Source organism: Argopecten irradians, chromosome 10 (genome assembly GCF_041381155.1).
Source record: "Argopecten irradians isolate NY chromosome 10, Ai_NY, whole genome shotgun sequence".
Classification (NCBI taxonomy): Eukaryota; Metazoa; Mollusca; class Bivalvia; order Pectinida; family Pectinidae; genus Argopecten; species Argopecten irradians.
The window spans coordinates 10,078,561-10,222,739 of NC_091143.1; the positions used below are offsets into that span (position 1 = coordinate 10,078,561).

General features: G+C 36.5%; 4 protein-coding genes and 3 long non-coding RNA genes across 8 annotated transcripts; 4 read left to right on the forward strand and 3 right to left on the reverse strand.

Moving 5' to 3' along the window:
• The first annotated feature begins 601 nt into the window (after positions 1-601).
• Positions 602-1,935, forward strand: LOC138332718 (uncharacterized). Its single transcript, XR_011209845.1, has 2 exons — positions 602-1,208; positions 1,415-1,935. It is a non-coding gene; the product is annotated as an uncharacterized lncRNA (long non-coding RNA).
• Positions 1,936-17,293: 15,358 nt separating this feature from the next.
• LOC138332720 (uncharacterized) lies at positions 17,294-25,226 on the forward strand. Its single transcript, XR_011209846.1, has 3 exons — positions 17,294-17,356; positions 20,629-20,819; positions 24,877-25,226. It is a non-coding gene; the product is annotated as an uncharacterized lncRNA (long non-coding RNA).
• A 1,268-nt stretch (positions 25,227-26,494) lies between these two features.
• On the forward strand, positions 26,495-38,205 carry LOC138332721 (uncharacterized). Of its 2 annotated transcripts, none has more exons than XM_069280708.1 (3): positions 26,495-27,358; positions 36,819-36,911; positions 37,777-38,205. In XM_069280708.1, exons 1-3 carry the CDS (start codon positions 27,278-27,280, stop codon positions 37,936-37,938), a joined length of 336 nt encoding a protein of 111 aa, XP_069136809.1. In that variant the 5' UTR covers positions 26,495-27,277; the 3' UTR covers positions 37,939-38,205. The 2 variants fall into 2 exon arrangements, 1 of the variants encoding a protein (XP_069136809.1); XR_011209847.1 differs by lacking the exon at positions 26,495-27,358 and adding an exon at positions 27,846-28,341.
• A 7,400-nt stretch (positions 38,206-45,605) lies between these two features.
• On the reverse strand, positions 45,606-54,488 carry LOC138333071 (uncharacterized). The gene is made up of 6 exons (XM_069281197.1): positions 54,388-54,488; positions 53,906-54,102; positions 53,497-53,686; positions 52,482-52,624; positions 48,439-48,607; positions 45,606-45,797 (listed from the first exon to the last, which is right to left on the reverse strand). The coding sequence occupies exons 1-6, from the start codon at positions 54,418-54,420 to the stop codon at positions 45,729-45,731; spliced, it is 801 nt and encodes a 266-aa protein (XP_069137298.1). The 5' UTR covers positions 54,421-54,488; the 3' UTR covers positions 45,606-45,728.
• Positions 54,489-59,011: 4,523 nt separating this feature from the next.
• LOC138334080 (uncharacterized) lies at positions 59,012-72,173 on the reverse strand. The gene is made up of 8 exons (XM_069282796.1): positions 72,112-72,173; positions 70,231-70,321; positions 69,435-69,540; positions 60,821-60,885; positions 60,558-60,662; positions 60,076-60,272; positions 59,667-59,856; positions 59,012-59,032 (listed from the first exon to the last, which is right to left on the reverse strand). The coding sequence occupies exons 1-8, from the start codon at positions 72,135-72,137 to the stop codon at positions 59,012-59,014; spliced, it is 801 nt and encodes a 266-aa protein (XP_069138897.1). The 5' UTR covers positions 72,138-72,173.
• Positions 72,174-72,421: 248 nt separating this feature from the next.
• On the forward strand, positions 72,422-119,117 carry LOC138333072 (probable ATP-dependent RNA helicase DHX34). The gene is made up of 28 exons (XM_069281199.1): positions 72,422-73,098; positions 75,573-75,649; positions 75,814-75,948; positions 76,285-76,376; positions 76,735-76,872; positions 77,106-77,240; positions 77,526-77,580; positions 78,215-78,432; positions 78,726-78,851; positions 79,368-79,523; positions 80,066-80,173; positions 80,439-80,535; positions 80,846-80,993; positions 81,534-81,600; positions 81,836-81,943; positions 82,138-82,224; positions 82,594-82,668; positions 82,904-83,014; positions 83,511-83,666; positions 83,781-83,873; positions 84,119-84,265; positions 90,662-90,807; positions 91,335-91,445; positions 92,254-92,375; positions 93,038-93,205; positions 103,597-103,714; positions 115,863-116,014; positions 117,094-119,117. The coding sequence occupies exons 1-28, from the start codon at positions 72,479-72,481 to the stop codon at positions 117,246-117,248; spliced, it is 3,921 nt and encodes a 1,306-aa protein (XP_069137300.1). The 5' UTR covers positions 72,422-72,478; the 3' UTR covers positions 117,249-119,117.
• LOC138333073 (uncharacterized) lies at positions 108,399-109,254 on the reverse strand. The gene is made up of 2 exons (XR_011209939.1): positions 108,991-109,254; positions 108,399-108,465 (listed from the first exon to the last, which is right to left on the reverse strand). It is a non-coding gene; the product is annotated as an uncharacterized lncRNA (long non-coding RNA).
• Positions 119,118-144,179: the final 25,062 nt, after the last annotated feature.

Genomic DNA, 144,179 nt, shown 5'->3' on the forward strand with positions numbered 1-144,179 from the left:
AGATAAAGTCAGTTAGGAAGAAGAGAAAAGATAAGATCCTAAATTTAGTCGCCTTTTACGATCATGCGATAGGGGCAGCAGGTACAATTCTTACGCCCCACTTGCAGGGCCATGCAAACAGACAATAGGTTTTTGAAAACGCAACCAGAAAAATCATGCATAAAATGGATTGCACAGCTTGAATACTGCTGCTATATATGAGACCCATACAAAAAAAACACATTTAACATATAAAAACAACGCAGAGTAGCTAGATACATCAGATATATATCATAACACAGGTTCAATCATTGACACAAGTTATGGGGGCCGCGATGGCCGAGTGGTTAAGATGTACCGACATATTACCACATGCCCTCCACCTCTGGGTCGCGAGTTCGAGTCCCATGTGGGGCAGTTGCCAGGTACAGGGCTTTCCTCCACCAACAAACCTGGCACGTCGTTAAATGACCCTGGCTGTTAATAGGACGTTAAACTAATCAAAACCAAAACCAAACAAGTTATACAACTTCAATACACTGTACACACCACAAAGCTAGACACTTGTATCCATAAGTATGAAGACCAATATCTGTTTCAAATAATACATAGCATATTTATACTTTTTTTCACAAACAAAACACAATGCAACCCCTACCCCCGTAACAGCAGTACAATGCACCACACTCGAGGATTTATTCACATATTACCTGTGTATCCCTCAAGCACTTATCATTTCACCTGCTTTTATCATTTGTTCAAAACCTACATTAAAAATCTCACTGTATTTAATGCTTGACAGAATTTGACGATGTTTTCAGCCATTTGAATGTTTTAATCTAAGGGTTGGTAATGAGAGATACCATAAATAAAATGAATCGTCACAATACTCTCATAGCAGCTAGATTGGAAAAGTACTATTTTCTTGTATTAGGCCTACTACGAACGTCACTTTGAACATTTAAGATACTGTTTTATCTGCTTTCCCAGAACTTCGATGTTTGGCCAGTACGTCGGAGGAGTAATTGCGTTTTTGATATCAGTAAGTCTGCTTCTAGTCATCCAATACTTGTGCAGTTCTGGAAAACTCCAACATCCGCGCTTTGAATTTACATACTGTATGACATGTGTCGGGATAATGGCTGGCCTTCCGAGTATTGCGTATCATCTGCTTGGAACCATACACGCATCATTCCTCTTTCTGATCGGAATTCTTGTATCAGTATCGGGTAAGATATATAATACATATGTATGTGATTTTTATACTGTAAAATCTTTCCATTTGTAATCTTTAATATTAACAGAATCATTATATTTTGCCACTAAATGAGAGAACACTAAATTCCAATCACAATGTACCCTATCATTTTGGGATTATTTTTGGTATGTTAAGTTAACGCCATGATGACATTGGCTGTATCTATGTATTTGACAGTAGTGTTGCTGCATGGTTCTCAAAGAAAACCGGGTAAACTGAACATGGTGGGAGCGGCTGCAGACTGCAATGGTGTGGGCCCAAACTCTGCTCTTATGGTATTGAGGAACAGAATCACACTGAAAAACGTGGTTGCATCGATCGCCGTGGCCATCGCTACTCTATATTGTTTGAACATTTTTTATGTAATTCTTATGATAATTCTCGTGCTCTTTCTTGCATTTGCGTTGGCATTTATGCATGGCATCATGGATAGAATAATGCATTACAACACTAGCCAATTAGCCTAAGAAAATAATGACACGGACAAAATTAATTCTTGAAGGTGAAACGTCAAAATCTAGGTCACAGTAATTTGGTAATGGTAAGCAATATGTAGACAAACTTAGGTTTCCGTAAAGTCATTTTGAGACCAATAATATCAACAAGTTCAAAATGTTCAGTGGAGTGAGAACTATATATTGGATGCAGCTTTGCTATATAAAAGTACAGTCCAAAAAAAAAAAAAAAAACAAAAATAACACCGTTTTTCACAGGACATAGGAAAATAATTTTGCCAAATAATTTAAACCAATTTTTCAATAAATGACAATTTCAAAAGTCAATAGATGTACTAGGGTTTTCTTTTAAAGCTTTAAAATGTATCCTAGTCATTTTGAGACCAATCATATCAAGTTATTTATTTCTGATGCAATGGTTTGGAGTGAGAACTATATATTGGATGCAGCTTGCTATATAAAAGTACAGTCCAAAGTAAAAAAACCAAACCATTTTATAACACTTTTTTTAGAAAATAATTTTGCCAAATAATTTTAACCAATTTTTCAATAAATGTCAATTTCAAAAGTCAATAGATGTACTAGGGTTTTCTTTTAAAACTTTAAAATGTGTATTGCTATGAATTCTTGTCTTCAAAAATCATATAGAATGAAGAAATGAAAGGAAGGAAGCAGCCATCTTGGAACTACTTTTCTGCAGTGTGGAGGATCATGAAGATGAATTTGCATTCTTTGTTGAGCATTTATAGAAATAAAAAGGTCACTAACACGAAAGAAAATAAAAAATAAATAGCTTTACAAAATATCTTTGAGTGTTGTGTCGTCGGCGAATGTCAAGTTGACAAGGACACATTTCGCCCACATAAATGTATTTTGACAAAGAAAAGGACGTACGATTTAAGTATCATATATACCGAAAGAATATTTTCATTCGGCTTTTCTAATCTGAAGTAGATGCTGCGTCGGGCTCCTCTTCGATCTTGTTATTTTCCCGGACTTTATACGAAGTAAACATCACATCGCGTGCAGCCCTTGTATTCGTACAAGCGGAAGTACCTTCTCTACAAATAATCTCGGATTTAAATAATAGATATAACAGTATAACCTTTACCAATAATTGATAAATGTGTTTCATGTTAAAAATATCATTTAAAAATTTATTATTAAAATACAATTTACTCTGCATCATTTAATATAGCGGGGGCATTTTCTGCGTAGTAATTTTCTGTGAGAAAAGGAGGAATGTACTAGGTTATATAGTATCAAAAGGAAACAAAGTACTTGGCATCATCTTTAGAACTTTCACATTTATGCACGCGCAAATGTTCCTAACCCACTACAAAACGTTAGTCCGGTCTCATCTTGAGTACGCCTCTACAGTTCGCCCAAGGACAAAGTTGCCATAGAAACAGTCCAAAGAAGGCCTAGGGGCTACAAAACGAGTGAACTCGTTGCAAGACTTGCCGTATAGTGAGTGACTGAAGCGTCTCGGGCTACCAACTCTTGAGTACAGTGAGGACCACAATCATACATGGTGAAGGTGTTCAAAATCATCAACAAAATATAGTCCAGGTGCCAACCAGAAAACCCAAAAATATAGTTCGCATAAAATGTTTTTTTCTGATTATATTGCAGTATGATGTGCTTAATCATAATCCGAATGATGCCACCTCGGCATCTCTTTGGGGAATTGAAAATATTCAAGATGGCTGCCATGAACATTCCCAAAAACGGTATTAGTGAAATAAATTAGAGTTTAACTGTAACGTAATTGCAAAAGATAAGTTTTATTTCTTAATTTTGCAAGATAGATACTCGTTCATATTCTTTGACAGAAAATAAAATCCGATAAAACTAATTTTCAGAATCAGTTATTTTTCGTCATTATTTTGTCGAAAAATGAACAATATTACTTATATTGCGTAATGTTAAACAGAATATCATATTTAAGGACGATCATTCGGGAAAATATTTTACTACATCACACAACTGTATACGAATGTCCTGCAGGTAGAACATCACAAGTGTACCTATGCATGATCGTAAAAGGCGACTAAATTTAGGATATCTTTTCTATTTTATCCTGGGTTATGGAATAGTAGCCAAAGCTTCCCCACAAGGGCGAGCGCTCAACTGCGCAAAGTGAGGTGATGTCAAGAGAGAAGTAAAGAAGAAGAAAAGCAGTTAGAAAGATGAGAAAGAAAATATCCTAAATTTTGTCGAATTTTAAGATATCATGCAATAGAAGGCAGACCGTACAATTATAATGCCCTACCTACAGGCCAAAAAACAACGGTGCGGCGGCCGGAATTACAACAACCAAGATTTACTAACAATATAAACTAATATTAGCATATAGGAAGCATACAAGCATCATATCAATATTCTTTGCCCTATGCAATCACTATAAGGTATTATATTTTGAAATAAATTAGTTAAGTACTTCTTTCTCAAACAGCTAGACATACGATTAATACCAATTTAATTGCTAAAAGGGATTACATCTATTGCAATTTGACACATGTTTATATTTATGCAATATCAAAACAATGTACTTTGCTTTCATACAATAGACTTTATTAGTCTTGCAAATTGCCTATTAGAAAATTGTTTTTTTATTTAAAAAAAAAAACTGTCAAGTGACTAAGTCGCTGCAACTTGTTGTAATATGATTTAAAGGCCAAGAGAAGTCGTTGATAATGCATTTATGAGTTTACTATGCTTCCAGAACAAAAAAAAAGAAGATTTGATATGATCATTTTATAATATTTTATAAAACCAAGCCCTTTGTTTTAAACCCTAGTTTATACTGTTTTGGTAGTGACAAAACGTTTTAATAATCCAGAAATAATAACAACTATCTTGTCTTATAACCCAACCCTAAACACTTATTTAGATTAATGTTAATTAAGGATTAACTGGAAAAGATGCTATGAAGATATAACACAAAAATTTGAGTGTACTTTATATAACCGCGAAGCTGTTTACGATGAGAGAACACTCAGGTTTTTATGTTATATCTCCATAATATAACAAATCTATTCAAATTAATCCTAATAATTCAAATTACTAAAGATAATCTCTTCTATATTCAAAATTCATTTTGGGACTCTTTTGGCTATGAAATCATTACTCCGTCATCTCAGCCAATCAGAAGCAACGTTACAAACGGCGACGCCATTGTTTTCATTTATGGGCTGATAAAGTAAATTGTAAGCCAATGAAAATGCTCGTAACAAGCAAAATTGAATTATTTAAGAATAAATTGATACCCACATCCATTTACATACAATATTATGAAGACTTGTGTGTATTATGTATTGACCTAGATAAAGATCTGTTTCCTATCTTCATGGTCCTGGCTGTTAATAGGACGTTAAACTAATACCCCAACCTCAATATGGTAAATGCTATTAAATTGCATGGAATTCCAAAACGCCCCCACCCTGGCACATTATACTAACAATGGACAAACCAGTCCTTTCACTCCCTTTATCAAAAAGATGTTCAACTCCATTTATTAAATCAAACGTTTTTTAAAATTAAAAAAAAAATCTTTGAGTAATGCAATCAAACATCACACAGAAAGATTTTTCATGTTCATTATATTAGAATGTTGTCATTTTGGACTCCCATATCAAATTAACTAAAACTTGTTTTCTAAGGTTGTTACATTCAATACATGTATAACCAATAAATTACACAAAACCAGGTTAAAAATATACCATTAAGAACAACAAATTCAATTTTGCCTTAAAAAATATCAAAATTAACATATAATAAATATAACGTTTTTATCTAGTAACTATTTTGGAAATGAAAGTATCATCAGAATATATTGTACATTAAAATGGGTAAAGAAACGGTTTCGTAAACAAATCGTCAAAGTACTGAATCATATGTTTTAGTGACATTTTGATGGTTCAATGTTTTATCGCCCCGTAACATCTTTGTGCATCTCAATTACATTCAAACTGGTTACGAAACAAAGGTATCCATTCTATATTAAATAATAATTGAATATCTGTCTTGAAAGTTTGTCCAGTTGCTCTGTGTGTAGAGCATAATAATTGTACCTGCTGTCCCTTCATTATCGTAAAAGGCGACTAAATTTTGGTATCTTTTCTTTTTCTTCCCAACATTTGTCAGAGTTGAACTATCGCCCATTTGGGGAATACATCCCCTGGCCGAGCGTCACATTACTCTAAAATGTCGCAGTGTCTGGTCAGCACAAAGGGAATGGGGACGACTGTTTGTCCGTTGTCATTTTAATATGACTAGGTGGGTTGTGATTAATAGAATATTTTCCTATCTAGAGGGTGTGACAACGAAGTCACAACCCGAGGGGTAATTCATGAACGTCTAACCAGAGGCTTGCCGAGGGTTGGACATTTAGGAATTGCCCCGAGGGTTGTGATTTCGTTTTCATACCCTCATAGGTAGGGAATGATTTTTTTCTCCCATATACAAAAGAAAAAGAAGAGATAATATCCTAAAAAGAAGCATTTTCACCGCGACATGAATATGGTTCCCTTGTCTGCACGTCAATATTGATGAAGTCGTTGACAATGCAAGCCACGGACACACCGCATGAAGTCATGACGTAACGTTATTGTCTTTAGGTTCAAAAGGTTAGCGCGCACAATCTGTCATACCCTAGGGGTCGACAGAGAAATCTCCCACGGCTAAAACCGGTGACAAATCGGTGAATGGTGGGAGAAATTTGGTATCTTTTGGCATGCTTCAGTAGTGTTATAAAAGGGCAAACGTAATTCACTAATACATTTATATAAGGAGACACAACACCAATTATATATCACAGCATCCCAAGGCATTCGGAACACACGCAACACATCGTATAGTGAAGGCCGTCCTCAAATGACTGAAGCTGTTAATAGGACGTTTTCAATTTTATAATCACGTTTGTCCAGTAAACGATTCAGCTTAATTTCTCTATCGATATGGTATATCTTGGTAGACTTACATATTGAAGCATGCAAATCATCATGTTATACCTTCAAATATTTAGGCAATACACTAAGTTTATATTTAAATAAAAAGTTATTCTTGTTTTTTATAAAAAAATCAATTTCAAGAAGTGTGTATTTTTATTTTATAATAAGGATGTATTGCATGATTTACCAGTTTGTTTGTCGTGTTTTTTATTATTATTAAACTAACGTCCGGTTAAGACGGCCTCTCATGTATGCGCTGTATTGCGTTATGAAGTGCGGGAGTGTTTTGCGAGACTGGTATATTTGTGTTGTGTCTTCTTGTATAGTGGAACTTTTGGAACTCTTGCACTTTGTTATAACACTGAAGCATGCCACCAAGACACCAAGCAATACAACCCTCCCAGTCAAATTATACTGACAACGGACGAACCAGTCGTCCCACTCCCGGTATGCTGAGCACTAAGCAGGAGCAGAAACTACCACTTTTATAGACTTTGGTGTGTCTTTCTCACAGGGACGAGTGCTCAACCGAAAGCCCAAAGTGAGGCGTTGTCAAGGGAGACGTTAGGAGTCAGACGTCAGTTAGGTAGAAGATAAAAGATAAGATTATACACTTTTTACCATATTATCGCCTTTTACGATCATGAAATATGTGCAGCAGGTACAATACTAACACCCTACCTGCAGTACAAATTAACAAGGTACGACTGAACATGTCATTTTACCAATAATTGTGATAAGATAAATAATTTGCCAGAGCTCATATAATCTTATCTTGACAATAAGTCTAATAGACTCATCCCAACTCTCGGCAAGGTTCTTTGCCAGAATGTTGTAGAGCATACCAATAATACAAAATCGGCAAAGGAGCTTTGCCATTTACAGTGTATAACAAGGTTTCGGCAAGGTACTTTGCCAAACCTATAAAACGTTGGTATTTATAGATAATTGTCAAGATTAAACTATCTGAGATACAGTATTATGTCAATCCTATGTCACTCTAGTTCGGCAAAGTAGTTTGCCACTAAATATTCACAAGAACCATTTAACATAGGCAAACTCGATTCGCCAAGTATTTAGCACGAGCTGCACAGCCTACCCAACTACTAGATCCCAAAATGGCCACTGCAAGCTTTCCTGACCCGAAACGATACAGGACAGACGATTCTATCGATGTATTCTGCAACAAATGTGACGCCAAGATTACAAACAACAGGTTTTTGGACTGCGCCGTCTGTAAGCTTCAATACTGTTACGTCTGCACAGGACAGAAAACAAGCGTGTTACGTCTACTGGAGGCTGGCGATCAGGAAGGCTTCACATGGTCCTGTAACTGTTGTAAAGGAACAGAAGCAACACTTCTTAGAATAGAAAGTTCACTCACACAGTTGAAACATACCAGTGAACATAGAATTACGAAAATTGAAGAAAGAATAGAAACAATAGAAGAAAGGCAAGACAAGCACGAAAACCAAATATCGGCAAAAATGGAAAATCTGAAACTTTCTATGAAGGACGAGATAATCCAAGAAATAAAGGGCGAAATGACGGAAATGATAGATAAAAGGAATCGGGAATTACAAGACCGAAAGAGAAGGGACTCTAATGTCATCATCTTCAATCTGCCTGAATCAAAACAATTGTGACTCTGCTAATAGACAAGAGGAGGATCGAAGGAATTTTCAAAAAGTAGCTGATTCTATTGGTGTTTCAAATTTGGACACGACTGCAATTTTTAGATTAGGACGGCCCGACCAAACTAACAAAAAAAAAAGACCTCTTAAAATGCATCATTTAGATTAATAAGATTATCAGCGAAGTAGTAACCCTACTCTAGAAAATTCAAGAGAGATCAAGTATCACAGTACAGATAAGTTCCAAGAGAATTCAAAAAGGTACATCGGTGATACGCTCGAGTGCATGACTATTCACGAGTCGAGCTGTTGAAGTCAGGACTGTAAAATGCAAAATTACGTGAATCAAAAAGAGTGTACATGCTCATGAAATCCAGAATCGCCAACTTAAGATCAGATGTCGTGGATAGTCTCGAAATTATTAAAGTTGCGCCATAACACTGAGGTTTATCTCAAGCCATCCCAATGACCGGTCAATGGAGACAAACATTAGCCCCTAATGTACAGACGTTTCTTCTAAACATGAATCGGCATATAATCAAGACGACCGTCATCTATCATCAGATGGAGAGCCCATCTTTAGTATAACTGCTCAAGACACTATTCTGGATAGCTAACAGCCCCGCGATTCTCCAGTCGTGGGATAGAGCATAGGAAACTACTTTTATGGAGGTTTTTTAATACAGTAACAATTGCCAATGACAAAAACAATCGTCCTTCGACCATCCTTGTTTTTTACTCAAACATTGACACGTTAACCCCAAGCAAGCGAATAGAATTAGAACAAATAATTTCTCAGAAATCACCTGACGTAATTGGATTAACAGAAATATATCCAAAGTCGTCATCTACAGTATACGAAGAGCTATACAACCTGGCGGGTTATGATTCCTTCAGAAATGGAAACGGAAAACGCGGAGTCCTTATTTTAACCAAATCAATCCTTCAAGCAAGTCCAGTACATGTGCCGGTTGAATTTGACGAACATGTTTGGTGTAGTATCAAACTATTAAAAATGATACACTGCTTATTGGAAACGTGTACAGAAGTCCAAATAGCGATTCCAACAACAATGATAAATTATTAGAGCTATTATCAGCAACAGAACAACTAAACTTCAGTCATATACTTATCACTGGTGATTTTAACTATAAAGAAATAGTCTGGAGCACTTTATCAACTACAGTCTCTGCACACCATCCAGCTACATATTTTGTAGAGAAAACGAAAGACTTGTTTTTGCATCAACATGTACTTTCCCCAACAAGATACAGAGACAGACAAACTGCTAATTGCTTGGATTTAGTTTTTACCAATGAGGAAGGTATATGGTACAATATTGCACATATGCCCGGCCTAGGCCGAAGTGACCACTTGTTATTGGTTTTTAATCTGAACTTGTACAGTGATTGTAATTCGCATATTATTGAAAAAAGAGACTTCTTCAAAGGAAACTACAATAACATACGTGAAGGCCTACATAATACTGATTGGCAAGCGTTGCTATACGGAAAAGGTACCGAGGAATCATGGGAGATTTTCGCTGAAACCATATCAACATTAGTAGTAAATAACATACCAGTGAGCAAAATCACCATGGATCGTCCAAAGAACCGCATTCCTCTAGACGAACAAGCACGCAAAAACATCAAGAAAAAACAAAGGAAATGGTATAAATATCAACATTGCCATACAACAGAAACTGGGAAAATTATAAAAGAGCAAGAAATCATGCAACAACTTCGATTAGAGCATCTAAATACCATTTCGAACAGAATATCGCCAATCAAATAAAGGAGAACCCGAAGCAGTTCTGGAAATATGTGAGGACTAAATACCAAAATAAAACGAACTGTAGGAAATTTGGAGATCTCAAACGGCTTAATATGTAGCGACAGCAGAGAAAAGGCTGAACTGCTCAACGAATACTTCTGCAGTGTATTTACTGTTGAATCTGATACAGATCATCTACCCCATTTTAATGATAGAAATGTAGACACTCCACTGCTAGATATTAACATCACAAAAGAAAAAATCAAGTCGGCGATTTCTAAGTTAAAACCAAATTCTTCTGCTGGCCCTGATGTATTCCATCTCAAACTGTTAATTGAGACATCCTATGAAATTGTGGAACCTCTCGAAAACATTTTTTATAAATCCATCATTGAAGAGAAACCAAACGGCTGGAAAAATGCTTTGGTAACACCAATTCATAAAAGCGGTTCAAAAAAAAAAAAAAAAAATATCGCCCTATAAGTCTTACTTCCGTTCCTTGCAAGATATTACAGCGAATTATTAAAGACGAAATAAGAACGCATATGGAACGGAATGGCTTTTTTTTCAACCTGCCAACATGGATTCACAAAAGGGAAGTCGTGTGTGACTCAACTTATTGAAGTTGTTGACTATGTCACGTCAGAAATGGAAAAAGGAAACAACGTTGACGTTATTTACCTCGACTTAAGCAAAGCCTTTGACAAAGTACCACATGGTCTATTACTACTTAAGATGGAAAAATATGGTATAAAAGGAAAAATTCTCGGATGGATAAAAGATTTGTCGAAGTGTATGAAGCAGCGAGTTTTTTATGAACGGCGAACTGTCTGTTCAGCATGACGTGACAAGCGGCGTCCCCCGGGGAGCGTCCTCGGGCCGATTTTGTTCTTGATATTTATCAATGATATGCCTGAAGTTTTAAATTCGGTCGTGAAAATGTTTGCCGACGACGCTAAGCTGATGAAGGGTATTGGATGTGTCAGAGACAGACTAGACCTACAGAACGACGTCGACAATACTCATTAAATGGTCTGAGACATGGAACATGGAATTTAACACCAAAAAAGTGCAAACACATGTCTCTTGGAAATTTACATCAACATGACAACTTCTGCTACAAAATGGGCACAAATTGAAGAAATAAGCAAATGTAGTTCGGAAAAAGATCTTGGTGTTAGATTCGATTCTCACCTCAAAATTTAGTCAACATGTAAATAATTCAGTCTCTAAAAGCCAACCGAATTACAGGGATTGATATTCAAAACATTTAGCTATATAACAACAAAGACATGATTTTTTGAGCCAACTGAATTACAGGATTGATATTCAAAACATTTAGCTATATCAACAAAGACATGTTTTTGAACCTTTACAAAAACTCTTGTCAGGCCTCATCTGGAATACAGATCATGCGTTTGGAACCAAATTTCCATTAAGGACCAAATTTTGATTGAAAATGTCCAGAAAGACGCAGCTTACAAAAAGGAGTGAAGATCGTTTTTACACACTGACGTGTCGGAAAGAACACAACGTCGTCTCAGATCTAACTAGGAGTATACCAAGTCTTCAATATCCGGAGCGGAAAACGAGCAGATTATTGTCCGAGGTTCTACGTAAAATAATCAATCGAGTATCTGATATTATAGACAAGACCAAGAAGCTTCTTTAAAGAATGTCGCCTGATTAATCTGTCAACCATATGGGCATACTTCAAAGAAAGTGATTCTGAAGAGCGGAGGTAAAGAGTTGGTTGAATGCTCCATACAAATAATAGAAATTCAAACATGTAGAATCTGTGGTATACAGATGAACATGTTTACCTGATAAATATTTGGTATCTGCAATGACTCTGAACCTCATGTATGTCACGCCTGAAAAGCACGGACATCTTGCACAATGAGCTGTACCCTCTAAATTCAATCCTACAGATGTTGTTAATGGGTTTAATGTTGATTGGACAACTATTGTATACAAGGATACGCCTCCAGAAGCCATTGAGCTTACAACGGTGTTAAATTTACATAATTACATAATTAAGATTAGTTATATTGCTAAAAATTACATGAAGCTTATTACTATATCTTTCAAAATGACTGCTGAATGGGTAATTCCATTTTGGGTAGAAGAAAAATCTGTAAATATTAAAAGTGTTGGTTGGTTGATTACGTTATAATGCCCTTTTCACAGAAATTGTCATTTTAAGAACGGTCTATCTTACATTATTGCTTTGTGGGATGCCTTTGGTTCGGGTGGCTGTGATATGATCAAGAGTGTCTTTTGTAATGTTGGAAACATTTAGTGCGTTCTCACTGAAACATGTTACCAAATGTACATTGGGAAAACATCCCAGTCGGTCATATATACTGACATCGGCTATAGTAGTCGTCTCACTCTCTTTCTGTTGAATGCTAAGCAAGAGCAGAAACAATGAACATGCATATTCTGTAAAAAACAACTTATTTTAGCGCAAGGCGAACATCTGTAAAATTATCATTTATCAGCGCGGATATAAAATAGCGCAGTTTGATGGTTCAATACCGCTAATAAGAACGTTTACAGTAAAGAGACGTGTCTCGTGGAAGTAACAGTTCCCAGAGCCTTTCTAAACGGTCAACTCAAGGCGGCCAAAAGTGAGGTGGTGTCAAGGAAGACGTTAGGAAGAAAAGAATATATAAAGCCCAAAGGTCGCCTTTTATGATCATGCAAAAAGGTAGAATTAAAAAACGCTATAGCGACACAGAAACCAGCGAAATTAAAATATTGTCTTAATGAAAACCACACAAAATACTTATCTACATGTAATTACTAATAAAACAAAGCAATTTTATCATACAATAAACCGGTTTTGAAAATTATGGTAATTAACTTATTAATTAAACATTAATTACAAGAGGTAGCTTTATTATATAAAGAATTCTGTTCAATGACGGTATGACAAATATGTACACAAAATTGTATCGAAGTGCATAAAGAATTGATGATTTTATAGCATGATACCAAATTAGGATGAAAATATATCAATGTTGCAGTTTGTCAACCATCTTGTCCGCTATCTGGAATATTTCAATTTCCCAATGATGCCACGGTGGCATCATCCAGTTTCTGATGGAGGACATGTTAAAGAATATTTCTGTGCAAAAAACATTTTATGCGAACTATTTTTTTAGGTTGGGTGGGAAAATCACCATTTGGCACCTGGACTTTATGAACCGGAGTCTATGTACGGGAGTACCAGAGTCTATGTACGGAAGTACCAGAGTCTATGTACGGAAGTACCAGAGTCTATGTACGGGATTACCAGAGTCTATGTACGGGAGTACCAGAGTCTATGTACGGGAGTACAAGAGTCTATGTACGGGAGTCTATTACGGGAGTAACAGAGTCTATGTACAGGGGAGTAACAGAGTCTATGTACGGGAGTCTATGTACGGGAGTCTATGTACGGGAGTCTATTACGGGGGAGTCTATGTACGGGGAGTCCTATGTACGGGAGTATATTACGGGGAGTCTATGTACGGAGTACCAGAGTCTAAGTACAGGAGTACCAGAGTCTATGTACGGGAGTACCAGAGTCTATGTACAGGAGTAACAGAGTCTATGTAAAGGAGTAACAGAGTCTATGTACAGGAAGTACCAGAGTCTATGTTACAGAGTTAAACAGAGTCTATGTAACGGGAGTACCAGAGTCTATGTACGGGAGTCTATTACGAGAGTCTATGTACGGGAGTACCAGAGTATATGTACAGGAGTAACAGAGTCTAAGTACAGGAGTAACAGAGTCTATGTACGGGAGTACCAGAGTCTATGTACAGGAGTACCAGAGTCTATGTACAGGAGTAACAGAGTCTATGTACGGGAGTACCAGAGTCTATGTACAGGAGTACCAGAGTCTAAGTACAGTAGTACAGAGTCTATGTACGGAGTACCAGAGTCTATGTACAGGAGTACCAGAGTCTATGTACAGGAGTAACAGAGTCTATGTACAGGAGTAACAGAGTCTATGTACGGGAGTACCAGAGTCTATGTACAGGAGTACCAGAGTCTATGTAAAGGAGTTACAGAGTCTATGTACGGGAGTAACAGAGTCTATGTACAGGAAGTAACAGAGTCTATGTACGGAGTACCAGAGTCTATGTACAGGAGTAACAGAGTCTATGTACAGGAGTAACAGAGTCTATGTACAGGAGTAACAGAGTCTATGTACAGGAGTAACAGAGTCTATGTACAGGAGTAACAGAGTCTATGTACAGGAGTAACAGTGTCTATGTACAGGAGTAACAGAGTCTATGTACAGGAGTAACCAGAGTCTATGTACAGGAGTAACCTATGTACAGAGTAACAGAGTATATGTACAGGAGTAACAGAGTCTATGTACGGAGTACCAGAGTCTATGTACGAGGAGTACCAGAGTCTAAGTACAACGGAGTAACAGAGTCTATGTACCAGAGTCTATGTACGGGAGTACCAGAGTCTATGTACGGGAGTACCAGAGTCTATGTTACAGGAGTAACAGAGTCTATGTAACGGGAGTACCAGAGAGTACAGGAGTTAACAGAGTCTATGTACGGGAGTACCAGAGTCTATGTACGGGAGTACCATATCTATGTAAGGGAGTCTATATCGAGAGTCTATGTACGGGAGTACCGGACTCTAAGTACAGGATTATATGTACGGGAGTACCAAAGTCTATGTACGGGAGTGGGAGTCTATGTACGGGAGTAGTACCGGAGTCTATGTACGGGAGTACGAGATCTAGAGTCTATGTACGAGAGTACCGGAGTCTATGCACAGGGCCATGTATAGTTTCTATATGAAAAATAGCCAGAAATATAACATTTTATATGTATTTCTGGCTATTTTTTCATATAGAAACTATACATGGCCCCGTGGTCTATGTACAGAAGTACTGGCGTCTATGGTAGCTACACGAGGCTGTATATGGATTAATCAACATGAATTGCTCCTTGAAACATATTACACCTAACATAAACACAACCCTTTTAACTTAATATATACTGAAGCCGTTCTCGGTGTTTATATCTTGAAATGTTGACTAAACTTTAGCTGTCAGTTAGCGGCATGGTAAACTTATTGCAAGATTCGATCAGATATCATATTAACCTTCCTATTGGATCAAGTGGAACTTTCCGTTGCAATCAATAATCAATCAATTATTTCATCCCTTAAAGATTATAATTATTATTTACATTACAAAAGTGATCAAAGTTCTGTATAAAAGGTTGTACAATTTGTCCTATCATCCTCGATAATCCAGGGCTCCCGATCACTTGCGATCTCTACACGTGTACCCTTCTGTCTATATACAAATACAAGTTTTTAAACGACTTTTTCAATTTTATTTCACAGAATATAGGACGTATATGAGATAAATCTTTGACAGAATCGTGCATTTATGTAAAAAAGTTATCCCTCAAATACAAGACTGTTACCAGTGGCGTAGGAAGATGAAACGTAATGGGGGGCAAAGGTCTTCAATATTTTGTAACTAACCCTCCCTCCCCCCCTCGCCGCACCTACAGGAGGAGATTAATTCAACTCCCAACCATACCAAAAAAAAATATGCTTTATGTCCATTTTTCATATATCATTAAATTTAATCCTTGTACACATTTATAGACAGTGGGGTCGCTAAAAGGAAATTAACGAATACGCAAATTGGCCAAATTAGCGTGTGAGCGCCGAAGGCGCGGGATTTTGGTGTTTTAGGGGTCTGAGGGTGACCCCCGGGAAAAAAATATAATTTAAAATGGCTGAGATGAGTTTTACAATGTATTTTGATGATTTTGTGAGGGCCCGAAAGCGCGAGATTTTGGTGTTGGGGGGGGGGGGGGGGGAGGGGCGGGGTCTCCCCCGGAAAAAAAATATTACGATTTAGAATAGCTTAAATGAGTTTTGATGAATTTGCGAGCGCCCGAAAAGCGCGGATCTTTGTGTTTGGGGGTCCGGGGGCTCCCCCAGAAAAAAAAAAACGATTTAGAATGGCTTAGGTGAGTTTTTACGATGCATTTTGATGAATTTGTGAGCTCCCAAAGGCGCGATAATTTGGTGTAAGGGGGTCCGGGGGTCTCCCCGGTAAAAAAAATACGATTCAGAATGGCTGAGATGAGTTTTACGATGTATTTTAATGATTATAAAGCGTTCTTAACATGGTATTTTTCGATTTAAAGCTACCTGCATTTAGATATGATAATTGTGTCGTCATAATATTATGCTACCCTACTCGATCTGAATACACCGGCTTCACACCATCGGCATATTGTTGTGTAACATCAAAAATAAGACATAAACAGATTGATCTTTTAAGAGACATTTTTTTAAAAATAGTACATAGACACTGTAGTGTACCCGATCTGGAGTGGACACTTCAAGATGGCGGCTGGTTCAGAACGAAAAAGGTAGGTGTCGATTACAAAGTGAGGTTTCTGCAGAAATATGGAGCCGATATTTCCATAGCACGGCTAGATTTTGAGAGAATTTGACAAGGAACACGCACATCTATGGAAAGCCATAGCTGCCTTATATTATAAATGTCCATTATATGATACGATTTCATCATTATATGATACAAAATCATTATTATATGATACGATTTTTCATTATATAATAGGATATTGTCATTATATGATATGACTCTTCATTATATGATACGATATCGGCATTATATGATATGACCTTGTCATTATATGATACGATATCATCATTATGTGTTACGATATAGTCATGATATGATATGACTTATCATTATATGATACGAATTTATCATTATATGATTCAAGTTCATCATTATATGATGCGATATTGGCATTATATGATACGAGTTTTAATTATATGATGGGATATTGACATTATATGATAGGATACTGTCATTATATGATGCGAATTCACTATTATATGATACGATATTGTCATTATATGATACGGATTCACTATTATATGATACGATATTGTCATTGTATGATACGAATTCACCATTATATGATACGAATTCACCATTATATGATCACCATTATATGATGTGATAACATTATATGAGGCGAATTTAGTGTTATATGATACGATATCATCATTATATGACGGGATTTCGTCATTCTGATAAACTGACATTATATGACGGGATTTCATCATTATATGATACCATTTCACCATTATATGCTAGCAAAATATGCTAATGAGAAGCGTTCACGTGACCAGGGCCGGAACAATTTTTCCGGATAAATTCACCTGTGCACATGCATCAGCGTCCGGAGACAGAGGCGGCTCACCTGACAACTGAAGTTGGTAAGTTTTCTCGTCATTTATTGATTACAAGGAACATACTTCATAACATAACATTAAAAATCCAGTTTATGTTTAACCAACTGAGGGAGTATACGCGTCTTTTTAGGCTTTGAAATCAAGCCGCCGGTAGCTTTCTGAATCCAAAATGGCAGCGCCCAGATACAAGAAAAGTGTGAATATGAAGGCCCACATGGTTTTTGGCGGTAAATTTATTTGAATAGATATACAGTTGTTCATGCAGCATCGGACCTCCTCGAGGAGCGGATCATTTCATCGAATAAAAGTTGATTAAACCTCAGAATAATCCTCAAAATTTTAAATGATAAGATTGTTAAAATGATTGTATTAAATTCCCTATGAAAATCACACTCGCGATCGTAGGCCTATCCCACAGAGCGAGTGTTACATCCCGGTAAATCTGGACCATAGTAGAGGGACATTTAAAACATGTTTTGATTAGGTTAGACGGTCCCTTTCGGTTTCCTCTCAAGGATTTCGTTCATTTTTTGATATTTTGATTAGGTAGAGCGCCTTCGGGTATTTTCGGCCTTCTGCTTTTTCGGCCCCTTTTTTGACCAAATAATCGGGCGTCAATAAAAGATGTTAACATTCTAAACAAACCATATTTTATTTTTGTCCTAATACTCAATAGGATATTAATTATAAGAAGCTTTATAAACCAAATCAAAGATGAAATTCTTGTATAAGCATTTTTGTATGAAAACAAAGCAAAATGATAAACAAATCTGATATTTGCTTTTGAAAACTTTCCATTATGTAATCACAGTGTACGAACGGAAGTGTATAGTATTTTTAGCTCATATGGTAGCTGAAAATTGTTATACCTTACATGTATTTGACCCCAATAAGCACCCTCGTCCCTATAAGCGACTTTTTCCCATTTTGAGGCCTCAATTTTACTTTTTCAAATTAAATGCACACTGAAAATATGAAAACCTAGCTCGAGAAACTCTGGCCCTTACACCCTCATTCAAGGTCACAGGGGTCAATTAAACGACTTCTTCTTGATAACCAAAAGGCCTATATTAGGCCTGTTATATGCTGGGATGAAGGGCTACAAAGTTTGTTCAAATGAATGACCTTGACCTTCATTCAATGCCACAGGGGTCATATAGCCTAAAATCTCTAAACTACTTCTTTTTGATAACCAAGAGGCAAAGCGGCCTCTAATTTTCTTGGGCATGATATACATTTTTCTTCACTCTCCTATTTTTTAAGTATGAACCATGTATGATTACCAGATAGCAGGTGAATGATTCGGACCCATTTGTCCCTTGTTTTGTATTACACTGTATAAACATTATTTGGATTACTCTTATCTGTAGAAATGGTATGCTCAATATGTTTATTGCACTTCTTTGCAAATACAAGAAAAACAAGCGCATTCAATGGAAAAAACCTAAATTGATCCAAACCTGAATTATAAGTCTTCTATTTTTGTCATCATTTCATGAAATTTAATGTAAAAGGTACCGTTATGTAAAACTTAAGTATATAACAATCCATTTAAAGTTAGTTTAATCTGCCACATTATTCAAAAATAATTTTATGACAAAAGCATTACCTGTTACAGGAGGGACATGCTCCAAATGATTCAGTAAACAAGAGGCCCAGAGGGCCTGTATCGCTCACCTGGTTTGTTATGCCAAGTAATGATCTGAATATAAGTTCATTGTTTTCTTTTCTGAAGGAATTTTAATATTAGCCTCTCTAAAATCCCCTATTGGGCCCCAACCCTCCTGCCCCCATTTATACAAGTTCTGTTCCCCTTCCCCCCAAGGATGTTTTGGCAAAATTTGGGCAAATTCTAGGACAAGTGGCAATTTATAGATACCTCTATTTCCCCAATTGGGCCCCGCCCCCTGCCCCCGGACCAAGCCAAACTTTTATACAAGTTCTTTCCCCTTATGGCCAAAGTTACATTCCATTCAAACTTATGACTATAGCGATTTAAAAGATTTACCTCTAATTCCCCTATATGTTGGGCCCCGCCCCTCCTGTCCCCCAGGGGTCAGAGCCAAAATTTATACAAGTTCTGATCCCCTTCCCCAAAGGATGTTTGTGGCCAAATTTGGTTACATTCCATTCAGGAACTCTATGACTAGTAGCGATTTAAAGAATTTACCTCTATTTCCCTTATGGGGCCCCGCCCCTCCTGCCCCCCGCCGACCAGAGCCAAAATTTATACAAGTTCTGTTCCCCTCCCCCAAGGATGTTTGTGGCCAAATTTGGGTTACAATCCATGTAGAAATCTATGACAAGTAGCGATTTAAATGATTTACCTCTATTTCCCCTATTGGGCCCCGACTCCCTCCTACCCCGGGGGACCAGAGCCAAAATTTATACAAATTCTGTTCCCCATCCCCCAAGGATGTTTGTGGCCAAGTTTGGTTACATTCCATTCAAAACTCTATGACTAGTAGCGATTTAAAGAATTTACCTCTATTTCCCCTATTGGGCCCCGCCCCTCCTGCCCCCGGGGGACCAGAGCCAAACTTTATACAATTTCTGTTCCCCTTCCCCCAAGGATGTTTGTGGCCAAATTTGGTTACATTCCATTCAAAACTCTATGACTAGTAGCGATTAAAGAATTTACCTCTAATTAACCTATTGGGCCCCGCCCCTCCTGCCCCCTGGGGGTCAGAGCCAAAATTTATACAAGTTCTGTTCCCCTTCCCCCAAGGATGTTTGTGGCCAAATTTGGTTACAATCCATGCAGAACTCTACGACTAGTAGCGATTTAAAGGAAATGTTGACGGACGGACGGACGACGGACGACGGTCGACTGACGCCGCGCCATGACATAAGCTCACCGGCCCTTCGGGCCAGGTGAGCTAAAAACTGTTGCCATGGTAACCAAATGCAATATTTTTTTTACAAATGTTCTAATTTGACATATTGATCTTTGGTACAATGTAACTGCCAAATAAATAATATCCAAAATATATGCCATATTTTCATATTCATTTTTCAAGATTTTTAAAACTGAAAGTGAGAGAATTCCGTAGAATGTCTCATATACATTGTATACACATATGTATGCGGATGTTTGTAAGGAGTTCCTCTAATGATATACTCTTATACAAATCACTGTATTTGCAAATAACATCTTTCAATTATCTGCAAACATCTGCTGTAGGAACTGATTCCAAAATTATCACTTTGATTTGGAACAATATCATTAAGCATTTGCATACATTCTTCACTAAAATTTGGTTGAATAGTTTCAAATATTGGCCGATTTCTTTCAGCTTGGGGAAGCCGAACAGCTGCATCTTCATGATTCTGCAACTCTTCTTCGAAAATGACTGGATCTAGACCAGATGTACCAAGAATTTGTTCAGACATCCATAAAGCTACAGGGTGAATCTGGTGGTCCTCATTCTGTGATTAGACCAAGCTTCATTAAAAAAAAAGACAGCTTCTTATTTATTTCTTCAAGGTACACATAGTTAAGAGCAAACAGATGTACATCACTTAAAGGATCCAAAATGCCTTGATCCTCCATAAAGTAGAAAAGATTGTAGAAAAAACAAAGAACACCTTCAAATACATCACGCCGCAACCTCTCAATCCGCTGGTTATGAGTGCTTGCACCAGTTATTATCCCATTTTGACCCTTCTTTTGAAGCATATATTCTGCAATGGAGATATTTTCTAAACCCTTGTCAGTTCTTACACGATCTGGTATACCATACCTTTCAACAGCTGACAAAATGCACTGGAAGACAGTATTTGATGTGTTATTTTCTGTGCACTGTAGAAACATTATCATTCGACTGAATCCGTCAATCCCGCCCACGACTATGAATCTCCATCGAAGAAGTTTGTGATTTGTATCAATGTGCCACAAAGAGTTAGGTCGTTGCACAATGTAAGTGCGTCTGTGAAGTCGCCTTCGCCTTCTTTGTTCAACACCTAGTTTATCAATTCGATGAATACAGTCACGTAAGCGCTCTCTTTGAATTTTAATTCCCTTCTGGGCTAACATTTGTTTCAACATATTTTCCCCTGATAATGGATATTCATTTAACAGTGAATTTAATTCAATATCTAGATCTGCATCATTTATTTCCGAGTAGTTGACTTTTTTTAGCCCAAAGTAAGCATGCGGCGAAAAATTGTTCTTTCAGACATAGTCAATAATTTTGCAATGTCGCACACTCTAAATCCAATGTCAATTAGATTTACTAACAACTCGTTTGGAAGGTTGTACATAGGAGCACCTCCAATATGTGTAGTGCAATTTCTCACCGGTTTGTCACCTCCATATTTCAAGCAGTCAATGCGTAGTTTCATTATGTTGGATCTGTTCTTGACTCCTAATTGTTCCATATCAAATAGGGATAAATGCTGAACTATGTCAGGAGTTATCTTTTCTCTCTCAAAGCTTTCTGCAATTGCTTCACCTAGTCCTGTTCTACAAATTATTTCCTTCATCTCATCTGCCATGTCTGTTAGTTGTGTTTTGCCTGAAAAATAATTGTTCAAGATATTAAGTTATCACTGACTCACATGAAGTTGAGCACTTTATTTTTGTCTCGCCTTTGATAATAGTTAAGGAGGGCGAAACTGGGATGTTGCTTTTCCGCAAATGGCAGTGGTAACAGCGTCAACATTAAAGTTAATTACATTTGATTGAACTGAAACTTGGCATTATTTAATATTAGTCTTTGCATCAAGCACAAGGTATGGACAAAAACTGAGAAAAGTATCGTAACCAGTTCCGGTATAATTTGGGCGTTCAAGCCTACTTTTGACAAAGCTAGTTACATTCAATTGAAAAGAAACTTGGTCAAGTTAATCTGCATTAGTAAGAACACATGGACAAAGATTGAGAAAAATATTTAAATCGGTTCTGGTATATAAGGTGCTAAAATTTGACTTTTTTTGGATTTTGAGGACAAGTGTTATCAAATTCCAATTATACTGAAACTTGGTCAAGATACAAATTTCCATTCATTAGAACACCATAGACTACAACTCTTTCATATGTACATATGTAGGATAGAGCTATTCCACCCGAGGGTACAGAAATTTGGGTCAGAACCGAGGCTGTACCCGAGGGTGGAATAGTTCTATCCTACATAATTTACATATGTAAGAGTTATTTTCTCACATTGCTTGTCGAATATTTGCACGAAAGGTGAGGCAGCCATTCTGTGACAAATTCTTAACTTCTTCACATTTTGACAGTAAAGTGGCTCAATTTCATTTGTACATACATCAGAAACAATAATGTTTTACAGTGCATGAATTCTATGTCATTTCTTATGTTTATAAAGCATCAACTGCATCATACATGTTTGACCAATGCCTTTATGCCTAACTACTTTTCACAGCTTAATTTATCTAAACTAGCAGGTTTCAATTGATTACTGACGAAAAAATAACATGTCCAAATTTTGCCCTGTTATGGCACATATAACTTTAACATGGGATCAATCTTGTGAAGAAATATTTTCCCTGTTTTTCTTTTGTCAATTAGACTTTAACATTGCAAAGCAGGATAAACAATGTACTAGGCGAGTTGAATAATAATATCATATGTTATTCTTGCTATTAGCCACCAGGTTGGCAAAAATTAGGAGAGAGATTGGGTTTGCTCAAGATGGTGAGACCCCTACATCGTTTCTTTGTTCCATGTCCCTAAACGGTATAGAAATTCAGAAAAAATATGCAACTTCCAAGCCATGTTTATTGTTTTCAATAGAATGTGACTGGTACTCATTAAAATTAATGATTGTATACCACATGCATTTTCATTTCAAAAATGGAATCCGTCATGAACATGAAAATTGTAAAGTATCGAATAATTAAATCAAAACATGTTTTTAACTGTGGTCCAGACATGTTTTAACTGTGGTCCAGATTTAACCGGGATGTAGGCGTAAGCTTACACTCGGTCGTCTGTGCGATCCGATTTTCACAGGGAATTTAATACAATCACTCTAACAATCTTATCATTTAAAATTTTGAGGATTATTCTGAGGTTTAATCAACTTTTATTCACTGAAAGGAGGTCCGATGCTGCATGAACAAATCTATTCTAATAAATTTACCGCCAAAAACCATGTGCATATTCACACATTTCTTGTACCTTGGCGCTGTCATTTTGGATTCAAAAAGCTACCGGCAGCTTGATTTCAAAGCCTAAAAAGACGCGTATACAAAATGTACTCCCTCAGTTGGTTAAACAACATAAACTGGATTTCGAATGTTATGTTATGAAGTATGTTCCTTGTAATTAATAAATGACGAGAAAACTTACCAACTTCAGTTGTCAGGCGAGCCGCCTCTGTCTCCGGACGCTGATGCAGGTGCACAGATGAATTTATCCCGAAAAATTGCTCCGGTCCTGGTCACGTGAACGCTTCTCATTAGCATATTTTGCTAGCATACAATGGTGAAATGGTATCATATAATGATGAAATCCCGCCATATAATGTCAGTTTATCAGAATGACGAAATCCCGTCATATAATGATATCGTATCATATACATGTAGCACTAAATTCGTATCATATAATGATGATATCACATCATATAATGGTGAATTCGTATCATATAATGGTGAATTCGTATCATATAATGACAATATCGTGTCATATAATAGTGAATTCGTGAATTCGTATCATATAATGACAATACCGTATCATATAATGGTGAATTCGCATCATGTTATGACAGTATCCTATCATATAATGTCAATATCCCATCATATAATTAAAACTTGTATCATATAAAACCAATATCGAATCATATAATGATGAACTTGTATCATATAATGATAAGCCATATCATATAATGACAATATCGTAACATATAATGATGATATCGTATCATATTATGACAATGTCATATCATATAATGCCGATATCGTATCATATAATGAAGAGTCATATCATATAATGACAATATCCTATCATATAATGAAAAATCGTATCATATAATAATGATTTTGTATCATATAATGATGAAATCGTATCATATGATGGACATTTATGATATAAGGCAGCTATGGTTTTCCATACACATCCATTCCTCCGGATCCATCATTACGTTTTATGGTTGTATCACTGCTCAGAAGTGGGCGTAAGTTGCGATTTTAAAATCGAAGCGTAGCAATCATTGTAAACATGCGATTTTCGGACGTTTTGATGCTTATAATTTATACCGAATGATTCATCACGTATGTCACAAAATGGCGTTTCTACTTAATTCTGCCAAAGCACAACTTATTTGGTCAACTAATTAATTAGTTATCGATGTTTAAAGAATTTCGCATTGACATGGAGTGGACCCTGAAAATTTACGATCTTTTAATCACGGAGTGGACTCGAAATTTTGGGTACGGAGTATACTTTTTAGATACGGAGTGGACAATTGTAAATGATAATAATTACATCCATTCATGTGCACGGTATGATATTCATATGAGTTGCATTAAATTACTTTCGTTTAACAATTATTGTATTAATTAATAATTGATGTTTGTAGGGACCATGAGTTCGATGCAGTAGAAAGGGCAAGAGGTGCGAAGTAACGAAGAAAAGGAAACGTGAGCAAGCCAGATGAACCTTCACGAAAGCCGCTTTTTAGTTAGGGAATTTAACCGAGCCCACGACACCAAAATCCTTTCACATGTTAGATGTGGATTCAATCTTTAAGACTGTGAATGAGAGTATTTAGGTCCAAATCGCAAAGACAGCGATACTTTTTTGTGAAAAACAATAATCAGTGTTGATCGATGCTATGAAAGAATAAAACAATTTCACTTGTAAAACAACTTGGTTTCTTTATCAAGTAAATCAACATACATGAACATGAATGATTATGATTTTTGCACAACAGCACCTAACCGAAAAAAAACTTATCAGAGAACTTTCTCTTCTTGAGTCATTAAAAACTCTGTTAAATATTTCGTAAAACTATGAAGTAATAAAATGTTTCAAAGCCATGCTAAAGTATATCATTATGATTCACTATTAATGGTGATGACATTATGAACAATGATTATAATACAAAATGATATTATGTGAGAATAAACACCAAAAGTCGGCGAGAGCTCCACTGTAAAAAACTGAATTTATTTCTGACTCCTGGTTACGTAAATTCTGAAAATCAAATAAAAACAAAAAATATCTTTTAAGCACAGACAGTCATCAAAGTGAACTTGCGTCAAAAATAGAAATAAAACACTAGCTATACTTCAATAATAAAAACATCTGTTCTGCAAATGTTCCAACCAAATACATGTATGTAGACATGGGTTAGGATGTTCTCACGCAACGTGTCTTAAAAGTCCAGGGGCGCACCTGTACTGCTTGTTGTAGTATCGACATGGATATTTCACAAAGTGATGGACACGGCGCCTCTGCTATCGGCCCTAGTAAAATGTTTGTCACAGTTCGGACACTTTAATGCTTCCTGTCAGTGGCTCTCCATGTGCCTCTTGAGATTACAATTGCCCAGTCCACTCCGTATCCAAATGTGTCCACTATGTATCCAAAAAGTATACTCCGTACCCAAAATTTCGAGTCCACTCCGTGATTAAAAGATCGTAAATTTTCAGGGTCCACTCCATGTCAATGCGAAATTGTTTAAACATCGATAACTAATTAATTAGTTGACCAAATAAGTTGTGCTTTGGCAGAATTAAGTAGAAACGCCATTTTGTGACATACGTGATGAATCATTCGGTATAAATTATAAGCATCAAAACGTCCGAAAATCGCATGTTTACAATGATTGCTAGCTTCGATTTTAAAATCGCAACTTACGCCCACTTCTGAGCAGTGATACAACCATAAAACGTAATGATGGATCCAGAGGAATGGATGTGCGTGTTCCTTGTCAAATTCTCTCAAAATCTAGCCGTGCTATGGAAAAATCGGCTCCTTATTTCTGCAGAAACATCACTTTGTATCCGACACCTACCTTTTTCGTTCTGAACCGGCCGCCATCTTGAAGTGTCCACTCCAGATCGGGTACACCACAGTGAAAAAGACATGTTTGCCCCCTCCCCCCCCCTGCCCTCCCCCCCCGTGGACTATCCCGCATATACGTGTATGGGAGTGTCCCCAACCTGTCTATGTTTCTCTATACCATGTACATTATAAAGATATATAGGTAATTCTTGAGAAAAATAAATTAAACTGAATCAAATCGCTATTAATTACAAGATACATGAAACTTTATTTAGTGTTGCATACACATGTATATGTACAATCACAGGCGTTTGGCTCTATATATATAGACTTTTTTTCTCTATCACAGACACATGCATAATTCATTGAATAAACCTAGCTCAAGTCGTATTAATTAAAAAATAAGCAAAATAATAGAAATCAGAAAGTAACTTATGTGGACTCCACGAGCCCTATATATTTGGATAAATCCTAGTGCCCTCCATCCTCGATCGATTCTCCAGGAGTTACCAGCTTTCATTGACGTGAATACATATTAAAACGACTGTGATAGTATCCCCTGGAATGTCGAGGATGTGTGTCCTATTTTATCTATAATAATAATAATAATAGACTTTATTTAGAGTCGATAACACTCAGAGAGTCAGAGACTCACAGAACAGTGATTATTGGGATACATGTAGGGGGTGTATTTGAATTTGGAGAGTTTTATATTTTTAGAAACACTTTCTGGTAGATCTAGATTTGGATACGTTCTACAAGTAATATAAATGTGAGTAGGGTACACGCGTGAAGTTGTGGAATGATAACTGTTCACAGTCGATATGTGCCCTTGCACGATTAGACTGGTCACATGACAGAAACGAAGACTATTATTGGTTCACATTTCGAATTTCCATTCAAATCTCTGCCCATTTCTCCGAGATACTCTCAACCATACACACGCATTTTGCATCGATCCAAGAATCATCATGATGGAGTCTTTCACCGCTCTCTTCATCGCCATGGAACTGATGTTCCATAGCATCGGCAATGCTATCGTCCGTGGCAAGGTATGTAATCTAAGTTTTTGTTCCTAGTCTTAAAATTATTGTCTGAATAAGAAAATCATGGGATTAGCCACAAGTTCTTACAACTTTCAAAGCTTTCTCCAATCAACATGTTAATTAATATTTACAAGTTAGACACATAGTTATACATAGTAAAAATGATTGTCCTTAAACTATTTGTTAAAAGACGTTCTTTAACGATAAGTGGCCATTTTAGGGGTCTAAATCTAGATCCATTCTAAGTTCAAAGTTGTCTTGTTGCTCTCAGCATAAACACACGTACAATGATTTTTTTAAACAAGAAAGATTTTTTCCTGAGGTTGATAAAAATATCTTTCTGGGTTTAAAATCCCAGAATTTACTCTTAGACTTTGCTCCAGTCGAAACAATACTGTAGTAAACGAGGCCATTGATAGACGATTTAATCAGATGAATTGGGAGCATGTTTGGATGAAGGGCTACATGTACATCAAGTTATCAATGAATAACCTTAACATTCCATGAAGGTCACAAGAGTAAAACAGAAAGAAAAAAAAACATCTTTTAGTAATTTTCCTGTCTGTAGCCTAGTACCTCTTTAGACGCCACATCTCCCGAAAACAATGTTGAAAAATAAATACACACGGTGGATTTAATTTAGATATACATACGTTACTATGCGTAGTAAACGAATCCATTCATAAATCAAACTTTTCTTAGATCTGACTTTAAGGGGAATAACTCGCACAGGATTTTTGTCTCAAGGGCAGTGGCAGATAAATCTGTAATATGCAAATTAAGCAAAACATGTTTACCTAAAATGGAACAGGAACTGCTGTATCTAGTGTCTCACAGTCTGCCATGAAGCTGACAGGAACTGCTGTATCTAGTGTCTCACAGTCTGCCATGAAGCTGAAGAACTTCAACCAAGACTTTTGATTTGAAGTTAATCTATTCATTATTGCTACATTTCCCTTAGTGAGCCTATAAAGTCACCATGTACACATGTAGGTATATATGTCTGTGACAAACTTTTGTACCAATTACAATCTCAGGGACCTGGCACGAAAATTTTTAACCAATAGTATACATATATATATATTATAGTATCAAGGGTATGATCTCGGCGGACGAGAAAAACGGACCTATTTTTTTAAAAACCGTGATTATTTCAATAAATGGGTTCTATACAACATTGACAGATATCTTACCTTAAAGAGAAATAATTTATATTTCCATTGAGTGCTTGATGAACAAAATTGGCCAGGTATTGACGAAGTTATGGCTTGATGAATCGGGAAATCTACGAAAAATATTTTTTATTTTTTTTTATTTTTCATTTTCCAAAAAAAATGGGGCACTCCAGGCCTTGCATGGGCACAGAGAAATCCGAATCTTTGAGTTCATTTCCTTGAGTTTAGGCTAGAAAATTATTTTATCATATACTGCTGTAGTTTAAAGTACGTCCTTTATTTCTAAATTATGTCTTCTAGCTACATGAAATAGAAACTAAAATAAAAAAGCAGAGCTGATCGCTCTTCCCACGCCATGCCTGATTCATATTATTATGCATCATATTAATTTAATTACATTAATTCTTATTTTAGTTTCTGTGATCTTGCTTTCATCTTTGAAAATAAAACAATCAATACAAAAGCATTCTAAAGTTGGAAGGAGATAAATTCTATGTATTTATGTTGTTGGCATGATATGAAGTCAAAGTAAAAAATATAAACAATGAATGTGATGTCAATAATTAGAAAAGAATATAGGTTATCAGATTATCTATGACGCATGTAATTTTAAGTCAACCACATCGATCGTTTTCGTCATTTGCGTTTATAGAATCGAACAAATCTTTAAACGTCCATTCACTCTGGCATTCTGTTACAGTAACTGGAATAACAACATTTCTGTCAAAAGTTCTCACAGTCGCAACGTAAATACCCGTCATATTTTCATTAATTTTTAGCTCACCTGGCCCAAAGGGCCGGTGAGCTTATGTCATGGTGTGGCGTCTGTCGTCAGTTCGTCCGTCCGTAAACATTTCCTTTAAATCGCTACTAGTCATAGAGTTCTGCATGGATTGTAACCAAATTTGGCCACAAAAAACCTTGGGGGAAGGGAAACAGAACTTGTTTAAATTTTGGCTCTGACCCCCTGGGGGCAGGAGGTGGGGCCAAAGAGAGGAAATAGAGGTAAATCCTATAAATCGCTACTTGTCCTAGAGTTCTACATGGATTGTAACCAAATTTGGCCACAAACATCCATGGGAGAAGGGGAACAAAACATGTATAAATTTTGGCTCTGGCAGGAGGGGTGGGGCCCAGTAGAGGAGATAGAGGTAAATCCTATAAATCGCTACTTGTCCTAGAGTTCTGCATGGATTATGACCAAATTTGGCCACAAACATCCCTGGGGGAAGGGGAACAGAACTTGTATAGATTTTGGCTCTGACCCCCAGGGGCAGGAGGGACAGGGCCTAATAGGGGAATTTGAGGTAAATCCTATAAATCACTACTTGTCATAGAGTTCTGTATAGATTGTAACCAAATTTGGCCACAAACATCCTTGGGGTAAGGGGAACAGAACTTGTATAAATTTTGGCTCTGACCCCCTGGGGGCAGGAGGTGGGGCCAAAGAGAGGAAATAGAGGTAAATCCTATAAATTGCTACTTGTCCTAGAGTTCTACATGGATTGTAACCAAATTTGGCCACAAGCATCCATGGGAGAAGGGGAACAGAACATGTATAAATTTTGGCTCTGACCCCCCGAGGGCAGGAGGGGCAGGGCCCAATAGAGGAGATAGAGTTAAATCCTATAAATCGCTACTTGTCCTAGAGTTCTGCATGGATTATGACCAAATTTGGCCACAAACATCCCTGGGGGAAGGGGAACAGAACTTGTATAAATTTTGGCTCTGACCCCCAGGGGCAGGAGGGACAGGGCCTAATAGGGGAATTTGAGGTAAATCCTATAAATCACTACTTGTCATAGAGTTCTGTATAGATTGTAACCAAATTTGGCCACAAACATCCTTGGGGTAAGGGGAAAAGAACTTATATAAATTTTGACTGTGAGCCCCCGGGGGCAGGAGGGGCAGGGCCCAATAGGGAAAATATAGGAAAATCTTATAAATCGCTACTTGTCCTAGAGTTCTGCATGGATTGTGACCAAATTTGGCCACAAACATCCTTTCTAGAAGGGGATCAGAGCTTGTATAAATTTTGGCTCTGACCCCCCGGGGCAGGAAGAACGGGGCCCAATAGGAGAAATAAAGGTAAATCCTATAAATCGCTACTTGTCCTAGAGTTCTGCATGGATTGTAACCAAATTTGGCCACAAAAATCCTTGGGGGAAGGGGAACAGAACTTGTATAAATTTTGGCTCTGACCCCCTGGGGGCAGGAGGTGGGGCCAAAGAGAGGAAATAGAGGTAAATCCTATAAATCGCTACTTGTCCTAGAGTTCTACATGGATTGTGACCAAATTTGGCCACAAACATCCATGGGAGAAGGGGAACAGAACATGTATAAATTTTGGCTCTGACCCCCGAGGGCAGGAGGGGCGGGGCCCAATAGAGGAGATAGAGTTAAATCCTATAAATCGCTACTTGTCCTAGAGTTCTGCATGGATTATGACCAAATTTGGCCGCAAACATCCCTGAGGGAAGGGGAACAGAACTTGTATAAATTTTGGCTCTGACTCCCAGGGGCAGGAGAGACAGGGCCTAATAGGGGAATTTGAGGTAAATCCTATAAATCACTACTTGTCATAGAGTTCTGTATAGATTGTAACCAAATTTGGCCACAAACATCCTTGGGGTAAGGGGAAAAGAACTTATATAAATTTTGACTGTGAGCCCCCGGGGGCAGGAGGGGCAGGGCCCAATAAGGAAAATATAGGAAAATCTTATAAATCGCTACTTGTCCTAGAGTTCTGCATGGATTGTGACCAAATTTGGCCACAAACATCCATGGGAGAAGGGGAACAAAACATGTATAAATTTTGGCTTGGCTCTGGGGGCAGGAGGGGTGGGGCCCAGTAGAGGAGATAGAGGTAAATCCTATAAATCGCTACTTGTCCTAGAGTTCTACATGGATTGTGACCAAATTTGGCCACAAACATCCCTGGGGGGAAGGGGAACAGAACTTGTATAGATTTTGGCTCTGACCCCCAGGGGCAGGAGGGACAGGGCCTAATAGGGGAATTTGAGGTAAATCCTATAAATCACTACTTGTCATAGAGTTCTGTATAGATTGTAACCAAATTTGGCCACAAACATCCTTGGGGTAAGGGGAACAGAACTTGTATAAATTTTGGCTCTGACCCCCTGGGGGCAGGAGGTGGGGCCAAAGAGAGGAAATAGAGGTAAATCCTATAAATCGCTACTTGTCCTAGAGTTCTACATGGATTGTAACCAAATTTGGCCACAAACATCCATGGGAGAAGGGGAACAGAACATGTATAAATTTTGGCTCTGACCCCCCGAGGGCAGGAGGGGCAGGGCCCAATAGAGGAGATAGAGTTAAATCCTATAAATCGCTACTTGTCCTAGAGTTCTGCATGGATTATGACCAAATTTGGCCACAAACATCCCTGGGGGAAGGGGAACAGAACTTGTATAAATTTTGGCTCTGACCCCCAGGGGCAGGAGGGACAGGGCCTAATAGGGGAATTTGAGGTAAATCCTATAAATCACTACTTGTCATAGAGTTCTGTATAGATTGTAACCAAATTTGGCCACAAACATCCTTGGGGTAAGGGGAAAAGAACTTATATAAATTTTGACTGTGAGCCCCCGGGGGCAGGAGGGGCAGGGCCCAATAGGGAAAATATAGGAAAATCTTATAAATCGCTACTTGTCCTAGAGTTCTGCATGGATTGTGACCAAATTTGGCCACAAACATCCTTTCTAGAAGGGGATCAGAGCTTGTATAAATTTTGGCTCTGACCCCCCGGGGCAGGAAGAACGGGGCCCAATAGGAGAAATAAAGGTAAATCCTATAAATCGCTACTTGTCCTAGAGTTCTGCATGGATTGTAACCAAATTTGGCCACAAAAATCCTTGGGGGAAGGGGAACAGAACTTGTATAAATTTTGGCTCTGACCCCCTGGGGGCAGGAGGTGGGGCCAAAGAGAGGAAATAGAGGTAAATCCTATAAATCGCTACTTGTCCTAGAGTTCTACATGGATTGTGACCAAATTTGGCCACAAACATCCATGGGAGAAGGGGAACAGAACATGTATAAATTTTGGCTCTGACCCCCCGAGGGCAGGAGGGGCAGGGCCCAATAGAGGAGATAGAGTTAAATCCTATAAATCGCTACTTGTCCTAGAGTTCTGCATGGATTATGACCAAATTTGGCCGCAAACATCCCTGAGGGAAGGGGAACAGAACTTGTATAAATTTTGGCTCTGACTCCCAGGGGCAGGAGAGACAGGGCCTAATAGGGGAATTTGAGGTAAATCCTATAAATCACTACTTGTCATAGAGTTCTGTATAGATTGTAACCAAATTTGGCCACAAACATCCTTGGGGTAAGGGGAAAAGAACTTATATAAATTTTGACTGTGAGCCCCCGGGGGCAGGAGGGGCAGGGCCCAATAAGGAAAATATAGGAAAATCTTATAAATCGCTACTTGTCCTAGAGTTCTGCATGGATTGTGACCAAATTTGGCCACAAACATCCATGGGAGAAGGGGAACAAAACATGTATAAATTTTGGCTCTGGCAGGAGGGGTGGGGCCCAGTAGAGGAGATAGAGGTAAATCCTATAAATCGCTACTTGTCCTAGAGTTCTGCATGGATTATGACCAAATTTGGCCACAAACATCCCTGGGGGAAGGGGAACAGAACTTGTATAGATTTTGGCTCTGACCCCCAGGGGCAGGAGGGACAGGGCCTAATAGGGGAATTTGAGGTAAATCCTATAAATCACTACTTGTCATAGAGTTCTGCATGGATTGTAACCAAATTTGGCCACAAACATCCTTGGGGGAAGGGGAACAGAACTTGTATAAATTTTGGCTCTGACCCCCTGGGGGCAGGAGGTGGGGCCAAAGAGAGGAAATAGAGGTAAATCCTATAAATCGCTACTTGTCCTAGAGTTCTACATGGATTGTAGCCAAATTTGGCCACAAACATCCATGGGAGAAGGGGAACAGAACATGTATAAATTTTGGCTCTGACCCCCGAGGGCAGGAGGGGCAGGGCCCAATAGAGGAGATAGAGTTAAATTCTATAAATCGCTACTTGTCCTAGAGTTCTGCATGGATTATGACCAAATTTGGCCGCAAACATCCCTGAGGGAAGGGGAACAGAACTTGTATAAATTTTGGCTCTGACTCCCAGGGGCAGGAGAGACAGGGCCTAATAGGGGAATTTGAGGTAAATCCTATAAATCACTACTTGTCATAGAGTTCTGTATAGATTGTAACCAAATTTGGCCACAAACATCCTTGGGGTAAGGGGAAAAGAACTTATATAAATTTTGACTGTGAGCCCCCGGGGGCAGGAGGGGCAGGGCCCAATAAGGAAAATATAGGAAAATCTTATAAATCGCTACTTGTCCTAGAGTTCTGCATGGATTGTGACCAAATTTGGCCACAAACAACCTTGGGGGAAGGGAAACAGAACTTGTTTAAATTTTGGCTCTGACCCCCTGGGGGCAGGAGGCAGGAGGGAACGGCCCAATAGGGGAAATAAAGGTAAATCCTATAAATCGCTACTTGTCCTAGAGTTCTGCATGGATTGTAACCAAATTTGGCCACAAACATCCTTGGGGGAAGGGGAACAGAACTTGTATAAATTTTGACTCTAAGCCTCCGGGGGCAGGAGGGGCAGGGCCCAATAGGGGAAATAAAGGAAAATCTTATAAATCACTACTTGTCCTAGAGTTCTGCATGGATTGTGACCAAATTTGGCCACAAACATCCTTTCTAGAAGGGGATCAGAACTTGTATAAATTTTGGCTCTGACCCCCGGGGCAGGAGGGTAGGGGCCCAAAGGGGAAATAGAGGTAAATCCTATAAATCGCTACTTGTCCTAGAGTTCTGCAATTATTATGACCAAATTTGGACACAAACATCATTGGTGGAAGTGGAACACAACTTGTATAAATTTTGGCTCTGACCCCCAGGGGGCAGGAGGGGCGGGGCCCAATAGGGGAAATAGAGGTAAATCCTATAAATCGCTACTTGTCCTAGAGTTCTGCATGGATTGTAACCAAATTTGGCCACAAACATCCTTGGATGAAGGGGAACAGAATTTTTATAAATTTTGGCTGTGACCCCCCCGGGGCAGGAGGGGCAGGGCCCAATAGGGGAAATAAAGGTAAATCTTTTAAATCACTACTTGTCCTAGAGTTCTGCATGGATTATGACCAAATTTGGCCACAAACATCCTTGGTAGAAGGAAATCAGAACTTGTATAAATTTTGGCTCTGACCTCCTGGGGGCAGGAGGGGCGGGGCCCAATAGGGGAAATAGAGGTAAATCCTATAAATCGCTACTTGTCCTAGAGTTCTGCATGGATTGTAACCAAATTTGGCCACAAACATCCTTGGGGGAAGGGGAACAGAACTTGTATAAATTTTGGCTCTGACCCCCTGGGGGCAGGAGGGGTGGGGCCCAATAGCTGAATTAGAGGTAAATATTCAAATTCCTTCAGAAATGAAACGATGAACCTGTATCCAGAACATTATTTGGCATTACATACCAGGTGAGCGATACAGGCCTTCTGGACCTCTTGTTTCAAATCATCTTCACGCTGAGAGATTACACCCACCCAAAAAAAAACCTCCCATATGGTTACATATCTCTATTCTTTTTTTTAGCTCACCTGGCCCGAAGGGCCGGTGAGCTTATGTCATGGCGCGGCGTCCGTCGTCCGGCGTCCGTCGGCGTCCGTCGGCGTCCGTCTGTCCATCAACATTTCCTTTAAATCGCTACTAGTCATAGAGTTCTGCATGGATTGTAACCAAATTTGGCCACAAACATCCTTGGGGGACGGGGAACAGAACTTGTATAAATTTTGGCTCTGACCCCCCAGGGGCAGGAGGGGCGGGGCCCAATGGGGATATAGAGGTAAATCCTTTAAATCGCTACTAGTCATAGAGTTCTACATGGATTGTAACCAAATTTGGCCACAAACATCCTTGGAGGAAGGGGAACAGAACTTGTATAAAGTTTTGCTCTGGTCCCTCGGGGGCAGGAGGGGCGGGGCCCAATAGGGGAAATAGAGGTAAATCCTTTAAATCGCTACTAGTCATAGAGTTCTGAATGGAATGTAACCAAATTTGGCCACAAACATCCTTGGGGGAAGGGGAACAGAACTTGTATAAATTTTGGCTCTGGTCCCTCGGGGGCAGGAGGGGCGGGGCCCAAAAGGGGAAATAGAGGTAAATCCTTTAAATCGCTACTAGTCATAGAGTTCTACATGGATTGTAACCAAATTTGGCCACAAACATCCTTGGAGGAAGGGGAACAGAACTTGTATAAAGTTTTGCTCTGGTCCCTCGGGGGCAGGAGGGGCGGGGCCCAATAGGGGAAATAGAGGTAAATTCTATAAATCGCTACTTGTCCTCGAGTTCTACATGGATTGTAACCAAATTTGGTCACAAACATCCTTGGGGAAAGGGGAACAGAACTTGTATAAATTTTGGCTCTGACCCCCCAGGGGCAGGAGGGGCGGGGCCCAATAGGGGAAATAGAGGTAAATCATTTAAATCGCTACTAGTCATAGAGTTCTGAATGGAATGTAACCAAATTTGGCCACAAACATCCTTGGGGGAAGAGGAACAGAACTTGTATAAATTTTGGCTCTGGTCCCTCAGGGGCAGGATGGGCGGGGCCCAATAGGGGAAATAGAGGTAAATTCTATAAATCGCTACTTGTCCTAGAGTTCTGCATGGATTGTAACCAAATTTGGCCACAAACATCCTTGGGGGGAAGGGGAACAGAACTTGTATAAAGTTTGGCTCTGATACCCCAGGGGCAGGAGGGGTGGGGCCCAATAGGGGATTTAGAGGTTAATATTAAAATTCCTTCAGAAAAGAAACAATGAACCTGTATTCAGAACATTACTTGGCATTGCAAACCAGGTGAGCGATACAGGCCCTCTGGGCCTCTTGTTTCCTTATGATATTCTAAAAGCTGAATCATGTGACTTACTCATGTCATCTCGTGTAATCTCTCAGCGTGAAGTTGGTTTGAAAACAATTTGATCATGGAAATGGAGGATTATACAACTCTTTCATCTGTGTATATGAATGATAGGGATATTTTACCTTCTGGTTCACATTTAAATATGATCCTAGGGTAGATTATCCCCAACTTCTCTCTTACACTTATGTAATTGATATCAATTAATCTTATCCATACGAACATATCTGATCAATCTGTTCAGCGTACTAAAAAATCTGCAGAATATTGTGTGTCTTTATTTGTTTACTGAAACTTCTGTCACTCTTGTTTCTTGTAGGCTGTGTCCTTCCGCGGCTTTAGCCTGGTGAGCCGAGTAGCAACATCGCTTGCTATTGCGGCTGGCCAGCGTCTGTCTCTGTCGGAGGCCGTGGTAAGATGTACTACATTTTAACTCTAAAGTGTAGAATATGTTATTTTCTACCGTGAAAATATTTTCTCTCAGCTGTAATATTGTAGCTTGAAAGACTTCTAGACATATAATGATATCATCTTTAAAGCGTATAGTCAGGCTGGGTACGTACATATACATATACCATATACAGTTTTCTGTGTATAATTGGAACTCCCAATTTCAGACCAATACAATTAAAATGCATATATCTTTATTACATGTATCACTCCATTTAATAAGGATCTGGCAACATCCCATTAGGGGTCACGTTCTCATAACCATTCGAATTGTCAAGTCAAATTGCTGCTTCCAGAATCTGGGAAGTGAATTTTCTCTATAGCTATCGATGTAACCGGATTTGTATTTTAATTACATTGATTTGACACCAATCTGATATTATTGTCAAGTAGGCAATCATTTGGATTCATGTTTAAAATGTAATACAATTTTCATGTTTGGAGAATTTATTTGACTTCGTGGTTTTCGAAAATGTCATAGTATTGATATGTACTGTAAAAGTAATGTCAATCAAGGTATGATATAGAAACCATACCCTTTCATATAGCATGTACTGTATGGATACATGAAGAATAGGGATATTCTGAACTCTGGATCACAAAATGTATGTATTGTTATACAATGGGCTATGCAAATAAATAAAAATTATTATATTAACATATTCAAGAATCTTAATAATCATATATATATTGGTGATATGAGTTAACCATGTGCACATAAACATATCAGATCATTGTTTTAGGCCAGATTCTCACTTCTATGTCTACCGATATTGTGCATTATGCGTCTTTGTTTGTTTACTGAAATGTAGCTTGTCTTCCTACAGGTTGTGTACTTCACCGCTTCGTTTGACTGCAGAGGGGAGGATAGCCCTAGCCTTGCAGATGTCGAGGAACCAGCTACACCACCCGCTCCGGCCCCTGCGTCTGTCCGAAGGTCTGGCCGTGTGAGGAGGGCACCAGCCTGGCACAAGGATTACATCATGTGATGTCAAAATCAAATGTATTGTAATATCCTTGTAAAGTCCATGGACTGATGTTGCTTGAGGATGTGGTAACCCCTCAATAATTGTCCCAACCCCAATCCCTCACCCAAAAATGTAGTCTCTTAATTAGACATGCAGTAATACGACTATGAGGTTGTTTAAGGTATACATTATATCTGAAAAGGTTTTGAGCGATTATCCAGAAACTTGACAGGCATACTCTTGGGAGTGTGCATAAAGGGTTTTTTTGAGATAGAAATTCCAAATCCCCCCCCCCCCCCCCCCCTCTCCCCCCCCCCTCCCCCCCCCCCAACCAGTATGTCTATGTTACCAGATTAGATCGGCCGCGATGGTGATATACGGAGGCCTCTAATTGGTCGATATTTATACGTCGCTGAAAAAAAAAAAGACAAAAAACTAGTACTTAAGGTTTTAAAGTTTATTTTGGTGTTATTTGAGGTACTCATACAGTGTGTATGCAATGGTTCCAATTACAATCAGTGCTTGTGTTCAATGTTATAATTTTGACTCAACTGAAGTGTACAGAAAGTAGTCTTATAGGTTGTTTTTTTTTTGTCCCACTGGCCCTAACAATAACTCACATTACCCTGCCCATATATCTCCCTAGCACAAACACAGCACACATTTATCTTTAACATTCTAACAACTATACTTTCTACATGTACACTCGCAGTTGACCTGTTCCAAAACATTGCAATAAAAATTATTTGATTTGATTAGTTTTATGTCTTTATTTAACAGCAAGGGGTCATTTATGTTACATGCCAAAGGGTCAGAAAGGGGAAGTGAAATGATAAATCGCCAGACCAGAGGTCAGTACATCGGCACAACTGCCCCCAAAAATTGGAATCGTCTCCTTAGTTAATGTTCATTGGACTATTCCTGGCACCAGTAAAAATTCGGAAAATGATGTAATACACATAAATGTTTTTTCAAGATGGAGGACTCTTCCACCCATGGCCACTGAAATTCAACATGCGTTAGGAGACACCGTTGAGTTGGGACCATAACAGGATTATTTCAGACATATTATAGCTTAGGGCGATTGACTAGAACTTTAGAAGAAGTTCAGTTTGCCCAATAAGCCCCCCCCCTTGCTTCCACTCCACTCCACCTCCTGCCTTTCCCCCCTCCCCGCCCTCCTTCCCCCCAACACCCACCCCCCATTGTCAAATGCATTCCCCCCTCCCCCCCCCCGCCAGCCAAAACCACCCCCCCCGTACGCCCCTGCAGTCCGGCCCTGAAATACTAGCACCCCAAACTCCTCCACCCTCCCCCCCACCCCCCCACCCCCCCCCCCCCCCCACCCCCCCCCCCCCTCCCTCCCCGCTCCCCCCCCCACACCCCAACAGAAACTTTAGAAGAAGTTCAAAGTTTGCTTATAAGATGGTGGTTTTATCTTAAATATGTTCGCACCCCAGCCCCCCTCTATAGGCCCCCCGCCCCACCCTACACCCCCCCCCCACCCCCGCTACCCCCACCTCTAGCCCCCCCCCCTCCCCCAGTGTCCCCCCCCTCCCTCACATCCCGATCCAGCCCCCGCCTACCCCCCACCCCCCTTCACCCCCGCCCCACCCCAGCCCCGCCATTTTTTTTAACAGCATCTACTATTTCTTCACTAGTAATTCGACCGTTCGGTATATTGTCATATAATGGTATATCAGTCCAGACTGGAATTTCAAATTCGTCTTCAGTATTAGTAATCATGGAGCTCATCAATTGGCATGTCAACTCTCATTGAATTATCTATTTTATAAATTCTATTTAAGATATCTCAGAATGCTTTCGAGTCATACGTGGAGGTCTTCCTCATTTTGTTCTCAGTTTTTTCTTGGAACTTTCTAAAATTTGCATTAATTTTTTTTATTCCCTACTTTTCTTGATTAATTTTTTACGATTCTCATTATTATCAAGGATTTTGTACCGTTTTTTAGCTTAATGGAATTCCTTTCTTTTATTTGCGCATTCGCGTGTAAAAAATATTAAACTACATGTTTACTACTATGTTTACATAGCTTCAATTATTTTTTGGAAAAAGGATTAATTAGCATTTATTTGAGAGCTTAGGCCGACCTCTGCCCTTCTCCGCTTTAGGCCCATGTAAATAGTAAGGTTTGTGGTATTGCAATTCTGTAAATCACAAAATGGGGAAATTAAAACAAAACTTAAATTCTAAATATGACAGTTATAGACGTGAAAACCATCAATAAACGTCCTTAGTATACTTAAGTTATTTTTTGAAAAATGTGTTTATAGAATCCGCAGAATGCAGCATTTTGCACCATTTATTCGAGAGCGGCCCCCCGACCCCTCGACTGATTTTCCAAACCGGAATCCTTCCCTGATTATTCTTGCATTTTCCTTAACAGTAAAAAAAAGGCTTAACAATTAGACATACTCTTGGGTGAAACAAAAAAAAATCTTTTTAACATCAGAAATCAAATAATTGGAAAAACATGTATTTTCATTAGCTACTTAAATCTCTTATGTCGATAAAACATGTTTTCAAATTGAATTAAAGATAGATTGTAGAGTGACCTCTATACCTCATGTACACCTACAAAATAATGTAGAAACATCAAATGGAAACATTTTCACCTCATCAACAATTCTGGCTCAATATCTTGTTGGGATATCAATGACCTTGGAGGGATATCTGTATGGAGACCTGGGCTGGTGAAAGTTCTACATAAAAATACAAGGTTTTATAGCATTTTAAAAAATCAATAAAAACAAACGAACAAACGAAATAGTGGAAGAATAATAATATCTTTTAGAAACTCCATATTCATGTACATATTATTTCATGTTGTTATCATATCATCAATATGTACTCTTCATTTTGGAGGAAATTAAAGATAATAATAATAAAAATATCCATAGAGATATCTGATAAATTAGTCTCTCTTGTAGAATGTGGATAAAACTTGATAAATGTTTCTTTGGTCGAAATAAGCAAATTTATTTGTGTGGAGTGCCTCATCAGCATATGATGATAATAATCATCGAGGTTGAAAATGAAATTTCAAAATTTAGTCTTGATGGCGATACTATTCTTGCGGGTGATTTGGATGCTAGAACGGGAAGACTACCAGATTTCAAACATAACGATGACATTTCTCCGCATGTCTCGCCATTTTTATCTGTTTACACTATAGTTCGCGAGACAATAGGTTAAAGTGAACAGTCGGGCAAGGATGGCTAAAGTCGGTAAAAATGGTGTGAATGTATCCAGTATAATTTCTTATGAAATGGAAAAATAAAATCTCTCGCCAAAATCTGTCTGCGTACGAAGAAATTAATTTAAAGTATAGGAATCCTAATACATGTACGTCCTCCCGGCTAACTATGTCCGTAGTTATATTTACACGCAGCCTCGCTTTCAATGCTTTCAACTTTCCTTTACTTTAATGGTCAGAACTGGGAAACGTAAGCAGAACTTGGCCGTCGTATTAATATGTGAGAACTTTTGGAAGGCCAATGAACGCATTTAGACTGGTTTTCTTTGCCCGACTATTCACTTTAAGTGACCAATGCTCAAGGTCGCCAACTGGTAAATTTGTGTATCTTTTCTAGGCTATGGATATTAAATGGGAGGTTTTGGGGTGATTTATTGGGTAATTTTACTTGTATAAAGCACAATGGTTGTAGCGCTGTAGACTATGCAAGTCTACTTTCCTAAGTAAATTATTTTGTCGTTGAAGAACCAACTTGTCGGATCATGTTCAAACAATTACGTCTTTGGATTGTAAAATATCAAATAATCCTGTATTTTTCCCATACAATTTTATTCAATCATATGTAATATTTAGTGTCATATCCCACAGATATGAAATCATACCATTGGGGTGATATTAAAATTATGTATGATGGAGAGCTAATTGAAGTTTTGGGAGATGTAACAATTAGAGACGATATAGTGGAACTCCATACTATGAATATTCTAATACTGAGGAAGGAATAGAGAACGCGACTTCTCTAATTACAAACATGTATGAAAAGCTACCAAAACAATGTATGTCTGTTAAAATTAGAAAAACCGGTAAATGCAAGCGAGTGAATTAAAAGGACCCTTTGGACTAATAAGGAATTTTTCAGCCTTCGAAAAACCGTAAATAATCTTTGGTAGTAAGCTTAAAAAGTCAAGATACGACTCCCAGCTTAGGTTAAAATTCCTCTATTATACAAAACAACTTAAAAGGATGAAGAACTAAAAAGAGAGCTTTCAAACAAACAATACAAGACAAAATCAACAGAATATCAATTAAGGATTCTAAACAATTGTTGGCAGCAAGTACTTAAAACGCAAAAAGCAGTGATAACTGTGTAGATCCCCCTAATATTGGCAAGAGTTTGTTGCACATTACAAAAACTTGGGGAATAAAATCTTGTACTTGGGGAATCAAATCTTGTACCCAGATCTATACCAAATTTAGAGAGAGATATTGAGCTGCAACTTGACCACCTAAAAACCCAGTTGTTACGGGGCGCCAAATGGGACACTTTTAATTATAATTTTGTACACGAAATCCAATTTTGTGTAGACAAAAATGAATTTTGTTCCACAAAAATGAGTCAAGATTAAAGTGACTAAATCATTAGATTTACATATATATTTCTTAGGGTTTTTGGACATCCTACAAACGTTCATGTACCTGAAATTAAAAAGTTTTCAAAATTACAACATTTTATTTGAAATATTGACAGTGTTTATCAACGTTAAAATATCGCCAAACACAACAAGAAACTAACGGAAAGAGCCGAGTGCAGCTTTGAGTTAAAAATCGGGATCGCTGAAAATCTCATCCGGCTAATGGATATAGATGTAAATAATACCACTATACGACAAGTAAATCGGTATGTACGTAAAGAGGATATGATGGAAATATGACAAGAAGTGAGAGGCATTTTCACCCGTGAATTATGTATATATTGTACGTTGTACATGTATACATGTGTACATGTACTTTATTTAGCAAACATATAAATTTTACATAGGTCAACAATGAATGTGTAAGGTATATTTTTTTGCTTTGAATACATAAAAATACACATACAATTTAGATAGGTTAGGTTGTTTTTTTAAAAATGCTCCATCGCTGACAAGTGGTATTTTTTCACAATCAAAAACAGGAGCAGACGATTTAGTGTTTTTCTTCAGTTACAAAAGTTACTTACTTTACACTATTACCACCATTAAAAAATTTGAGCTTCTAATTTTACTTCAAGTTAAAAATATGAAAAATAATTAATTGTATCCTAACAAGGACATAGTCATTCAGATCCCCCGCCAATGGAGATATCAAAGCTAAAGTAAGTTTGATTGTAGAGACTTATGTGTATGAAAAAAAAACAAGAAAAAGTACAAAAAATGAAAACCTAAAAATAGCAAAAGGTACTACTAGACCATAAAATGAATGTGTCTATAAAGTGGAAATATCTCTGCTGGTTTTAGAGTTATGCTCCGGAAATGAACCTGCTACAAAAATATGATATTTTCAGCAATGTTTCTATGGTTACAGAAAAAAGCACAAAAAGTGAAAACCTATAAATAGCTAAAGGCACTACTAGACCATAAGAACAATGTGTCTATGAAGTTTCATGGAAATATCTCTGCTGGTTTTAGAGTTGTGCTCCGGAAACGATTCTTACACAAAAATCTGCCATTTTCAGCAATGTTTCCATGGTTACAGAAAAAAGTACAAAAAGTGAAAACCTTAAAATAGCAAAAGGCACTACTAGACCATAAGACTAATGTGCCTATGGAGTTCCGTGCATATATCTCAAACGGTTTTCCAGTTATGCTGCGGAAACGAACCTGGAACAAAAATATGATATTTTCAGCAATGTTTCCATGGTTACGGAAAAAGTGCAAAAAATGAAAACCTAAAAATAGCAAAAGGCACTACTAGACCATAAGACCAATGTGTGCATGAAGTTTCGTGGAAATATCTCTACTGGTTTTAGAGTTATGCCCCGGAAACCATTCGTACGGACGGGCGGAACCCATTTGTATATCCCCCGCCAACTTCGTTGGGCGGGGGATAAAAAATCCGTGGCACTATATCCTATATTGAATTAAGTACTGATTGCGCATGCACCAAAGGCAAAACAAATTATTTTATACTATTTTTTGTGTTAATTAGACATATGTACACGATTGAACACCAATTATTGTTCAAATGATCAAGTTTATTTTAGACTCAATATTTTTCCGTGTTATAATGTAAGTCACTAACAAACTCACTGTGTAACTAATATTGCACGGCTTTAGGTAAGCGTATTAGGCTCACATACGAAAATATTTTTAGGAAAGCGAAAATGTTTTATTCGGCGGCCTCCAGATAATTAAGCGGTGGCCGCCACTTAATTATCTGGCGGTCGCCACTTAAATTTCTGGCATATACATATGTGGCGGCCGCCATATAATTATATGGCGGCCGCCACTTAATTATTTGGCGGCCACCACTTAATTATTTGGCGGCCGCCACTAAATTTATCTGGCGGCCGCCAAGTAATTTTCGCACGTGAGCCTAATAAGAGCGCAGCTCTCTGCGCGGCCAAAGGCCGCGTAGAACGAAGCTCTACTAACCATAACACGTGTGTGAGCATATAGATTCCAATACATTCCAGTACCCCTTGGACTTTGAAATCGTGTCCCGCGGGAAAAGTCTCGCGCCTCCATGTAGTTAAATTTTTAGAAATGCAATGATCTATTATATCAAATTATTGCTAATTTGATCTAATTTATAACAATATGACGAATGTAATATAATAATGGAAAACTTAAATTTAAATATATTAGTTGTACCATTGAAATACATATATGTTTTAACAGTACATGTATGTAGTCACAGTCCATGTCTGTAAATGTGGCCTAGCCTTAGGGACCTGTCGTCGTGTCGCGTAACATGTTGTCGAGACATTGATGAAAGCTATTTAACCAAACAGTTACACATGACTATGATTTATCATGTCTGCTAATGATGTAACTTAGAATGACTCTGTGATTAAGATTGATTTATAGATATTACTCAACACAAGCATGTAGGGCTATTTAAAGGCAAGCAAACCATGCATAGAGCGTCAACTTTCCCCCAGTATTCGACCATGAATACTGGGCCATACTTTGCCATGCGGAATAAAGTACTGAAACCACAACTCAGCATTTGACTTATACTCAACTTTACTCTACAACATCTACACCTCATCGACATAAACAGCCACAAAGAAAAGATTTACTTCAAATTTTCTTCACAGTTTTGTTGAAATAATATCAAAGCGGGGCAATAAAAATAACAGAAGGCTACGCTGTTTCTTTCAATATTTTCATATTTTTCAACATCTCTAAGATATTTATTTTACTTATGTCATAGATATAATGGAATTTTTAATTAATTTTACTGCGATTGGGAAAATACTGACTGAATTTGGGAAAATACAGTGCTGTTTTTCAATTGTGAATGGCTCCCTACCGGACCCTATAAAGGCCTGGCAAAAACCCAGGGAATATTGACCCAATGTTACAGCGAGTAGCATATTAAACTTCACGTAACCATGTAATAGCCAATGAGAATAATGGAAAAACTACATATCTGATACATTTATATTATGAAATTTGTAAGTGAAATAAACGATGAAAAAAAAACTTAAGTGTTATTGTTTATTATACAGTTATTTGACTATGTACATTTATTTACAAGGAAATATAGGACACAATAGTACAGACAAGTTAGCAAAGAAAGATAAACATAACAGATTTCCACATCATATCAAGGTTTTCCGAAGGTGTTCTCCAGGTAATCCACCCATCCTTGTAAACTTCTGTTGTCAGATGGGGGCTGAAAAGTAAAACTTAGTGATAAAACATCACAAGGGCAAATATGATGTCAGTTAGAGGACAGTTAGACAGCAATCTTAGACAGCATTTTGACATATAAATTACTTCTTTTAAGAGTTAAACAGTGGTTTATAATGCTTTTCGGTGTCATTATTAAATGAGAAACTCAACAAGAGGCCAATGGGCCTTAACGGTCACATGAGTTCGGATACAGAATGAAACGCAGACATAGAAACACTATATGCTGGCCCATCAGGCCCAATTGAAATCAATCAGTGATTTTATAAAATTGACTTTTTAATCTTTGAAGAGTATTTGGTTTTATCAAATCTGTGAATTTAGAAGAAGATTTTTTTTAAATGTTAGTCATTTTGACCCTGTTTGACCCCGCCCCTCTGGTCCCTGGGGTTCGAGGACCTATAAGGATGTGTTAAAATGCATGAAGCTATATCTCAGGCTAATAATTCTTACTGAGTTTTATTTATTTCCTTCAAAAAAATTGAGCACATAATGCTCATAAATGTGTTTTCCCTATATAAACTATCATAAACTTGACCCCCTCCCCAGGGGGAAACATGAAACCTCAGGGTCATATAATTCACAATTTTTTGAAGGACCTTAAGACCCTTCCATCTATGAAGAGTATTTGATTCTACCATTTCTAGAATTTCAGAAGAAGATATTTGAAGTATTAATTATTTGACCCCTTTTGGCCCCACCCCTCAGGCCCCTGGGGGGCTGGGACCACAATTTTGGTTGACCTTTGGCCACGGAAGGTTTTTGCAAAATCTCAACAAACTTGGTTCAGCAGTTTTGGAGAAGAAGTCAAAAATGTGTATTGTTTATCGCCATACGACGATGGACAAAAGGCGATTAGAATATGTAGGTCAGTTGAGACTTCGTCTCCGGTGACATTAAAATGTGTTTTTCCTATATAACCTATAGTAAACTTTACCCCCTCACCAAGGGGAAATGTGAGACCCAAGAGTCATATAATTCAAAATTTTTGTAAAGGAACTTTAGACCTTTCCATCTATGAAGAGTATTTTATTCTACCATTTCCAGAATTTTAGAAGAAGATTTTTGAAGTTTTAGCCTATTTGACCCCTTTTGGCTCCACCCCTAAGGCCCCTGGGGGTCAGTAATGGAAAATTTGTTAATAGGATTCAATGGCCATCTCATACTGGTAATTCTGACAACATTGGACTCTTTTCCTATTACAGATGACCAAATTATGCTCAAAATGTGTTTTCTCTATACATAAACTTGACCCCCTCCCCAGGGGGTAACGTGAGACCCTAGGGTCATATAATTCACAATTTTTGTAAAGGACCTGGACCTGTGATTGGAGAAGATTTTAGTCTATTTTTAGACACATATTTAAATGAGAGGTCGTTTTGTATATTATACAAGGCATTGGTTCGTCCTCACTTAGAGTATGGCGCAAGTATATGGAATCCTCATTAAATACAGGATATAAATTTGTTAGAAAATGCGCAGAGACGAGCAACAAAGTTGTAACCAGGGATGAAAGATACCGCATATGAAGTAAGAATGAAGAAGCTTAAGTTGCCACCATTGAAATATAGACGGGATCGAGAAGACATGATCGAGGTCTTTACAATTTACGATTGTACAAGGGTTCTTTGACAAACAAGGTTCTGCTGGTCTGGTTAAAATAATATGTAACAAAAGAACAAGAGGGAATTCATACTGTTTGGAAAAGGCAAGATCATGACTGGACATAAGAAAATACTCTTTTTCACAAATGGTTGTGAATAATTGGAACTCGCTACCAGAAGAAGTTGTACTGGCACCAATATGCTCAACACCTTTGAAAACAGGCTGGATAAACACTGGCAACACAAAGGCAGGAGCTACATCACCAACACAAACAATAATCACATCATACCATCTGGAAGTGACAAGAGAATTAAACTTATATACAAAGGGGATTTAGATCTGAATACAGAGGCCTAAAGGCCTGCGTTCAGTATCAACTAAGTAAGACTAAGTAACTTTGATCCCTTTTTGGCCCCTTCCACAGCCCCCTGGGAGGTGAGGGCCATATAATTCACACTTTTTATTGGCCTTATGCCTTAGAAGGTTTGTGCAAAATTTCATTGAAATTGATTCATCGGTTTAGGAGAAGAAGTGGAAAATGTAAATTGTTTATGGACATACGACACACGATGGACAACGACGGACAAAAGGCAATTAGAATAGGTCACTTGCGACTTCGTCTCATGTGACCTAAAAAGTGTAATTCTATTATTTAATGAATAACAGTACAAACTCATAAATATATTTTTCAGTTTGCCTACATTTAATCTCATACAAAAAATATGTCCATTATCTGATGTTGGGATAAGACTCCAAACTATTTCTGTATTTATCTTCTGTTTACACTAAAACATGTCTATAACAAACAGGTTTTTAACAAATTCATGGTTATAACGCAGTGATTTTCATTCCCCATCAATATTCCTTAAAATTGTCTGTAATAAGTGTATATCAAACTATGCTTACAATGAAGTGATTTTGGTGGTCCTAAGAGATTCCTTATAATTGTGGTTTACTGTATATGCAAAGTTTAATAGTACACAGTAGAATAATATCCATCAAATAAATAAAACTCTTACTATCACATCTTCTTCCTTCACGTCTGATGGTAAGTTGGATGACTTTTGTAGAGTTATCTCCCCTGAGAATGGGTAGGATTTGGGTACATGTAGTGTACACATGATGGAGCCACCTCTGCCCACTAGTATACGTAGCTGGTTCTCATCCTGGATCCAGTCTATAGCATGTCTACAATGATAGGATATTATAGTAATCTGGAATATCTACTAGTAACACAATATATCAATGGAATTTCACTCTCTGGAATACATCATTTCTGCAATCTAACCAAGTATAGTAAAATATACTATAGTAAAATATAGTAAAAGATGATGAAACAGCCTTATGTTGAAACCAATCATCACTATTGACTTGGCCAATCATTAATATTGTTATACAAAAGTACATCATTGTTGATTGGCTTAGCAAACTCTTATCAGTAAAAAGTAATTTAATGATATACCCCAGAGCTGTATCTTAACTTCTTACACCTCTCCAAATGTAAAAGCAATATGATCCTTGGTTCCCAGAGCATATATAATCTGAACTTCTTTGGATACAACTCTCCAGTTGTTAGAACCAATCTGATCCCTGGTTACCAGAGCCCAATCTGAACTTCTCTGGATACAACTCTCCAGTTGTTAGAACCAATCTGATCTCTGGTTCCCAGAGCCCAATATGAACTTCTCTGAATACAACTCTCCAGTTGTTAGAAGCAATCTGATCTCTGGATCCCAGAGCCCAATCTGAACTTCTCTGAATACAACTCTCCAGTTGTTAGAACCAATCTGATCCCTGGTTACCAGAGCCCAATCTGAACTTCTTTGGATACAACTCTCCAGTTATTAGAACCAATCTGATCCCTGGTTACCAGAGCCCAATCCGAACTTCCCTGGATACAACTCTCCAGTTGTTAGAACCAATCTGATACCTGGATCCCAGAACTCAATCTGAAGTTTGCTGGATACAACTCTCCAGTTGTTAGAACCAATCTGATCTCTGGTTCCCAGAGCCTAATCTGAACTTCACTGCCTACAACTCTCTACTTGTTAGAATTAATCTGATCCCTGGATCCCAGAGCTAATCTGAACTTCGCTGGATACAACTCTCCAGTTGTTAGAACCAATCCGATCCCTGGTTCCCAGAGCCCAATCTGAACTTCTCTGGATACAACTCTCCACTTGTTAGAACCAATCTGATCCCTGGTTACCAGAGCCCAATCTGAGCTTCTTTGGATACAACCCTCCAGTTGTTAGAACCAATCTGATCCCTGATTACCAGAGCCCAATCTGAGCTTCTTTGGATACAACTCTCCAGTTATTAGAACCAATCTGATCCCTGGTTACCAGAGCCCAATCTGAACTTCTTTGGATACAACTCTCCAGTTATTAGAACCAATCTGATCCCTGGTTACCAGAGCCCAATCTGAACTTCCCTGGATACAACTCTCCAGTTGTTAGAACCTGTAGTATAATATATATAAATGATAAGAATTTTAGACTTTGAAATTTGGACTAATATATAATTATCTACATATATCTTTCAGGTATGAAACACATGTGCTTGACCTACACAGTGTAACATACCTGAAAGATATATGTAGATAATTATATATTAGTCCAAATTTCAAAGTCTAAAATTCTTATCATTTATATATATTATACTACATTCGTCGCCATGTTATACATTATATCAAATTAGATATAATTTGATATAATAAATTATAAAATTTCTAAAATCTGTGTAGGTCAAGCACATGTGTTTCATATTTACAATAGTATATGTACGTGCATGTAAAGTCTATTGGAAACCAACCTCTGTTAGGGTCATTGTATTGCTACTAATTACATAGCCATGTTATTAATTATGTTACATGATAAGTTCTAATGAGTAAACATGTTTCCCTATGTAATGCAGATGTTACATGATAAGTTCTAATGAGTAAACATTTTTCCCTATGTAATACAGCATCTGCGTCGGGTCAACTGTTCCAGGTATTGGCTTTCATACCCAAATATTGACATATGTTATCCCGATGTACTGCTATATTAACTCGCCAATAATCTCTGTACAGAGTCGATTCCTAAGACTCCAATAAACGTATCGTACCATCCACTGAATCTGCGTTGGAGTTCTACATCTATACACACCACAACAACCTACGAAACTACACGAAGGTATAAACATCATATTAATGTAGTATAATATATATAAATGATAAGAATTTTAGACTTTGCCTAGGAGATAGTGGGAGATATTTTATTTAATATATCTATACTACAAACCAACCTGATACCTGGATCCCAGAACTCAATCTGAACTTTGCTGGATACAACCCTCCAGTTGTTAGAACCAATCTGATCCCTGATTACCAGAGCCCAATCTGAGCTTCTTTGGATACAACTCTCCAGTTATTAGAACCAATCTGATCCCTGGTGACCAGAGCCCAATCTGAACTTCTTTGGATACAACTCTCCAGTTATTAGAACCAATCTGATCCCTGGTTACCAGAGCCCAATCCGAACTTCCCTGGATACAACTCTCCAGTAGTTAGAACCAATCTGATACCTGGATCCCAGAACTCAATCTGAACTTTGCTGGATACAACTCTCCAGTTGTTAGAACCAATCTGATCTCTGGTTCCCAGAGCCTAATCTGAACTTCACTGCCTACAACTCTCTACTTGTTAGAATTAATCTGATCCCTGGATCCCAGAGCTAATCTGAACTTCGCTGGATACAACTCTCCAGTTGTTAGAACCAATCCGATCCCTGGTTCCCAGAGCCCAATCTGAACTTCTCTGGATACAACTCTCCACTTGTTAGAACCAATCTGATCCCTGGTTACCAGAGCCCAATCTGAGCTTCTTTGGATACAACTCTCCAGTTGTTAGAACCAATCTGATCCCTGGTTACCAGAGCCCAATCTGAACTTCTTTGGATACAACTCTCCAGTTATTAGAACCAATCTGATCCCTGGTTACCAGAGCCCAATCTGAGCTTCTTTGGATACAACTCTCCAGTTATTAGAACCAATCTGATCCCTGGTTACCGGAGCCCAATCTGAACTTCTCTTGATACAACTCTCCTCTTGTTAGAAGCAATCTGATCCCTGGTTCCCAGAGCCTAATCTGAACTTCACTGCCTACAACTCTCTACTTGTTAGAACCAATCTGATCCCTGGTTCCCAGAGCCCAATCTGAACTTCTCTGGATACAACTCTCCACTTGTTAGAACCAATCTGATCCCTGGTTACCAGAGTCCAATCTGAACTTCTTTGGATACAACTCTCCAGTTATTAGAACCAATCTGATCCCTGGTTACCAGAGCCCAATCTGAGCTTCTTTGGATACAACTCTCCAGTTATTAGAACCAATCTGATCCCTGGTTACCAGAGCGAGCCCAATCTGAACTTTTCTGGATACAACTCTCCTCTTGTTAGAAGCAATCTGATCCCTGGTTCCCAGAGCCTAATCTGAACTTCACTGCCTACAACTCTCTACTTGTTAGAACCAATCTGATCCCTGGATCCCAGAACCCAATCTGAACTTCTTTGGATACAACTCTCCAGTAGTTAGAACCAATCTGATCCCTGGTTACCAGAGCCCAATCTGAACTTCGCTGCCTACAACTCTCCACTTGTTAGAACCAATCTGATCCCTGGTTCCTAGAGCCCAATCTGAACTTCGCTGCCTACAACTCTCCAGTTGTTAGAACCAATCTGATCCCTGGTTACCAGAGCCCAATCTGAACTTCGCTGCCTACAACTCTCCAGTAGTTAGAACCAATCTGATCCCTGGTTCCCAGAGCCCAATCTGAACTTCTCTGGATACAACTCTCCAGTTGTTAGAACCAATCTGATCTCTGGTTCTCAGAGCCTAATCTGAACTTCACTGCCTGCAACTCTCCACTTGTTAGAATTAATCTGATCCCTAGATCCCAGAGCTAATCTGAACTTCGCTGGATACAACTCTCCAGTTGTTACAAATCTGATATGTGGTACTGTGACATGGTTCACTGTAAACAAACTAAAGCACAGCAGGGTACTCTATAGTTTGTCTTACCTGTCAGAAACATTCTTCATTTCCTGGACAAGTGGGAAGAGAGTATTCCATCTGTCCTGCATCTTGGTGACAAGCTGTCGTAAGTCATTATTGGATAAGCCCTCGGATATGATGTCCTCAGTGTGTAGACTACAGTCTCCTGACTAAAGAACAATGAGATAGAGTGATACAATCAATCATATGTATAGACTAGACAACTTATGATACAGTGCTGCAATGTCATGTAAACTAGTGTCTTATAATTCTGTTCTTAAGTAAAGCTAAACACTTGAATTCTAACAGTCCTAGATACTAAATTAAAACATATATATGTATACCAAAACACAAAGTAACCAAATGAATACAGTGACAAGTACAAATGAAATAAAAGTAATAATATAAAATAATACAACGTACCTGATAATACCTAATAAAATTCCAAACAGACGTTGGTACAATTACAATTACCATTAATCAGTACCACCTCCCGATAACTTTAACATGATTTTGTGATATCACATATCAAAAGAAGGGCCTATTGTATAATTATTAAAAATAAAGGGGACATTTTCTGATAGACTATTTCATGAATGCCTGATTTAGAATCTAATTCTAGTATATGTCCCCATTCAGAGAGCCCTAATTTAATCATGCCCTTTTCAGATGTTAAGCTACATGCCATTCACTTAACCGGCTAGGGTATAATCCCTGGAATGGATGTGAAAAGGTCTTGGGTTATATCCCATTTGGGTGGGGTTTCGTTCTGTTTCCTCCCACTCTAAAACCCTTGGCATGCTTACATCTGGATCATGAAAAGTGATTTGTATAAGTGATATAACTAACTTTTTTTGTATGTAATTGACTTTTTATATTGATAAGAATTTTCATTTACTTTTTAAATCCGTAAATGTTGATCTTTGTGAATATACTTTGAAATAGAAATTCTGAAATTAAGTAACCGCGAATCCAAGTTTGTTTATAGAAACCTGTTTCATGATTGAGTATGTACGATATAATGCACACATTTTATTCGTACCTCCTTCTCAGCCTTGGTGAGGTGCTCCAAGTCGAAGTTATCCTGCTCCACACGGGCTGTAAGGAACATTCGGGGGATGTCCTCTTTATCCTCATCATTCAGCAACTCTAACACCAAATGGCCAAAGTCTGATCGTTGCTTTATACTCACTTTACTCTGTTGTTTCATGAATGTAAGCATTTCTTTATGTCTACAAAAAGGGATTTTGTGTAATTATGGCAAGGTGAAAGGTGAATTAAATGTCAAATTACGACAATATTAGATTTCTGTATGGTAACTAAAGCAGAGTTTCAAGTCATCAGGTGAGGCAGATGTTGCCTATATGTAATTACACTATGGGATCTGTGTGCTGGTGTTAAACAAAACTGTCATGTGTGATATAAAGATAATGAAGGTAACAGTCACTGACCTGTTCAGTTTGTCCTCTAAGGCCTTCACCTTTGACTTGAGGCTGTGGTTGTCTTGGATCTGATGCTGCTGCTGGGCTTCCCAGGTGATACGCAGTCTCTGACATGTCTCTTCCAGACTCTGCTTTTCCTCACGGACCCTGTTGATGGTTGTCTCACAGAGCTCTATTGATGATGTTATCTTTGCAAGCTTCTCCTCCTACAGATAAATATATTATCCTGATGTTTTCTTAAGGAGCAACCACAACAGATTCTTTTATGGAATGGAAATACAACACAAGATTCTCAGTGTAAATAAACCATGAAACGGATACATTTTGCCCAGTAATAATCATGATCGAACAAAGATGCTACCAGTGGTTGCTTGATATTTACTTTTTGAAGTCATTCCTAAAATAACAATAAATAACTAAAGACACAGTACATTTAATCATGATATCGTATATTATATAGCTAATGAACTTCTGATCCATTGATTGCTTACTTGTTGTTTCTTCTGGTTATAGAACTCTGTCATACAAGTGAGTCCATCACCCAATCTAGAAAGAACTTCTCTGTGTTTTGTTTTCAAAGTTTCAAGCTTAGTTTTCTGCAAATAGATAGTTGACAAAGTAAATAGTGACAAAACAATGAACAATTTAACAATATGCCAAAAGACTTCGAAGAAAGATTTCTTAAATCTTTTTTTTTTTTTTTTTTATAATTATCTTTTTATTCGTGATTTTCATTCAGTACAATTAAATATACAAATACACTCAATAGACTCTCAAACACATACATACTTACGTAAAAAACATACACTCATATATTTAACACATGCATATACATTCACATACATACAAATACAAAACTTAAATTTCTAGTACATACGTAGAAAAAATTATACGAATTAGGAGTTTGGAGATGAGGGGAAAAATTATATTGTACTGAATATTAAGGAAAGGAATCAAAGACAGGATTAGAAGAAAAAGAAAAAGTGATAGAGTTATAAAGAAAGAAAAAGGAAAATGAAAAGAAAGAAAAAAGAAAAAAAAAAAAGTTAAGAGTCTAGGTAGGATGGAGACGGAGGAACAATTATAACTGTATAAAAAATCTTTAATCAAAAAAAAAAAAAAAAAAAAAAAGGAAAAAAAAGCTATTTCGGCTTTGTGCAGGGAAAGGGGAAGGGGGGGGGATAAAATGAAATAAAATAAACAAATTATAAATATGGATTTAAAAAGTTTAATAAAGTAAATGTGTGACAAAGTGCAATTATAACTTGATTAGTTTTTCCCATTTTCTCCATTCATTTTCAAATTTAAGTTTTACTTTTTCATCTTTACTATTTGAAATATATTTTTGAATTGTATAATGGTCTTTAATTGTGTTGATAAGAGCGTTGATGCTTAATGAGTTGTGTAAACATCTCATTCTGTAAATGTATTGCTTTATAATTATGATAATTTCATTGTCCACTCTATTACTATGGAGATAATTTTCATGCAAGAGTCCAAAAAGAAAGGATTTTTTATTAACAGAAAAGGGAATTAAGAGAGCTTGTAATAATGTGTCAAAACTTTCAAGTAATCCTTGCACTTCGTCACACTCCCATAACAAGTGTGTAATAGTTTCAGGCTCAGTATTGCAGAGTACACAAAGAGGGGAGATAACTACTCTGATTTTAAACAAAAATGAATTTGTTGCCAAAATATAATGGATTAATCTATATTGGAACCACTGTAGTTTAGCATTTGTTGTAACATTAAATGGAATTTTATATATTTTACACCAAGTTTCATGATCTATATTGTTAAAAATTGCATTCCATTTTCTAGGACCGGACGGTATTATATCGGACTTGTTTAAAAAGTTATAAAACAGTTTTGATCCTTTTCTATCTTTGAGAAAGAGTTGCAGATTAATAGGCATATATGGATAATGAATTTGTTTTCTTTGTAAAATCATATGAAGAAATTAGTTTTTTGGTAGCTGAAACAAGACCTTGGTACTGTAAAAAATTTGTGTTAACTTGGTAAATCTGAATAAATTCTTGATATGTGTAAAATAAACTTCCTTCTACACTCTTAACAATGTCATTTATGATACACACACCTTTCTGATAATAGTTTTTATAGAAGATTATCTTCCTATCCACCTTAATATCACTGTTATACCAAATAGGAGCCATCAAAATGTTTTCCTGACAGATTTTCTCGTTATATATTTTGAGCTTAACATATACCACGATTTAAAAACATCACTCCAGAATTTATTTTTACATTTATTTTCACACATCTTTATATATTCCGAACCACAATTTGAAAGAAGATCAATATTGATAAAAGTTTTTAGAATTGTCTGCCATTTCTCTTTAGTCTGATAAAGTCTTCTTACCCATGTAAGTTTAAGAGAATTTATAAAAGCTATGGTATTTATCATTTTCAATCCTCCATTTGCATAATTTTGTGTGGTTGTCTCCCTTTTAATTTTGTCAGGTTTCCCATTCCATAAATAGTCAAATAATACTGAATTAAGTTTGCTTATAAATTTATTATCTGGATTGGGAAGAGATATAAAAAGATGATTGAATTGTGAGATAAGTAGGGATTTAATAATGTGAATTTTTCCTATAGGTGTTAAAGATCTTCTTTTCCATACTTTTAACAAAGATTTTAGTCTGATTAGTTTTTTGTCAAAGTTAAGTTTTGGCATTTCATGGAGATTTACACTAAAAACAATACCTAGCAATTCGAATTTTTCCTTCCCCCACTGTAATTTAAGTTCTGGTAAAAAAGAGTCTTCACTATATTTCTTGCTACCAATCCAAATCACTTGCGTTTTATCAACATTCATTTTAAGTCCAGAAATTTTTGCAAATCTATTAAGTTCCATAATTGATTCTTTTAGAGATTTCTCCGAACCGTCGAGTATAAGTGAAGTATCATCTGCATACTGAGATAACAAAATAGGACAATTTTCAACATTTACTCCTTTTATATCTTTATTATTTCGCAGTTTTATAGCTAGAATTTCAGCACAAAGAATAAACAAATATGGTGCGATAGGATCCCCCTGACGGCAGCCCCTCCCAATACCAAAGAAAGAAGAGATATTTCCACCCTGATTAATAGCAGATTGTACATTACAATGTAGAGTTTTAAACCAGTTTATAATACTATTTCCGAAACCAAATAAAAGAAGAACTTTTTCTATAAATAGCCACGACACCGAATCAAAGGCCTTCTCAAAATCAATCATCAAAAGCATGCCTGGTATGTCATTTTCCTCAGTATAATGCATAATATCATATATTAATCTAGTATTTACTCCAATATAACGCCCAGAAATAAAACCAGTTTGATCATCACTTATTAATTTATTAAGAACGGTTTTTTATTCTATTAGCAATAGTACCAGATGCAATCTTATAAACAATGTTTAAAAGTGATATAGGTCTCCAATTTTTAATGAAATGCCTAGGTTTATCTGCTTTTGGTATGCAAGTTATAATTCCTTGTCTCTGTGTGATAGAAAGTTGCCCTGAACGGTAGCCAAAATTTATTGATCTTACAATAAAATCCCCCAATTTTCCCCAGAAACATTTAAAAAATTCTGTAGTAAATCCATCTGATCCTGGACTTTTATTATTTTTCATAAATTTTAAAGTTTGTCCTGCCTCTTGATATGAGATTTCCCCTTCCAAATGATCAGATTCTTCTTGAGATAACTTAGGCATTTCATTATAATTAAGATAGTTTGATAAATTCATATTTTGTATATTATCTTCTAGATCTGTATTTTCCGGAACACCATAGAGAGTTTTATAAAATGAACATACTTCCTCCAAAATATCTTCTTGTTTTGTTAATACCTTGTTACTTGGAGTCTGCAGTTTTGGTATTATTTTTGAGGTATAGTTTCTATTTTCCAAACTGAAAAAATAACTAGTTGGTTTTTTCCCCTTCTTCTGCCCATTTTACTCTTGATCTTATAATACTACCTTTTATCTTATGTGATCTTATCCTCTCTAAATCCTTTTTCTTATCATTTAATTCATCTAAATTAGTGTTTTCCTGTGCCTCAAGTTTTTGTATCTCTTTCTTTAGATTATCTTCTCTACAGTTTTCTTGTTTTTTTCTTATATGATGCATATGAAATTGTACATCCTCGGATTTCCATGAGCAAGGTTTCTAAAAATAGTTGATCATCAATAGAAAATTGAATCTCGGAATTAGCAATGTTTTCAATATTATTTAAAAGATAAACTGGTAAACAGTATTGCTTTTTCACTTTGCTAATGCAATTATTAACTAAATGCAGATAATCTTGGTCATACAGAAGAGAATTATTAATTTTCCAAGTACCTTTACCCCTTTTGAATTCATTTATTGTAAGAGATATATTTGGAAATGAATGATCTGATCTATACCCAGAATCTATGCCTGACTGGTCAATACTTGGCAGTAAACTCTCTGAAACAATGAAAAAATCAAGACGTGCTTGTTTCACTGGATTTTTTTTTCCTCCAAGTATATCTCCTAACATTTTCGTGTTGTTCTCTAAAGACATCTATAAGACCAAAGTTTTCTATTATATCTAATACTTTTTCCCTGGCTTTTGGATTATTTATATTCTTGTATGTATTATCATAATCAAGAGTTGGATTTAAAACAAGGTTAAAGTCGCCACAAACAATAACATGATTATGGCCAAAGTCTTCAATAACATCGGAGATTTTTGAATAGAAGTCTGGACTATCCTGATTAGGACCATAAAATATTAATAAGTGCAATATGTGCAGAATCGATTTCTATGTCTAAAGCTAAAAAATTTCCAGATAAATCTTTCTTCTCCTTGTGAACTTTAAACTCAAAGTTACTACTGAAAAGAATTGCTACTCCACGCGCATTCCCCACGAAAAGACGAAAAATACGATTCGTAACCCCATTCATTCCTAATAATTTCTTCATTGTCCGCAGTAAAATGTGTATCTTGTAGACAAAAGATATGCTTATTCGTGTCTCTAAGATAAGAAAATACATCTTTACGTTTTATTCTATTCGAAAAAGACCTTGCACATTAGCCGAGACTAGCCTCACACCTTCCACTTTGACTTTCTTATGCAATACTTAAGTTCCACCGTTTCCAGCCTAAAAGAGTAGGGAGATGAAAGATTACAGAAAGAGGAAAGAAATACAAAAAGAGAGTTTAAAAACATTATCAAATTGGGCGACATCAAAGACTACTACCTGACATACATGTACGACAGATTCTTCCAAAAAAAACCCACGGACACACACATGGCCATCTGACCATGTTTCACTCACACCGCAAAGATGAATTATGATATCAGTGTCAACCAGACGCCTTCATAACACAATGTTTCTTGACTACAAGCCTCAAGCGCTGAGCCGTACACATGCCATTCACCGGCGGCTAGGGTGTAATCCCTGGAATGGATGTGAAAAGGTCTTGGGTTATATCCCATTTGGGTGGGGTTTCGTTCTGTTTCCTCCCACTCTAAAACCCTTTGCATGCTTACATCTGGATCATGAAAAGTGATTTGTATAAGTGATATACTATAACTAACTTTTTTTGGATGTAATTAACTTTTTATATTGATAAGAATTTTCATTTACTTTTTAAATCCGTAAATGTTGATCTTTGTGAATATACTTTGAAATAAGAAATTCTGAAATTAAGTAACCGCGAATCCAAGTTTGTTTATAGAAACCTGTTTCATGATTGAGTATGTACGATATAATGGACACATTTTATTCGTACCTCCTTCTCAGCCTTGGTGAGGTGCTCCAAGTCGAAGTTATCCTGCTCCACACGGGCTGTAAGGAACATTCGGGGGATGTCCTCTTTATCCTCATCATTCAGCAACTCTAACACCAAATGGCCAAAGTCTGATCGTTGCTTTATACTCACTTTACTCTGTTGTTTCATGAATGTAAGCATTTCTTTATGTCTACAAAAAGGGATTTTGTGTAATTATGGCAAGGTGAAAGGTGAATTAAATGTCAAATTACGACAATATTAGATTTCTGTATGGTAACTAAAGCAGAGTTTCAAGTCATCAGGTGAGGCAGATGTTGCCTATATGTAATTACACTATGGGATCTGTGTGCTGGTGTTAAACAAAACTGTCATGTGTGATATAAAGATATAAAAGGTAACAGTCACTGACCTGTTCAGTTTGTCCTCTAAGGCCTTCACCTTTGACTTGAGGCTGTGGTTGTCTTGGATCTGATGCTGCTGCTGGGCTTCCCAGGTGATACGCAGTCTCTGACATGTCTCTTCCAGACTCTGCTTTTCGTCACGGACCCTGTTGATGGTTGTCTCACAGAGCTCTATTGATGATGTTATCTTTGCAAGCTTCTCCTCCTACAGATAAATATATTATCCTGATGTTTTCTTAAGGAGCAACCACAACAGATTCTTTTATGGAATGGAAATACAACACAAGATTCTAAGTGTAAATAAACAATGAAGCGGATACATTTTGCCCAGTAATAATCATGATCGAACAAAGATGCTACCAGTGGTTGCTTGATATTTACTTTTTGAAGTCATTCCTAAAATAACAATAAATAACTAAAGACACAGTACATTTAATCATGATATCGTATATTATATAGCTAATGAACTTCTGATCCATTGATTGCTTACTTGTTGTTTCTTCTGGTTATAGAACTCTGTCATACAAGTGAGTCCATCACCCAATCTAGAAAGAACTTCTCTGTGTTTTGTTTTCAAAGTTTCAAGCTTAGTTTTCTGCAAATAGATAGTTGACAAAGTAAATAGTGACAAAACAATGAACAATTTAACAATATGCCAAAAGACTTCGAAGAAAGATTTCTTAAATCTTGAATTGAGCATTAATATGATATATACTGAACCTGTTTCGATATTAAACCTATAAATGATATTACCTTTTCTGTGATGGCGTGTAATTTTTCTTCAATAAGCTTTAAGTTGTTTTGAAGGATTTCATACTCTGAAAGAAAAAAAATATGTATGGTTATAAAAATATAGCATCAAATTAAATCAATACATTAAATTGTATTTGTCAATATATTCTGGTCAGAATACACAAAAATCACTATCCATTTGTACAATATACATAGATGTACACCTGTACAAAATTAATTTGTAACATGACCCAAAAGGATATACTGCAATAATTAAGTAATACTACATCATAATAATTACAATAATCATGATTATTATTGATAATCAGAAACAAGTTTATCATTAAGAGCTGTAAGTATTTAACTGATTGTTTGGCTTCAGCAATCAAAACAAGTGGCTCCATTTCTTTAAATTCCACAAACGATTCTGTTTTAGTCATCCACAAAGTTTTTGTCTAGCATTCTCTCAAAAATTCAATATTTTTATCTTGTACTATTTCATATCATTCAAATTTGTGAATAACTAGATGTTAAAGGGGACCACTTTACACTCGTGTTAGTCAGAGTTTACAGGTTCACTCACCTCCTACTGTTAGTCAGAGTTTCAGGTTCACCACCTACTGTTAGTCAGAGTTTACAGGTTCACTCACCTCCTACTGTTAGTCAGAGTTTACAGGTTCACTCACCTCCTACTGTTAGTCAGAGTTTACAGGTTCACTCAACTCCTACTGTTAGTCAGAGTTTACAGGTTCACTCACCTCCTACTGTTAGTCAGAGTTTACAGGTTCACTCACCTCCTACTGTTAGTCAGAGTTTACAGGTTCACTCACCTCCTACTGTTAGTCAGAGTTTACAGGTTCACTCACCTCCTACTGTTAGTCAGAGTTTACAGGTTCACTCACCTCCTACTGTTAGTCAGAGTTTACAGGTTCACTCACCTCCTACTGTTAGTCAGAGTTTACAGGTTCACTCACCTCCTACTGTTAGTCAGAGTTTACAGGTTCACTCACCTCCTACTGTTAGTCAGAGTTTACAGGTTCACTCACCTCCTACTGTTAGTCAGAGTTTACAGGTTCACTCACCTCCTACTGTTAGTCAGAGTTTACAGGTTCACTCACCTCCTACTGTTAGTCAGAGTTTACAGGTTCACTCACCTCCTACTGTTAGTCAGAGTTTACAGGTTCACTCACCTCCTACTGTTAGTCAGAGTTTACAGGTTCACTCACCTCCTACTGTTAGTCAGAGTTTACAGGTTCCACTCCTACTGTTAGTCAGAGTTTACAGGTTTACTCACCTCCTACTGTTAGTCAGAGTTTACAGGTTCACTCACCTCCTACTGTTAGTCAGAGTTTACAGGTTCATTCACCTCCCTTACTGTTAGTCAGAGTTTACAGGTTCACTCATCTACTACTGTTAGTCAGAGTTTACAGGTTCACTCACCTCCTCCTACTGTTAGTCAGAGTTTACAGGTTGACTCACCTCCTACTGTTAGTCAGAGTTTACAGGTTGACTCACCTCCTACTGTTAGTCAGAGTTTACAGGTTCACTCACCTCCTACTGTTAGTCAGAGTTTACAGGTTGACTCACCTCCTACTGTTTGTCAGAGTTTACAGGTTCACTCACCTCCTACTACTGTTAGTCAGAGTTTACAGGTTCACTCACCTCCTACTGTTAGTCAGAGTTTACAGGTTCACTCACCTCCTACTGTTAGTCAGAGTTTACAGGTTCACTCACCTCCTACTGTTAGTCAGAGTTTACAGGTTCACTCACCTCCTACTGTTAGTCAGAGTTTACAGGTTCACTCACCTCCTACTGTTAGTCAGAGTTTACAGGTTCACTCACCTCCTACTGTTAGTCAGAGTTTACAGGTTCACTCACCTCCTACTGTTAGTCAGAGTTTACAGGTTGACTCACCTCCTAATGTTAATCAGAGTTTACAGGTTCACTCACCTCCTACTGTTAGTCAGAGTTTACAGGTTCACTCACCTCCTACTGTTAGTCAGAGTTTACAGGTTCACTCACCTCCTACTGTTAGTCAGAGTTTACAGGTTCACTCACCTCCTACTGTTAGTCAGAGTTTACAGGTTCACTCACCTCCTACTGTTAGTCAGAGTTTACAGGTTCACTCACCTCCTACTGTTAGTCAGAGTTTACAGGTTCACTCACCTCCTACTGTTAGTCAGAGTTTACAGGTTCACTCACCTCCTACTGTTAGTCAGAGTTTACAGGTTAACTCACCTCCTACTGTTAGTCAGAGTTTACAGGTTAACTCACCTCCTACTGTTAGTCAGAGTTTACAGGTTCACTCACCTCCCACTGTTAGTCAGAGTTTACAGGTTCACTCACACCTCCTACTGTTAGTCAGAGTTTACAGGTTCACTCACCTCCTACTGTTAGTCAGAGTTTACAGGTTCACTCACCTCCTACTTAGTCAGAGTTTACAGGTTCACTCACCTCCTACTGTTAGTCAGAGTTTACAGGTTCACTCACCTCCTACTGTTAGTCAGAGTTTACAGGTTCACTCACCTCCTACTGTTAGTCAGAGTTTACAGGTTCACTCACCTCCTACTGTTAGTCAGAGTTTACAGGTTCACTCACCTCCTACTGTTAGTCAGAGTTTACAGGTTCACTCACCTCCTACTGTTAGTCAGAGTTTACAGGTTCACTCACCTCCTACTGTTAGTCAGAGTTTACAGGTTCACTCACCTCCTACTGTTAGTCAGAGTTTACAGGTTCACTCACCTCCTACTGTTAGTCAGAGTTTACAGGTTCACTCACCTCCTACTGTTAGTCAGAGTTTACAGGTTCACTCACCTCCTACTGTTAGTCAGAGTTTACAGGTTCACTCACCTCCTACTGTTAGTCAGAGTTTACAGGTTCACTCACCTCCTACTGTTAGTCAGAGTTTACAGGTTCACTCACCTCCTACTGTTAGTCAGAGTTTACAGGTTCACTCACCTCCTACTGTTAGTCAGAGTTTACAGGTTCACTCACCTCCTACTGTTAGTCAGAGTTTACAGGTTCACTCACCTCCTACTGTTAGTCAGAGTTTACAGGTTCACTCACCTCCTACTGTTAGTCAGAGTTTACAGGTTCACTCACCTCCTACTGTTAGTCAGAGTTTACAGGTTCACTCATGTTAATCAGAGTTTACAGGTTCACTCACCTCCTACTGTTAGTCAGAGTTTACAGGTTCACTCACCTCCTACTGTTAGTCAGAGTTTACAGGTTCACTCACCTCCTACTGTTAGTCAGAGTTTACAGGTTCACTCACCTCCTACTGTTAGTCAGAGTTTACAGGTTCACTCCTGTTAATCAGAGTTTACAGGTTCACTCACCTCCTACTGTTAGTCAGAGTTTACAGGTTCACTCACCTCCTACTGTTAGTCAGAGTTTACAGGTTCACTCACCTCCTACTGTTAGTCAGAGTTTACAGGTTCACTCACCTCCTACTGTTAGTCAGAGTTTACAGGTTCACTCACCTCCTACTGTTAGTCAGAGTTTACAGGTTCACTCACCTCCTACTGTTAGTCAGAGTTTACAGGTTCACTCACCTCCTACTGTTAGTCAGAGTTTACAGGTTCACTCACCTCCTACTGTTAGTCAGAGTTTACAGGTTCACTCACCTCCTACTGTTAGTCAGAGTTTACAGGTTCACTCACCTCCTACTGTTAGTCAGAGTTTACAGGTTCACTCACCTCCTACTGTTAGTCAGAGTTTACAGGTTCACTCACCCTACTGTTAGTCAGAGTTTACAGGTTCACTCACCTCCTACTGTTAGTCAGAGTTTACAGGTTCACTCACCTCCTACTGTTAGTCAGAGTTTACAGGTTCACTCACCTCCTACTGTTAGTCAGAGTTTACAGGTTCACTCACCTCCTACTGTTAGTCAGAGTTTACAGGTTCACTCACCTCCTACTGTTAGTCAGAGTTTACAGGTTCACTCACCTCCTACTGTTAGTCAGAGTTTACAGGTTCACTCATCTCCTACTGTTAGTCAGAGTTTACAGGTTCACTCACCTCCTACTGTTAGTCAGAGTTTACAGGTTCACTCACCTCCTACTGTTAGTCAGAGTTTACAGGTTCACTCACCTCCTACTGTTAGTCAGAGTTTACAGGTTCACTCACCTCCTACTGTTAGTCAGAGTTTACAGGTTCACTCACCTCCTACTGTTAGTCAGAGTTTACAGGTTCACTCACCTCCTACTGTTAGTCAGAGTTTACAGGTTCACTCACCTCCTACTGTTAGTCAGAGTTTACAGGTTCACTCACCTCCTACTGTTAGTCAGAGTTTACAGGTTCACTCACCTCCTACTGTTAGTCAGAGTTTACAGGTTCACTCACCTCCTACTGTTAGTCAGAGTTTACAGGTTCACTCACCTCCTACTGTTAGTCAGAGTTTACAGGTTCACTCACTCCTACTGTTAGTCAGAGTTTACAGGTTCACTCACCTCCTACTGTTAGTCAGAGTTTACAGGTTCACTCACCTCCTACTGTTAGTCAGAGTTTACAGGTTCACTCACCTCCTACTGTTAGTCAGAGTTTACAGGTTCACTCACCTCCTACTGTTAGTCAGAGTTTACAGGTTCACTCACCTCCTACTGTTAGTCAGAGTTTACAGGTTCACTCACCTCCTACTGTTAGTCAGAGTTTACAGGTTCACTCACCTCCTACTGTTAGTCAGAGTTTACAGGTTCACTCACCTCCTACTGTTAGTCAGAGTTTACAGGTTCACTCACCTCCTACTGTTAGTCAGAGTTTACAGGTTCACTCACCTCCTACTGTTAGTCAGAGTTTACAGGTTCACTCACCTCCTACTGTTAGTCAGAGTTTACAGGTTACACAGTTACTCTCCTCCTACGTTAGTCAGAGTTTACAGGCCACTCACCTCCTACTGTTAGTCAGAGTTTACAGGTTCACTCACCTCCTACTGTTAGTCAGAGTTTACAGGTTCACTCACCTCCTACTGTTAGTCAGATTTTTACAGGTTCACCCACCTCCTACTGTTATGAGTTTAAGTTCATTCATACTCTACTAAATAGAGTAAATAAGAATTTATATCATCCTTAAGCATTAGAGGCCTCTTTGCCTCTTGGTTATTAAAAAAAGTCGTTAAAGATTTTAGCCTAGGTTTGACCCTGTGACCTTGAATGAAGGTCAAGGTCATTCTTTTGAACAAACTTGTAGCCCTTGATCCACATGCCACAGGCCCAACATCAGGTCCCTAGGCCTTTTAAAGATTTAAGCCTATTTGACCCCTGTGACCTTGCATGAAAGTTAAGGTCATTCATTTGAACGAACTTTGTAGCCCTTGATCCCAGTATGCCACAGGCCCAATATCAGGTCCCTAGGCTCTTTGGTTATTAAGAAGAAGTTGTTTAAAGATTTTCACCTATTTGACCCCTGTGACCTTGAATGAAGGTCAAGGTCATTCTTTTGAACAAACTTGGTAGCCCTTGATCCCAGCATGCCACAGGCCCAACATCAGGTCCCTAGGCCTTTTAAAGATTTAAGCCTATTTGACCCCTGTGACCTTGCATGAAAGTTAAGGTCATTCATTTGAACGAACTTTGTAGCCCTTGATCCCAGTATGCCACAGGCCCAATATCAGGTCCCTAGGCTCTTTGGTTATTAAGAAGAAGTTGTTTAAAGATTTTCACCTATTTGACCCCTGTGACCTTGAATGAAGGTCAAGGTCATTTATTTGAACAAACTTGGTAGTCGTTTATCCCAGCATGCCACATGCCCAATATCTGGTCTCTAGCCCTCTTGGTTATTAAGGAAAAGTCGTTTAAAGATTATAGCCTATTTGACCCCTGTGACCTTGAATGAAGGTCAAGGTCATTCATTTGAACAAACTTGGTAGCCCTTGAACCAAGCATGCCACATGCCCAATATCAGGTCCCTAGGCTGTTTGGTTGTTAGGAAGAAGTCGTTTAAAGATTTTTACCTTTTTGACCCCTGCGACCTTGAATGAAGGTTAAGATCATTCATTTGAACAAACTTGATAGCCCTCTATCCCAGCATGCCACATGCCCATTATCAGCTCTCTAGCCCTCTTGGTTATTAAGGAGAATTGTTTAAAGATTTTAGCCTATTTGACCCCTGTAACCTTGAATGAAGGTCAAGGTCATTCATTTGAACAAACTTTGTAGCCCTTGATCCCAGCATGTCACATGCCAAATATCAGGTCCCTAGGCCTCTTGGTTTTTAAGAAGAAGTTGTTTAAATATTTTAGTCTTTTTGACCCCTGTGACCTTGATGAGGGTCAAGGTCATTCATTTGAACGAACTTGGTAGCCCTTGATCCCAGCATGCCACAGGCCCAATATCAGGTTCCTAGGCTGTTTGGTTTTTAAGAAGTCGTTTAAAGATTATAGTCTATTTGACCCCTGTGACCTTGAATGAAAGCCAAGGTCATTCATTTGAACAAACTTGGTAGCCCTCTATCCCAGCATGCCACATGCCTGATATCAGGTCTCTAGCACTCTTGGTTATTAAGGAGAAGTCGTTTAAAGTTTATAGCCTATTTGACCCCTGTGACCTTGAATGAAAGTCAACGTCATTCATTTTAACAAACTTGGTAGCCCTCCATCTTAGTATGTCACAGGCCTAATATCAGGTTCCTAGGCCTCTTGGTTATTAAAAAGAGGTCGTTTAAAGAATGAAAGTCAAGGTCATTCATTTGAACAACCTCGGTAGTCCTTTATCCCAGCATGTTACATGCGAAATATCTGGTCTCTAGGCCTCTTGGTTATGAAGCAGAAGTCTTAACAAGTTATTTCAGCCTATTTGACCCCCATGACCTTGACTGAAGGTCAAAGTCATTCATTTGAACAAACTTGGTAGCCCTTCATCCCAGCATGCTATAAGTCAAATTTCAGGACTCTAGGTCTCCAAGTTTTGGAGAAGAAGTTGTTTAAATGGAAAAGTTGACGCTGGACGGCCGGACGACAGACGCTGCACCATAGCATAAGCTCACTTGCCCTTCGGGCAGGTGAGCTAACAATGATATTTATCTTCCATATAAAATCACTATAGTAATTGCCATCATTACAAATGTCAACTAAAAGAAGACTTTTAACAAGATTTCTAAATTTTTCAAATGTGTTATAAAAGTTTGAGTTATTATGGTTTGCTACAAAAAAAAAGAAGATTATATTTTTAATTATAATATTCAATTTGTAAAGGAGAAATGTCAATTTGGCCCCTTTGGTGGCCACCATGACCGATAAGCAAAACAAATAATATTGTGTACAGTAAACTAGCCAAAGTCTATACAATAGATTTCCTTTTCTAATATTAGATTATGAACAAGGACATAGTCATTCAGATCCCCCGCCAATGGAGATATCAAAGCTGAAGTAAGTTTGATTGTGGAGACTTATGTGTATGAAAAAAAAAAACATGAAAAAGGAAGTTGAGCTAAAGAAAGATGGAGTATAATTCAAGTAGAGCGGGGCTGCAATTGTTGAATCAGATATACAGCCTTGACATTTATATTAGACTATATACACAAAGATGGGTGGAGTTTTGCAAAGTAACATTTACCATTTACCATGATATTTTCAGCAATGTTTCCATGGTAACGGAAAAACAGCAAAAAATGAAAACCTAAAAATAGCAAAAGGTACTACTAGACCATAAAATGAATGTGTCTATGAAGTTTCGTGGAAATATCTCTGTTGGTTTTAGAGTTATGCTCCAGATATGAACCTGCTACAAAAATATGATATTTTCAGCAATGTTTCTATGGTTACAGAAAAAAGCACAAAAAGTGAAAACCTAAAAATAGCAAAAGGCACTACTAGACCATAAGAACAATGTGTCTATGAAGTTTCATGGAAATATCTCAACCGGTTTTCCAGTTATGCTGCAGAAACGAACCTGGTACAAAAACATGATATTTTCAGCAATGTTTCCATGGTTACGGAAAAAGTACAAAAAGTGAAAACCTTAAAATAGCAAAAGGCACTACTAGACCATAAGACTAATGTGCCTATGGAGTTCCGTGCATATATCTCAACCGGTTTTCCAGTTATGCTGCAGAAACGAACCTGGTACAAAAACATGATATTTTCAGCAATGTTTCCATGGTTACGGAAAAAATACAAAAAATGAAAACCTGAAAATAGCAAAAGGCACTACTAGACCATAAGAACAATGTGTCTATGAAGTTTCATGGAAATGTCTCTGCTGGTTTTAGAGTTGTGCTCCGGAAACGATTCTTACACGCCATTTTCAGCGATGTTTCCATGGTTACAGAAAAAAGTACAAAAAGTGAAAACCTTAAAATAGCAAAAGGCACTACTAGACCATAAGACCAATGTGTCTATGAAGTTTCGTGGAAATATCTCTTCTGGTTTTAGAGTTATGCTCCGGAAACGAACCTGGTACAAAAATATGATATTTTCAGCAATGTTTCCATGGTTACGGAAAAAATGAAAACCTAAAAATAGCAAAAGGCACTACTAGACCATAAGACCAATGTGTGTATGAAGTTTCGTGGAAATATCTCTACTGGTTTTAGAGTTATGCTCCGGAAACCATTCGTACGGACGGACGGACGGAACCCATTTATATATCCCCGACAACTTCGTTGGGTGGGGGATAATAAGTAGATTAAGTACCGGTACCTGCTTCTTCTTTTGTTGTCCATGTTTCTGGGTCTTTGTTCATAGATATGTAGAAATTTAGTCGACTTTCCATATTAGGCACATACACTTCACCATTTGTTTCTTGCTGAAAATACCCCACAACAAAATTTGTACAACATCATAATATATATCCAATGAATGGTGATTAAGTCCATTTTATCAAATTAATGTTACAACTGTTGTTCATGTGTTACTATATATATATAGTATTCAAACATTCCTCAGCATATCATAATCAATGACTTTGAGAAATCACACTGCTTTTTTCATATGCTGAGTAGTTAACCTGAGATAATGGAGCTCGAGGGAAGTTGCTGAACATTTTACATATTTGTAAATTAATCAGTAAATCTAAAGGCTGTAAATAGGATTATAAATGCTGAACATATTATTCCATGTATGTTATCAGAATAAATCTATATGTAACAATAGTACATATAACTGTACGTACTGGCATGGTTAAGTTGCAAAATGACAGAGCACTTGCATTGACATCGACCCTTACAGCGGAGCACTTTACATGGACAAGCTCCAATCACAAGCTGACATTGCAGATAGGGGTTGTTTCGTCCATCTTATTCTTTAATAACTACTCAATCAAGGCTGTTAGCATAAATTGCAGTAGGCATTGGATCTCTCAATGCTTTAGAAGTATACATGTATATGTACATTTTGTATCTACTAACAATGAACTTGCTTTGTATGTTGATATGTATTAATTAGAACAGCATGAGCTGAAATGTTGAGTGCTTATCATGGTTAGTTTGGGTATTACCTTTAGAAATTCTGACATATCCATTAAAAAGTCTGAAGCAACATATTCCTCTTTCATAGGGAGGAACTCTTTTCCTTTAATCTCTTGATATCTGAAAAGAAGCAAATGAAACTGTAATCAATACTTCATGTAAAGTTAATTTTACATATACCATTATAGGTACATTAATATTAAATATATATGAACACGTATTTTCAAACTTTACTGATCCAGTCGATAATTTTTTTTAAAAATTTTTCCAAAGTTTTCAGTATGTAAAAGCTACTTCTGATATCAGCACACAAGTCATTCATCATCTTCATTCATTCACCATCACCATCATCTTCATTCATTCATTCATTCATTCATTCATTCATTCATCATCATCATCATCATACACCATTATACGTATACCAACTCAATACACATCATCACTCAGCACTAATCATCATCATTGTCGTTGTCATCATCATCAACTTACATTTACACCTTGTATACCCTAAGTTCCTAACTCAATACTAATCATCATTCATCAGTAATCATCATATTAATATTAGTAGAAAATATATTTAATTATCATCATCACCACTCAATAAACTTCATCACTATACATGTAGCTACCCGTTATGCACATTAACACCATCATTCATCACCATTATACATGTATATGACTATATGTAGATTTATGCATCCATATTCACACATTGAATATGTTTAATTTAATTTTACAACAGTTTTGTAAAGTGAAAATTGCATGAAATATAACTTTAACTAAAAAAACCTATACATGTACATGATAATCTATGAATTGTTATATAGTAATTACGGTACATGTATATTGTAAATCTACTGTAACTCTTATATGTAGCTATATCAATATGAATATTCTATGCCTCAATATTTCTTCATTCTTTTTATATTTAAAATAAACAGATAACCCTTAAGAGGTGGAGGTGATTTTGTGTACACCGTCCACTGTCACTGTATCGATCATCAACTTGTGTTAAATATTGTAATATGCAGTACATAGACCTACAGTGTACTGACAGTATATTCTTCAACAATGCAAGAGCATTTGAGAGGTACAGTACCCGACGAGATTCTTTCATTAAAAAAATATTAATTCAAGTCACAGGAGTTTGACGTTCTGTCAATAACTATAGTAAAAATATATAAAAAAAAGATTATGTATTTTTTCTATATATATATATATATATATATACAGTATCCAAAGTCACATTCTTGCGTGATTACAAAATCACACTCTCGCGTGATTACAAACAAATAACGCTTGGAAAATTTCAAAATGATAACATTAGTGAAAGATAAACCTTCCAATTTATTCTTACCTGAATCTAACAATTACATTTTGTCATGAATCTTAAGTTAAAAGCCGTATTAGGTGAGCAGTTGGAATTTTCCGCCTGCAAGGCAACGGAGAATGACGTTCGACGTTGAGATACAATTTGTAGCGGCAGTCACATATTTTTGCGGAAAGAAAAAGTAGAAGTATTCTTTGTTCAATATTGTTTTTCTTGTTATAAACTCAATGCCAGTAATTCAGCAAAGCTATGATTCTAATAATTAATAATTCTATAAATGGTTTAGAACTAGCAGTGCAGTTATTCAGCGCACACAATAAGCTAATACAAACCCATGTCAACATCGATAAGACTTATGGGTAAGGGGAGATCGCTGTTGGAAATCCTTTATTTACCTGGCATGTTTCTTTTTAGTTACACATTTGAAAAAAACATCAAACGAAAGAATGGATTAACTGCTGCTCTCTCAGATAGGCTTTGCCTAAAATCATATTACTAATATCATATTGTTTCCCAAAGTACCAGATACGGATTAATGACATCGACATGTGTTATTGTGTGGCAATCGAATTATACACACCGAGATTGATATTCGTCGAGATCCATCCTGACTTCATAAAAACCGCCTTTCTCGTTAACTGATCAAACCGGAAGTAAATAAGCAGAAGTAAAATGTAACCGATAAAATATTATCATCCCGAAAGTCATAAATTAAATAAAGATATAATATTTTATTAACTCTGTGAACGTGTAGGCATAATTTTCGCCTAATATAGAAATATTGCAACTTTTGTGCTAAATTATTATTGATTTTTCCCTCTAAAATTACTTTATTTGCTACCCGTGCTTAATTTATCGACTATGTTAGTTTCAACTTCCTGTCAAAACGAAACTAAACGTTATGTTGACGATAGGCATGGTTTGTATAATTTGATACGACTTATAACATGGAAAGGACACACGGAAAGAAACATCACAATAAGAAAAAATCTCATCGTGAGTGTGATTTAGATGAGGGTAGTGATGTCGAAGTAGATAGAGATGCACACAGAAAACACAAGAAACATAAAAAGAAACATCGTCATAAATCCAGTGATAGAGGTCCAAAATATACACACTATGTCGCCGGTACTAAATATATACAAATAGATTCTGATAGTGACAGTGACAGAGGAAGTAACCAAAGAAATCGATCAAGAGATGCTGGAGATAGACAGACATATAAAGAGTATTCACCGGAAATAAAACACAAAAACAAAGACAGATCTGACAGAAAGAAAGAGAGTGGTTCCAGGCAGAGATATTCACAACCACTCTCGGACTCTGATGATAATCACCGTAAAAGTGTCACAACTGAAAACAGACAATATGGTAGTGCTGAAAATCAATTTAAACGAAAGAGGCGGTCAAGTTCTGGTTCAGATTTTGACAGACAAGGATCGTCTCAACAGGGAAAAGCAGCTCAAAGTGGTAGTGAAAGTGATGGACCAAAGGAACAGTTTGACTTCAAAAGACACAGATATTCACTCAATAAAATATTCTTTAAGGATGATGATTTCATCAAAAGGTATTTTCATGCATCACAACAAGCTATATATTACCAAGAAATTAAGATGTTTATATTTTAAACACAAACTTTTCTCTTTGAATGAAAAAATGAGCAAATTTTGTTAGTGATCATGGTGGTATATTATTAAGCATTTGTTAATATGAAAAATGCAGTTACACGTATTAAAAAGTCGTCCTAGATTAATAGATACAATGAAATATAATCAATTACGAGTACTAAAATCTAGTTGTCCTGTGGATTTTTTTGTTTTTGATTATTTAAAGATGCTCCACCACTGTCAAATGGTATTTTTTCACTATCAAAATCAGGAAAAGACAATTTAGTATTTTACTTCAGTTACAAAAGTTACTTACTTTACACCATTACCACCATTGAAAAGATGGAGCTTCTAAGTTTACTTCAAGTTAAAAATATGAAAAAGAATTAATTGCATCCCGAAAAAATTCCGTGGCACTATATCCTATATGGAATGAAGCACTGATTATGCATGCACCAAAGGCGAAATGAATTATTACATTTTTAGCCCACCATCATCAGATGGTGGGCTATTCAAATCGCCCTGCGTCCGTGGTCCGCCGTCCGTCGTCCTTCGTCCGTCCGTAAACAATGCTTGTTATCACTATTTCTTAATAACTGCTGCAGGGATTTTGTTCAAACTTCACATGGAGGGTCCTCTTGGTCAATATTTGTGCCATACAGATTTTGAGGCTGATCGGAAAAACAAGATGGCGGCCAGGCAGCCATCTTTGATTTTGGCAGTTGAAGTTTATAATGTTATCGATATTTCTTGAGAACTACTGAAGGGATTTTGTTCAAACTTCACATGAAGGTTACCCTTGGTCCCTAGTTGTGCCATACAGATTTTGAGGCTGATCGGAAAAACAAGATGGCCGCCAGGCAGCCATCTTTGATTTTGGCAGTTGAAGTTTGTTATCGATATTTCTTGAGAACTATTGAAGGGATTTTTGTTCAAACTTCACATGGAGGTTACCCTTGGTCCCAAGTTGTGCCATACAGATTTTTAAGCTGATCGGAAAAAACGAGATGGCCGCCAGGCAGCCATCTTTGATTTTGGCAGTTGAAGTTTGTTATCGATATTTCTTGAGAACTACTGAAGGGATTTTGTTCAAACTCCACATGAAGGTTACCCTTGGTCCCTATTTGTGCCATACAGATTTTGAGGCAGATAGGAAAAACAAGATGGCCGCCAGGCGGCCATCTTGGATTTTTGATAGTTAAGGTTTGATATCCCTATTTCTCAAAAAGTACTGAAGGGATCTTTCTCAAATTTAATATGTAGGTTCCCCTAGGGTCCTTGTTTTGCATATTGCATTTTTGGACCAATCGGTGAACAAGATGGCCGTCAGGCCGCCATCTTGGATTTTGAAAGTTAAAGTTTGTTATGGCTATTTCTCAGATAGTACTGAAGGGATCTGTCTTAAATTTCATATGTAGGTTTCCCTAGGGACCTAGTTGTGCAAATTGCATTTTGGGACCGATCGGTCAACAAAATTGCTGCCAGGCAGCCATCTTGGATTTTTATATTCAAAGTTTGTTATCGCTATTTCTCAGAAAGTATTGAATGGATCTTTCTCAAATTTCACACATGTAGGTTACCCTAGGGCCCTAGTTGTGCATATTGTGATTTGGGACCGATTGATCAACAAGATGGCCACCAAGGAGTCATCTTGGATTTTGATAGTTGAAGTTTGTTACCGCTATTTCTCAAAAGGTACTGAAGCGATCTGTCTCAAATTTTATATGTAGTATGTTTGAAAAAGTTTAAAAAGTAGAGAAAAGATCCATCTTTCCTTTGTCAGATATAGATCATTCTTTGGTGGGCGCCAAGATCCCTCTGGGATCTCTTGTATTTTTTGTGTTAATTAGGCATATATATACACGATTAAACACCAATCATTGTTCAAATGATGAATATCATTTATGCTCTGTCGGCAGTGGAGCATCTACAGTCGGGCAAGAATGGCTAAAGTCGGTAAAAATGGTGTGAATGTATCCAGTATAATTTCTTATGAAATAGAGAAATAAAAACTCTCGCCAAAATCTGTCTGCGTACGAAGAAATTAATTTAAAGTATAGGAATCCTAAAACGTCCTCCCAGCTGACTATGTCCGTGTTACACGCAGCCTCGCTTTCAATGCTTTCAACTTTCCTTTACTTTAATGGTCAGAACTGGGAAACGTAAGCAGAACTTGGCCGTCGTATTAATATGTGAGAACTTTTGGAAGGCCAATGAACGCATTTAGACTGGTTTTCTTTGCCCGACTATTCACTTTAACTTTTAATGCATACAAATCAACGCTTTTATCTTAATTCAAAACATGCATGTCTATGCTACTGTCTATGCTACTGTCTTTTGTTGTCACCAGTGCTTTATTTGGAATATTGTCCAAGTACAAGTTCTGTCTGTAGATTAGTATCTTAATGTTAAATACATTTTCTTTATTTTTCAGAGGAAGTAAAGAGTATGATGATTTTTGGACTTTCTTCGAAAAGTACCAAGCATTCCAGCAGAAGAAAGGCAGTCAAGGTATATATATACAAATAGATCTAACCCAACATCCATTGTTTTATTCTTTTAATGAAATAAATGAAATCACAACATGTACAGTTTTAAGACTAAAAGTTTATGATTGCATTCAGACAGACTCATGACCACACATGTATCTTTGTATGATGTGTGTTTTTGTTCAGGAAAAAAGAAGCAGAAAGAACCTATCGAGAAGGGAAAGCTTGATCTCCCAAGAAATTACGACAAAAGATACAGGATAAATGTAGCTTTGACAAGTAAAGTTGTAGAAGATTTCCTCCATAAGGGGCGTCTAGTTGGTAAGAATGTGCTAAATATGACATGATTACATAATCATATACAATGTTCAATGGTTTCATACTATTTTTAAGTTTTCTTTATTAAATTTATCAGAGTTTGGAAGTAAAATTGTAAATACAAATGTAGTGGTAGGTTGTTATTGAAATAGAAAAATAAGAAACTTCATTTACCTTAAGTTTTAAATGATACAGATAAAATAATGAAAAGAGTTGTTTCTCAGACTACAATGTACATAAAATTTCTTTGAAAAATTAAAAGTCATATTTGTTTTTGACTGAATTTTAAAATAAACAATAATTGTTAATTGTGTACCTTTAATTTACATTCTATGACAGATGCTGATACTCCCAGAGAATTAACAGTAGAGAGGGTTCGTGAATTTAGGAGCATTTTGTTACACTATATAGATTTTGTCCAAAAACAAAAGGTAAAGTATAATATAGTTTTAAGTACTTGACAGTTTATATTACACCTTTTTATCCCCCCTCCCAAAATACTGTTAACAAATGTAAATGATTTCTTATTGCCCGCGGTACATGTGAACATTAATTGCATGCAGAAATATGTCTGTTTATATTTATGAACTATGTAAAAAAGTAATGCACAAAACTCTTGTCACATCTTGTACTAACTTTTACCAAGCAGTCATTGGAGATGTTTTGTGGTGTGGTAATTTTGATATTTACAATGCTATGAAATCTAAATCTTTTAGCAATATGATGAAGTGAACTTGATCATCCTTTGCCAGACACCACTACAACATATCAATATAATTTTATCTACAGTTTAACAAACTGAAGAAGATAAAGAAGGATCAGGAGAGCCTGCCTATATTTCAGTATCAACAGAGGATCCTAGATATGGTCAACCAGCACCAGGTCGTGGTAGTAGCTGGAGATACAGGGTGTGGAAAGTCTACACAGGTATAGTTATGAACATTTTTTTGTGTGTTTTTGTACCAATATGATATGTTGATAGCTAATCAAAAGATTTAAATTAACATAAAGTATACAGCCATTTATGATGCTCGAAATCAGCAGTCATATTCAATAGTTGGAAGATGAACATTATTAAACTATGCTTGTAGATAAATGTGGTATGCAGTCATGTATTGTTGAAGAATGTTATTAATAAGTATCCTGTGTCTGTATTGTAGGTACCACAGTATCTAATGGCTGCAGGATATACCAACATAGCATGTACACAGCCGAGGAGGATAGCCTGTATATCTCTCTCTAAGCGTGTTGGGTATGAAACCCTCAACGAGTACGGTTCTGAGGTGGCCTACCAGGTAACTATCACATGATCAGTATTGTGATCATATTATCATATTAACACCGCATAATTTGGTATATTTCTTCTAGGTCTCGCAAAACACACAAAATATGTAAAATTGAAAGAAATTTCTTTTTTACTGAAATTAAGCTACTATAGGATATACTAGATCTTTAACATTGTATTGTTTAATGTGCCCTGTATAGATGCACCTAAACATAGATTTAATTTTTGAAATCAATGTAACATAAGATCAGAGCTCTAGATCAGACTTGTCAGAAAATCCTTATTTATTTTACAGGTTCGCTTTGAAAAGACAAAGACAAGATTCACAAGGATTCTGTTCCTAACAGAAGGTAATGATCTGTAACATGGGTAATGCTTATTAAAGACAAGTAATTAATAATATAAATTAACTGGCATTACCAGCTTTATACTTATTTGATTTATTGGCTGCTGTTATGACAGTTGATCTTTGACCTTTGTGTTAATAAGACTGTTGTTGTGATGTATGAACTTTGACCTTAAAGTTTGTTATAAACTTTGCTGATATAAATGGTGTAAATATACTTCATATTTGTTCTTTTTGTTGGTTTGTTGCTGATATAGATGACCTTGACCTTTGTTCTATGTGTGGGCATGTTGATATGACTTCTGACCTTAACCTTTGGTCTTTTGTATGTCTTGTTATTGATCTCTAAACCTTTATTTATTCTGCAGTCCTGTAGGCATGGCAATCTGACCCATCAATCTTTTTTCTTACTGTATACATACTGTTATGGCTTCTGACCCTTCACTTTTGTTCTTTTCAAAGGCCTGTTGGTGAGATATATGACCTTTGACCCTTCACCTTTATTTTGGCTGTTGTCCGCTGACCCTTCACCTTTGTTCTTTTCATAGGCCTGTTGCTGAGATAGATGACAATTGACCTTTGTTTTTTTCTGTTGGCTTGTTGAAATGACCTTTGACCCTTCACTTTTCTCTATCTAGGTTTGTTGCTGAGACAGATGACCTCTGACCCCCATCTGAAGCAGTACAGTGTGATTGTTATAGATGAGGTTCATGAGCGACACATACACACTGATTTTCTTCTGGGCATTCTCAAGTGTATGTTACGTCACCGTGACGACATCAAACTAATCCTAATGTCAGCTACCATCAACATCCACCTCTTCAGTGATTACTTTGATCAAGCCCCAGTGGTCAAGGTGATAATTGATATGGCTTATTTGTTATTTGAAATATTAAATCTATAATTTAGCATGACCAATCCTTACTATTAGATCTGCTGAGTACTTCTTTTGTTTGTTTTTTATGTTCAAACTACGTACTTGTTAACTCATGTTTTATTAAATGAGCACATATCTTTTTGAATACATTCAAGAGTGATTTGTATGCAAATATGAATAGCAGAATCTATAATAAAAATGTGCATGTTAAGTGTGATAAGATAAAACTTATGTGTTGAAGTGATGTCTGACTATCACACTAACTGTTACAGGTTCCGGGTAGACTTTATCCCATACAGCTTGAGTACTGCCCTATACGGAGAGAGGAAATAAACTCCAGGGCAGAAAGACTTGATCCTAGTCCATACCTCCGTGTCATGCAGAAGATAGACCATAAGGTAAAAAACTTATGTAATAAAGAAAAATATATCCATGAAAATTTACCCATTAATATTTAATTTCATTAAATGAATACAAAATCAGCCAGATACCAATATCCCTTTTTTTCGAAAGTGAGATTTTTTAGCATTGCATAAATTGTGTAACAAAATTTAAAATCATTGAATGATAGAAACAAGTCATGTGTAAAGTATTTCATTCTCTTCTAACTAGCTATTTATATCAATTCTCCTATTGAATGGAGCTTTTATTTTTTTGTGCTTTAAATTGGCACTTTGCTGCAATGTTACTTAAAAAATTGTAACTATAATTAAAAGATTAAAGGTTATAAAATCACATTTGATTTCCTGATTGAGTATTATACAATCACTGCCAATGTATTACGTTTGTGTTGCTAATCTTAACTACACATAAATGTTTGGCAAGTAGTTAAAAAACACATTTGAGGTAAGCCTTGGTCAGTCTATGCGACATGCTGTGTGTAATGCATTAGATATTCTTACATTTATCAACAGTATCCTGAGAATGAGCGTGGGGATCTGTTGATTTTCCTCAGCGGAATGACTGAGATTATGACGGTATCAGAAGCTGCCAAGATTTACGCTGAGAACACAAAGAAATGGATCATTCTACCACTTCATAGCGCCCTGTCAATATCTGAGCAGGACAAAGTCAGTATACAAACACACAGCAAAGCGATTTAATTTACATTAAGAATGTTCATTTGTATTTGTAAAATAATTGTATAATGCTCAATGTATTTGTATATAAAATATTATCATTATTATTTGACCAAGTAAACTCTCAGGGGGCTTGAAAATTGAAAAAAGATTGAAACAGTTAATCATATTTGGCCTAACATTTCCCAGAATTATTGCACAGAGTAAGCCATTAGTGAGTAAGCCATTAGTCAATAAACAAAAGAAATCAAATAGAGATGTGTACAGTTTTCATAGACTAAGTCTGTATTTAATTCAGGGCAAGTGAAATGTTGCCCTCAAAAACAGGGATGAGTGCCTATAAAAGGATGGGGATGCTTATTAGATAGAATAAAGTATATGTTTTTTTCATATACAATAAAGAATTTTGTGATCAATACCTTTGAGATTTACCGAAAAAAAATTGAGATTTTTTTTGTTAACAATCAAGCTTTGTTTGGGTCTCAAGTTTGTGATTTTACATGTACATAATTCTTCAAATTATATATGTATAGGTATTTGATATTGCACCGGATGGAGTTAGAAAGTGCATCATATCAACTAATATAGCTGAAACCTCGGTTACCATTGATGGTGTTCGCTTTATCGCTGACTCGGGGAAGGTATGTATGGGTATAAAGTTTATTTTGGATACTTCATGCTCTATATTTGTGACATTTTTGTAATCATAAATTTTATATCATGAAATATCAATTCAATTTAGATTAATGATCAATTAAGACTGGTTTCTTCAAAAACAATTATCTTAAAAATACACTTAGTCTAGATTTAAATGACATAAGGGTCATTCCTGAACTAAGAATTTTGTGTTTTGAATAAAATTATATTATTATGTTCACTAATAATTATTGTCTTGATGATGGATAGGTGAAGGAAATGAATTTTGACCCCAAATATAAGATGCAAAAGTTACAAGAGTTTTGGATCAGCAGAGCCAGTGCAGAACAAAGGAAAGGTCGAGCAGGTATGTAATGGTTATGCCTGTGGGCAAATCACAGGTTTAAAACTATCATCTAGAAATACTGATGAAATCTTTTCTTATAAAACTATGACATTTTATATCATGTTCATTTATAACTTCTTCCCATTATACAAAATAATTTGTTCTTATTTAGTTAAAAAAATAACCTAAAAAGGGGGAAATAATTCAAAAGTTGATAATATTCTGAGTTTTAATGGGGTACATGTAAAGTAATATTGGGTAATACAATTTACTGTCAAAAGCTAAGAGTGTACAAATGATAATTAAGAGAATTAAATGTTTGATACTGTAGGCAGAACAGGTCCGGGTGTCTGTTATCGTCTGTATGAGGACAAAGATTACGACGAGTTCCAGGAGTTTGCGACACCAGAGATACAGAGAGTGCCCCTCGACTCCCTTGTTTTACAGATGATCTCTATGGGTTTGCCTGACGCCAGGAAGTAAGCAACAATTGGTTATGGAAGGCTTAGCGTTACTGCTAGATACATATGCCTTGAAATTAAGAATATACTATGTTGTTAATATGCATGTGTGAGTCTTTTGTCCTATCCTATTTTGATATATATGGTAGATCATGGTCAGACATTGTACAAAATGTATGTTGAGAAGAGCAAAGCTAGGTAAGGTGTCTTCACTAAGAAATGATAATTTTCAATTCTGTAACTATTCTGCCTTTTAGAATTTTAAACTGTTGAATATCATTTAACTAAAATTAACTAAGGAAAAACTAATAGTAATGTTATGATAAGATGTGTAAGTTTATATTATGTAAATATGTCTATGTCCCTACCATGGAATAAAGGTGAGGTATACATCATTATCCATGTCCATCCATGTCCATCATGTACTTTCCTGTTGTGTTGTGTCTGCCTTATTGCAATTTGATAAATGAAGTTGGGGATGTCTTCTATTTGTCCGAAAAACTCCACACTTGATGTCATGTGATAACGATTATTAAATTTCCATTTTAAAATTGATAGGTTTCCATTCCTAGAAGCTCCTGAGATGAGTAGTATTGAGAACTCCATCATTTTCCTGAAAGAGCAGGTCAGTTAAAATCCAGCGGAGTCAAACAATTTATGTTGGATATTTTAAAAAGCAAATCCAGAACACTATTTTCAAATTTTAATGAATCCCACTACTATATGTAGGATTTTCAAAATTTTGGTTTAAAATCATGACTATTTATGTGTTGCATAAAATGATATGATATGGTGATAAATAAATTTTAAGTTTCCATGTCTGAAAATCTTTGATTTTGATATCTTTTTTTTACTTTAAGGGTGCTCTAAGAGAAGATGAAAGCCTAACACCGATTGGTCAGATGTTGTCACGGTTACCTGTTGATGTTGTGATTGGTAAAATGCTCATCATGGGGTCTATATTCCATGTAAGGATTTAATGTTTGTCATTGAAATCAGAGGTTTTCACATACTGAGTTATCAAAGTTACAATCAGTTTTTCTTTGTGTATCTTTTTCTTGTATCTAAATAAAGTAAATGAAAAACCAACCACTTGTACTGCAGTAACTACATTAAATCAATGGAAGCATTGTTATAAATATGAAATGTTCCTTCCCCACAGATAACCGACCCTGTACTGTCCATCGCAGCGTCAATGAGTGTCCAGTCTCCATTCACCAGTAAAGCACACTCAGACCATGATGCAATTGTGAGTCAAAGTTCAACACCAAGGCCCAAAAAGGAAAAAAAAATTAAGTTAATGAGCCTTAAATATTATCTGTAATGCTTTCCTATTTCAAGTTAAGGGATTCCTTAAATTTTATGTGGATGTATTACAAGAAATAAAATGCTTCAATTACAAAAAAATTGAATCAATGTAAAGTAAAGTGGAATATAATTATTATATAATGAATATTGTCTGGTGACTCAAGTGTTTTGAAAAACAAAATGTATGTAAAAATTATCATAAATTTAATTAATTTTCTTGGAAAATTAACATCTGATAAACTGTTAGTAGTTGTTGCTTTAGTTTATAGTAAAATTACTAGCACATTTACTGTCTCATTTTGTCCTGTAGTCAGCACGGAAGCCTCTGGAGTCAGAACATGGCGACCCTTTCACTCTACTTAATGCTTTTGATGAATGGATCCAGGTAAGCGACATATTAAAACCAGTGTTGATAAGAATCTATGATATTTACACAGAAAAATTACAAACACTGTTTCGTAAAACATGATTGTCATGAAAAAGATCATTGATAGTAAGAAAAAAAGTATCATTTTGATATCAGAAATATAGTCAAGTGCACAAAGACTAGTATTGTGGCATGCTTAAACTATTTGAATTTGATATTATATATTGACTGACAAGTTAAGTAAATTTGAAAGGTGAAGGCTGAGGGTCGGGGGACAAGGAAGTGGTGTAGGAGGCGAGCACTGGAGGAACAGAGGTTTTATGAGATGACAAAACTGAAGGATCAGTTCAAACAGCTGCTACAGGTATCAAGTTTTATATATTCTTTTAACACAATGTTTATGAATACATATAACTATATGCATGTATTTATTAATCTGTGACAAATTATGAATGTAAATTAAGATAATTACATATTTCTTTTCTTAAGGATTGTCAATTAAGCTATTAGTCTGATTGCATATGTGTACTTTAGCATAAATACACAGTCTGTTTAGCCTAGCAACCATGGAAACCATAGTTAGCAGCTTGATTCTATTAAAAACCAAAATTGGGATGTAAATTTAAAGCTCAAACGGTTTGTAAAATTTAAACAGTTCATTTACATAGGTGGTAGTAAATAGATTACTTTTGGCTTATTGAAAATAAAATTGGTCTATTATAGAATTTCTTTGTACAAATAGTGCTTACAAAATACACTCTAATAAATTTACCTCTTTTTCAACCATCATGAGATGTTTATATTTCTGATCACTACCTCTGTGTCGTGTTTGTTTTATGATCATGGTTTATCTTACATAGGATCACAACCTGCTAGATTACATCACTGAGAGTGATCGTTTCTACACCAGTGACGAGAGACGCAGACAACACGCAGATAGGAAAAGACTAGGTCAATTAAAACGGGAGAAAGCTAATGAGTCAAAGAGGAGGAAAGTGCTGAAGCTTGAAGATGGGGTAAATGATAGAATATCATCACAATTTATATGTTTTCCGACCATGCATGTATCTAAAGTACTTTGTTATTACTTTTGTTTGTCCTCAGTTTTAACTTGACCATGACTTTTGTAGGACTACACCATCAGTGACGGAGAGGAAGATGATAAGGGAGAAGATATTAAAGACCTTGAGTTTCGTCTGTCACATGACATAGATAAGCTACATGTAAGTTATCTCAGAAAGAATGCCATTAAATGTGTAGCTAGCTTGCATGTCTGTGTTAAAACATACAGAATGTGCCACCAAATTGTCTTGTTACAATCACGTTAGAGAGTTCTTTATCCATAAAACATAGGTGATGTTAAATATACCGTATAATACCTACAGGTATGTTTACCAATTTAATTACAAAATTAATTGTGTGTTGAATACTTACATTTTTGTATTGATTTTACTTGTCAAACTTGCAGGAGACCTCCAATAAGAATCGTAACTTCAGTCGTCGTGATGTGAACCTGCTGAAGATTGTACTGTGTAGTGGTCTGTATCCACAGGTTGCCATAGCTGATGACTGTAACAGCTACAAGTTAGACTCCGAACAGTCCTTCCACACAAAGGTATAGATTCTCTTATAGTCTAATGTCAAGTCAAGCTTCAGACCTTCAAACATTGGTATAGGTTCTCTCATAGTAACATCAAGTCAAGCTTCTGTCCTTCCACACAAAGGTATAGGTTCTCTCATAGTAACGTCAAGTCAAGCTTCAGTCCTTCCACACAAAGGTATAGATTCTCTTATAGTAATGTCAAGTCAAGCTTCAGTCCTTCCACACATTGGTATAGGTTCTCTCATAGTAACATCAAGTCAAGCTTCAGTCCTTCCACACAAAGGTATAGATTCTCTCATAGTAACATCAAGTCAAGCTTCAGTCCTTCCACACAAAGGTATAGGTTCTCTCATAGTAACGTCAAGTCAAGCTTCAGTCCTTCCACACAAAGGTATAGGTTCTCTCATAGTAACATCAAGTGAAGCTTCAGTCCTTCCACACAAAAGTATAGATTCTCTCATAGTAACATCAAGTCAAGCTTCAGTCCTTCCACACAAAGGTATAAGTTCTCTCATAGTAACGTCAAGTCAAGCTTCAGTCCTTCCATACAAAGGTATAGGTTCTCTCATAGTAACATCAAGTCAAGCTTCAGTCCTTCCACACAAAGGTATAAGTTCTCTCATAGTAACATCAAGTCAAGCTTCTGTCCTTCCACACAAAGGTATAGGTTCTCATAGTAACATCAAGTCAAGCTTCAGTCCTTCCACACAAAGGTATAGGTTCTCTCATAGTAACGTCAAGTCAAGCTTCAGTCCTTCCACACAAAGGTATAGATTCTCTCTTAGTAACGTCAAGTCAAGCTTAAGTCCTTCCACACAATGGTATAGGTTCTCTCATAGTAACATCAAGTCAAGCTTCAGTCCTTCCATACAAGGTATAGGTTCTCTCATAGTAACATCAAGTCAAGCTTCAGTCCTTCCATACAAAGGTATAGGTTCTCTCATAGTAACATCAAGTCAAGCTTCAGTCCTTCCACACAATGGTATAGGTTCTCTCATAGTAACATCAAGTCAAGCTTCAGTCCTTCCACACAAAGGTATAGGTTCTCTCATAGTAACATCAAGTCAAGCTTCAGTCCTTCCACACAAAGGTATAGATTCTCTCATAGTAACATCAAGTCAAGCTTCAGTCCTTCCACACAAAGGTATAAGTTCTCTCATAGTAACGTCAAGTCAAGCTTCAGTCCTTCCACACAAAGGTATAGGTTCTCTCATAGTAACGTCAAGTCAGGCTTCAGTCCTTCCATACAATGGAATAGATTCTCTCATAGTAACGTCAAGTCAAGCTTCAGTCCTTCCACCCAAAGGTATAGATTCTCTCTTAGTAATGTCAAGTCAAGCTTCAGTCCTTCCATACAATGGAATAAATTCTCTCATAGAAACGTCAAGTCAAGCTTCAGTCCTTCCACACAAAGGTATAGGTTCTCTCATAGTAACGTCAAGTCAGGCTTCAGTCCTTCCATACAATGGAATAGATTCTCTCATAGTAACGTCAAGTCAAGCTTCAGTCCTTCCACCCAAAGGTATAGATTCTCTCTTAGTAATGTCAAGTCAAGCTTCAGTCCTTCCATACAATGGAATAAATTCTCTCATAGAAACGTCAAGTCAAGCTTCAGTCCTTCCATACAAAGGTATAGGTTCTCTCATAGTAACGGCAAGTCAAGCTTCTGTCCTTTATACAATGGTATAGATTCTCTCATAGTAACGTCAAGTCAAGCTTCAGTCCTTCCACAAAAAGGTATAGGTTCTCTCATAGTAACGTCAAGTCAAGCTTCAGTCCTTCATACATTGGTATAGGTTCTCTCATAGTAACATCAAGTCAAGCTTCAGTCCTTCCATACAATGGTATAGGTTCTCTCATAGTAACATCAAGTCAAGCTTCAGTCCTTCCATACAATGGTATAGGTTCTCTCATAGTAACATCAAGTCAAGCTTCAGTCCTTCCACACAAAGGTATAGGTTCTCTCATAGTAACATCAAGTCAAGCTTCAGTCCTTCCACACAAAGGTATAGGTTCTCTCATAGTAACGTCAAGTCAAGCTTCAGTCCTTCCACACAAAGGTATAGATTCTCTCATAGTAACATCAAGTCAAGCTTCTGTCCTTCCATACAATGGAATAGATTCTCTCATAGTAACGTCAAGTCAAGCTTCAGTCCTTCCATACAAAGGTATAGATTCTCTCATAGTAACGTCAAGTCAAGCTTCAGTCCTTCATACATAGGTACATTCTCTCATAGTAACATCAAGTCAAGCTTCAGTCCTTCCATACATCGGTACATTCTCTCATAGTAACATCAAGTCAAGCTTCAGTCCTTCCATACATAGGTACATTCTCTCATAGTAACGTCAAGTCAAGCTTCAGTCCTTCCATACATAGGTACATTCTCTCATAGTAACGTCAAGTCAAGCTTCAGTCCTTCCATACATAGGTACATTCTCTCAATGTGATAAATGGCGAGTCAAGCTTCAGTCCTTCCATACATAGGTACATTCTCTCATAGTAACGTCAAGTCAAGCTTCAGTCCTTCCATACATAGGTACATTCTCTCAATGTGATAAATGGCGAGTCAAGCTTCAGTCCTTCCATACATAGGTACATTCTCTCAATGTGATAAATGGCGAGTCAAGCTTCAGTCCTTCCATACATAGGTACATTCTCTCAATGTGATAAATGGCGAGTCAAGCTTCAGTCCTTCATTCAAAGGTACATTCTCTCAATGTGATAAATGGCGAGTCAAGCTTCAGTCCTTCCATACATAGGTACATTCTCTCAATGTGATAAATGGCGAATCAAGCTTCAGTCCTTTATACAAGAGGTACATTCTCTCAATGTGATAAATGGCGAGTCAAGCTTCAGTCCTTCCACACAATGGTACAGGTTCTCTCATAGTGAAAATGGCAAGTCAAGCTTCAGTCCTTCATACATTGGTACATTCTCTCAATGTGTAAAATGGCGAATCAAGCTTCAGTCCTTCCATACATAGGTACATTCTCTCAATGTGATAAATGGCGAGTCAAGCTTCAGTCTTTCATACATTGGTATAGGTTCTCTCATAGTAACATCAAGTCAAGCTTCAGTCCTTCCATACATAGGTACATTCTCTCAATGTGATAATGTCAAGTCAAGCTTCAGTCCTTCCATACATAGGTACATTCTCTCAATGTGTAAATGGCAAGTCAGCTTCTGTCCTTCCATACATAGGTACATTCTCTCAATGTGATAAATGGCGAGTCAAGCTTCAGTCCTTCCATACATAGGTACATTCTCTCAATGTGATAAATGGCGAGTCAAGCTTCAGTCCTTCCATACATTGGTATAGGTTCTCTCATAGTAACATCAAGTCAAGCTTCAGTCCTTCCATACAATGGTATAGGTTCTCTCATAGTAACATCAAGTCAAGCTTCAGTCCTTCCACACAAAGGTATAGATTCTCTCATAGTAACGTCAAGTCAAGCTTCAGTCCCTCCATACAATGGTATAGGTTCTCTCATAGTAACATCAAGTCAAGCTTCAGTCCTTCCACACAAAGGTATAGATTCTCTCATAGTAACGTCAAGTCAAGCTTCAGTCCCTCATACAAAGGTATAGGTTCTCTCATAGTAACGGCAAGTCAAGCTTCAGTCCTTCCATACAAAGGTATAGGTTCTCTCATAGTAACGTCAAGTCAAGCTTCAGTCCTTCATACATAGGTACATTCTCTCATAGTAACATCAAGTCAAGCTTCAGTCCTTCCATACATCGGTACATTCTCTCATAGTAACATCAAGTCAAGCTTCAGTCCTTCCATACATCGGTACATTCTCTCATAGTAACGTCAAGTCAAGCTTCAGTCCTTCCATACAAAGGTACATTCTCTCATAGTAACGTCAAGTCAAGCTTCAGTCCTTCCATACATAGGTACATTCTCTCATAGTAACGTCAAGTCAAGCTTCAGTCCTTCCATACATAGGTACATTCTCTCAATGTGATAAATGGCAAGTCAAGCTTCAGTCCTTCCATACATAGGTACATTCTCTCAATGTGATAAATGGCGAGTCAAGCTTCAGTCCTTCCATACATAGGTACATTCTCTCAATGTGATAAATGGCGAGTCAAGCTTCAGTCCTTCCATACATAGGTACATTCTCTCATAGTAACGTCAAGTCAAGCTTCAGTCCTTCCATACATAGGTACATTCTCTCATAGTAACGTCAAGTCAAGCTTCAGTCCTTCCATACATAGGTACATTCTCTCATAGTAACGTCAAGTCAAGCTTCAGTCCTTCCATACATAGGTACATTCTCTCATAGTAACGTCAAGTCAAGCTTCAGTCCTTACATACATAGGTACATTCTCTCAATGTGATAAATGGCGAGTCAAGCTTCAGTCCTTCCATACATAGGTACATTCTCTCAATGTGATAAATGGCGAGTCAAGCTTCAGTCCTTCCATACATAGGTACAGTCTCTCAATGTGATAAATGGCGAGTCAAGCTTCAGTCCTTCATTCAAAGGTACATTCTCTCAATGTGATAAATGGCGAGTCAAGCTTCAGTCCTTCCATACATAGGTACATTCTCTCAATGTGATAAATGGCGAGTCAAGCTTCAGTCCTTCCATACATAGGTACATTCTCTCAATGTGATAAATGGCGAGTCAAGCTTCAGTCCTTCATACATAGGTACATTCTCTCAATGTGATAAATGGCGAGTCAAGCTTCAGTCCTTCCATACATAGGTACATTCTCTCAATGTGATAAATGGCGAGTCAAGCTTCTGTCCTTCCATACATAGGTACATTCTCTCAATGTGATAAATGGCGAGTCAAGCTTCAGTCCTTCCATACATAGGTACATTCTCTCAATGTGATAAATGGCGAGTCAAGCTTCAGTCCTTCCATACATAGGTACATTCTCTCAATGTGATAAATGGCGAGTCAAGCTTCAGTCCTTCCATACATAGGTACATTCTCTCAATGTGATAAATGGCGAGTCAAGCTTCTGTCCTTCCATACATAGGTACATTCTCTCAATGTGATAAATGGCGAGTCAGGCTTCAGTCCTTCCATACATAGGTACATTCTCTCAATGTGATAAATGGCGAGTCAGCCTTCAGTCCTTCCATACATAGGTACATTCTCTCAATGTGATAAATGGCGAGTCAAGCTTCAGTCCTTCCATACATAGGTACATTCTCTCCATGTGATAAATGGCGAGTCAAGCTTCTGTTCTTCCATACATAGGTACATTCTCTCCATGTGATAAATGGCGAGCCAAGCTTCTGTCCTTCCATACATAGGTACATTCTCTCAATGTGATAAATGGCGAGTCAGGCTTCAGTCCTTCATACATATGTACATAGGTACATTCTCTCAATGTGATAAATGGCGAGTCAGCCTTCAGACCTTCCATACATAGGTACATTCTCTCAATGTGATAAATGGCGAGTCAAGCTTTAGTCCTTCCATACATAGGTACATTCTCTCAATGTGATAAATGGTGAGTCAAGCTTCAGTCCTTCCATACATAGGTACATTCTCTCAATGTGATAAATGGCGAGTCAGCCTTCAGATATCATATTTGTCATCATTGCAATTTTTTTGTAGAACAATCTGTAAGCCTATATCTATATATACTACATCATGATCATATTGTAATGTATTCATATTTTTGATATAAATATACACACCCATGGATAAATTTCATTGACTTCTGATTATCATATGTGATATGTTAATATCTATTTCTAATTTTTTCAGACTGTGGGTTGTCAATTTTGATAAATATCAATTTGACTCATAGGCAGGCCAACAGTTTCTTTTACTCCAGGTCTTGTGTTGATTGCTACAATATTTAAAGGGACAATTCAGTCTAAGAGAACATTAAAATTTGTATATATATCAGATAAAACAAGTTCTAATGGAAATTACATCAGTCAGTTTTACTGTGATATGCCTGAAACGCCTATGGTGGTGACACGTGTGTGAAACTTGCTCGCCGTCCGCCATTACACACTGTGGTCGAACTTCTTGTATGCCGAACCCTGTCCCTTGCTCGTAAAGTAATGCAACTTTTGGCTAGAACTGCTCAAATCGCTCTGAGATTAGTGTGTTTACCTTATTAGGTGAATTGTCTTGCCTAAAGATCATTTTATCACCTTCTCAGTGGTTATGTAGTTCATTTGTTTAACGTGCGTGACTTTGGCTCGGGTATGGGTACAGAGTTAATATTGCACCTGCTTAATCGTATTGATCAACGATTTGATATTTCAACGATATTAATTAAAATACTTAACAATGTCGTGGAATTTGTCAATGTTTTACGTTATATGTTTCATAAGAAATGTAGAACAATACATTTATGATATAGTTTGCTTATTGGTTATGTAAAAGAATTTGCCTGAGTGAATTGTCTCTTTAATTTTGATCCAGAGTAAGCCATTTCTTCTGCTCCATCCGACTAGTGTGTTTGCCTGCCATCCTGACCTACTACGAGTAGAAGAAGTGAAAGTAGACTCAAGGACACCCAGTGACCTTCAGGGGAAACTCAATCACAAACATCAGCTTCTCACATTTGTGTAAGTACAGACTGGTGTCAAGGGTATTTAAAATCTCCTTGTTAAAATCTGTATATTGTTTTTGATACTATGATCTCTGTATTCAGCTTCCATACATACATTAATGCCATTTGACATATTGGTGATATTTTATGACCTTGAGCCTCTTTAGATAAGTTCAATAGTGTAAGTAAGCATGTGGTAATGTGTTGCTAAAATTGACCTCTGTTACTCTGAAAATAGAAATATGCTTTCTTTCCTTTGCTCAAAATTGGTAGCCTTATATCAATTAGTTGCAGTAGATCTCTTTTTTCCTCGTGAGTGAATTGGAGGAAAAAGTTAGATGTTACTGCCATATATGTATGATGGGAATAAAAGACTGATAAAAGCTGACAAAAATGTCACTAAGATATCATCTCCAATTACCTACATTGATCTTTTGAAAAAACCATCAAATGAGATATTTTCAATAACTAAATATTTTAAGCTTACCATTTTAAGAAATAAATTGTTAGCAATTTTTCATAACATCATGTTTTAATTAACAGGTCGTTACTGGAGACCACTAAGCCATACCTGATGAACACAATGAGAGTGCCAGCCCTGCAGACCACCACTCTTTTCTCTAACTTCATCGACACAAACTCAGACTGCACAAGGTGTGTAAATGGAAAAACTGATTTTTCTTTGGCGTATCAGTCAATGTTATCAATAATCAAATCTCCTATCTATTTATACCCCTGAAGGAATTTTTAAAAGTTGGAACATACTAATGGAAAAGAGATGTTATGGAACTGTGATTGAGATTGATATCTATAATCCTTCAGCTTCAGTATGATAAAGAAATATTGCCTTGAGCGGCTACATTTAAACACTCCCTCGACTGAAATATCCTATACAAACTTTAATGACATCACATCAGAGTCACAAAAACATCAGGTTATTTGTTTGGTACCAATAAGATGACCTTATGGAAAATTTTGAGTGAAGAACGAATATATTTTTGTGTGTCTCTCTTTAGCAAGAAAATATTGTTGTGTGTCATGTTTGAAGATATTACTAGGTACTCTTTTCTGTGTTGACAGAAAGTTGATTTGAATTGTATCAATTTTAAGATCAATCTTGAGATTATATGCCCACACAATCCAAGTCTATCATTATCATATCACAGATTTCCAACCATAACGACCACCCACAGTCCTATCATTGATTTTATCTCAGACTGTGTATTGATTAATTCAATGATGAATGTCCTTCGCATTTGTACGACTTGTCACCAAAGGTCATGTATTTTTTACAAATCAATTGTTTTACTTCAGAGGTAAGCCTTCGATTTACCATAATTACAGCAATAACACAACATTGGCATTGAAACAAGTGTCATCATTGTGCCATCTCACATTATATAGTTCCAGTTATTTTATTATCTCCTTCCCTTCTTAAATGATCAGTTGATATTGATTTCAGACTTGTCTGTGATGGTTGGCTGGAGATCCGATTTCCTGAGCAGGAGTCTGCCCAGCTTATAATGTCTAGTGTCATCCAGCTACGAGCCACATGGCAGAATCTACTGACTCTCAGACTACAGGGTCAGTGGTCACATGATTGACTTACACTCAATTCTCTTTAACTGTGGTTTGGTTTCATTAATTTAACGTCCTATTAATAGCCACAGTCATTTAAGGACGTGCCAGGTTTGTTGATTGAGGAAAGCTGGAGTACCTGGAGAAAAACCTCCGATCACTGGTCAGTACCTGGCAACTGCCCCATTTGGGATTCAAACTCACGACCCTTTAATAAGGGAGTTTCAAGATCACAAAATGATGTGGGTAAAGTATGGTTTACCTTCATTAAGTCTCATCTTCTAGTGATTGACGTCACCAAAATCATGTCAAAATATGTCATCACAATCACCAGAAGGTGGGACTTATCGACACTAAATCATACTTACCTGTCGTTTTGGGCTCTCAAAACTGTGTTGGCTTTTGATTTTTTATGCAAATCTTCCAAATTGAATAAAAATCATTATAATTAACAAATTAATAATTTGGAATAAGCTCAGTCAGTTATATTATTTGCCACAGTTAATAGCTAATTAGCAATTCAAATATTTTTATATGCACATGAATATGAATACCTTTACATGTGAATTGATACAGGTTAACAATCAGTTCTTATGTATGTATAGACATTCCATGACTAAAATCTGAACTGTGAACATGATAAATGTGTTTAATGTTTCACCAAACAGATACATTCAAAAGTCTGGATACAGAAAAGAAGATCAGTCCAAGAGCACGGAAATTAGAGAAGCTTCTGGCTGGAAAGTTAACAGAGTATTTAGACAGTGAGGTTCCATACGCTGTCAGGCGTATCATGTCAGCTGAGCTGAAGAATATATACAAAGGACCAGGACAGGGTAGGTACTGGTTAATACCTGGGACACCTATATAAAGGTACAGAATATATACAAAGGACCAGGACAAGGTAGGTACTGGTTAATACCTGGGACACCTATATAAAGGTACAGAATATATACAGGGTAGGTACTGGTTAATACCTGGGACACCTATATAAAGGTACAGAATATATACAAAGAACCAGGACAGGGTAGGTACTGGTTAATACCTGGGACACCTATATAAAGGTACAGAATATATACAGGGTAGGTACTGGTTAATACCTGGGACACCTATATAAAGGTACAGAATATATACAAAGGACCAGGACAGGGTATATTTACAGGGTAGGTACTGGTTAATACCTGGGACACCTATATAAAGGTACAGAATATATACAAAGGACCAGGACAGGGTAGGTACTGGTTAATACCTGGGACACTATATTAAGGTACAGAATAATACAGTAGGTACTGGTTAATACCTGGGACACCTATATAAAGGTACAGAATATATACAGGGTAGGTACTGGTTAATACCTGGGACACCTATATAAAGGTACAGAATATATACAGGGTAGGTACTGGTTAATACCTGGGACACCTATATAAAGGTACAGAATATATACAGGGTAGGTACTGGTTAATACCTGGGACACCTATATAAAGGTACAGAATATATACAAAGGACCAGGACAGGGTAGGTACTGGTTAATACCTGGGACACCCTATATAAAGGTACAGAATATATACAAAGGACCAGGACAGGGTAGGTACTGGTTAATACCTGGGACACCTATATAAAGGTACAGAATATATACAGGGTAGGTACTGGTTAATACCTGGGACACCTATATAAAGGTACAGAATATATACAGGGTAGGTACTGGTTAATACCTGGGACACCTATATAAAGGTACAGAATATATACAGGGTAGGTACTGGTTAATACCTGGGACACCTATATAAAGGTACAGAATATATACAGGGTAGGTACTGGTTAATACCTGGACACCTATATAAAGGTACAGAATATATACAGGGTAGGTACTGGTTAATACCTGGGACACCTATATAAAGGTACAGAATATATACAAAGGACCAGGACAGGGTAGGTACTGGTTAATACCTGGGACACCTATATAAAGGTACAGAATATATACAGGGTAGGTACTGGTTAATACCTGGGACACCTATATAAAGGTACAGAATATATACAGGGTAGGTACTGGTTAATACCTGGGACACCTATATAAAGGTACAGAATATATACAAAGGACCAGGACAGGGTAGGTACTGGTTAATACCTGGGACACCTATATAAAGGTACAGAATATATACAGGGTAGGTACTGGTTAATACCTGGGACACCTATATAAAGGTACAGAATATATACAGGGTAGGTACTGGTTAATACCTGGGACACTATATAAGGTACAGAATATATACAGGGTAGGTACTGGTTAATACCTGGGACACCTATATAAAGGTACAGAATATATACAGGGTAGGTACTGGTTAATACCTGGGACACCTATATAAAGGTACAGAATATATACAGGGTAGGTACTGGTTAATCTGGGACACCTATATAAAGGTACAGAATATATACAGGGTAGGTACTGGTTAATACCTGGGACACCTATATAAAGGTACAGAATATATACAGGGTAGGTACTGGTTAATACCTGGGACACCTATATAAAGGTACAGAATATATACAGGGTAGGTACTGGTTAATACCTGGGACACCTATATAAAGGTACAGAATATATACAGGGTAGGTACTGGTTAATACCTGGGACACCTATATAAAGGTACAGAATATATACAAAGGACCAGGACAGGGTAGGTACTGGTTAATACCTGGGACACCTATATAAAGGTACAGAATATATACAGGGTAGGTACTGGTTAATACCTGGGACACCTACCTATATAAAGGTACAGAATATATACAGGGTAGGTACTGGTTAATACCTGGGACACCTATATAAAGGTACAGAATATATACAGGGTAGGTACTGGTTAATACCTGGGACACCTATATAAAGGTACAGAAATATATACAGGGTAGGTACTGGTTAATACCTGGGACACCTATATAAAGGTACAGAATATATACAGGGGTAGGTACTGGTTAATACCTGGGACACCTATATAAAGGTACAGAATATATACAGGGTAGGTACTGGTTAATACCTGGGACACCTATATAAAGGTACAGAATATATACAGGGTAGGTACTGGTTAATACCTGGGACACCTATATAAAGGTACAGAATATGTACAGGGTAGGTACTGGTTAATACCTGGGACACCTATATAAAGGTACAGAATATATACAGGGTAGGTACTGGTTAATACCTGGGACACCTATATAAAGGTACAGAATATATACAGGGTAGGTACTGGTTAATACCTGGGACACCTATATAAAGGTACAGAATATATACAAAGGACCAGGACAGGGTAGGTACTGGTTAATACCTGGGACACCTATATAAAGGTACAGAATATATACAGGGTAGGTACTGGTTAATACCTGGGACACCTATATAAAGGTACAGAATATATACAGGGTAGGTACTGGTTAATACCTGGGACACCTATATAAAGGTACAGAATATATACAGGGTAGGTACTGGTTAATACCTGGGACACCTATATAAAGGTACAGAATATATACAGGGTAGGTACTGGTTAATACCTGGGACACCTATATAAAGGTACAGAATATATACAAAGGACCAGGACAGGGTAGGTACTGGTTAATACCTGGGACACCTATATAAAGGTACAGAATATATACAGGGTAGGTACTGGTTAATACCTGGGACACCTATATAAAGGTACAGAATATATACAGGGTAGGTACTGGTTAATACCTGGGACACCTATATAAAGGTACAGAATATATACAGGGTAGGTACTGGTTAATACCTGGGACACCTATATAAAGGTACAGAATATATACAGGGTAGGTACTGGTTAATACCTGGGACACCTATATAAAGGTACAGAATATATACAGGGTAGGTAGGTACTGGTTAATACCTGGGACACCTATATAAAGGTACAGAATATATACAAAGGACCAGGACAGGGTAGGTACTGGTTAATACCTGGGACACCTATATAAAGGTACAGAATATATACAGGGTAGGTACTGGTTAATACCTGGGACACCTATATAAAGGTACAGAATATATACAAAGGACCAGGACAGGGTAGGTACTGGTTAATACCTGGGACACCTATATAAAGGTACAGAATATATACAGGGTAGGTACTGGTTAATACCTGGGACACCTATATAAAGGTACAGAATATATACAAAGGACCAGGACAAGGTAGGTACTGGTTAATACCTGGGACACCTATATAAAGGTACAGAATATATACAGGGTAGGTACTGGTTAATACCTGGGACACCTATATAAAGGTACAGAATATATACAGGGTAGGTACTGGTTAATACCTGGGACACCTATATAAAGGTACAGAATAGGTTATATACAGGGTAGGTACTGGTTAATACCTGGGACACCTATATAAGGTACAGAATATATACAGGGTAGGTACTGGTTAATACCTGGGACACCTATATAAAGGTACAGAATATATGGGAACAAAAAGGTACAGTACAGGGTAGGTACTGGTTAATACCTGGGACACCTATATAAAGGTACAGAATATATACAGGGTAGGTACTGGTTAATACCTGGGACACCTATATAAAGGTACAGAATATATACAAAGGACCAGGACAGGGTAGGTACTGGTTAATACCTGGGACACCTATATAAAGGTACAGAATATATACAGGGTAGGTACTGGTTAATACCTGGGACACCTATATAAAGGTACAGAATATATACAGGGTAGGTACTGGTTAATACCTGGGACACCTATATAAAGGTACAGAATATATACAGGGTAGGTACTGGTTAATACCTGGGACACCTATATAAAGGTACAGAATATATACAGGGTAGGTACTGGTTAATACCTGGGACACCTATATAAAGGTACAGAATATATACAGGGTAGGTACTGGTTAATACCTGGGACACCTATATAAAGGTACAGAATATATACAGGGTAGGTACTGGTTAATACCTGGGACACCTATATTAAGGTACAGAATATATACAGGGTAGGTACTGGTTAATACCTGGGACACCTATATAAAGGTACAGAATATATACAGGGTAGGTACTGGTTAATACCTGGGACACCTATATAAAGGTACAGAATATATACAGGGTAGGTACTGGTTAATACCTGGGACACCTATATAAAGGTACAGAATATATACAGGGTAGGTACTGGTTAATACCTGGGACACCTATATAAAGGTACAGAATATATACAGGGTAGGTACTGGTTAATACCTGGGACACCTATATTAAGGTACAGAATATATACAGGGTAGGTACTGGTTAATACCTGGGACACCTATATAAAGGTACAGAATATATACAGGGTAGGTACTGGTTAATACCTGGGACACCTATATAAAGGTACAGAATATATACAAAGGACCAGGACAGGGTAGGTACTGGTTAATACCTGGGACACCTATATAAAGGTACAGAATATATACAGGGTAGGTACTGGTTAATACCTGGGACACCTATATAAAGGTACAGAATATATACAGGGTAGGTACTGGTTAATACCTGGGACACCTATATAAAGGTACAGAATATATACAGGGTACTAGGACATTAAGGTACAGAATATATACAAAGGACCAGGACAGGGTAGGTACTGGTTAATACCTGGGACACCTATATAAAGGTACAGAATATATACAGGGTAGGTACTGGTTAATACCTGGGACACCTATATTAAGGTACAGAATATATACAGGGTAGGTACTGGTTAATACCTGGGACACCTATATTAAGGTACAGAATATATACAGGGTAGGTACTGGTTAATACCTGGGACACCTATATAAAGGTACAGAATATATACAGGGTAGGTACTGGTTAATACCTGGGACACCTATATAAAGGTACAGAATATATATACAGGGTAGGTACTGGTTAATACCTGGGACACCTATATAAGGTACAGGTACAGAATATATACAGGGTAGGTACTGGTTAATACCTGGGACACCTATATAAAGGTACAGAATATATACAGGGTAGGTACTGGTTAATACCTGGGACACCTATATAAAGGTACAGAATATATACAGGGTAGGTACTGGTTAATACCTGGGACACCTATATAAAGGTACAGAATATATACAGGGTAGGTACTGGTTAATACCTGGGACACCTATATAAAGGTACAGAATATATATACAGGGTAGGTACTGGTTAATACCTGGGACACCTATATAAAGGTACAGAATATATACAGGGTAGGTACTGGTTAATACCTGGGACACCTATATAAAGGTACAGAATATATACAGGGTAGGTACTGGTTAATACCTGGGACACCTATATATAAAGGTACAGAATATATACAGGGTAGGTACTGGTTAATACCTGGGACACCTATATAAAGGTACAGAATATATACAGGGTAGGTACTGGTTAATACCTGGGACACCTATATTAAGGTACAGAATATATACAGGGTAGACAAGGTAGGTACTGGTTAATACCTGGGACACCTATATAAAGGTACAGAATATATACAGGGTAGGTACTGGTTAATACCTGGGACACCTATATAAAGGTACAGAATATATACAAAGGACCAGGACAGGGTAGGTACTGGTTAATACCTGGGACACCTATATAAAGGTACAGAATATATACAGGGTAGGTACTGGTTAATACCTGGGACACCTATATAAAGGTACAGAATATATACAGGGTAGGTACTGGTTAATACCTGGGACACCTATATAAAGGTACAGAATATATACAAAGGAATATATACAGGGTAGGTACTGGTTAATACCTGGGACACCTATATATAAAGGTACAGAATATAATACAGGGTAGTACTGGTTTATACCTGGGACACCTATATAAAGGTACAGATATATACAAAGGCAGACAGGGTAGGTACTGGTTAATACCTGGGACACCTATATAAAGGTACAGAATATATACAGGGTAGGTACTGGTTAATACCTGGGACACCTATATAAAGGTACAGAATATATACAGGGTAGGTACTGGTTAATACCTGGGACACCTATATAAAGGTACAGAATATATACAGGGTAGGTACTGGTTAATACCTGGGACACCTATATAAAGGTACAGAATATATACAGGGTAGGTACTGGTTAATACCTGGGACACCTATATAAAGGTACAGAATATATACAGGGTAGGTACTGGTTAATACCTGGGACACCTATATAAAGGTACAGAATATATACAAAGGACCATACAGGGTAGGTACTGGTTAATACCTGGGACACCTATATAAAGGTACAGAATATATACAGGGTAGGTACTGGTTAATACCTGGGACACCTATATAAAGGTACAGAATATATACAAAGGACCAGGACAGGGTAGGTACTGGTTAATACCTGGGACACCTATATAAAGGTACAGAATATATACAAAGGACCAGGACAGGGTAGGTACTGGTTAATACCTGGGACACCTATATAAAGGTACAGAATATATACAGGGTAGGTACTGGTTAATACCTGGGACACCTATATAAAGGTACAGAATATATACAGGGTAGGTACTGGTTAATACCTGGGACACCTATATAAAGGTACAGAATATATACAAAGGGGATAATGACCAGGACAGGGTAGGTACTGGTTAATACCTGGGACACCTATATTAAGGTACAGAATATATACAGGGTAGGTACTGGTTAATACCTGGGACACCTATATTAAGGTACAGAATATATACAAAGATCAAACATTTTGTTAACATACTAAATACTGAAGATTTATTTCCACAGTTTGACGTTTCATTAAATCTTTTTACATGCAGTAGTTCTCTTGTAGAGTTTGAGTTATCTTTCTTTGATTGTATGGTGAAAGTAATCCATTTAAAAGTGAGGCAAGTTGAGGAATGCGTTCTGAAATTAAGTTTTCATTTGAATAAGATTAGTGTCTTCATTTGGATATGAATATAGTAACTGTTTATTAGTTGTAGTTGTTCTTGTCATTCTTATTACTGGTGAAATTTTAACATCCTAGATAGTGATAATAAATTGATTACGACTTGATAGACAGGCGCCAGGTTTGTATTTATTAATTATAAACTGTGATAATTCATTGTAAATATATGGGTAGACATCAATACATTGTCCTTGTTTGTTTAGTAATAATCTGACCTATTTCCTGATAACAAATAACAGCAGATGGTTCTAAGTATATGATACAGACAGGTAATTGCATAGGTTAATATCTATATATCTATTTTTGATGTCATATAACCAAAAGCCTTTGTGTAGGCCTTATCCGGAAGCTACATTTGAATAACCATGGAAACAAAGACGCTAGCACAATGTAGGAGTGTCTTTGCTAATTTCACATGATGCCTGGAAGGACTGGTATTTACTGGACATTATGTGATATTTCAAACTTCTGTTTATGACATTCTGTTTAAAGATTTTTATCCATCCTCTACCCTCAGATCAAAATGGCTGCTGAGGGTCAGGTGGGTTTGACATTTGAAGATAATTGGATATTTTTTTCTGATAAAAAACTCTGGTCATTGTTCTTGTGATGGCATTTATTCATAGTTGATGATCACTGAAAATTCAAATTGCCTTTGGCATTTGGAAGTAAAGGGTAATGGCTACAAGAGTTCTTCTATTGGGGCTAATTCTATCCTTTAGGTAAAGGGATTTAATAAAAGTACTTCTTCACTACTCTTTCACATCACAGTAGATACGTATCTAGAGGATAGTGCAATATAGTATTACTGGTGTCCTATCCAGTTTCATCCCATTTTAATTATAGTTTGAAGGAGTAACATCATTATATCTTGCAATTTCCAAGTTTTAGCTCACTTTGTGCAAAAGACCATACCGAACATATACCAAACCTTGGCGTGCAATGCACTAATTTGACATCTGCATGAACAACCGTTGGTCAGAATTTAACAAGCTTTCACTGGTATTACAACTTCATTATATGTGGGAATTAAAAATTGTACAAATGTTTGGACTTCAATTTGGCCATATTGCTTTAAGTTGTCTATGAATGAAACTTGCTCATATTAAGTATTTAACATCTGTATTGGCTTACTGCCATTAAACCCTATCTGTGAACGCTGAAAGTGTAATACAATTACGACAAGTATCAATAGTACATGATCAAAGACAAGTACTCCTCGGCGTCGAGTCAAAACGTTTTCTCGTTAGATGGTTCGTTTACAAGATGGGCGGGGCAAAATATGACTTGAAGGGCACATGGCATTGGATGTTACAATTTGGTGTTTGTTCCGAAGATGGACGAGGCCTCCATATGTATACATGTATCAGCAAGGACCGATGATATGTCAACATAAACAATTATAAATATTCTAAGATTGATCAAATTATCGTTGGTGTTATTTTCTTTGTTATTTAGTACCTGGCTAAGTTTTCATTATAGTCAATATGAATTTGGGAAGGTCAGGAAACTCATGATCTGTACAAAAATCTACCCTGCATGCAGTTCAAGTCTGGAGATACACAGATATACATGTAATGTACGACTCGTAGCACTTACTGTATGTACATGTAGAAATCTTTATCTTGCATCTCTGGTATATTTGGTATATTTTGCCTATCATACTGAAAGGTTATAATTTTTTAACATGCATAAGCCTGTAACATCTAATTTTTAATTGTACGCGAATGTTTGTGACACAGGGAAAATAAGACACAGGGTTTGTTTAAATGTTAATACCTCTCAAATTTAAGCTGAATATAAAAATAAGATTACAAATTAAAAACTGTCAGGATTTCTGTAATAAACTGGTACAAATTACCATGTATGTGTTAAATGTAATACAGATATATGTAAGCTTATAATTAGGAGTTTTAAAAATGAAAGGCAGATACGTATACGAAAAACTGTAATGATTTCTCTTATAAACTGATACAATATTTGCTAAATGAATTGTAGTGACAGCTAATGTATAAGTTGAAGTAATACAAAAAACTTTTATGGTAAAGAACTTAAAGGCCCAATATCCGTATCCTTCTTATTTTTTTTCATGATTTAGAAGAATGTTGAAAAAATCATGTTGTTATTCATGCAGAAACAGGACTAAATCGAAGTCAAGATGAGCGATTATGAATCAGATTATTTTGATAAAAATCAAATGAATATTAAACATCGCTAGGTGGGTCCCACTTAGTCAAACAAGCCGAAGTTAGCTGACATTGTAACGTCGTTGCCGAAAACGTCATGTGACTACTGTAACTACGTAACGTCTGTCCGAACTCTTCCGGAAATGGGGTATGAACTTTCCGACTTCTGTTCGGCAATAATCGTAACTTCTATGGAGACCAGTTTAAAATGAAGGAATGTTTACATGTATCGACTTTCAACAACTGCTGTACCAAAGTTATTAAAAAACAGTATTAATATTCTTTAATATATCTTAGGTGGATTTGATATTCATTAGGTTTTCAAAATAAATAACTTTATATATTTACAGTTTGCGCTGACATGGACTCAATAACCATGTTTTCTAGTATTATCATTATCAATGTATAATGATAGTACAACACGTGTGCTGATTCTATTGTTACAAGAATACAGGAATAGTCGCTGGCCTTATCAGTTGTTCAATCGAATATGCTGACGATGACGGGAGAGAAAAAATATGGGTATCTTAATAGAAAATATGCAAATGTCGCGAGATTAAATAATATTCATTTACGTGAAAAACTGTGGATATAAGGAATATATTTCTATTTTGTTGAGGTAATGAGGTTTTAATGTTAATGGAGCCCTTGTAAATTTTATGTAACTAATAAGTGTATGAAATCTTATTTCCTACTCATTTTATAATACTAAGACTTTCTCTTGTACTCCAACTAACCTTTTTTAAAAATAGATCTTAATGTATGATATGTCATTATGTTCTGTGGGACATCAAAGTAGAGCACTAACAGCTTGGTATCATTGAATGGATCTTGAGAGCAAATGCAAATAAGTAAAAAAATGATGACAATTTCTTTCTTTTGCCAAAGTATGCGCTTTAAGATCTAAATGAAAAGATATTGACTATAATGGCTAACTCTTCAGAGATCAAGAATTCTTCAAAATATTGAAATTGAAGAAAAAAATTGCTTGCTTTAACTAGACACCGAACATTGGTTATTTATTGATCCCTCTTGTTCATGAGATGTTGTGCACTTGATAAAACAGGTCCTCCATTACCTTTAGGTGATGTATAGATGGTGTAAGTTGGAAGGTTTCTGACAACTAATTTACTGTTTGTATTGTTTAGATTCTGTGGATAACCAGGACAATTCTTTAGTATCAGGCCTGATGGGCGGTAACCATGGTGACAAGGAACATCCGATCAAAGGAGGAACTCAGATCAGTGATTACATCACATATGATTGGTGAGTATGTAGAAATGAACTGTGAATATTTTTATTCAATTAAAATTGTAAAGGATACATTTTATAGAAAAAACATTCACTAAAAATAAACACAGAATTTATAAAATGTAAATTTCTTATGGCTAGGAAGAACACTTGGGTTAGCTATTTGAACACATAATTGATAAAATGTATTTGATAAAAATTGTCTTTAGATATTTGTTCATTGCATAGGAAACTAATGGTCTCAATGTTTTAAAATTTATACACCAAGGCTTGCAAAAATAAAAACTTCTTAAGACTCAAATTTCATCCAGCATTGAACTGCAATCAGTTGCCAATTATTGAAGGATGACTGCCAATTGGATAATATGAAGTGCTAGCACGCTTCATGGAATTTGCCATTGTCCATTTGGCACTCCAACTGTTTAATTTTGATCATGAACTGCTAAAACCATCTTTCAACAGTTCATCTCAGAATTAATAAAATCAAATGGGACCATATTCCCATAATAGTTCTTTCAATGAACATTCAATTACCAATTGGCTTACTGTCAACATCTTTCTGAAATATTTCTTTCACGAATATTCCAGTAAAATTTGTTAAATGACTTTCCGAGACCATCTCCCAATTATATTCTTTTCGGAACAATCAAGTACCAAATCCAAATGATTTTCAGATACCACCCTCCGATTATTGTAATAGTTCCTTCAAGAACATTCAAGTACCAAATGTCTTGCTGAGACCATTATTAGTAGTTCGTTCTGAGATATACAAGAAAGGTATTTCTTAGACCACTTTCCAGTGACGAAGAATATATCTCCCTGGAACAAACTAGTCTGAATAAAATGTCATTCTTGTATCATCTTCTTAATATATGTCTTCCTGAAATATTCATATAACAATTACTGTAACGGTTCTTCCATGAACATATACGAGTACCAATCGCCTTATGAGACTATTTCCTGTCATTAATTCTGGGTCATACATGCACCAAATGTCTTTCTTGTGCGAGATTTGATAATAAATCTTTGAGCAATAGTTGTGGTGTAAATCATTAAGCCATCATGATTCCTGCCATTTTTAGGTCATCTGACCCGCAGGGTCAGAATGACCTATTGTCATTATGCACCGTCCGTCGTCGTGCGCCGTCCCCCGTGCGCCATCCGCCATGCGTAAACTTTTCATTCAAACGACTTCTTTTCAATAACCAAAAGGCTCAGGGTACTGATATTTGGCCTGTAGCATGCTGGGACAAAGGGCTACCAAGTTTGTTCAAATGAATGACCTTGTCCTTCATTCAAGGTCACAGGGGTCAAAAAGGCTAAAATCTTTAAACGACTTCTTCTCAAGACCCAGAAGGCCCAGGGTACTGATATTTAGCCTGCAGCATGCTGGGATGAAGGGCTACAAAGTGTGTTCAAATAAATGACCTCGACCTTCATTCAAGGTCACAGGGGGTCAAATAGGCTAAAAGTCATTTAAACAACTTCTTGTGAATAACTAAGAGGCCTAGAGACCTGATATTGTGCCCATAACATGCTTGGATGAAGGGCTATCAAGTTTGTTCAAATGAATGACCTTGATCTTCATTCAAGGTCACAGGGGTCAAAAAGGCTAAAATCTTTAAATAACTTCTTCTCAAGAACCAGTAGGCTCGGGGTAATGATATTGGGCATGTATGCTGGGATGAAGGGCTACCAAGTTTGTTCAAATGAATGACCTTGATCTTCATTTAAGGTCACAGGGGTCAAATAGGCTAAAATCTTTAAACAATTTCCTCTTAAGAACAGAAAGGCACAGGATATTCATATTGGACCTGCAGCATGCTGGGATGAAGTGCTACCAAGTTTGTTCAAATGAATGGCCTTTACCTTCATTCGAGGTCACAGAGGTCAAATATGCTAAGAATCCTTTAAACAACTTCTTGTGAATAACTAAGAAGCCTAGAGACCTGATATTTGGCCTGTGACATGCTAGGATGAAGGGCTATCAAGTTTGTTCAAATGAATGACCGTGATCTTCATTTAAGGTCATAGGGGTCAAAAAGGCTGAAATTTTTATACGACTTCTTCTCAAGAACCAAAAGGTCCAGGAAACTCATATTAGGCATGTAGCAAGCTGGAATGAAGGGCTACCAAGTTTGTTCAAATGAATGACCTTTACCTTCATTCGAGGTCACAGAGGTCAAATATGCTAAAATCTTTAAACGACTTCTTCTCAAGAACCAAAAGGCCCAGGATACTCATATTGGGCTTGCAGCATGCTTGGATGAAGGGCTAATAAGTCTGATAAAATGAATGACCTTGACCTTCTTTCAAGGTCACAGGGGTCAAATTGGCTAAAATATTTTAAACGACTTCTTTAGAATAAGTAGGAGGTCTAGAGACCTGATATTAGGCCTTTGACATGCTGAGATGAAGGGCTTTCAAGTTTGTTCAAATGAATGACCTTGATCTTCATTCAAGGTCACAGGGGTCAAATAGGCTTAAATCTTTAAAGAACTTCTTCTCAAAAACCAAAAGGCCCAGGATACTCATATTGTGCCTATAGCACGCTAGGATGAAGGGCTACCAAGTTTGTTCGATTGAATGACCTTGACCTTCATTCAAGGTCACAGGGGTCAAAAGGGCTAAAATCTTTAAACGACTTCTTGAGAATAACTAGGAGGCCTAAAGACCTGATATTGGGCCTGTGACATGCTGGGATAAAGGGCTACTAAGTTTGTTCAAATGAATGACCTTTACCTTCATTCAAGGTCACAGAGGTCAAATATGCTGAAATCTTTAATCGACTACATTGTGTTGTGCTTATAGTCAGGTGACCGTTTAGGCCCATGGGCCTCTTGTTTATTTAGCTTTGCAGACTGGGGAAATACTGATTTATTTTTTCCTAAGCTGTGTTGCCCTGCTGTACAGGAAATTTTAGAAACCAACCACAGATAATTTAGTTATTGATGTTTTGTTGGATTATAATCTTTTGACTTGGCCGATTAAAAACATCAAAACCGATTGAAAAGATGGATTCTAAAACTAAAAAAGAAATATATCGGAGCGTTGTAACGTTGGTTCATGTTGCTTGGGGTTTAAATGTACAATGAATCAATGACTTTATGGAGAAAGCAATCAAGAGGGTTAAAATATACAATGAATCAGTGCGTTAATGGAGAAAACAATCAATTTAACGATGAAGTTTTTATAAAAAGATAACATGAACAAGGAATAAAAAGATAACAAGAAGAAGGACACTTGCTGTAATTCTGCCTACGAACAACAATTTTGAAATTATCCACGGCACTTGTTGTATCCTAGAGCCTGCAGATCCTGCCTAATTATATAGGTTAACTGAGGCTGTGTCATAGTGATCTAATCTCAGGGTGGTCTCAATGGAGGTGTAATTATCAGGCTTCTCATCTTAGCAACAAAAATCAATGCAGCAGCAAAACAGTTTAAAAAAGTAATTTACAGCCTGATTGTTATTCAAAGATGCAGATTGCTGATCATCGAGAAATGCCAGAATGGAAATCCAAAGTCAAAATGTTAACTATTATCCTTTGTCTCACGTCCTGATTTAATTTGACATTTACATGAGGTGTCATGTACTAGTGACTTTTGCTGATGATATTGTATTTATCTACAGTCTAATTGGAGTCAATCGTGAAAAATTCACGTAGGACTTTCGCCTTAGGCAATTTTGTTTTTTCAGACATTGATAATTTTACTTTCAAAGCTGTGAAACAAGATAACATATTTCCCTTCACACTTCCTATTTTCCTGAGATTGATAACCTTTTGTCGTGTCAACCGATCATATTGTCATTGAATATTGCATATGAAAATCATTCTAAATTCGACTTGCAAATTGTTCACTTTCGAGTTAATTCTAACTGTTAAACTACGACGTTTTAGAACACTTGAGACATATAAAGTGACAAATGATAATAAGTACATCAGAAATAAAAAAAGAGCTGAAGACAAGATGCTTCAAAAATCTTCAGATTTTTCCCCCATACAAATCTAGGTCAGATCTGATTTGAAGTAAAATCTCAAAGGAGAGTTACAGTAATGAAGTAGACGATTTTCACACGCTACCGTGATACCATCATGTATAAATCTTTACCGCAGTCTTCATTGGCGATCCTGTATCAGACAATGTGCTCTGGAACATTTTAGTCTGTTACATATGTCTCACTAGAAGAGGTGGTACGGCTGCAACAAGCAAGGAAGTACAAGTCATCTGGGACTCAAACGAATGTCAAGCGTTGTCTTTTTTCTTTCTGTAAATGTAAAAAGGCAATTGATTAAATGAACTCCGAGAGATAATTATACAATTAGATGTGCTTGATGGTGTGGGCAAGGTCATCTGCTGAATCTTAATATAGTCTGAAGGCTTCATTGGGAATAAGAAAACCACCAAGCAGGACATAGAATAAGTCCTCTACAACAATGAAGTTTCCTATACCAGACGTTCAAGTGGTTGAAGGCACTGTTGTTTACAGAATTAATATCCGACTGACATACAAATGTTGGTATTGAATCCCGGAAAATATATATGATTTGAATGTAATTTTCGTTACGTACTATCACAAACTTGGATCATCACAACACAGTCGCGTCTCAATCGGAAATAAGATTTGCGATATATTCACATGCCATTCTGGATGTTGACGATATAACCCATTACAAATGTGTTTCATGATACAAACCACACAGTCGAAGACATAGCATCAAAACCCCCCATGGGATCAGGCGTCCAACTAACGATTGTATGACCTCGAACAGAAGCAGAAATTCCCATTAATATACCTCTATAATGGATGATTACTAAATGCCAAAATGTAAGATAGTGTCATAAAGGCATTCGGATGAAAATAATAGAAGAAAGATGCCAAATAAATTTTTTTTGACAACCATTCGATTTCGACAACTATTCGCTATCCTTTCCAGGACGACAAAACACAACGACGTGTGAGGAGGAAACTACGTCATTGTCCTAACATAAAAAGGTTAATATTTAATGACAGTGTAAAGAGAGCGATCTGACTGAAGTTTGATCCCTAAATAAATAATTCAGGCTCTTCTAAATCAGACTATAGTAGTCCATTAGGAAATTGCAAGGGTGAAAAAGTTAAAGACTTGACCATCCACAGTTAACCTTCATGTGTTTTCATAAAAATATTTTGTTTTCGGCGTACCAACAGTAAGACCTTTTGGACAGTTATATAAACCCTAGCGCTGACCCAGAAGGGGATTGCCAAATTCAGAAACATTCTTTGTGCATAAAGGAATCAAAAATACCTCATTCTTCCTACGTCCTTCTGAATGTCTTCCTCGATACAGCCTCGGCCAAGACACCATAAAAGTCAATAAAAGAAAGAAATTGCTGTAGGTTGTACAATAAATGCTATTGAACTAAAGCAATATTACACTAAAATACTTAGTTTCGATACAGTGCTAGTTTTACAAATCGACCGATCGCGATCTCGTAATGTTTTGCATCCTTTTTATTATTTATGTGAAAGTTTCCACCAAAAAAAAAAAAAAAAAAAAAAAAATCTGTGAGTGGACCCGGCGTTAGACAAGGTTATTGCTACATTTGTATCTATAAGAAATGAACTTGTCATGGAAATTCCTTTCAGTATTCATTTTTTATCTATTTTTGTGTTTATGCCTTCCAATTCCGAATTAAAATTGAAATCACCTAAGGCTAAGCCGTTCTCATTTGTGGTAGAGATCTGTCTAGCTCTCCCTAGTGTATATCGCCGCTGGACTGTTTGTGCTTCCTCTCTTCATATCAATTATTGTTTTGTTTTACAGAAAATCTAGTCTAATTACCACTTATCAGCATTGTCAATAAGTATATACATGTAGATTTACGAATCCATACATAAGTAGCGAATAGGCATACTCGTTTACTGCAGAAACCGTTGTGCCTTTTGGTATTGCGGAGCCTCCATGTTAGGTGTATTTCTGTTACATTGAAAACTTAGTAAAAATACCAGAATACTGTTTATTTTAAAATACCAGAATACTGTTTCATTTTGTTAGTCACAATGATAATGCGATTGTGGGTCGTAAACTATTTGAATGCAAACTGCGCTTGTTAAGGTTAGATGAAGTGAAAATGTAAATATAGCAATACCAATGCACATACATAAGGGAAACGCTCGCGTATTACAAGAGGACATTACACAAATATAAGAAGTCTGTCCTATACAAACGCGCCCATTACTCACATGCCACACCAAACAGGGATGTCGTCCTTAAGTGACCTTCCCTATCCATGGGATCTCAAGCTAAGTACGAAACGAACGAAGTCAGCATCAATTTTAAGTTTCGGTACGAACATGTTTTTACCGTTAAAATTTGTTCTTTTTGCTTAGTTACTTGTTGTTATGGCGTAGGGACAGCAGCGAAATTATTTTACATGTAATTCGTTTACAGTAAAAAGTTAAACGGTACAGTTCTGAGACATAGGGATTAAGACTCCGTTGTTTTGTTCGTAATGACTCTACAACGCACTTACACACCCTCAATGACATTGGAATTTCTGAAATCAATTGAATTGTTTCAATTAGTCAAAAGGTGTTAAAACGAATCATGAGGGCATCTAGGTACTGGGCAGATACACCATCCCGCGTCTAGACTTGATGTCACTACATTAAGTGTACGTGGTCTGAAGGCTATTGATCTACTTTTCCTCCATTAGGCTTATCATAGACATAATACCTTTGATTGTATCACCATATATTTACTTACCAGGTGCATATATCAGTTTGAAGGTATCGTCAAACCTAGGCATTTTATGCCTCCGCCCGCCATGATAGTGTGGGCTATATGATTATCTGCGCGTGTCTCGGTTCGTCGCAATGCCGCTCGTCTTATCGCGTTACGTTACATCTTGTCCAGCGGAGGCGAGACAATTTATAGCTCACGGACATTACAATTTCTCGAAGTAGAATTCTGTATTATGTAGATGTGTAAGAGTAACATTCCAATTTAAACGATATATGAATGTTCTTAAATCGGTCATCTGCTTAGTCGATGTGAGGGTATTACCTGCCTGCTACTGTATTTGCGCGATAATCAGTGAGAGTTGATTTAAGTTAAGATATACGCTTGGTAATGTTGTTGGTAATAAAATTGGTCTTGGGTTGGTGTTCGTCAAGTCATGGAGAACACGTTATCCATGATATGCCCAGTTTCTCCCTGGAGCCAGCATTGTAGTTGAGAAGAGGAACCATTCTGCCGATCGCTATTTAGATACGGGCACAATGTGTTTTCTTCCGTTCATTTGATGAATATGAGTTAAACGATACTTAGGCCTACCAAACGATGCATATTGCCAGTCTTAGTCTCCTGTACTTACGTTCTCTGTTTTGAAGGATACATTGCTTATAAAATAACTGTATTATTAACAGACTTGATATTTGTGATCTCCCCGCCTTGTATGTTAAATAATAACGAACACAATTAAACAATATCACTAAAATCGAAAATACAAGGTTAATATAAATTGCGAAATATATACTTCGAAGCTTTAGACCATGACGATATCGATATACTTGTTAACAGCCGAACAACGTCATTTCCTATCTCAAAACCCCATATCGAGAAAACATATCTAAACGGTTCTCTGCCAGATTGACGACATTCGTCAGAATATGCCAATATCACATTATTAGATTAGTACTATATAGTGGGAACTATTCCCCGAAGGTTGGATACACTGAAGCGTCCTTGTTTATCAACTTGCGTGTTTCATATATATATTTGTTATATGACTGTGAGTTTTGCCGTTTTCTGATTTGTCTAGACCGCACGGTCAGGTCTTGACAAAATGCAATGTCAGCCTTGGTGCCTACCAACAAACCCTAAAATATAGTTCGCATAAAATGTTTTTGCTGATTATGTTACAGTAGGATGTGCTTAATCAGAATCTGAATGATGCCACCTCGGCATCTTCAGGGAATTGGAAAATATTTCAGTCGGCCTCCACAAACGTTTTCAAATACTATATCAATCAAATAAATAAGGGATTAATTTTATCGTAATCGCAACAGATAATGTTTCTTTCTTATTTTTGAAAGATGGATACTAATTCTTAGAAAGAAAATAAAATCCGCTAGAAGCTGTCTTTTGGCGTAATTTATTTTTCGTCTTTATTTTGTCGAGAAATCAGCATTATAGCTTAAATGCGCAACGTTTAATATAATATAATATTTCACGACGATCATTTATGAGTAAATATTTAGTACATCGCACAAACTGTTTACGAATGTCCTGCAGGTAGAGGATTACACTAGAACCTACTGTATAAGGGTAAAGTGGACTAAATATATGATATTATCTTTTCTATTGATTATCTTTTCTATTCTCGGCGTGGAAACAGAATCCACAGCCTTACCCACAGGGGCGAACGCTCAACAAAGTGAGGTCAAAGTGAGGTGATGTCAGACGTTAGGAAGATGAAACTCAATCACGAAGATTAGAAAAGATAATATCCTAAAAGCGTTGTATGTTAATTAGCGCTTTAAAGACAAGATGAAACGCGCTAAAATAAAACTCCCCCAAAATAAGTACGTTTATAGTAACGTGGCGTGTCTCATGCTTAAAGTGAATAGTCGGGCAAAGAAAACCAGTCTAAATGCGTTCATTGGCCTTCCAAAAGTTCTCGCATATTAATACGACGGCCAAGTTCTGCTTAGTTTCCCAGTTCTGACCATTAAAGTAAAGAAAAGTTGAAAGCATTGAAAGCGAGGCTGCGTGGAACATAGTGAGCCGGGAGGACGTTTTAGAATTTCCATACTTTAAATTAATTTCTTCGTACGCAGACAGATTTTGACGAGAGATTTTATTTTTCCATTTCATAAGAAATTATACTGGATACATTCACACCATTTTTACCGAATTTAGCCATCCTTGCCCGACTGTTCACTTTAAGTAAAAGTTCCCATAGCATTTCACAACGGTCAAATATGGTCTTTGTATACTGTGTAATTCTGAAAGAGAAACTATTATACATATTTTATGGGAATGTATTAAGGTACAGTCATTACTACAAAGTTTTGAAACATTCTTACAGGCTTTTTTAATTCCCTTTGCTGTAAATAAAAAGTCATTTCTATTTGGGTTGATCTCTGATAATCATCCATCAATAAATAGGGTTGATAATGAAATTATTATTATTATTAAACAATATATTTATAGGATGAGATGCTTTCATAATTCAATACATTTAAATTCTTTAATTAATACAATAAAAGACCATTATAATGTTCAAAAATATATTGCTATTGGAAAAGGAAAAAAGGAAAAATTTGATACAGAGTGGAGTAAGTGGAAAAAACTTATTGATTTCTCTTAAAGCCTGTTTCAGTGTTCTTTTATTATATATTCTGCTGACTTATTATGATTTTTTAAAAAGACATATACATATTAAGTATTTAAGATTGTTTTTGACATGGCCGAATACCACAATTCTGCTAGCCTACCTTCCTCCTTTCTAAATCTTTATCTTACCTCCTTGCTATACTTTCCTTTCTTTTCTTTCTGCTCTACTTATAAGTGCAATATACCTCTATCAATATATATATACTATATGGCCTAACTTGCATCTAATTTACTATTATCACCTTACTAATAACCGCCTTCATGAGTGAAAGATAGTATGAGAGAAGAGAATATATGATTATGTATGCTTCTTTTTATGTGTGGACGGAATAGTGTGATTGTTCTTGAATGGTTAATATAAGATGAAAGTATGATAATTGACAGTATGATGAGATAATAAAGACGATGTGATGATGAATGCTGATGATGAAGATGAAGATGATGATGATTATAATTATGTTGATGATGATAAAGATGATGGTGGTGATGATGATATTGATGATGAAGATGATGTTATGATGATGATGAGATAGATTATGGTTGTGGTGATGATGATGATGATGATGAAAATCATGGAACGATGTTGGTTGTGATGATGGTGACGATTGATGATGTAATGATGATGATGATGATGTTATGAGTAAGATGTTTTGAGAATGAGCGTGATAGGGATATTGAATGTGAATAAGAATTCGAGAATCTATTTATTATGTGGTATATTGCACATGAAAATGAAATAAAAAATAAATTAAGAAAAAAATATGTGAAAATATATGACACCAAAGCTCGTCTTTTATTGTCATCCGATGGGCAAAAGGGTACAATTCTAACAGTACAGACACAGTCTGTATTGGACGCATGTGTCATTTGGTACTTAAGCTTGTTGCATATACAGCGCAAGAGCTCTTTACTCCAGATTGAAACGAAACTGAAAACTCATTATACATTTGTAGATACGTCATTGTATATAGATTTGTCTTATCATTATAATGGGGAAATATTTTAGCAGATTGACTAATTACATATCACTCAAAATACCAATTTACGTGTAATTACTGAATAAACAAAGCAATTTTATCATTCAATTACCGATTTGAAAATTAAATTAATTAACTTAGTAATTAAACATTAATTATAATAGATAACTACATATAATCTACGTTACATTAAGAATTATTTTAATAGGATGGTTGAAGAATATATATAAACAGAATTGATAATTTAACAGGAAGAATACCAAATGCTGATGAAAATATATCAATATTTCAGTTTGTCAACCATCTTATCCGCCATCTTGAATATTTCATATTCCCCAAAGATTCCGCGTTGACATCATCCAGTACAATATTTTCATTTACTTTTAGGTGGAAAATCACAATTTGGTACCTGGACTATTACAGTGAATTTAGCGGTCAAAGGCAAAACGAAATTAAAAAAATAGAAATTGCAATATTTAATGAAAGAATTCAAACAAATGCTTAACTAAACCATTGTGAACTACATCATTTGATTTTGAAAAGGCATTCTCAAATTTATAAATAACTGCAAATATGTTTCAATAAATATTATCAGTATTAGTATTCCATGGCCAGTTCCGCCCATTTTTACATTACCACGGGTCCAGAACAGACTCCGATGTTTTGGAAATAAGATACAGTAGCAGTTGACCCCGAGGTATCTCGATGCAAACTATGCCTTTTACTTTAGAGCCACACAACAGCCCCAAAATACATCCCCCACAAAGATTACTGGATACAAAGGTGGTGTACCCAAACTGTATGTTTTTATTTTCTAGGTAAAGGGGGGAAAGCGCAAAGACATCAGTCTATTGTGTCTATATTATCGGAACAATTAACATAACAGAATCACGAAAACTTTTCTTAAGAGGACTATGCTCTTATAACATCTGTTGTTTGCCTGTCGCCAACGCTTTTAGAAAGAAAATGATGCTTAGCTGATGACATCAAAAGTTATAAAATCGAATCCGCTATTTATTTTTTCCAATATCAGCAATTTGTCACGGAATATTTTACTTTTCCGTTCGGTTCATGCGTTGTTTGGAGTAACTGAAGCCACCTGTTTACCGTCATGTGTTAGATAAACGAATATCATATTTATTGCATCATTATAATGTTTGAAGAATCAATATATTTTTCATTAACATTGAGTGTAGGATTGAAAGAGGGATACTACATGTTATTAGATGGGACTTTTGAATGTTTAATGACACCTTTAGGTTTATATATAGCTTGGAAATGCCATCATTTTGTAACACTATTGTACCTTTAATTTCAAGTTAAGGTAACTCACACCAGTGTCGAAAGAACTATAATTATACTGCTGAGAATAATCTGTTCAGTTTCGCTTGACATTATTTGCGCGAGGTAGGAATTCACGGACATGTAAATTAATCTCCACGAAACTAGTTTATTGACGAGTAAAACATAGTTTGTAACTAAAATACAAAACTAATTTTGTGATTGTGCCACATAATGCCACTTTGCTGATTAAAAAAAAAACTTTCCGGCATTTAGTAATTAACATTGATTTCAATAAAATTATTGATGTGATGAAAATTAGAATTCGAAAAAGCAAATAATTTCCAGTCATGTACTCCTGCTATTAATGTTTTGGCCTTTTTTAAATGGAGGTACCTTTTAGTCAAATTATAGACAAATTACAATAGAAGTATCAGTGATATGTGCAGTATAAGGTCCACCAGTGTGCAATAAATTGAAAGTTGTATAGTTTGTAAAACATAATACTTACTGTTGTAGTTTACTAGACGAGAGTTCAGCCTCGGTTTGGGGCGAGTACACGAGTCACATGGTCAAGCACTGGACATGTCCACGATGTAACGCTAGTCTACTGGTCAACGTGAAGGAGAGACTTCGTCACGAGGCCGATTGCCATAGCCAGAATATCGAAGGTAGGTTTCTCTAGTCTGATGAAAAGAACTGATAACGTGGCAAGTATCAATAAGTACAATCAGTAATATTTCATGGAAATATAACTGTATTAAATTTTAGTTAAACATTTTTTTCTCATATTTGTTTTCTTTTAACAAATAACAAATGTTGATGAAGTAGTTGTCTTATTACGCATCGTATATGATTAATGGTGGCTCTGAGGAATGCCCGAAAACAATGCGTTATGAAATGTATATCGTGTCTGTATATAAAGGTAATGTGAGAATGCTCATAAATGGGGAAGTGCCATGAAGTTACGAAATTATCGAGTGTCAAAGTATTTTAGCCTTGAATGTAGCTGGATTATTCATAGGAAGTGAATATTAGAAGGAAAAAAAATGGTTGGAAGTTCATCGCTGTAAAATATTCATAAATTGAGGAATGTGTTATTAGTTGTTGGATTTAGAGGCTGACGACAAACGAGGTGATCGTGGTTAGATAGTATATTGGATTCTGTACATGGTATGAATAATTTATGAATACAGATACTAGGACGTAGGTAGGAAAAATCAGGATACAAGAGATCATTTCCTCGAACTGAAAAAAAAGTGTCATGATTTGTAGCAAGGTGTTATGGTATCATGCTCGAGTGTATGGCGTCTATTTGAAGTGCACGTTCGAGGTCATGGAATAATGCAAAGTATATATATAGAGCGAAAACAAGATTGCGAGGCGGCACGAACAAAGTCATGTAAGGAATAAAAGAAGAATGATGATAAACAAAACACAAAAGATGTAACGACGCAGAGACGCGATGAGTCTTTAGAGATGACCAATTTATTTTGGTACTCAAAAACGTCAATGAGGTCGCAGAAGACTAACTATCTCTAAAAATAGTACTATGACAGCATGGCTTTGTCAGCGTCTGAATACAGCACTATTTTTATATGTAATTTATATAAGATGGTAACGCAACGGCGTAGAATAAATGTCAACCTCATTCAGAAGGAGGTAGTAAATGGTCTATGATATCTATTGAAGTACATTCTAATATTAGTCTGGGTAGATTTAGTATGATTTCACTTTCATTATTTTTCAGCCACCAAAGAAGAGGAAGAAAAAGACATAGCCGAGGAAAAAGAGTGTCAGTTGAATACCCTGAGGAAGACCTACCATTGTACTATCTGTGATAAAGACTACAATTTCACAACTACAGAAATCCTTAAACACAGACGCTCTCATATCAACAGCTGATAAAGACTACAGACTCGGGAATTTACAAACACGCTCCAATACCAATAGCTGACAGGCCGGGGATGTAATGTGCCCTGTGTCAACTGTAACGATCTCCTTGTGAAATATGTTCATGCAATTACGTTTTGGAGGATTCAGACTATTTTTGATCAATTGCATTTAATAGAAAGGGGATTTGATTGAATTCTTGTTACGAAGCAAAAACCTGCTCAAAATTGAATTTAAAACGGCTTAGGGATGACATTTAAGTGCAAGTTTTGGAGAGAAAATTGAAATTTTGAAAAATACGGATAATTATCTTGCTCGACAACGTTGATAAATTAATTTCTTTTCATTTTGGTTCCCGAAATGTCTCTGAAAACTGAATACACTACGATTAGTAGACAAAGATTTCTATTGTAACGATTTTGTCTGAAAAAATGATGGATCAAACTTGTTATTGCATTTTCGATTGAATGAGTAGCGACGTTGCAGATACAGATATAGAATACACAATGTTATACGATATTTCTACTCGAATAGCTGCGAAATGGTGGTAGGCATCTGACATTCCCTTTTGCAAATGTATTGAAACAATGCTTTAAGATGCTCCACCGCTGACAGAGCATATATGATATTCATTATTTGAACAGTAATTGGTGTTTAATCGAATATATATATATCTCTGATTAACACAAAACTGATGTAACATAATTTATTTTGCCTTTGGTGCATGCGCAATCATTACTTCATTCATATAGAATATAGTGGCACAGATTTTTTTTCAGGATGCAATTAATTATTTTTTATATTTTTAACTTGAAGTAAAATTAGAAGCTGAGACTTTTCAATAGTCGTAATGATGTAAAGTAAGTAACTTTTGTAACTGAATAAAAATACTGAATCGTCTGCTCCTGTTTTTAATAGTGAAAAAATACCATTTGTCAGGTGGAGCATCTTTGATATTTGAAATCAAACGGTCGACTGATTTATGTTTTAGTTTAGATCCTATTGAAACTAGTGATATTTTGTATGCCTTCATATCATATCCTGTGTACTTGACATAACTTGGTTGATAGAAAGTGTGAATGCATTGGACCTAACCTTAGATATTACTGTTGACTCATAGATTGTTGTGTTGTTTGTACTTTTTAGCAAAATTAGCAAGCCCAATAACGAATAAAATTAGTCGAAGCCCTGGGAACAGAGGAGAGGCCTTCATCCGTTTTGTGTATTGTTTTCAATTTTGAACTTTTGTCACCCAAGGAAGCACACCACCAAATAGAACCTTTCTGAAATTTCATTTCATAAAAATATTACTAAATAAGGCTGGATATGGTAAAAGCTCAATTGGGTTTGAAACAGTGATAGATGACATTAATTTATATCTGAATAAGTCCGTCAGACTCTTGAATGGAGAATTGTAGGCCTTAAAGCTGACAATGCAAATTAAAAAGTTTTAAATTGAGATTAAAAAAAATTAAGCACACTTGTATTTCAAGAATCATTTATGAGACAACCCCCATCGAGGTAAGCCATTTTTTGTTTTTCGCTCTGTCTGTATCCGGTGCTCTCACCGACCCCTATATAAAGCGCGTGAATCGACACACGTGCGCTCAGTCTATACACGTACATAGACACCTGGCAGGTGTCCACTGTGTATCACTATTACGTAAACAAAACACTTACCTATAAAGGTATATGGGGCTTGTTTGGCAACAAAATACTTCAAATCCTCTAAGCTGTCATTTACATGTTTGTCAAAATAAAATTTCCACGCTAATGAATAGAAATTCAAATGATTAACCGTCCACATATCTCAACATATATTATCGTAACCGATGTTCTCGACTGGCCATGTGCACGTGACTACTTGACCCGAACAAGCGACAACTACTGCTAAGGACACACACGTGTCGGTGTACGTGTAAAACCTATTGTACATGTATATTGAAGTGTTTCATCAGCTCGTTTTGGATATTATTTGGGATTTAGCTGACAACACATTCATGTATTATTTCAATGAAACCTTGTCAGATGAGTGCAGTGTTTATTTTCATTTTGAAATTGTTATTTGCAATATCGGGGAATGTGTATAAGAGGCAATTTATGTTTGAAATGACGCACGTGTGTCTAGTCCCGTGCTTTATATAGGGGGTTGGTCAGTGACGGTAACTAAGCAGAGCAAAAATAAAGATGGCTGCCACTTCCTTGGATAGACACTGTCATAACTGGGGAATGTCTAGGAAACAATTTTCCACACAAAAAAAATCTGCATGCTTTTTAACTTGCATTGTCAGCTAAAGAGAAGTGTTTTTATTTTATTAAACTTAAATCATTGTAAACTCAAAACAAAGTGTATTCAAAATCACAAATATCATTGCGAAACACAAGATTCCGTCAAAACGAGGAGTCTTTCATTTTCCTTTTTCTTGTTTTTTGACCCGTCAGATGCTGAAAAAAGAAGAAAACCCATATCCACACATACGACGATAACAGTTTTTTTATGCGTATTAGCCCCTTCAAATAAATCCGGAGAGTGTTGTAGTGTTTGCCACCGTCTGTCTGTCTACCCATCTTGCCTATCTTACTGTCACTCTGTCTTTCCGTCTGCTGGGATAATTTGGGATCAACTACACAAGTCACCTATTGAAATATATTTGAAAAAATGTTGGCTTCTAGACGATAGTTTTAGAACAAATTGATGGATTGATGGTATCGTATGAGGCGACACAGCTTTGGATCGAAAAAGGCCAACTACAAAGGCAGTTTAACTTTTACTAAAACTAGGATAATGTCACTGTTAGAGTTTGTAGGGATCAGCTGGTGACATGCTTTGCTTCAGCAATATTCAGAATGCTTGTTAGAAATCATCAAGATGTTTATAGCCTAGAATAGCTGAGTACAATAACACCGACCGACTTCCAAACTCTGTATATCAGCACACGGTCTATTTTAGATTGTCCCAGGTGTCATACATAGAAGATGATTAGCATTGCGGAGATAAAAGTGCATAAATCCTCTCTGGTATTGCGTCTTTACCATACATTCACCACTTGATTAAAAAGTGTTGGAACTCACAGATTTACAATAGGTTGGGCGAAAAAGCAATTGAAGGGTGGTGGTTTGGTCTCCCAAGTGACATGAAGGCAGTAATTGATAGTTTGATGATCGCAATTTTATTGTTCATTGACTATCGCACAGTAATTGGTGTCTTGCTATGTTCAAGAAACACTTGACGCGTCTGACGGTGAATTACAGGCTTAAAAAGCTTGATTACGTGTAATTAAAACACAATTAGCTTCCACTAAACATGGTTCTGATTAATATAATATCCCCTAAGGTCAGGGTATCTACTAGGTAATGATGCTCCAATTAGACAATAAACAATATCGCCCTTTGAACAGGAGATGTTTTGGATGATTACTTTCTCATGTCAGATTATTTTTGTCACGTGTCAATTAGAATGTCATTATTATCATAGTTCGCATTTTGATTGTCGACACGAACAACATTCCTCAAAAACCATGTCAACACGAAATGGTTTTTTTCTCGCTGTTGACGATAAAATATTACTGGCAATTCCGGGAGTGTTTATTTCTTTGCATTTCGCTAAATGTTTTGAGATATTTTCATATTAAAATTATTGTGTTTTGCTTTAATCAAAACAGCAATGAATATTCATATACAAGGAATATTGTCCTATGAAACATCTGAAAACGTCTTCCTGCTTGAACAGTATCCACGGTTTCCATGGGTTACTATCACTCTTGTTTCATCCAGCCCTGGAATAAATCGGTGTATAGAATTATTCTTGAATTAATCTCTGTATGTACACCGTAATAATCGATTGTGCATTGTATTGTCTTTGAATTTAATGCGTCGTGTATTGGTAATCTTCAAAGAAGGCCCTGTAGACCAGTTATTTGTAAGTTGTTTAGTGATAACCGTGGATGCTTTAAGATTTGAAAGTTGAAATTTATATGCTGCATGTTAATCACTTGTCTTAGGAAGTATCAAGCCAAGATAAGATATACAGTTATTTGGTGATGTATCTAATTGTGCGGAAAATGTACCATGGCTTGTTATAGGATATTGTCTATTCTGACACAGATATAAACGGGTAGAACAGATATGTTCATCTGAATTGAGTTCTTAAATATCGGAGTGATAAGTTTCCGTTACCTTACGTTGACGTAGGGTTGTAAACAAAAATCATCAACAGTTATGTAACCCTATGATGACAACTTATCCATTTAATGAGTTACTTTACTCCTTTGTTATAAAAAGCATTTCTTTGGTAGCGATTTCTGAACACCTTGTGATGTAACACCCATTATTTCAGTTTTTTTGATGTTGTTAGATGAAGGGTTGGAAGACGTTTGCTGGTATCAATGGTAGACATGTCAGCGCCACTTGGTCACGGAAATACTGTCCTGCCACATATCACACAGAAATTTAATCAATCAACAACTATTATCAGCAATACGTTGTCCCAGTTTTCGCACATAGGTAGGCATATATTCTGGTGTATGCTGAGGATGTGTGAGCAAGATAATTACTTCTTATACAATTGTGGTAAAGGTTGTTTAATCTAAGAGCTACAATGAAGTAATCAGTCACGAACACGTGGAGGAAGTATTATCTATAACATCGACACAGTTAGATGGGAATTTGTTAGTACGGTAAGGATAGATTAAATAAGTTTTCACTATCAATATTTCCGTTGTGGTCTGTTCTTTGGTAACAAACTTCTCTTTTCGTTGTTTGTCATGTAGGTAGGGCATTCGAATTGTACCTTCTGCCCCTATTACATGATCATAAAATGAGTCTTTTTGGAGTTTATAGTTTATATTTCTGACTTTCTTCTTCCGAACGTCTCCTTTGATACTGTATGCACGTTTTGGCCATCAGTTGAGCGTTCTTCCTTTTGAGTAAGGTTCTGGGTTCTGTATCCTTGCCGAGACACATCAAAGCCTATAAAAGTTGAAGTTTCTCCTACTGCTTACCATTCAGCATAAAAAGAATGGGGTGACTAGTTTGCCTGTTAACAGTGTTATGTGACCTGAAATGGTGGGCTGTATTGATTGGTGTCTTCGGCGGTATGCTTCAGTGATATAGCACTATAAAAAGGGCAAGAGTTCCTCTATGACAAGGAGACACAACATGAACATACAGCAGTCTCCAAAAACATAGACATCCAGACACCGCAATATACTGTACACACGAGAGGCCGTGACTTTATGACTCTGCTTGTTGATAGGGCATTATTATATGAAACCAAATCAAACTAATATTTTCTCTGCATACGAATGATATGTGCCATTTATAGTAATACGGTTGTAACAGGTTTAAAAAAATCTTCCGCATTGACGCAAAGTGACATGTAATTTAATGCATAGTTAAGTATAACGTACGATACAATATTTACGTTCTTATAGATTTAGAGTATGGGCAGTTTATTTACTTAAGTTGATTGCATGTTTAACTACAATCTTGGAAGATGTTACGCATATTAACTAATATGTAGTCACAAACCAGTAAACGTCATCGTTCGTATGGTTCAATGTTTGATCTTATCACATCTAATAGAAATAACAACCTACAGGAGTGACTTTGTGTAATGTTACATTGCCTTTTGACGTGAAAAGGGGATTGTCTATATCCAGGCTGCTTCATCTGTCCTTCCACACGTAATGTAAATATCTCTTTTGTTTAAAAAAACAACCTTGTGGCAGGGTTATTCTTTGTATGGACGGAACTGCGTGTCATAAAAGGGGAGAATCTTGGAGTGAAAGTGAAATTTTATTCCACATTTATACTTGTGGCGATGTTTATCAAAGAGGAAAGATGACCTTAACATGTAATATTCCCAAGAGTTGCTTGAAATGTAACAACGAAAGCCTTTGGTGAGTTTTAGTTGAATTGGGAAATATATTCCAATGAGGCAGGTTCGCACATGAAGAGCGTATAAGAGACTGAGCCCTAAAATAAACTTTTGGCGTAAGAATTTAACCCCTACGTAACCACTCAACTTTTAATATTCCGTCGGATACAACATGGCGGTACCCTTTTTGGATCAGAACTACAATGGAAGGATCTGAAATAGACACAAGGAAGAGACACACTACCGTCAAAGTCCGTGGGTCTCTTGTTTGACAGAATGACGGGAAACTGTCATAAAGATTCACAATCGAATATTCAAATGTCTTAATGTTATGATACACTGCATCATTAAGCATGTTCTTTGTTTCTTTATACTCTAATCCAAACCAAGAATAATCCATTGAATTTAGATGCTAGTTACTCAGGCAAATCAAACTACGAACAAGACATTCTTGTTAATACTTAACGATTTCCAATAGGGAGTGCAGACGTTGTCATTTGGCCCCAGAATGTCTTGCCACAAAGCTACATGTTTTGTAGGAATCGATATCAAGCGACATTGACCTCTTCTCATCAACTCCAAAATACACAGAATATATTTCATTTCTTTTGGGGGTAACCTACTTACAAAGTCTGAGCCTTTTGGAGTTATTTGTTCTGAGGATTTATGTAGAATGATAAATTGTGTTTGAAGTGACCTTGACATCATCAAGTTGTTTCCTCGTGTCTTAGAACAATTAAAGGACATAAGAACTGGAGTTGGGCCGATTCTTTGAATACTATTATGAGTTTGATTGATATGTCCAAAACACCAATGTCAAGCTTGATCATAATATGACAATCAATATTGTAAGACAAATAAAATAGGCGATTTAAGGACATTAAGTTAATAATCAATGATTACCACAGTTTTAGTTTTGCTTGGGCGTTGAATCTCTTCAGAGCCTTTTACCACAATTTAGTGCCACGTTCATCTCTCTTTATGTAAAAGCTTTAGTAGAAATCACCTAGCTGTACAATTTGTCTGATGGTCAACATTAGCAATACCAGGAGTTAATGCTTTGGCCGGAAAGTAGCCATCCATTTAATACCACCGATGTGTTGACCACATGCCTACATACAATCTCCTCCACTCTGGCACTACACAAAACTCTTTATGATAATTATAGCCCCCGCTGAAATATCTAGAATGTAAGTGGTATCTGCTTTTTGGATACATGTGGTATTCTAAAAAGGCTTCATTTTCATGGATAAGTGTCGTGCCCGGTAGACAAGGATAATTGTTGTACTTACATAACCTAGGTCAGGATTGTTGACCGATCCCTCAATCGATGCTTTATGGACGCAACGCAATCTGGTTTTATTGCCATTTCAACATGTCATTCCCTATTTTTGAAAAGTCAAGTTGAATATCGCTATATAGAGAGTGATATAAAGAGAATCTTACATGAGTGGCAATTTAATTACGTATGTGTAAGATTATATGTATCACGAAGCTAGTATTTATGGAATACAGACACTACTTTCAATTTCGTTTTAAGGTTACTGACCCATACGGTGGCTGGGAGCGGACATGAAATAAATAAAATTAAAACCCAGCTAGTAAAGTTTTCTTTGTTTTATATGACCAGTATATTAAATAATGGACACCTAGGAATCCATTATGTAACTCGCTGTCCATTGTTATAGGGTCACTGTCCATTATTCCCCAAAATAATGGACAGTCGGAGGGTAATGGACAGTCTATTTTGAACAAAGGAAACAAAACCGCTGCTGTAAGGAAAATCAAACAAGTTTATTGGATCAACCAAAATTTTACATTTATGTTTGATCACTGCTCCATGGAATTATTACTTCACTTCCTAGCTGTTACTGTTCTGGACAAAAAACCAAACCATAATTAGAGTTTTGCAGTATTATTTGTTTACATAGTTTTAAAACTTGTAATTTAGGAGGAATAGGAATTCTAGATTCTTGACTAAGGTGGGATAATATACAGTCTTTAGCTCAGTTATCTCACAACCCTTATAACATATAATCTGATGATTATGGTTAAACATAATATAATAATCATAATATAGCGAAACCTGTCTCATCTGACTCCTGGTGTCCCTACATCCTATCTATCCTATCCTATCCTATCTGTAACTGTTCCATATTCGAAAATAGCAACAATAGTATACAACAATGTCTGACTTTCCTACACCCTCAATAATCTGACCAAACAAGTTGCTCCCACGTGGTGCCGAATTAGACAGGTTTCACAGTATACCAGTGCAATTCTACCATATCAATCAGATATGGTTATTTTATCATATATATAACATGCACATGTTCGATTTAAAAAAAAACCCACCCCAGTAATGTTTAAACTGTAGGGAAAACTCACCTTGCTTGCATGTGTTTGATGTAAAGTAAGATAATGCACATGTCCTTGTGCTAATTAATAAATAGGTAACTTTAAACAGACAAACAATTGCTCCAGTTAGAACGCTATATCATCTGAATCACAGCTGTGTATATCCTTAAATGATGACAAGGAATATATGACTACGTAACATGTTCAAAAACACTGTTGTACCTCCAAAGGTGTAAAACTTAATGATTTTGCATGTATTTCATCATTGTTCGTCCATTATTTGTCACAGGTGAGCGATCACCCGTGCAATACCTGAAGTGGGATATCACATTTCTCTAACAGGGTACGCAAGGTAGTGGGTAGTGGTATGATGGGTTTTAAGTAGTATAAATTCCTCAACCTGTCCATTATTAAAGAGAATGGATTGTACCTCGCCTAGTCCGCTAAACCTGCCTATATTATTAGGCTTTTTAAAAAAAAAAAAAAAATGGCCTAATATATATATTTGGCAAAAAAAAGCCTAATAATATAGGCAGGTTTAGCGGACTATACCTCGCCCTGCGGGCTTGCGGGCTCGGTACTATCCATTCTCTATAATAATGGACAAGTTTTCGGAAATTATCCATTACTTATTGCGTGGGAACGAAAAATTATTGCGTGCGAACGAAAAATTATTGCGTGCGAACGAAATATTATTGCGTGGGAACGAAATATTATTGCTTGGGAACGAAATATTATTGCGTGCGAACGAAATATTATTGCGTTCGGACAAAATATTATTGCGTGCGAACGAAATATCATTGCGTGCGAACGACATATTATTGCGTTCGAACGAAATATTATTGCTTGGGAACGAAATATTATTGCGTACGAACGACATATTATTGCTTGGGAACGAAATATTATTGCGTGCGAACGAAATATTATTGCGTTCGGACAAAATATTATTGCGTGCGAACGAAATATCATTGCGTGCGAACGAAATATCATTGCGTGCGAACGAAATATTATTGCGTTCGAACGAAATATTATTGCTTGGGAACGAAATATTATTGCGTTCGAACGAAATATTATTGCTTGGGAACGAAATATTATTGCGTGCGAACGAAATATCATTGCTTGGGAACGAAATATTATTGCGTGCGAACGAAATATTATTGCGTTCGGACAAAATATTATTGCGTTCGAACGAAATATTATTGCTTGGGAACGAAATATCATTGCGTTCGAACGAAATAATTATATGCAATAAACTTTATTTAATGGTTTAAAGCAAAACATACCATAAAATATAGTTTATTAAGAAGGTTAACACAAAACCGCTTTAAATGACCAATTACAAAGAATATTGATATGAAATTGCAGACTGCGACATTTGAAATAGCCAAAGGTGAACCGTTGATATTTCGTTCGAACGCAATAATTATTTCGTTCCCATATATCTCTATCCTTCATATCCACTTATGAAAGAGTATTTTTCATTCATACCTCGACATTTCATTGCAATTTTACAACTATAATATCCCGCCATTTTGAAATAAATTCGAAGAAATCCACGGCTGAAAGTCAATTTTTTAATCATGAAAAATTACATGATACTTTCAACAAAAAATCCGTTGTTTGCATCTTTTAAAGTAAAATCAGTCAAGGTTGTGAAAAAAATGTTAAAATTTTACCGAGGAAATATAAATTTTGTTGACGCCGTGACGTCACGAGGCTTTATTGCATGGATAGCCATACAATACAGCCTCAGGCGGCATGAGTGTATTGCTCTAGAGCAGCCAGTATTTGAAAAAAGCAAATACTTCAAAATATGTTTTATCCTTTTGTGTATATTTTCTTCTTGTTATTTTGATCATTTGATGTAAAAACGGTATAGATATGCACATATTATTTAGGAGTAAAATCTCCCTACCACGTAAGTTTGACTGAATACCAAAATATGGCTGCATGTTAGTTTATAAATCTGCAATGCAAAAATCAAAAAGTACATGAGTGTATTGCTCTAGAGCAGCCAGTATTTGAAAAAAGCAAATACTTCAAAATATGTTTTATCCTTTTGTGTAATATTTTCTTCTTGTTATTTTGATCATTTGATGTAAAAACGGTATAGATATGCACATATTATTTAGGAGTAAAATCTCCCTACCACGTAAGTTTGACTGAATACCAAAATATGGCTGCATGTTAGTTCATAAATCTGCAATGCAAAAATCTTAATTTTTCGAACATGTTTTATTCGATTTTCATATAATTTTGCAACAAATCAATCAGAACTGTGATGATTTTCAGCTATAAAATTGAAAATGAACTTTTCTTTTATTCCATTATCTTATTGAAAAATTATGTAACCCCCATCCGGTTCTATGGAAAAATGAAAAAAAACCCAACCCTGACCTATTCAAATATTTGATCGGAAAGAAACTTTGTAAAGAACGCTCCATTATGGTGGTAATATCTGCCAAAGGATTTTGCAATCTGATAAGTCACAAAATAGATATTCACATTTTTCGATATTTCAACCCAGGGACTAATTGAGAAGTTTAGTCAAATTAGTACTAAATGAGGATTTGATCGACCTCATGTCTTTTATATTTGGTGATTTCTTAATATAGTTGTCTCTTTTATGTCTCGTTTAGGCGTACATAGAAAATGAATTAATAACTTTCTAAAAACTTAAGACGGTATTCACTGAATAATTCTTGAATAAAATGACATATTATTCAATTTGGACTTCAAAACAGCCTTGAAAAAGGTCAACAGACCAACTTTGAGCAACCATGTTATCTCAGCTAGTGAAAGCAAAATGTTTTGCTCTTAAAGCCTTTAATCAAAATTTTTATATAAAAAGATTCCAACAAAACGAGTATCAAAAGTATTGTTGCTAATTACAATTTCTTATCTTACAAATCCAACAAAAACGAGCAGAAAGTTCAACATTAAGTAGAAGGACAAGAGTCCTAAATTATAACGCCATAAAACACGGATATGCCACAGCCCTCAAAAACATAGACATTTACACACGCAACATATTGCATACAGAGTAGGCTGTGTGTCAATACAACGTAACACGCTAATTCTAATCAGCTAAACAACAAGTAATATCACATCAAACAGATACAATAGCTAGGGTTATGATGACTTTTTAATAATGATACTTAATAAGTAATTGCATAAATGTTATTAGGCATTTATCCCATAACTATGCATGTTTCACAATGGAAAACCCATGTGATAAATCCAGAGCAGTTGGTTATAATATCATTTATGTTTACACACTCCAGTGTGTAAACACCTACGGCGTCTCTGATTGGTCAATTCCAAGATATCTTGATTCCGATTGGCTCTCAACTTCGGGCTACTTTTCGCAGGACATAATTGTAGTTGCTTATTTAAAGTATTAAACAATTGAATATTGGCACTCGTGCACCGAAACGTTATATATAGCGTCACGGTACGTAAAACTCTTCACTCAGCTGAATATTGGCTCTCTATTTATGCACAATTTTATGGCGGGAAGCTATCAATACACATTGTATGGTGGTAAGCTTCCCTGAATGATTACGAGAAAATGATCACCACGGTATAAATATAGAGGTAAAGTTATGGGATAAATAAGTTCCCCAACGCATGACTTTTGTTTATCATGTTTATTTTAACTCTCGTTAGTTAATTTTCAAATTTTGAAAAGACACTCGCTAAAGCTCGTGTCTTTTCAAAATTTGAAAATTAACTAACTCAAGTTTGATAAACATGATAAACAACAGTCACTTGTTGGGGAAACTCTATTTACTTTTATGCCTAAATTCTGCAAAAGGAATTATTTCGGCTTCTACTACGAAAACATTGACTGACAACAATGGGATGATTGATTTATTCCTTGAATAAATTGACCCTTACGGTGATGTCGTTTGTTTGATAATCTGACATGATGAGATTGTCAATTTAAGCTGTAGCCAAAAATGAAACATCGAAATACGTAGAATCCGATTAGTGAAGCTATTACGAGAACGATGATTCTCGTACCTCAGACAGGGAAATCTCACATGAAACCCAGTGCTAGATTTGTCTATCTCGTCCGATCTGTCTGGTACTTTCAAACTATTTTTTGCTGAATTTTACGCCATCCATGTAACAATCCGCGCACGTGACGTCATACTCTCGAATCGGTGATGTCACATGCTTCAGACAATCAATATTATTAGAAATATGTACATTCAGTCATTTATCAAGCATAGTTTGGTTGTTTGCTTTAATTATTAAGACAGTATGTACCGATTGATCATCGTTTTTCCGAACTATAGTTTTACGTAGAATGAATAAATTCGAAGCGCAGATGAAATGGTCAATCGGCTTTGAACCAGGGGGCCCAAAACGGAATAATTTTACACTGAACAAGTTAAGTGACTTTTTTATATATCTAAGTGGCGCGAAAAAAATAAATTACCTGTAAGTGATCGAGATCGGGTTACCTCAATCTCGGGCTAAGATTTTGTAACATCTCAACTTAACCTTAGCTAACGCCTCGTTTGGGAATATGTTACCAAATCTTAGCCCTCGACTGAGATAACCCGATCTCGATCTCTTACAAGTAACATGTTTTATCAAACGTTTGGTAGCGTGCAGTCTTCTTGGTTTCTAAACTAGTTTGTGATTTAAAAGGTAGCTCATCTTTTTTGTTTAACTGAGTAGATTAGAAAAATTAATATTTAAAATAAGTGCGTAAGAGTTGCAAGTTTTTCATGCAGATGTTTATTCTAATTTGAGTATTGGAATTAAAATTTGCCAAATTGAATGGTATTGTTGAGAATTGCAGAGGTTTTGGTGCCTCGACAAGTTTATTTAATCAACCAAATGTCGAAAAAAGTGCTTCGATTGTTAATATTTAAACATATTTGGCTAAAACGTTTCAAAAATGATATCTCACAAGGATCCTTTACTTTAAAGATGAAACCCATCTCAGAATCTTTTATCTGCATCTTAGTGATGATAAGTGGCCTCAGGAAAAGCGCAGCTGTTACTGCTTTGAATTTCTCTTCTGAGTACAGCTAATATGTCACCAAAACAACTCTAACAAACAAGCAAACAAATCGGTCAATGATGATAGCGGCAAATTGGAGGTTACTCTATAAATGCAACTCAGCAGAAGGCAATATATTGTGATAAGTGGGACTATTTCTATATAATCCTTTGTAGACTGTTTGAAAAATCAGCCTGGATATAATGTAATTGTCACGGGAATGATTCCAGAATAGCACGAGAACATGTGGTAGGACAAACACCGTTTCTGATTAGTGTACTCCAAAAGGGAATATGCCTGGTTAAAGTTAACACTGTGGTGGCGCCATAGGGACTGTAGTTTAAACAAGGTATGCTTCTTCAACAGTAGCATTACAGATCAGCAACTAACCTTATTAGTACGTCAAACAAAGACCATCAAGGACTTAGGGTAACTCTGGTTTTACACCGCAAATCCCCCATTGTGTCGACGACTGTGGATAACGCCGTGTTAAAATGGAAAATTGGATTTGTACAAATTTAGGTCAGAACTTATTTGTGAAGAAGCATGGAAGATAGATGTCTAATCAAAGGCCCTAGTGGTAGAAGCATTTCCATGGAGATCCAACTAATGTTTCATTGCTTATTACTATTGCCAATGTATTATTTACGTTAAATAAATGAAAACATAAAACTAGATAAAAAGAAACAATCAAGCAAAATAAAAAAAATGGATCGATTATGACACTGATTGGAATATAAAAACAACCACATTGTACGTATTGTTTACTGGGATCGGATTCCATTTTAAAAGCACATCAACTTTACCCATGCCTATATTATAGAAACAAAAATGAGAATGATGCATGTATCAACGTGCATTTAAAAGAAAATTATACATTTTTACTGTCAATCGCTTGTCCTAGTTTGCAGACAGCTATGGATATAATGTTATGGTAAGCGATAGGTCATTGTCCTTAGTAACACGAGAGATAGGTTATTGCAAGAGCGATTAAAACCGGCGTGTACTCGACCTGACTCTTCACAGAGAGCTAAAAAGTCATAATGATGCAACAAAAATGCCTTTGATTCTTGTTAATTTAGGATAATAACACGTTGGTGTTCTGAAAGAAATGACTCATTACAAGAGATCTTGCTTATAGAAGAACGTTTACAGTACCGATGAAGCCGCGGGGATCATTTCCCTGACAATCTAATAGATGATAGATGAGTATACACGTAGACTACCACTCTCTCTCTCTCTCTCTCTCTCTCTCTCTCTCTCTCTCTCTCTGTACTTTTCTGTCACAATAGTGTCACGCGGTGCGACCCACCCTCTCTTGTTTTCGCTAGCTCTGTATGGGAATGGGTTATTCAAAGTTGTGATTTAGTTTTTCATTAAATCGTTGATAACATCCTTGAAGTAGGTTTTAAAAAATCCCAAATATGAGGGAAGCATTTGTGATTATCCATGGCATTCAGAATTGACTTTTTGTAGGTAGTGTTAGTTAGTTACAAGTATTAAGATATAATAAAATTGTCATGAATCTACTGAGTATTAAGTAATGAAATTTAGTTTTAACACTAGAAAAAGGTCTCAAATAATCTAAATTATTTAAGATGCAATGCTGCATACATGTCATATTTCCATTATCATTATCCGGCATTTGGAAAAGTGAGATAACCCGGTTTGTCTCCTTTAGCCAATCAGGTCACCCATTACATTATGATGGCGTACATGTAGCAGCTCTGCCCACTTTCATTGTTTTCTCCAGCTGACTGCATAGTTGATCCTTTGTTTTGGTATTTGATATAAAACAAATCTTAATTGTGTTAAGTATTTCTCTCAGAATTACCGATACGTCTAACACAAACAAGATCATGAACATAATACAATCAAAACAAACGGTATTCAACATCTTATTATGTTTTATGGAATCTATAGCAAAGTAAAATGCCGCACCACAAATACTTTCCGGGGGATCATAGTTTTGGAATTGGATAGGATAGATACATAATTGCAAAGAATGGAGTCGTGAATAAATAATACATGATTAAGAGTGAAAATTGCAAGTAAGACTTCGCCCAACTCCAAAATGACTGAAAATAATACTTTACACGACGTGTTTAGAATATCCTGGTGGAGTAGACTGTGAGGCCTTATTTGCCAGCCGTTATAAAACTATAACTTACACGGATTGATGCAATTATAAAATGACTCGGCTAGATGATGATCTGTACTTGGGAGAAGATCTCTATGGTGTATTGATGTGACAATCCTATTTGATTTATCCGATCTTGGTAAAATATTAACCATTCAGTAGAATTGGTTGTACACCCATTTCAATGTTAGGGAAATGTCGTCAATCAAGCTTGGGTCATTAGACCTCAAATTTCTGATACGATGAAGGATCAAAACCTCCTGGATATGGTGATTGCATGTCATATTTTGTATCCCGTATGTCTACCAAAGACAGAGATATATGTGACAACCACACAAGGAAATTAAACTTCGGATTGCCCAGACAATGTACGGTATGGAACAGCGTAATTGGACGAACAACTCTAGACCGTCGGTTTAAATGAATATCAAAGGAAACCGACTAACTAGGACGACCTACCACCGTCATGGCTTTGATTAATTAGTTTTGTTGTGGGTAAATGACATAGCCATATGTAGACAAAGTTATGTACCTATCGTGTATACCCCAAAGGACAAATTGACATGAACATGGAGATGGGTTTCTACCTAGGGGTTGAATAATTAGGTCATTGCTGAGACAGAAAAAACAACAATTATACACGTGATACGATAGGAATAACACACAAAGTATTTCCGTGAATATATCTTCATACTAAAAACATACAGTGGTACAAATCATGACTGTATGGGTCTTAACCTTAAGAAATTCCCCCAAAGAGATCATTGCAGAAAAAATGGAGGAACGTATTAGGCCAAGGAAGCATTCATTATCTTCTAAGATGACTTCCTATGAAGATCGTCAAGTTGAATGATTTCTGTATTAAGTTAAATCTGTGCGCTAGGTAGAACAAGGACATTGATTATTAGAGGAACAACACTTGAGAAAAATCCCTTCGAGGGGAAATCGAGAAATATTTCATCAAATAAACTGTAAACATGGCATTGATAATTTTCCGTTGGATTATTACGTAATTGTAACATTAATAACCAATTTTACATTTACAATTTCTATCAGGTTTTTTCCTTTTCAATTTACCGTGCTTAATTGCTAATTCAACATCGACATTGAAAGAGTCGATTTCTTGCTATCATCTTGAATTAGTGAAGCGTAAACATAGAAAACAACAATAATTACTTTGTCTTGGTCCTCAGTTACTTTCCCTTACATTAAAGGAAAAGAAATATTAACATACCTATTCATGCACGATGGAATTGTGATTGATATAAACTTTCCATCCAGCACTAATTTGTCTCGTAGGTTCATCGAACTAATTTTATTTGGGTAGTTTGGATAATCACAATGTTTCCAAGGACGGATATAACTGATACAGAGACCAGTCTAAGTGGCTAGACTTGACGACATATATAGCTTACCAAGCGTAAGTGGTTATTATTTTTTTTTTTTTTGGTTTTAAGCTGATAATATATTTGAATAATTCTTTCATATTGTGAGTTGGATCTCAATGGCTATCGTTATAAATGTAGTGCAGTGATTATCTCACACGTTTTACGAAGCTTTCAATGAATGAAATATACAATAAGAATAATTTTACAGAGCATTACTAAAGTAACATTTCTAGCTAAGACCCTCAAGTCTTTGGCAAGAAAAGTGATTCTATTGAAGGTTCAATGCCGGGACAGTGACAACACAGGAACATGCTTCATTAGATTTGTTGTCGGAATAATTTAACTCCATCAGTCCATTAATCCGAAAATAAAAATAATTCCCTGATTCTGATCTGAAAGACCATCTGAAGAATTAAAAAATTTATTCACTTCTCAAGTTTACATCTTCATCGTACAGATTGCACTCTTTACAATGGTTGCTATTTCTTGTTTCAAAATGATGCTTTGTTTGCAGGCAATGTAATTGTAGTTTAACGCCAAGGCGAACGGCGTTGTGCGAGTATGTAGCTATGTGAGGTACGCGATCAACATTTGTTTTGAAATATTTTTTTCCTATTTCTCTTTGGATATTGCAGTACTTCCTTCGACATTCACCAGTATGGTGGGTGTCGTCATCGAAGCAAGGAATACTAAGTCTTCCTAATCTCCTGGTTCAAATAGTATTAAACATGTTTTCTCATATTTCGTATCTTGTTTCTTATTGCTCGTATCTGGTTCTTCTATGTCACATAGATCGCAAGAAAATTGCCATAAATAAAGGGATTTCTCCATTCCTTCTGGTTCACTATTCCAAATGATTGTTATTGCCATTATTCCGCTTTTGAAAAATGTGCCTATATCACTTAGGCCAAGACATACTTTGATCCAATTTCATATATCATGGGCCATGTGGAAGGCATGTTAACCCCACTAGAAAATTTTCCAAATGTGTCATTCAACGAACTGCCTCAGACACCATTATTTGCAGGAAATGATTATAGCGCTCTGCAAAATGGCTTTCCCTATATGAGTATAAATATTTCACTTTTGTTTCGGCTGAAGCAGCCTAACAGTTAACATCGATCATGTCCATGCCAAATGTAATGGAATGGGTACATGTGTTGACCCTTGATTAGCGGTCCTTTACACGTGCTGGCATTAACGTGTCCGGCGTCCGTAGGGCCGCCAAAGTAATCAATGTATCACGCGGAACAGAAATGTAAAATCACCAAATTGTTAATGACAGGAGCAACATTTCAACATGAAATAAGGCATACCCTGTAATCTTTCATAGGAAACATTTCAGAGCACTGCGGCGAATGAACAATGACAACAATATCCTACAGAGAGATACACAGACAGATATTTGTGTCATTAACGATCATGGTATACCTTTGTTAAAAGTACATTTTACACTATACCGTATCACTCCTCCTTAAAAATAAAAAAATAAAATACAAATAAAAAAAAATAATAAAGAAAATAAATAAAAAAATAATAAATAAAAAATAAAAATAAATAAATGTATTAAATTAATATTATTCAATGCGAACGTCATATTATTTTTTGAAATAGTTTTAAATGCCAAAAGTAGTAGATTGAGTGCAATAATTTTAATGAAATTGTCTGGCAAAGAATAATTAACGAAAATTGTTCCTTTTAAACAACGAATAAAGGATTAATACGCTATTTCCGGAAGCGTTCGGCCGGTTTCATCATATGACTTTCATCACCACTTGACTTCATTTAGGGATATTTGAAACAAAATGGGGACGTATTCAATAGTTGTACATTGACTGAATGTTATTTTATGAGACAGGAATCAAAACAACTACTAATAAACTATATGTTGTAGCATATAATTATAATCTTAGTATACAGAAGGAATTAATTAACAACTACAGAACGAAATGACATACAATGTACAAGTAACTGCTGTCCCCTTTAGATATTAACGGACGTCTCTTTCGCAAAAATATTTCACCTAAAGGCGATATATAACAAAAACGAAATACATAACCTAGCCTTGTTTATTGGTAGAATGTGCGCTCCGTTATCGCCCACAAACTTTCTGTCATAATGACGTAAAACTACGCCCAACAATTTCGTGAACAAAGAAGATGACAAGTCCATACATGTTTTTTCTTTTCTGTAAAACAAGACATATAAAGCTTATACTTTGGCAGTTCGTTTCAACAGGACAGCACTATAATTCTGAAATAGATCTGCTGTAACACGGAGAGACTAACAATATTAAGTGTCCACATTATACGACGAATGTCCTAACGCGATCTCTGCTGTTCATAAGGCGATGGATTATTTGATTATAAACTTGTGCTGCCACACACAGTGTTGTCTTCTTTACTAAGCAGTATTTTATTACATAATTCCCCCAATATCCAGTGACTGCAGCGTCTGATATTTTTGCATATGTCATTAGTGTGATATCCAGCGGTTCTCATTGGCTGTGACGTCATGAATTTACGATGAGAAATAATGACGTGCTGTCAGGTTCCCGAATGGAAGGACAAGTTGGTCGCCTCTACTGGATTTTCGCAACATATTTTGGCATTGAATTTTTTTGTGGTAACGATTTTGCAGTTATGTATCTTAAAGTGAAGGTATCTTGAATTTCTGTTCATTTCATATGAGAATTCATATAAAACCCGTCTCGCCAGGCCTCACAATAATAAAAACAACTTCTAAGACTTATTTAATAAAATCTCAGAAAATGAACACTTGTTTATTATAATAAGGCCCTATATCATTTAAATATGTCTATCTGCAGCGCACAATCTATTGGCACCCAATGACAAATACGTCATTAGAGGATTTTTTTCATGGGAACAGATGAACTATTCACAGATCACATCTTTCGTTATCTGTAGTATTCTACAAATACAACCATAATAGCCAAACCATAACCATAAGGTCAATAACGCTAGAGTAAGAGAATGTTAGAAAATGAAAGTATAATCTCTGGAGAAATTTATATTGGGTTCGAGTGTGTACCAAGCCGAGACACAAACATTGTTATAGTTTATTGTATACATTCTAATCTGATGTACAGATATTAAAAACTGGCCGCTATCGAAATAATCATTCAACCATGATTGAAGGTATACACAAGGGAGTCAGATTTATAATTTAGAAACATTATTTCATGTCTCTGTGGTAATTTGTAGAGATTAAAATATGTTATAAACGCAACACTGAATTGTAATCACGTTGTAATTATAAAAATGACACAATACTACGAAACAGCGAAAATGTATATATTTAGTATATGGCAAGCATTTAAGCTATGGTTATATATATAAGACGGGAATTCAGTAACAAATCATTCGTAGGTCGGACGCCGACAATATCTTGTCATAGTACAACGAAATGAATTACTTGTTTACACGGTCGTCAGCCACTTTCATTTTAAATCGTGTGACATTGTGAGTCTGTGGTTGTCATGATTTAAATTATCATTTGATTTTAATGTACATAAACATAGACATTTGGTTGACTTCGAGTAATTAAACTGAAGATATGTACCTCGACCGGATACCAGGATATAACATGAAAGGAATTTTGACCAATCAGCGTACAAGGAAGAAGATAATCTTGCTTTAAAAAGATGAGCTTTCCGACAACATTCATGATTTTCCAATCGTAGAACAAGGATAATATAATATAGATGTTTGAAAGAAATATTGTGGACGGGAAAAACCATAGTGAGTTCAACCACAAAGTATACTTTTAACTGCCGTACTGCAATAAGATGATAATCGCCGGGTTGTATGCGTTTTTATGGCGTGAAAACAGGGGAAACTTCATTAATAAAAGAACGCCATTATTTTATGTGGCTACAGAAAACAACAAACTAACAGAGGTTCTGGCAAATAGAACGTGTCATTTATAGACAAGAAGAGTACACTCTACCAACGTACAGCAATTACCCTGCAAAGTAATCATGAAAATAAAACTTTGTATCTCCGATAACGTGTTTGTAGGAATTGCTTTCGACGTATTTTAATTGTTGTCTACAGTTTTAAGGCGAACAGGAGTTTTCCAATAACTAGGGTATCTCTTACTTATAGCAATCGTTTCTCACATGGCACCACTTCAAGTTCGTTTAAATCAAACCTTACCACAATATGGCATCACTTACATAATTGTCTCCTTGTCGAAATGTTGTTTAGGCATTGACACTAGAAAAATGATAATTCCTGTGGTGAAATCTAGAGGTAGTGATAGGATTGCATCGAATGGAGCATGACCATTATGTCCAGGAAACATAAGCGATGATTATATCTCACGTTTAATTATCAACCACAACATCATTTCAATAGGATTATAATAGAGTATCATCTTATCTATTGTCTAAACACTGATTACATTACTATTTGCACGACATGAAAATTGCATACAACCTGTGAAGCAAAGTGTGATGCATTTATATGGCAGGTTGAAACCAAATAGATAGGAAATGTTGAGACAGTGCTTTGTTGCATGTAAACATACTTCTACGGACGTATTTATCGCGTGATTTATATGAAGTTACAAAGTTAGAATATAGCTTACATAGCAAATCCATGTCGTCATTTCATCAGGAAGAACTATTAATATTTAGTTCTCATATGAAGCTCTTCAAAACAGGTTAAAAGGGTGAGTAATATATCTCTCTTGTTATTATCAATCTAAACATGTTCTGCGAAAATCAAATATTTGTAATATTGCAATCAGAACGATCAGCTGTAAAACGCTACCGAAGCATTTAGCGACCGAGTGCGGTGTCAACACCGTGCTCTTCAGAATATTCTAAAATAAAAATAGTGCCTGTCATTAAGCCCACTTGTTCTTGGTGTATCCGAAGCCAGTGCCATAGATTGCCATCGTTGATTGTAACTTAATTGCAGTAGGTCGTAAAGCAAGCAGTGACACATAACTGGATAGCTCCGTGTTAAACCTCAAACAAATATAGCCTGACTTGTAAAACTAGTTATCGTTGGGGAAAATCCCGTAATAAAGTGGCTGTGAGAATTCACAGAGAACGGTTTTGTAGATCCGCAAAATAATTACAACGGACGGGTTCTTCATCAACCGCCAACAAATCTGGCATTTACATCGTTAACCCTCTTGTAGAGATTCCAGCCAGAGAGATCTGGATGTCCATCGAGTCCCGAGTTAAGTCTGGCGTGGGACAAATTACCCGTCACGGAAAGCATGACCCGGCTACTGTAAATGTCGTTTTCGTATTTATTTACGACCGCTATTATTAGATTAATAGCTCTTTGCAAGGGTACGACATATTTTCAAGTGCCTGGCCTAGAGATTGAAATGGGCCACTTGTAAATTAGAGATACGGGCTGGTTGTCATTATTCATGTTTCTAGTCCGGAGGATGTAGACACCAATTTGGTATTCAATTCAATATAGACAAAAAGTTATTTATCATTTGACAATTTTCTCATTGTCCCTTCCTAATACCTTTTCATAATTTACGTGTGAGTGATTTGTATACAGGGCTTGATCTGAAAAAATCTCTTTTATTTAGAAAGAAGAAAAAAATTGCTTCTTGCACTCCTTAGAGCAGAAGTTTTGACTAAGTACAGTGTATGTTCTGGTTGTGCTTCACACTATGTAGGAGTCAATGGAACAACTTGAGATCTACCTTAAATAGCTCACAGTTCATACTTTCATACTTTAACACCATCATTATTTCAAAGTCAAATGCTATCAAAGTTGTCGTTTTCTATAAAACTACTTACGATAATATATATTTATGTATTATGCTGTATACAACATTTTCTCTCTATATAGTTAATAAAATTCGTTAAAATGCTCCTTTGAAGTGTAATAAATGGATCATTTTATCTCATACAGATGCATATCCCTGCTAACGATTCAATTTTAATATCTGTGTGTTGTAAATATAGGAATGAAAAACAACAATATGCAGCTGCAATTTAAGAGAAAAGACTGAATTAAAAATCAACTTTTGTATGAGAAAATGAGTATAGTTCAAATGTTGTACAGTACATTTAACTGCTTGAAATGTATTTAAGTTTAGGGTCACACTCATACCATTAACAATTGTACCACATTTATAGTACAGAATGGACTATAATGGGTTCATTCTGTTTTATGGTTACTCATAAAATGAAATGGTTCCCAGTTTGTTAATGAAAACCTCCCAATGCTTGTGTTGTCTCTCCCTTTTTATAACTCCCATTATACATTTACAAACTGAACAGTGTATGGTATATAGGATCAACATGTAAAACGACCGTATACTTAAACATAGTCTTCAGGAATTCAGACCTTCGTTTGCAATTAAACATTAAGATGTTTATTATTATTTAACATTTAGTTAAAAAGGTTAAGATTGTTGGTCGTAACCTTAAGTCCAAACACACAAAGTGCAGCGTGTGAAAAATTCTTCCTTTTTCTAACGATTATAAATAAATTAATATGTGAAAGATATAGAACTAATATTTACTATCATGGTCAGAAAAATAGGCAGTCGATTCACAATGCAGACAGAACTAATAACTGTTTCAGTATATAATTTACCACTTTGCACCATGAAATTCTGCCATAATGCAAGACATTCAAATCCATCAGGATTACTTCCCTTTGTCAGTGATATAGCCGCTAGTTAACCTACTCTGAAACCGAGTGGAGTTACGCATGATTAGCCCACATTGATCTTCATATTTATATCAAACTAAGACAGATCTAGGCCAATATAATTGGCAGTTAACGTTGAAAATATACCACACAGGTTCTTGGATTTGCAATAAATATGACCCCATTATCGCACTGGATCACGAAAATGCCGTGATATCCTGTGATATGCAGTATCGGATGTGGTCTTCGAGTGTGACGTATTGAGTCCCAAGACTACGCGACTCCATACTGTTTATAGATTCTAATAACGTGTTCAAATGATAAATAGAGTTTAAATGAGATTACGTTGACAATAAGAATAATCATGGGATATTGCGGATGATCAAAAGACATGATATTTCGTGGATAAATGACAGAGATATCTTTTAATATTTCTCACAAGTGATAAAATGTTTGATGATGGTACAATTACAATGCTTTGGAGGAAACAGATACTCCAATATCACCATATGCCAAACAAAAGGTTATTTCATTGGTGCTTTATTATTGAAATACTGTACACAAAATGCAGTTATCAAACCGATATCTGCTTTTGTTGTAAATTTAATTTAGAAAATTCGATATTGTCATTGTATTCCACCATCGAAGGCCAAATTTATAATGTAAAAGTTTTAGGTAAAAATCAGCCTGTCACCCCATGAAGAGGTGATTTGTCTGATTGTTTGATAGATAAAGGTTTTATCAATTTCATCGATTATTACGTCATCTAGACATAGTGTCGTATTGTCTTTACTTACTGGAAAATGGGATGTAGTATAATGTAATATCGAATACATCCGCAGCAAGTTGGATTTGAAGGTCAAGCGTTGTATGATGTAAGACCTGACATCCGTATATCATACAATTCATCAATTTAAAGAAGTCCCAACTGCGTTTAATATTTATCTTTAATACGTTACGCTACACAATGTATCTAAGAAGCTCATTAAGCTTTCCTAATCCAGCCGTAGACCTATATATATATACAGTCCCTCGGTGGTCAGGTGCTATCCATCTGAGTAAATCAATACAGACGTACTACATATCATTGAATAACTCCTACGTGAACATGGTGAGGAATAGACAACCGAAATTAGTCGACCATTGGTTTACCAATTCCAAACCTACATGTTCAAGCAACAGTGCACCACATACTCTAATCCCCATGGAAAACGTCTAAATTAAAATAGGTTTTCTAGTTAAATGGGAATTAACTTCGAACTTTAAAGGAAGTATTCTGCGTTTAAGTAAGGAATTGAAGTTTTTGTAGCAAAATTACATTCCAATAAAATGTACACTTTGTCTGAAATAATGCACTTATGCTTTCATAGTAAACATAAAACATTAACCCCTTCGCCATGTAGTCATCTCCCGGCATGCTGATATTACGATCTTTACCTTAGGTTGGTGAGACAGTACCGATTACACATCGATCAGTGCTAGCGATTCGTATGCTTTAGTATCCTGGAAAGTTACAGACGTGATAACTTCCATCTCGAATATTCGGTAATGAAATCGATATTATCTGAATATTTACAGCATACAGTCACTGAACTGCTGCACAATGCAGAAACATAATGTTTCGCAGACTACGATTTATCAAACATTAAAATAGACGTTATTCTTGATTACATTGGATTTAGGAGACATTGAACCTCAAAGTTTATTTTTTTTTAATTCAGTTTAATTACAATCATTGGTAATGTTCAGTTAAAGCTTTTCTGATGGTATAATTAGGCAATGGGGGTAGTTTTATTGTTATAAATCAAATACAGACAATGTTTCGGCAACGGCAATAAAAGAAACATTAGCATATTTACACTGTGCTATCATTTCGCATTTTCATATCTAACGTCAATGCATTTTAGCAATATTAAATTGAACAAATATGATGTTAATAATTGTGTGTTATGAGACTAAGTGGCTTCTCAATAACATGGTATGGACAGGAAATATACATCCCAACAAACAGGCTTTAAGAAAAAACAACGACAAACATTTACATCCACTAATATGAATTATGTCTCAGCTAGGGATAGAATCTAAAGCTTCGTTACACAGGCGGTTACACAGGCCAATAGCGAATCGAACGCCCACAGTGGAAAACACAAGAGACAACAGATGAAGTATAATTCTTACATTATATTAGTCGGGTTTACATGCTATGCTTCCATCTATAAGGAAAATGCTGTTTTGCTGTGACATATTGTTTTTTGAACTTTTGATCCCAGTTCATCAATGGCCAACTGACTATTACACAGCATGCTCGAATTCCTTGTCATTAATGCTGTTTATTCTCAGCTGCTGCGATACCAGCGATCATCAATTAGCAAGCGAATATTCAACTAATTGAACAGACCATGTAATTAACATTTTAAGGTGCATTTAGGAATTAATCGAGTTCATGATTGAAATAAGAAGTCTTTCATTTTGTCATTTCGACATGCCAGAAATGCAAACACAATAGAAACTTGAGAAGACGATGGGTGGCTTGAGACATACAGCGTTTAACCGTCAGGTTGAGTAATTTACCAAAGGTGTGGATGCCTTCAATGATTGTGCTTGTAGGTTTAAGTCCAGTGAAAGTTCGGGCGATGGTGTTGGAGTTGGTCATCAAGTTGTAAATTCTACGACTATGAATTATGCAGTCGGTGACTTAATAGATATAGGGTGGCTTGGGTATATTGTCGGGTTGGGAATTTGACCTGCAAGAAAGTTAGAAAGTTCTTTGTCTATATAATTTGGAAGGATTGTGGAATTAGGGAGGAGTATTGGGGGTGTTATTTGTAGTATATGCCAAGTTCGGCCGGTGAAGCAGTTGGTCCTGATTGTGTATCAGTGCTTGTGTTTGGTCGTTTTATCAGATCTTTCTGGTTTACACTAAATTGTGTGAGTTCGGCAGACAGTAATTATGTGGGATATTCACGTTTGTTGTAAAATCTAACTATATAATTGGCGCGTGACACAAAACACAGATAGATCCGAGAGGTACGTTTGATTGGTATGAACTGACTGTGTGATTGTTAAAATAGTGGTGGAAAGTGTAGTGGAGGTAACCATCGGTGGATTTGGTGTACGGATCAAATAACTTTCGATTTCCAATACGGAAAGTGACCGTATCTAGGAATTTGAAAAAAATTCTATCGGGATTCAATAGTCCAAATGATATATTTGTCATGAATGGATCTGAGGCATGTATGAGGTTAAAATGGACCGGGATTTAGCATTTAGTGCTCAATGTCTACCATAAAAAATGTTTGTAAATAATACGACAAGTCCCTGGTGATTGGGAATGATGATCTAGAGATCTATTGTGACCATGATGAAGACTGTTCGTTAGTCAATCAATGTTTTCCAGCTTGTTAATGAAGTCTTTAATGAACTACGGTATGAGTGGAACAAACGGTTTGATGTGTTTATCTACAAAACCACCCATCTATTCAGTGGGACTACTGTTAACA

Bases quoted from the DNA above. Each gene is read 5' to 3' on its own strand.
- LOC138332721 (XM_069280708.1), top strand. From the start codon at position 27,278: ATGATGGAGTCTTTCACCGCTCTCTTCATCGCCATGGAACTGATGTTC. The intron at 27,359-36,818 runs GTATGTAATCTA...TGTTTCTTGTAG, and splicing joins ATGCTATCGTCCGTGGCAAG to GCTGTGTCCTTCCGCGGCTT. The intron at 36,912-37,776 runs GTAAGATGTACT...GTCTTCCTACAG, and splicing joins TGTCTCTGTCGGAGGCCGTG to GTTGTGTACTTCACCGCTTC.
- LOC138333071 (XM_069281197.1), bottom strand. From the start codon at position 54,420: ATGACAGAGTTCTATAACCAGAAGAAACAACAA. The intron at 54,103-54,387 runs GTAAGCAATCAA...ATTTATCTGTAG, and splicing joins ATAACCAGAAGAAACAACAA to GAGGAGAAGCTTGCAAAGAT. The intron at 48,608-52,481 runs GTAAGACAAACT...CTATCATTGTAG, and splicing joins ATGAAGAATGTTTCTGACAG to ACATGCTATAGACTGGATCC.
- LOC138334080 (XM_069282796.1), bottom strand. From the start codon at position 72,137: ATGGATCTCGACGAATATCAATCTCG. The intron at 60,663-60,820 runs GTAATATCATTT...ATCTATTTGCAG, and splicing joins TACACGCCATCACAGAAAAG to AAAACTAAGCTTGAAACTTT. The intron at 59,033-59,666 runs GTACGAATAAAA...CTACTCTTTTAG, and splicing joins TCACCAAGGCTGAGAAGGAG to GCTGGAAACGGTGGAACTTA.
- LOC138333072 (XM_069281199.1), top strand. From the start codon at position 72,479: ATGGAAAGGACACACGGAAAGAAACATCACAATAAGAAAAAATCTCAT. The intron at 75,949-76,284 runs GTAAGAATGTGC...ATTCTATGACAG, and splicing joins CCATAAGGGGCGTCTAGTTG to ATGCTGATACTCCCAGAGAA. The intron at 77,241-77,525 runs GTAACTATCACA...TTTATTTTACAG, and splicing joins GTTCTGAGGTGGCCTACCAG to GTTCGCTTTGAAAAGACAAA.